The sequence below is a fragment of the Rhinolophus sinicus genome, chromosome 6, assembly GCF_057876585.1.
Source record: "Rhinolophus sinicus isolate RSI-liver-muscle chromosome 6, RSI-T2T, whole genome shotgun sequence".
NCBI classification, from domain to species: Eukaryota; Metazoa; Chordata; class Mammalia; order Chiroptera; family Rhinolophidae; genus Rhinolophus; species Rhinolophus sinicus.
Window position 1 is genome coordinate 9913860 of NC_142506.1, and position 144179 is coordinate 10058038.

Genomic DNA, 144179 nt, shown 5'->3' on the forward strand with positions numbered 1-144179 from the left:
CAGAATTGCACACCTGAAATCTATGTAATTTTACTAACAATTGTCACCCCGATAAATTAAAAAACAAAACAAAACATAAAATGCTGAGTGTTCAGTGAAAAATGGTGCCCTTGCTTCAGGTTATTTGAAAGAAGATTAACTAAAATTTGATATTGAATGGCAGGTGAAGGGCAGTATCTTGGTCCTCTTCATGTTTGTTCTGAATTACTGCTCCCAAGTCTTTTCTTTCTGTGATGAATAGAGAAGACCCATGTCCACCTTTTCACACCCAGGAGACACCACTTTCCCTCTGGCTCTCTGTGGCTGCTCTAGTGAGGGCTCGTGTTAGTGACTCAGTACAAGACCACCTTCAGACATTCCTGAGGTCCAGTCAGTGTCTGGTTGGTGTCCTCAGATGCTCTGCTGTCTTTTCCTTTGAGTCATTCATGGCCACTTTGCAAAGGTCCATCATGAACCAGACAGTGACTCTGAAGCCCCACTTACACCCGATAAGCCAATGTGAATATCATTGGACTCGATTGGGGTAAACAATCTACCTTTGGACCTCTAGATTATTTCTAATGGGTAAGGAATATACTCTTTTATAATCCCATGCTATATGCTATTCCTTTACCTGAGCTGCTATTTCCCCTTGACCTTCCCTAGCACAACTTGGCAAAATCTCACTCCCTTTTACAGTTTTGACTCCACATGTTATTGCCTCCATGAAACCATCTTCTTACATTACTATTTAATAGGGTCACATTACTCTAAGTGGAATTTTTCCCAATGAAGTTTGTGGTACAACCAGTGTATACCCACTTTTATATCAAAAATACATCCAATCTGGGGCTCTACTCCCTTTCACCTGTCTAATAGCTGGAGAACCAGCAGTTCACATCTCGAATTTTCCTTTGTTCTCGGTATGAATTCTGGGGTCTCCAGGTAACTAAGTGTCTTTGGAGGAGGGGTGATCTGATCCATTTGGCTTCATCTCATCTCAATGTCCTCTCTATGGCACAGGGATGAGGGTGGATAAACAGATGCTGGCCTTGGCAGTTTGTAGCAAAAGCCCTACTGCAGGGAAGCCCACAGAGCTAGTGGCAGAACGGTGTCCTGGAGAGGAGCTCCAGCTGGTTGGACAAGGCCTTTAGAATCAAAGACCTTTCCTTTCCCATTGCTTCAGTGGCATAAGACATGGACTGTGGCAGAACAATACCCAGGGAGACCGTGGTGCTGATTGTTTCAAGTCGGATCAGAAACACACAGTATTCAAGTCTCATGTGAAGAAAAAAGCCAGGGCTCAGGACATTGTAACTAAAGACTGGAGAAATGCTTGCGAGAAACATACATTACGGAGGACCATGGCAGGAACAAATGCCATGTATTCCTCACACTGTTTTCTCTCCTTGGGAATGCAGGATGACACTTCCCAACCTCCACTGCAAATAGGTTCGGGGCCATCTGACTAAATTTTGGCAATGTAATGTGCGAGGAAGGAATCAAAGCCACTCAAGGCACAGCCTTTAAAAAACCTGACCCTCCAGCTCTCTTCTCCCTTCCAAGGCAACGCAGAAGGACATGATTTCTAAGGGCAGAGTGTCCGGACGGAGGAGAGCAGCCCAACCCTCATTGGATGGAGATGTGGGTGAGAAACGACATACCCACATTAGAAAGCTACAGTTTAGGGGGGACGCATTCGTGGGCCAGAGCCCAAAGTGGTACAGATTTCACAATTAGGTGTCTGCTGAAGACTAATCTCAGCCTATTCTCAGGCACCTGAATAAGGACTGTTACTAGCAACATCCACACCATCAACTCAGACACAACCCACTCCTTTGTCTCCCCCAGGCTGCCTCTTCTCCTGGGTCTTTATCCTAGGTCTCTACTCTCTTTTCTTCCAAAACAATCAAGTCTCCTTCTGTATCTGCCTTTAAGGGGAAGTCACCCGTGGTGAGGCTAATGTGTTTTGAATTATGTTCTTCTAAGGGATGCCCTGCTTAGTGATTCTGGACAATTTATCACCCCTACCTATCATCCGAAGTCGATGCCAACTTCTCTTGCTAAAATCATCATTTTATCTCTAGTTGAATGTCCATGATATTATTTATTACAGTCATAGAATTGCCTTAAGTTATATGCCTACCCTAGTCAACGGTGAGCTCCTTAAAAACAGGGACCACAGTTTTGCATATTGATTATCCGTGTGTGTCCAACACCCAGCAGCCCTATGCTGGTTTGTCATCCTGCTTATGTTGGTGGTTGGCCTGGAGTCGGAGGCTAGGGTTCTGCCATATATTTTATTCCCACCAATATTTCTCTTCAGAGAACCTTTACCTAGAACGACCTTTTTTGGGGTGGGCACAAGGATATTCTCCAGAGACGTGCCCCTCACCCCCATGTCCATGAATTATAATAAGACAGTTGCCTCATAGCTGGAACAGTCTTCCCTCTCTGCTGGCAGCATCCAATGGCTTTGCTGGGCCAGCAGGCTGAAGTCATACTTGGACCACACTTTACTCATGGAGATTTGTCTCAAATGCCAAGTGCAAGGGCGACTGGCCGCTGCACCCAAAAGAAACCTGATTAGCAGCCTTCCTCCTAGTGTTCCCCAAACTGAGGAAAGCAGCTCAGGAACCATCATTTTGGGGTCTCACCTAGTGAGAGAGTGTAGAATGACTGGAGTTCACAGATGAAAGAAGACTTTAAGAGCTTTTCCCAGTCTTCCTACTTTAAAGGTGACAAAACAAACTGAGGACCAGAAAGCAAAGCAAGTCCCCTAAGAGCAGAACAACTGAGAGCAGAAGAGCCAGGATTAGAATTAGGCTGCTGGAGACCTTGGCGGTGCTCTTTTCATCTTACTCTTAAGCTATTCAAACATCTTTTTACTGACAACATGTGGTGGTGGGGGGGGGGCAGGACATGAGACTGGGCATAAAGCAATAGCAATTATACCCACAATCCGTTGTCTTCAATACTTTACGTGGGTTACCTAAGCTTACCTTAAAAGCCATGTACTGTACTTTGTTTTGCAGAAGAGGCAACAGAGGCTTGGAACAGGAAGTCTGCTTGCCTAAGGCCACTCAGCCACTGACTATCTGGATAGACTGTGAAAAACTTACCCACCCATGTATGGGGCCCAGGATCTTAACCTCACTCCATGGCAAGTTGGTGCTACTGAAAATGAATGGACATCTTGTAAACCCCAAATGCAAGACTTCTTAAATGCCAGAGGAGGCCCTCAGCCAAATAGTGAGACACAGAATTTATTTTTAAGGCACACAGCCATGTTCACTCTCTCAAACCACAGCCGCACTTCTGGAGTAGCTCCTTGTGCTTTGAATGTGGTTTTGAATGTTCTGTTTCTAAGTGGTAAGAAAACACAAACAAACAAACAAAACATTTGACCAAGGATCAGGATGCCTCGAGTTTGGTTTTAGCTCTGCTACCAACTTCCTGTGTGACCCTGGTAGTGACTTCAATTCTTTTCCCTTCAATGGCATTATACCTCCATCAAAAAAGGAGGTGGAGTGGATCAAAGATGACAAACAGCACCGTCTCAATGCCAACGCCGATACGTTTGGAGTCTGAGTCTGAATCTCTGTGCTGAAAACGCTGAGCCACAGACAGGCATGGTGGTTTGGTATGAATGGTTGGCAATACTTGCCATAGGTGTGTTAAGGGATTGGTATCACATGTGACAAGGATTTGCCATCTATAGACCAGACGATCTTTGAGGTCCCTTCAAGTTCTACTGAACTCCTCCTAGGATTGTAAATGAAAGAACGGAATCGTTAGTTCCTCCCCTCCAGAAACCTGCAGTCTGCTGACTCCCGGCAAAGAGCAAATCCAGTATCTGCCCAGTGGAGAAGCACCATCCTATCACCAAACAGAAAAGAACACGGTGTCCCCTCTCTTGCTGCAGCCTGGGGGTGAGCCACACGTGCTCCGAGCAGAGAAGCAGAGGGAGACTGACAAACCACAGGACTTAGGAGATGCTGTTTCTAAGGGTTAAAAAGCTAACAGCTCAGTAAAACATGAATTAGAGACTTAGATGACCTCCCCGTGTCTGTGTAATTAGGAATAGGACAAGCTGGAGTGAGGGAAGCCAAGTGTCCTTTCATGTCCCACACAGTCATCCAGGGAGAATGTCTTCTGTGCCATACACTATGCTAAGCAGAGAAAACAAACAATAAACAAGGCACATCCCTGGCTTGATATAATTGACTAACCGAGGCAGAGACAGTTGGTTGTCCATCAGAGATATGTGCTTCCACTTGCAGAGATGAAAGCTGTTGCTGGGACAGGGCTGTCCCTCATAATCCTATGAGGCCTTAGAGGGAATTCTTACTACTGGAGTGAACAGAACGGATGTGCATTGCTTCTACGGCAGTCTAAGGAGCAGATATGCCTTTTACAGCCTCTCTTTCCTCATTTGCTGGATAAACACAGTCCCCTAGAGACTTGGGGACCATGGTTTCCTGAATCACATGTGGCAAGCTAACTTGGACAGTTAACACCTGTATCCAACTGCGGACATAAGCAGAAAACACACTTTCACTATATGTGAACATATAAGCCCCTGAAGTTTCGGAGTTTGTTACATCAGTAAGGGCTTCCTGAATGAATATACCCTATAGGGTTCAGGGAAGACGAATAAACCAGAAATTGCAATGTCACTTAATTTGGTGTCACGAAAGGACAGAATTCTACGTGTTATATAGGAACATGGATCTAGCGATCAGGGAAAACTAAACAGCCCACAGGAATTAGCTATGGGAAAAGGTGTGGGTAGAGTAGAGTTGGAGGGGTCAGAGGAAAAAGCAGGTGCGAGGGCCCAGAGAAAAGGCCGTAAAAAGCAGAGGTGAGTGCTTACAGCGGAGGTTCACGTGGGTCGGGAAGAGTAGACGGAATGGCGTGGTAAATAAGGCCAGCTCATGGCATACTGGAAGTGTTGACTTTGAAATGAAGACAGTAAAGACCAAAGCACAACAATATCGTCATATTGCTCTGGACTGCAGAAGGCGAGACCAGAAGGAGGAAACCATGCCCATCAAGTTCATTACTGCTTCCCACACTTGAGCACGTCAGGTCCAAAACCAGGAGTGAATATATATTAATGCTTGCTGTGATGGATGCACAGAGGAGTAAGCCACTGAAGAACCTGTTGTATTAGGTCAGATGAAAGACGATGGGGCTTAATCAAAGGTAAGGAAAGGTCACTGATGTGGATATAGCAGTTGAGAGATTTAGTAAGCAAGTGATCCACTGGAAATAGGCGTGTTTGATGGCTTCCGGGTTCATTTTACTTGGTGAGTGGCTATTTGTATGTATACTAATTGCCATGTGCCAAGGACTGACTATTCTTAGTGTTTTACACATGGTAATTTATTTGACTCTTATAAAAACTCTATACGCGTTAAATAATATCAATATTAGATGAGAAAAATGAGACGCGGGGGGGTTAAAAATTCACCCTTGGTCATGCAGCAGGTTACCATTAGAGCCAGGATTTAAACTGAAAGTCTGGCTTTAGAATCTGTGCCCTACTGGGTAGGAGATGTTTATCTGCTGTTGTAAGACACCATAGGCGAGCCTGACCTGGGAAGGACAAAATGAGTTCAAATTAAGACTTGTGAAACTCAAGTTGTCTGCGGAACGTGCGAATGGAAATACCAGGGGGACAGGTGAATATTTGTATTAAATGGATGAAGACAGCACTTTAGTACAAACAGAGAAAATGATCACAGAAAGACTGAGCGTTCATTGCAGTTGGTGTAAAACTGCTAATAAAGGAAACAACCATAGGAGTGTAATCCATCTGAAATGGAAATGTGGCTTGTCAGGAAAGGTACCAGTGGCCGTTATGGGGTGTGCATAAAGAAAAGGTAGGAAGACGGAAATAAGGTAAAGACAGACATCTCCCTTAGTTATACCCGAATACGGCTGCCATTGGTTTCCTAACGAGAGAGGGCCCCGAGCTATAGCATATCATGCATGCAGCTTATTCTCGATGTAATTTTTTTGCAATTAATGCTACAGTAACTATCTACTACCACAGTAACTACCTCTGATGGTCATTCCACATGGTAATTTGAAATTAATGTTGGTAATAAGACTTAAAGGAATCCCACCTAAAGGAATCTTGCCTGAACCAAATTAATAATAATTGTAGTCACAAATTTAGTTGCCAGCACCTCCTACAACAATTGGAACAGAGTTGAGTCCTGTTTGGGTGTTTTTTTCTAAGTTACATTAATATTCTGTGCATCTGTTAGTTTAATACAGGGACAACAATAGCAACGGAAAAGTATATTGTTGGGAGAAATCAGAAAGTTAGTGAATAAATTAATAAAAAGCATAAGGCTCCATAGGATATGCCTAATAAATAGTAGTACTTGTTATTCCTTTAATATGTGAAGCTTTTTCTCCCCTCCCCCCAGGTCCCACTCCTTTGTTTAGAGCTAAACCCACAAATGTATTTTGGCCTCTCTCGGCTAGTTTTTGACCCTTTATTTCTCATAATAACAGCATAAATAATAGCTTCTCGATTGAATAAGGCTTTGAATTTTGGAAGTACTTTTGCATGTGTGCCTTACTTCATCTTCACACAACTCAGGGAGAGAAATTATCTCCATTTTATAAATGAAGGCTCTGCCACTTAGAGAAAATCGTCTTATTAATACCATCTTTACAATAAACACTGGGCACCATTTATTGAGCGTTTTTCTTGTGCCGGGCCCTTTGGAAACATTTCATGTGCATTTTCCTTTTTGATTCTATTAAGTAGGTAAAAAAGGTACCATTATGATTCTCATTTTACATATGGGGAAACCGAGGCATAGAGACGCGAAGGAAGCTGCCCAAGGACCCAGAAGTGGCCAGTTTGGGAGTGGCATGTCTGCCCGAGGCTTCCGGCCCTGTTTCCTGCCCAGGGCTCTTCCTTCAACACGTCCATGCAGCCTCATGTAGGCCTTATTGTCCTACGTGCTAGGACATTTCCCAGTGTTCACAACTGGTTTTTTATGTGCAAGGTCAAGACAAACCACTGCCTTGTGGCTGCCCTTTCCCCCATTGGCTTATCTTTGGACAGGCTGGGAGGTCGTGCTTCTATGCGCAATTCCCAATCTGTTACTTCTCGGTGAACTTGATTTCTTATTTTAGGGCCCAGGAGGGTGAAGATTGCCTAAGAATATTCCAGGGTTCATTTGAGGCAAACGTGAGGAAGGTAAATTTTGTCCTGCCTTTCGTTCTCCTTTGTGACTCCTTTTTTTTTCTTTTTTCTTTTTGCTAGCATTACTGAAACTCTCCAGCTTTCTTACCATTTAAGAATATTTTTACTGAACCTCTTCTGTGTACCTGGATCTGTGCTCTGCCTTGGGAATATAAAGATAATACATAAGACATGTTTAATTGCTAAATTCAGGAATGTAAACAAGTAAGTACAGTGCGGCGTGATAAAAAGATTCTTCCTGGGAGAGAGGGTACAGAGAAGCACAAAGAAAGGAGTAATCCGCTTTTCTTAAGAGAGAGAGTTCGCTCGTTGCAGGTACACTTCCCAGGGCTAGAGCTAGTGAGCTAGTTCCTACAGGAGAAAAGATCCTCTGGGCTGGGTCTGGAGTTGGGGTTGAGTGACAGGCAGAAAAATCAGTCTCTCTGGAGGTGCAGAGGTCTGAGATTTCAGGGAACATGCTGGAACCTGAGTGGCTCATTATGACTGGGAATGTGAGAAGGGAGAATTGGGAAGTGAAGCGAAGAGGCAGGCTGGAGACAGATTATGGAGGGAGGGCTTCGTGTGTTATGCTGAAGAGTTTGGACTTTCTCTTGTTCTGACGAAGAAAAGCCAACAAAGCGTTTTAATCAGGACAGCAGTGAGAGATTTTTGTTCTGGTTCATTCCTTGTTGGGAACTATGATCCAATGGGGAAGATTCTGTAGACACAGTTTTACGGTGGGGCCAAACTTAGAGATAATGAATGAGGACCTAAGTTAACGTCAATGCAGCAGGAAAGACAAGTGTCCTGAGAGCTATTTATGAGACAACCAGGTGAATCCAATAGGAAGGTTGACCAGCGTTGTTAGGTCTTCTGACATGAAAAGCTATTATGGATGGTGACACCATTTCCAAGAGAGGGATTCCACGTCCACGGGGTTTGAGAAGGGGAGAAAATAAATAAGTTTCTCTTTGAATGTGTTTCTTTTTAAATTCCAGTGGAGATGGTGAATGGAGGGTTAAAAATATAGGTCTGGTGCTTACAACAGGCTGGGCTAGAGATAGAGAGGAGAAAGTTATCAGCACACACGTGGTCATTAAACGTGCTTTTTGTAAAATACGTATGGAGTTTATTCTACAGAGTGAGATGAGAGCTATGTGGAGGATGGGTAGCCACGGCTTGCCAACATTTAAGGGTGATGAAAGGAAGACGAGACAGAGGAATAGTTGTCTGGAGGTGTAAGGGAAACCAGGAAACGAAGCTTTCACTGAAGCAAAGGAAGGAAGAGCTTTAAGGAGTTAAATGTCAGCAGCGCTGAGGGGAATAAGATAAGCAGTGAACAGGGTCAGTTGGCTGTGGCAGTTCACAGGTCACTGGAGACCTGGAAGAGAAGTTTTGTGGAGCGAAGAGGCCCAAAGCCAAACGGCAGGAGTAGGTTAGGGAGTAAGCAAAAGTTGAGCAAGTGGAGGGAGTGAAGTGCAGACTACCAGCTCCCGAATCTGAGGTCGGAGAAGGTCGTGAGGCCCCGAAGTGGTATAGGCAGGACTTCATGTCAAGTGGCGGCTGCACTCAATGCCCTTTGGGGGCCTCTCCTCACTTAGTCATTTACTTATTTAAGCGTGGCTTGGTCACCTACTCTATTCTAGACACCTGGCAGTTAGGCCCCTTGGACAGTATATCATACAAAGCAAGTGATGGGGGATTGTCAGGAACAGTGGAGGGTATGAAGTTTTCCTCACAAGCTAACAAGTTAGCCTCTTATAGTTTCGTGGAGGCTGGCAGCAGAGAGGAGACTCCGGGATCAGACACAGATGGCAGTTGATTACTCAGAGCAATGATGGCAATCAGAGTAACGTCATTTTCTTAAGCCAATTCCCTGAGCCTCATTTCCTATAGGGTGACACAAACAGGGTCATGCGATACCGGCCCATACAGTCAGGGTTCCAGGGAAGGAACAGTGAGTTTAGGGACTTGAATCTTTTATCCTGGGCAGTCAGCACGCCTAACCCCTGAGAGACAGTAGCTGTTATACTGGACAGTAAACAAAGCTGCCTTCTGCTCTGGAGGGAGACACGGTCTCTAGCGTCCAAGGCGGTTTGCTATACACACGACTCTGAAAAAACAGTTCAGAACAAAGGAAGACAGTGCCTCTGCTTATAAAAAGATGCAGAAATGCAAGAGGCCCAGGGAATATTGCTTCCTAACAATAATGTGGTGTAGATTATAAATTCCCTACCCAATGTTCACTTTCTTCCACTAAGTAATAGAAAGCTGAATATATACCTGGCAGCAATGTACCTAATTAAAGACTATGTGAGAGCTGGAGCCCTAGCAGCCTTCTTGTGACAAGAAGATTGTAATGACATACCCAAAGCGTAGAAAGACAGAAGGCGTCTGGGTCCCTAAGAGCAGTTATGGGCTGCTTATCTCCTGATTTTATGTGAGTGGATAAATATTTATGTTTTTGTGTCATTATGTTGCATTCTATTATTAACAACCATAGACTGATAGTTACTATTAGCAACCAAATGCAGTTACTAACTAATATGAATGGGGAGAGAGAACTAAATAGCAGAGCTCCAAGACAACTAGGAGACTAGAATTACAGTCTTCATTTGCTACTAATTTACTGCCTTGACCTGAGCATGTAGTTGACCTCTGTGAACTTTGTATTTCTCAGCTAACCATTAGGTCCTTCCTAACGCTAATGTTTTTTGGTCCTTTGTTCTTAAAATATTTTTCCTTTTCTTTATCTTTCAAAACTCATTTGTTTTGTATCCCATTTTCCTTTGGACAGGTGCCCTTCTGAAAAGTAACTGGATGAAAATAAATGAGATGGTAGCTTAATTTGCTTTCTCCCTTCCCCCAACACCTGAATATGTGCTTTGTCGATGCCTTAATTTAGGGGTCTGGTATAGCTTTCTAACAGATTGCCAGGCATCTTTAAGCTTGGTAGGAGAGGGCCATAACTGGAAGTGTTTATTATGTGCATTATATACAATAATGCACATTGTTTGTTACAACTTCCATATTGCTAACTAATGCTCGGCACAGAGCCTGACATGCATTAGGTCCTCAGTACTTATTGAATGAATGAACAAACAGCCTCATTTTAGAGAACAGGACGTGAAGGGCCAGCGATGGTGGGCCGTGGCTCTGTTTGATGCTATCTCGTAAACTGCTAACTTCCGTCATGCGGAACGTGGCCCAGAAATTTTCATACAGAATAAATCACTGATAATCTAAAATAGATCAGAAAGGAAATAATGACATTTGAGTTAAATGGTTTCTGATTATCAATTTTTTTTTCTTTTTTTAAACAGTAGGTCATTTGTTCACTGGAAACAGAGCTGTCAGTTTAAATTATGCCCTTGTTTGAATAAATTGATATTGGATAATGAGGTCTCACTGAATGACTACATATACGTTTTTCTCTGGGCTAAATAATTCCAATTCCTCTAACCTTTTCTCATGAATTCTATTTTCTAGGGTCTTAATCACTCTAACTGTTCTATGAGATTGAATAAAAATGTTAACCAGCAAGAAATATCATAGGATGATTTTTATACGAACAGCAGCCTTAGGCTCACCTTTAAATACATCATGCCGCTGACTCTAGTACCAGATTTCGTCTTTTCTAAGATACGGGAGTACTTTTCTACCTTACTAGAATTGGCTCGAAGAGTGTATTAGTCGGTGGCTCCATGCTGCTAGGGATCTGTACGTTACCAAGTATCTAAATAATTAATATTAATCAAACCAAACAGCAAGTTGGCAGAGGGGAGTTTCCTTATTGTCAGTTTGGATATTTCATTTCTTCATTCACGAATCCATCCATCGATTCACTCAACTAACATGTGTGGTTTCCTTACTCTGTGACAGGCCCTGTGCTAAATGCTAGTGTAGAAAGGAAAGAGAACCTAGGGGAGCTCATAGGCTCAAGGGCCAACACCTACGAGGTATGACAATTAAGTTCGTGAACTCATCCTAGAAAAAGTGCTACATCCCTCATTGCTGAATATCACTATGGTCACCTTTGAAGTACTCCCCTTGGGAAGCTGTGCACCGACACCAGTGCCTAGTCCACCCTTCAAAGCAATTTTGGAACTCTTTTTCTGGAATGGCCATCAGAGCTGTCATTGTATTACCCTGATGTCCTGAATGTCATCAAAATGTCTTCCTTTCAATATTTCCTTTATCTTCAGGTAAAGAAAGAAGTCACTGGGCACCAGATGAGGTGAGTAAGGAGGGTGTTCCAATATAGTGATTTGTTTACTGGCTAAAAACTCCCTCACAGACAGTGCCGTGTGAGCTGGTGCATTGTCATGATGCAAGAGCCACGAATTGTTGGTGAAAAGTTCAGGTCATCTAACTTTTTCACGCAGCCTTTCAGCACTTCCAAATAGTAAACTTGGTTAACTGTTAGTCCAGTTGGTACAATGTCTTAATGAATAATCCCTCTGATAGCAAAAAAGGTTAGCGACATCGTTGCCACCAGTTCCCGAACTCAATTGTCAGACCTCGTATATGTTGCCTCTTGACTCCAGTAATGATCTAGGGGTAGATATGACTATGGGAAATCTATGGCTGAGGAGGATTCAGTGATTGGTCCCAATGTAGCCACTGATGGTGCCTCTGTAAAGCCTGGTTTAGTAAAGCTTTATCACTGTGTTATTTCTTTTTACTTATTCTTCAAGGTGTACATTGGGTCTAAACACACACACACACACACACTTTTTTTTTTTTGATAGGTGAAGTTGGTTAAAGCAGAGGGCATTTCAGATGGAGAGAACGAGGTGTTATTTTAGCCAGGGGTAGAGCACGATTACAAAATATGTACCACAAAATCTTCCCTCGTGACCAGAGGTAGTCAAAAATACAGCACAGACTTTCTAGAAGCACACTAAAGAAAGAACAGGAAAACAAAAACAAAAAACGATGGAATTAAACAGAGAAGATTATCATGTTCTCTGTAGAAGAAAAACCAGAAAATTCCTCACGGGCCCTGTATTAGTGTTTATGGTTGCAAGCAACAATTGGTTGGTTTAACTTAAGCAAATGAAGAAGGAAAGACCAAGGAACTGGGTTTCTTGAATGAGTGAATGAATGAATGAATGAATGAATAAATAAATACCTACACGAATGAATAACTAATGGGACACAGACCAAAAAAACAAAACAAAACAAAAAACACCTATATAAGGAACTCAAGAGTGACACTTGGCATGTAGCCCTTCAAAGGGGACAGAGCCCTATAGCTCTGTCATTTACCAGAATAACACTATTGCAGAAACAGCAAATAAAATCATGTTTCCTGTCCTCTCGGCGGGTTTATAATACATTGAACATAGAGAAAATTGACTCTGCTTCCACTTTGATTCTTCCAAGTTCTCAGATAAAACAGACAATTTACAACTTCCATGCGCTTTCCTTCTATTTCTCTTCCGATTTGCCTTTTCCTAGTGTGATGACATCATGCAATCCTGTTTATCTGCTCCTTGCCTTGGCCAACTTCCTTTGCTTTCACACCCATTGCAGAAGGATTTTTGCGTTTCCTTCAAGGATTTTATTTTTATACCCTGCTTGTCTGCACTTAATTTACATCTTCTCCTCCGGCTTCAAAGGTTTGCCGAGGCTGTGACTTCACCTCCTCAACCGCGGTCACTTTCTTCTTTGAAGTAGAGTTTTCTTTGGAAGGGAGATGCTGTGTCTTTTGGCTCCCTCCGCTCATCCGCGCTGTCAGGAGATGAGGGCAAACCACTGCTGCCCTAAGGATTTTGTGGGATAAACCTGATACTTTCTGGATAGAAGTAGCCAGCACGCTTCCCTGCTATGACTTGAAACAAGAGAGAAAAATGCCTGTACGTTTAGGTGAAGTCTTCAGTGGGTCTGCTTCTTGAGCATTGCTTTGCTGTGGGAATGTTTTGGGCATCAGAGGGCACACACACAGCCCCACAAATCACCGGGGTGGGGGGTACAGGCAGTGGGCTGCCTTTCTTTGTTGCCCTCAATTTCCACAGCAGAACCTTCCTTCTTCGCTGCACCTATCCTGATCGCACTTGGAGTTTACAATACAAGATTTGTTTTTCATCCTGTTCCACGTCCTTGGAGAGAGCTCACTTTGATGACAGTGCCAAGAACTAATTGTGAGGGGGACCTGTTGCAGGGGAGGATAAAGCCCACAGAGGCCAGAGGTCTTAGCATCCTGCAGAGAAGGGAGGTGCCGTACGAGATGTGATTCCAGGGAAGATTCCAGACTTCCTTTCCTTGAGACCTCTCAGAATAGGATGTCCGATTCTCCCGCTGGAAGTAGTACTCAATGTCCTGTTTGGAAGGGACCACAGAAGCCTTCGAGTTCAAACATTTTATGAATGTGAATTACTTGGGCTATAAAGTTCACGCTGTGGCCCAACTCACCAGAACCAATGTGGTACAACTGAAGAGAAGCAGCTTAGAGTCAGGTCAACCAGAGTCAGAATGCTAGCCCTGCCCCTTGGTAGGGTCACTTAAGCCAAAATTAACAGCAGTGGCAAGCATTTATTAAGCACCTACTATGGGCAAGACACTGGGATAACTGCTTTATCTTCAACAGCTTGTTCAAGGAGTAGTTACTATCATTATTATTATTATTATTATTATTATTATTATTATTATTATTTTACAAAATAGAACACAAACACAGGAATTCAGGAGTGGCTCCTGTGGTTACAGAATTAATGAAGAAAAGAATCAAGTCTTAGGGCGAGGTCTTGCACGCTTGTGGGCTGACCAACTGCATAATACTCTAAATACCTTCACCTTGCCCCGCCTTGTTGCCTTATCTGGAAAATGAGGCCAATCATTCTGCTTATGGATGAATAGGGCTGAAGAAATTTGCGGCAGGATTGTGAAAGTGACTAGCTGGTTACCTAGAATGTAGGCTTCCGGCGTGATTGTCAATGCTCTTCTCTTTCCTCCCTTCCCTCTTCTGGCAACTAGAAGCCCTAAATCTCAGCTTGGGAGGCAGTAGACAAAAGACATGGTTGTTTTCTATGGCCACTGGGGATCGCTTGGTGATTTGGCCCAGTGGATTCACAGGGTGACTTGCCCGCTCCCAGCCAGCCCCATGAGAGCAAAGGCCTGGGAAGGGCAATGCGAGCTGCCAGGGACCTCACTCTCCCCTTGGCACATCCTGCTCAGCACGAGGCCCGATGCATGTTGGCCAGACCAGGCTTCCTATTGTTCCCTATTTCACAATATGTTGATGAAATGTGGTTCAAAAGAGCACTAACTGAGAATTACACAACCTCCCACTCCTTCAGCATTGAGAAACTAAAGCATCCTTCCACTTCTCTGCAGCCCAATAGGGGACTCCAGTCAACCTCCCAGGCCCTTGGAATTCCGGTGGGGAAACCTAAATCTGAAGCCCGCTTTAGTCTTCTTTCCCTAGGGAGCTGTTGTTAGGCTGCTTCATAGAATTCTCACAATGATCCTCCAGTGTCAGTGCCCAACTTCACACACAGGAAACTGACACTTGGCAAGAATCAGTAACTCACTCAAAGTCATGCATGAAGGATTCAAACCATATCTGTTTGATTTCAAAGCTTTTTATGTTACTTCACTTTCCATCATTACACTGGACTGGCAGTCCAGGGGACAGTATTTCGAAAAACTATCCATCCATCCATCCATCCATCCACCCATCCATGCACAAATATTTATTGAGAGTCTACTATGTGCCACGCAGAAATAGACATTGGATCTATAGCTGTGAACAAACATCACTTTTTGGTTCTGACACCCGGCTTGCAATCAAAGTGAGGAGGAAATAGACCATGAACAAACATTTAAGTACACGACATGTCAGGTAATAATAAGTGCCAAAAAGAAAAGAAAAGTAGAGCCAAGGAAGGCTTCTCTGTGCAGGTGACCTCTGCTCAGGGCCTTGGATGAAGTAGGAAGTGATTCATGTGGATACAGGGGAGGGGCATTCCAGGAAGTGGAGACAACAAGTGCCAGGTTCCTGAGGCAGGCGTGCGCCCCACATGTTTGAAGGAGAGAAGTAGGCCCCTGTGGCTGGCTGGAATCGGTCATACACATGGTACAAATGATCCCGACGAGGCCATTGTGGGGACCTGGTGTTTTATTGTAAGAGACATGAGCTGGGTGGAGAGATGAGGGCTGTGACCTTCAGCCAATCTCATCCCTGGGAAACGAAGGGCTGGGACTCCATAGGTGGTTCCCAAGCTGGCTGTACCAATTCTCTAAGCATCAGGTAAAGATGTAACTGCCTGGACCCCGACCCAGAGACCACAATTCAGTCCACCTAGGGCCCCAGCTCCACTGGAGGTTCTGAAACCAGGTAAAACTGGCAACCATTTCCTAGATTCTTTCTAGAATTTCCCTGACCCACTCCTCTATTCAGGCGCCTATGTCTGTGTAGGGGGAAGAGCTGTAAATACAACATGAAATATTAGCAGGTGTGAAAAGGCTTGTTATTGTCATCTGTGGAAGCGATTACAGTATGATCTCATCACTTCCCTCTCATCGCTGCTTCCTTTCTTCCTCTGAACATGAGAAAGACATTAACTAGCTAACGAGACCAAATTACTCTATTCTAATGCTGAAGGCCCATGGAGCAAACGCTCTATTTCTCTGTGTACTTTCTGACGGCCTGCAAATTGACCCGATCAAACTGGAAACTTATGCGCTATCTAAATAATCTGCTTGATATTCTGTAACATTACTTCAATTACTCACCCTTTCAATAAATTTAACCTATTGGTCTGGATGCCTTATTCTATTTCACACTCTCTATTGCTCCAGAAAAGCCTCAGTGGTCTCCTATTGAATGTAAAATGACTTAAAAAGCTCAGGGAGGGCGGCTGGATGGCTCAGTTGGTTAGAGTGCGAGCTCTTCACAACAAGGTTGCTGGTTCAATTCCCACAAGGGATGTTGGGCTGCGCCCCCTGCAACTAAGATTGAAAACAGCGACTGGACTTGGAGCTGAGCTGCGCCCTCCACAACTAGATTGAAGGACAACAACTTGGAGTTGATGAGCCCTGGAGAAACACCCTATTCCCCAAAATTCCCCAATAAAAAATTTAAAAAAACAAAAAAAAAAAGCTCAGGGAATTTTCCTACCCTTTACACCCCTTTATACCAAACCCAGGCATGATAATAGACATGAGACATTGCTATATGTTCAGGTGGATGACTTTTGGATTTGAGCACTGACATAGACAGCTCTGTCTACCAATTCCTGTGCTATGTTCTAGATTAGCACGAGCACATTTCATCATGTGTCATCACGTGGAAACTCTGATGCCCAATCCTGCAGCGGATTAGCGTACACCACAGATTTCTCTGGCTCTAGCTCAGCAAACTTTTTCTGTAAAGAACCAGAAGCAATTCTTTTAAGCTTTTCGGACAATGTGGACTCTGTCCCAACTAGTCACCTCTGCCACTGTCGCACAAAAGCCACCACAGACAATATGAAAGTGAAGCGGCGTGGCTGTGTTTCCATAAAGCTTTATGTACCGAAACAGGAAGTGGCCTGGATTCGGCCAACAGGCAGTCGTTGCCAAATCCTGATCTAGTCTTTGTTTCCATTGTCTTCTTGTCGTTTTAGATGATGACAGTCAGGCTCAGAGATGACACTGACCTTGACTTGCAGTAGCACAGCTGAGAGGGAACCGGGGTCTCCCGACCCTCTGGTCAATTCTCTGTTGGTGACACCAGGCGGCCCTTCCCAGGTGTTATGTTGACATTCAGTTCACACGCTCCATCTTCAAATGCACAACTAGGAGTGAGTTCAGCAGAGGTTGGTGATCTGAATCTGGGCCTGGGACCACTGCTAGGAGCCCCTGTGCCTCTGGTTCTGGGGCTGTGGAAGGCATCTTAAGCTCTTTTAAGGTGTATTTATACCTTCTGCAACCACAGCAGGAAAGAACCGAGATACTTTAAAAACTGAGAATAATTTCTTTTGTAATCAGCTAAGAATAGGGCATCAGGGTTGGCCCCAAACACATCTACAAATGTATGTAATCCGTTAGCCATTTCTTTTGGAAATAACCTGTCCCCTCCGATGGCTTCCTGCTTACTTTCCTCTGAGGATAACTGGTACCCTGTACCATTGATTTCCACTAAAATCTCACTTTTGGGGAACTAAACTCCCATCCATTTTACTGTTTTGAAAAGTGAAATAAAGGTAAGTGGATTGTTTATCTTGATGGGACAGGAAATTCCAAACTCCAATTTCCTAGGAATCCTGCAATCTTGCCTCAAAATATTGGATGCATTTTTGTCTTTTTGCAGTGTTTTTTCTTCCTCTTTTACTCTCCCTTGCAATAACAAAGACCTTACATTTATTCTGTATTTTCCTCTTCCATATAGGAATCCCTCATAGAGTTCACTTTTGATCAGTCTGAAGAATTCTGGAATTTGCTGCAAAGTTGCCACTTCCTGTTTATTGATGAAAATTGGATGACAATACTCCTTCTTGCTAATTGCAATTCTCTCTACCTTATGCTGCTGACTTCCCAACAATGATTCCAGGGTCACCTCATGCTCCTTTCCCAATTATGATAATCACACCCATATCTTAAGCTAAACCTTAAATCCCAAAATGGTTTATTGCCCACTCATTTCAGGAATAAAATAAAAAGAAATGCTATTTGTGGACATTTTGTGGAATACTGTGGACAAACTATGATGTTTGTTACTTTTATAGTTTTCATTTTCAGCATTTCTTCCAGGCTATTTTTTGTTTCTGCCAGCTGTCTGGATACTGGAATAAAAAAACCTTAATTGGTTTCCAGCATCTGGTTACTGGGCCTCCCGCTTTCTTAAGTTTTAGGAGTAAAATGTTCTTCCCTCACTATTACTAAAAACTAATTTTCTTTAGTGATTTAAAAATGTTTGAAGGGAAATATAGCCCTGCCCTTTTAAGGATCAAAAGCTATTTGTATCAGCAGAAAATAAGGTTGTAAAAATCCCATAAGACAAAAGCTATAATTAAAAAGTGATCTTAAATAATTCTATGCAAAATAAATTCTACCCAACAAAGTACTAATAGTTCAAAGGAAGAAATGATGTAGATCCGTAATTTCCTATAGACCTTTTGAAAACTGGAGCAAGAATCGGAATGACTATGACAAAAAGAAAAGAAAAAAATCAGGGACGAATTATGTCCTTTAGAAACTGGCCTTCCCCAGCGACACCACACTATGAAAAACCAAGCTGGAGCCATGCGTAAGATAACTAAGGTAAGCTATATTTTGGTTGTTATTTTTATCAATAATCCTAAAAAAGAAAAAGAAAAAAAAGTTACCCTAACAGGGAAAAGATGATTGGATAATAGGGTTTCCTTGGAGACCTTTGGGCATATTGATCCCAATATTTGTACCAATTTCTATCCCAGCTTTTACTAGGTTGACTGATCGATCAAATGGTTGATTGCCTACTGTGTGCCATGTATTGTGCTGGGCACTATGATGGTAGTTTCTGTTTTACAGGTCAACGTTGCTGCTACTAGCGTTTGACTTTCCTGCAGTTACTCATGTGAAGTCATCTTCCCATCACTTCTCCCTAAGTTATTCATTCCCATGGTCACAGCCCATTCTTCTGACAGTAAAGTATAGGAACAACATATTTCCACAAGTGTTACTCTTAGCGTTACACTTCATGAGCTCCTTTCTTTCACTCTTCAAACCCCAGTCTCCATCCATTGAGCACCTATTATGGACCTGATGACATGTAGGCACTAAGAGTACAAGATGAGTGAAGCATGGAGTCCTCTGTTCTAGCTGGAGAAACATCCGTTTGAGCAAAGAAATGTCATGTGTCAGCACAAATACGTCAATACAAGACAAGAGTCACTGGAGACAAAGGGGAAGAATTTGAGAGCCCCAGCACAGATGGCGATCTTCCCAGAAGGAGTGACACTTGATTTGAATCTCATAGGTAAATAGAGGTATTATTACCCCTTTTGTGTGTCCAGCTCCACTGTTTCTGATAGATCTTTAAATTCAAGAATATGAATTCTGAACTCCCTGTCCAAACTCCGTCTTGGAAGACATTCAAATGCATCTTAATCTACCCTAAAGTCCTTCCTGAATGATAATTTACCACTATTTTAAGATTAGATTAAGTACAAAACCCCCTTACTGCCAGGAAATATTTTTATCTACTTGTGACACCATCCCAGAGATTGCAGTTGACTTTTGAACACCATTTGTTTGAAAGTCCTCTGACATATGTCTTTATTATTTCTCTAGTGAGTTCTGCTAGGTCTCTTTGGAAATAGATCTCTTGTTACTTGATTGTCTTGAAAGACCCTGTCCTTGTGTGGGGAGTTCTGTACAATGCTGGATTCCTTAACATGTTTCCATAGCTCTATGTGTTTTTCTCTTTCTGCCCCAGTTATATGACAAAATTAAGGAGTTGAATGTAACTGAACAGCAAAAAAGGGAAAAAGAAAGAAACATGCAAGAAGGACCAGAGGTGGGGTAGGGGGCATCCAATGTGCTTTGGGAGGAGGCAAGAGATAAAGCTGGGGAAACAGGCAAGAACCAGGGCATGAAGTGTTTTCTACTTCTGAGCTTTATCCTTGGAAAAATCGGAGACTCATGAACGATTTTTACCACCTCAATGAAGCAAGGGGATAATGCAGCCTTTTCTTAAAGTGACTTCAGTGGCAATAGCGAGAATGGATTGAAGGGATTCAAAGGGAACAAGTTTGGAAGCTACTGAAAAACATCTAATCAGGAGGAACTATATTGGGGGCTAGAAGAGAGCTCAAGAACAGGAAATGAAGAAATGTTTTAAAGAGGTGAAACTGTCAAAATTTAGTTCATAAAGATATCGCTGACTGAATGGATTAATTCATTCATTTGTTCAGTTATTCATGTGTTCATTCATTCATTCTACAAAGATTTTTGACCGCTCTATGCTCGGCATACATGTGATGCAAGGAAGTGAACAAAATGAATGCTCAGCTCTCATTTGGTTTACAGCTTAGGGGGAGTGGGGGACGATGATAAGAAGTAAATATAAACATAGTTGCAGAGTTATTAGAAATAAAATACATGTAACCTTTACGGGGGTTGGTTTTGTTTTTTTAATGGGGATGTCAGGGAGACCTTTTTGATAAGGAGATATTTGAAAATGCACCTGAAAGAAGTAAAGGAATGATACAATGCCCTGTAATACAGTTAGAGCAAGAATTTTCTGGACAGAGCCAATAAGACAACCACAGTCTCTAAAGCACTGCCTGCTGGGATACTGTTGTGAGGAGAAGCCAGTTGGAGGGTTCTGCGTTTCCCAAAAGTGTCATTTGCCTCCAGTGTCCCTTTTCCTTTGAACCCCAGTCACGAAAGCTTCTTTGCTCTCTTCTCGCTGGGTCTATTTTAGCCTGTTGGCATTGTAAAGACACAGGGTATCCTTAGCTCTTGGAAACAGCAGGCATCTGAAGGGTCTTGATGCCTCATTTTTGTTTTCAGTGCTGTTTTTTGCTTTATTTCTTTTTTTAAAATTTCTTACAGAGGCTATTTATTATACGGCAGCAGTCAGCATGCCCCAAACAGAATTGCTTTTCATAATAAACCTATTCATTTTCTGGCATGTCAGAAATTTCTCAAATTGATACTTATAATAAATATGATTAATACCATATTGTATTTCAGTTGTTGCTGTAAAATAATCGGGAACAAATATCATATTGTGATGTTGACAGTGTTGGGTCGGTTGGTGCCAAACAGCGGGAACAGCCAGCTGTATTTCATTAACAGCCACATTGCTACAGTGCTATTAAGTTTTTCATAATCCCTTTACTCGGGGTTGATCATTCATTCCGTTAGACAAATTCTTGCAACAATCACACTGGGAGTAAATCTGCCAGCAACAATCTCAGCAAGACGAAGACAGGCTCTCACGGAGCCACGAGGTACCTCTGCCTATGAAATGTGCTAGGCGGGTATTGCGATGTTGGGGTCGAGAATTAAGGGCTAATCAGGGCCATGAAAAGGGGTTAAGGCTCACAGAAATGCAACCAGAGCGCTTGCATCTGGAGAGACAGAAGGGGGAGAAAGGGGCACAACTTTACAAGGAAGGTAAGATGTTTCATGATTCTTCAGGCTTGTCCCAATCTACCTGCTTCTCCCTTTGTCATCTTTACTGCTTCTGCCAGTGACTGGAAGTTCTCCAAATACATGACACAGGTCCCAGGCTCCGCACTTTTGCATTTGCAAAATGTAACTTTCACTTCCTCATATGCCCTCCCTGCTTCCTTGCAAAGTTTGGTAGACTCTTACCCATCATTCTAACCCTGGTTCAAGTGTCAGTTCTTCCCGACACTTGTCCCCCCCCCACTGTGCTACACTGGGAGCGCTCACTTGCCAATGATGCTGCATCTCATGCTGCCTTGCAGTTTCCCGTGTGTCTCTCGCTTTAGGCGGAGTTCTCCTTGAAGGCAGGCCTTAGGCTTAGTACCAAGCAGAAGGTGGCTTGGCTTAGAGAAAGTGCTGAGTAAATAACCGTAGGACTGAACTTGACTGAGAGGGCTCGGAAACCATCTGGCCATAACAGAGCCAGAGCTGCTGGCCACTCGCACAGCACACATAGGATACCCGCTCACCAAGTGCTGACCGCCCGCCAAGGGCCTGAAACGCTTCAGGACATTTCTTGTGGACGAATCCATGAACGTGCACACACAAAGGACAGAGGCATGACACATTTCCCTAGAATCATGGGTTCTCACCTGGGGACAACCTTTTCCAATAATTTCCCCTGAGTCTGCATCGACTCACTTAGAGAGTTTTATAATAATGGAGATTCCTGGGCCCAAACTTGACCTTACTGTATTACTCATGTATCCATTGAGCACTCGTGTACTGAATGCCCATTATTCGTCAGGACACCGGCTGACACTGAGGAGAGGCTACTGAGTAAAGCTACCATTGGCCCTGCATTCATGCACCTTTCAGTCTCGTGTGTGGAGCGGTGGTTTGCGGAGAGCCACCAACTGAGTAATTACACAACTAAATACATAATTAGAAACTGTGAAAAGAAAAATTCCAGGGTGATAGGAGCATGTCCATGACAGGGTCTGCCCTTGTCTGAGCTGATGAGTAGAAGTCAAACTGGCGAGCAGGGGATGGGAGGCAGAAAACACTCACGCAGAGGCCATGCTGCTGGAAGGAGCGGGCAGCATTTGAAGAACTGAAGGCAGGTCGGGGTGACGGCAGTGCCGAGAGGGAGCTGGAGAGGTAGGCGGGGCAGGACCAGAGGGAACTGTGAGACCATATTACAGTGTTACTCTTGGTTCTAGGAGCTTCGGGAGACCTTTCGGGAGATTTCATCTAGTGAGTGAATGTTGAGCCCGATTTTTGTCTACAATGATTACTCTAGCTGCGACAGCCTACAATAGGAAGAAGATGTGTAGAAACAGATCCAAAAGTCAGGAGGTCCTGACAAGGGTCCATGTGTCTATGTAAGGATAGTAATGCTGGGGGTAGAGAAAGGTTGGTGGATGCTAGAGATATTTGGGGAGGATCTACCACCAGGAATTGGTGTCAGATTGAATAAGGATGAAAAGAAACGACTAAAGATGACAGTTTTTCAGGAGCAGTTGGACAGATGTGATAAGACGAGACTCAGATTCTTCAGATCTGGGGAGGCCCCCAAGATCTGTATTTTCAACAAGCACTCCATTTGATTCTTATCAGCCAACCTGGCACAGGTACAGCCAATGGACGTTCAATAATCTCTGGTCTGATGTCCTACAACAATCTCACAAGCTGTTAGTCTACAGTGAGTGTCAAATGTCCCCATCGGTCACCTGAAAAGTTTCACATCTGAATCTCAGTTCTTCTGGACACCTTTTCCCCCCAACTCTACTTATCTCCCTAGCTCAGAGTTGTGAGAATTTCATGAGGCGATTCATTCACTCAAAAATATTGACGAAGTGCCTACTATGTGCTAGAATCTGTGCTAGGCAGTGGATTCAGAATGGAACAGGCATGATACATGCCCTCAAGGAGCTCAGCGTCAACTGAGAAAAGCAGCTGTGGGATTAATTTCACAGCAACGTAATTAAATGCTATGCCATATAGAAGCCCAGAGGAGTTAGCAATGGCTCCCTAAGACATGGAGACTTTTGAAGTACATCTTTCAGGACAAGCAGGACTGAGCCAGAAGAGCATTTGAATCAAGGAAAAGCAGGAATCCTTTGCACAGAGTAGGTAGTTAATATTCCTTCCCTGTCTTCCTTCCTCATCCTCTTCCTTCCGTTCTTCTATGCTCAAATCCCCATCCTTCCCTTTCTTCATTAGCTACTATTTTTACTGTCTACCTCCCAGAAAATGTACAAGTTATTTAGCTCAAGCTTCAATGGTTTTCCTCCCATCCATGCCAGAACATATTACTGTTAATACATCATGGCTACTAACAATATTACTATCACTTCCTATTTTTCTGAATCTTCACGTGTTTTCTCCTTCCTATAGTGTCCTTTCTTTGTACTGAGATTCGTGTCACCGTGTGTAAACCCAGGGCCCTATACGGACACTAGCATTCTAGCATTTAGCTCCAGTAGTTTCTAGAAGCACTTTCTGTGTCAGCGGTCTCTCTGTCGTTGGATGGTAGAAGACATATATCCTTACCCCATTTTTTTCCATCATGTTCAGAGAGATTGAATGATTTCCACAAATTCACCCAAGGGGAGGGGGAGAGCTCATCCTCGCTACACCCAGATATCTTTGCCAGATGTAAGCAACACTAAACCAAGAATGCCATCTCCACAACAAAGACCCCACACAATCTACAGCCTGCCCTAGTATCCATGCATTTGTTAAAATTCGAACTTTGTATCATTTTACATTTTGTTATGTTTATTTTCAGAAGTGGAAACATCTGGCTTTACTAAACCTTGGGGCCCTTTGCTTTTCTAGATTGTCACCATCAACTGTAGCTTGTGTTCTCTCTTGAATATGTGTTAAAAGGTTGAGTTATATGCCTCCTAAGGATGTCACCCAGGAGGGGAAATCTGGCTTCTCAGCTCAGTCTGTTCTCTTACCAAGTGATTGCATGATGTTGCTCCCCAAAATGCAGCTCTGTCTCCACAGACTCCTGCTGGGGGAAGAGGGGGGCTGGAAAGATGTGGTGTCTCAATCTGGGCAGCTTTCTTAACCGCTGTGTGTGGGGCGCACCCTTCGTGATTGGCTGGGATGCTATTGTACGTTCTGTTTTGAACGTGCTGGGCCCCCACCCGTACAGGATGTGCTCCCCCATGGCGGGGTCTGCCCGAGCTTTCCTCACAAACTACTTGGATGCATAGCGCACTCTGGGATGCAGCATGGTTAGAGACCCTGAGGAAACGCTGCAGCTTTAGCCTGAGGCCTCTCCACTGCTCTTCGCTCTTTTGGAAAATGCCCAGTTGCCTCTTCAGCTGCCAAAGATCTCCCAAAATGTTGTGTGAACGCTGGGTCTCGTCAAAGGTGTGTGTCATGGTGGCCCTTGTTTCAAGCTGGGTTCCCCTCTCTATCTCAGGGACTATGTGGTTTACCTGCCATTTAGACAGAATACAATTTACAGGGAATAAAAGGTCACATGGCACAGATGCAGCTATTCTCAACTGTAGTGTCAGGTCTTGTGTGTATATCATAAGTACTATTTTTTCATTGATTAAATAAGTCAATGAATGTTTCTGAGTGCTTTCTATGTGTCCATAGGTCAAGGATTTTCCATGTCAGTCTCACTCAGTTGATTTCTATGTTGATCAGCACTCTCTTGATGGCTGATGCTAAAAGCTACTTCAACTGGTGTAGACAAAAGGGGTCATGCATGTAAAGAATCCTGGGGAGATCTCACAGAACCACAGGCCGGGCCCGATGACCGGGCCTCCGGCCTAACGGACTTGAGAGTTCAGCTGCTCATTTCTCGTCTCTGTTTCTCTCTGTGGACCCATTTCATTCCCTTCTACACCAGGTCGGCTTCCAAGGATTGGGAAGTGGGGTTGCCAACACATCCTCAGCTTCACATGCTACATGTTCTACCATCACAGAAAGTCTACAACTCTTTTTCGAAATTCCAGTTTCAACCATTCCTGGGAAGGTGACTCACTGGTGAGTTCTGGGTCAGATACTCACTCCTCAGCCAACTCACTGTGACCACAGAAGGAAGCAGGATCCTGAGCCCTGATAGAGGCATACGTTTCACCATGATGCTTACTTGAATAGGAGAGAAGGGGTTGGCGGTGCCTGGACCAAGGTCACTAGGAATATAATATTATCGATATAACTGAGGCGTGAATTATCTGACTAAGCGTGATGCTGGCCCATTGTCTTATTCAGCAGGTACATTTAAGGGGCCTTATTTGAGCCAGCACTGCTCCGAGCACTGAAAATACAGTGGTGACCAAGGCAGTCCTGCTATCGCGGTGTTTACCTTAAGTAGGGAAGGTAAACATAGGTAAACAAAGAAAGAAAGAAGAAAATCACAGGTAGTGACGGACACTAAATAGAGCATGCGAGAAACAGCACCAAGAAATGGGTGAGTGAGCACTTCAGCTTGCGTGGTAGGAAAAACCTCTGTAAAGAAGGGACATAGAGCTGAGACTGGAATCATTTCATGACCTGGAGCATTTCAGGCAGAGGGAAGAGCCAGAGCAAAGGCTCCAGAGCTGGAATGAACCTGGCACGTTCAAGGAATGGAAAGATCATGTGGTTAAGGTGCTATAAGGGTGGCACGGGGTTCAACAGACCTCAGGGGCTCCAAGGCTGTGTGTGCTCCTTCTAATCTATCTCAACTGCCTGTGCTCAGAATTCAGGCAAGAATTAGCAGGGGGAAAGCTATCCGGACTCTCCTTTGGTGCCTCAGAGAAAAGCCGAGAATGTAACATCCCAGATATGTAGTCCATCAGCCCCACTCTCCCTTGCATACTCTCACTGACAGAAAACTCACTACCATTTCATGTTCAGACAGGTCTACCTGTTAGAAAATCCTCTCTTCCTTTGAAAATGCCAATCCTATCTTACCTGTTCACATTTCCTGCACATTGGAGCTCATGTTGCTTTTCTTAACAGGCAGGATAAAGCTAGACCCTCTTCTGCCCACATGTCTTGTCAGAGGTTGGAAGTCAATGACTGTATCTCCTTCGGTTCTCTCCTTCATGGCCAGCATCTCCAGATTCCTTTAGCATTTCTCAGGGGGGAGCTGTGAAGACTCTGGCCACCCTGGATAACCTCTTCTTTTTAAAGGTGTTGTCTGAAGAGTGTGGTCTGACCACTACCAAAGGCCTTGGGATCAATACCTCTCTTGTTTTGGACTTAATATCTTTACTAACATTGCCTAAGAACTGAATGTTTGGGCAGTATCATCCCCTGAAACCCATAGCAGTTTTGCCTTAGGCATCTCATCCTTGACTGCTTGATTTTGGCATCGGGAAACTCAATGGCATCTGAGTTTGGGAAATCAGACCAAATACTCTGCAACTGTGAGGCATGCCACACTATCCCACGTAATCAGAACTGTTGTAGCACCTCAGTTATGTGGACTTCAAGCCTCTATCCCCCAACCAGCCAGGATTAGAGATTCCCGACAAGGAAACAAGCTGGCAGGAAGGGTTTAGAATATATATTTTATATATATTTCTGTACATATTCTACTAGACCATATATACTAACACATGGACGTTCTAATAGAATACATATGTACACACATGCTATATATATATATATGTATACATATGGTTCAATGTGGGTCAACTATTTTATTATATTATACAAGGGACTTAACAACTCAATAATTAAAATTACAACCCTGACAATTTTCATAGGCCACATTATTCAAGAGGACGTTAACTATCTTCCACAGTAGGTTTAAGGAAGTTGGCGAGTAGTATCATTCACATGAAGAAGGATTGCAAATGGCAGGGAGCAAAATAAAAACAGGTGCTGGATGTCCAGCGCAAGCTCAGATAGTTGAGTCAATAGTGTTTGCTTCTGTTGCCTGACTTTACTCTGCGACTTTGAGTCTGGGTAAGGCTGGGGCCAGTGGGGAGGGGTGGGAGGAAACTGATATGAATTGAGCTAGACTTGGTGCATTCGTATACATGATCTTACTTTATCTCACAATCACCCTTTGTAGAAGATTTTATTGCTCCCATTTTGCAGATGAGGAAAATAAGAACCAAAGAGTCCCAGATTTGAGTGAGTCTGGGTGAAGCCTGTGTTCCATGACCCCTGACTCACTAGAAGGATCTTTAAAGCATCCCATTTGTCAGTCTATGGAATCTTCTGTCAAGTTCTGCTTCCTCAGTTCCAAGGAGCAGAGGTTATTAGAGAGGGACAGAAATGACTTCATTTCTAATTTTTCTTTTTCCTTTGTCTCTTTCCTCCCTCATTTCACCTTTCAAAATAATTTCTTCAAGCACATTTCCTTTCCAAATTTCCTCTTGGCCTATGCACCATTTCCTCTTTTAAGATTGTAACAAATAGCTCTCGAATTGGCGAATTGCAAGGAATAAGTTATTCCCTGAGAATAATTAAGTCTTTGTTAATTGTATATTTGGAAAAGAGTAGAGAGAAGGCTCTTTTTTAGTCTACCCAGGAATTGCAATATAGCACTTAATTTATCAGGACAAAATGGCTTCGTTTTAATGGGTATTTTAAGAATGATATCAAAAATGGCGAGAAGACACCAATTTCTTCATATCCAAATAATGTAATATTAAAAACCTTCCTAAGGAATCAATATAGTGGAAGTTCTTTAAAATATAATCCTTGAGATATCTGAGTTTCCACATACTTTGTCTTATTTAAATATTTATCAGTTGCCATCGCTTGAGCTTTGTGCTTGATGATATATTTTTGAAAGTCCTAATAAATAGAACTTCAACAACAAAATATATTTTCCTACATTCCCATTCCTTTCACGTGCCATCTACGCCATCTGGTAAACTTATTCGGTGATGTACACGATTAATAATACTTTTTCGACATCTATTATCGTCCAGGCTTGTGCTAAATACCAGTGACAGGGTAATGATAAGAGAGATGTATGCCCACTCTCATGGAGTTTACAGCCTCTGAGGAATGAGGCCATAAATGAATAGAATAATAATAACTAATAATAATAAACAAACTATTAGAGAACCAAGACAGATAAGAGCAATGCGGGAAATAAATATAGAGACTAAGGGGCTGGGTTCATGCCAGTTTAGCCAGGGAGTCAGGGTTAGGAAACGGCATGAAGATTGAGACCTTGAGAATAAAAAGGGGTCCATCATGTAAGAGAAGACTAAGCAAAGGCTTCCATTCCTCTTGCAAAGCGAAGATGAGCCCTTATTTAACAGGCGATACCCGGGCGCACAGAGACTGTCACTGAATTTGTCCAAACCATGCAGCAAACCAACTGCACCGTGGAGATTAGAGAATATAGCGATCCTGCTTCCTGACTCTGAGCATTTTGTCTCTCCTCACCAGCCTGTTTCCTGTTTTCCCCTTTCTGCCTTTCTTTTTTTTTTTTTTTTGCCTCTCTCTGCCTCCCCGCTGTCATCTCCAGGGTTCCACTAGATTTCCCTTTTCTCTACCCTGCACAATATAGTTCAAAAAAACAAACGGAACAGGACAGCCTGAGACATGTTTATAGAGTGTGCTGGAGAATCTCAAAAGCCAAGTGTGACTGCGGCCAGGGGACCATCAGCCAGGCAGGCTGGACATTCTTTCTGGGGAGAAGGCAGGTCGCCTGCTTCAGCGGGCTTGTGCCTGGTTCTCTAATAATGGAGCGTTCCCTAATTGGTGCTTCCTTCACATCCATGGAAATAGGAGCATAAGACACAGAAACAAAGCCACATGTCAGCAGTTAAGCATAAGTGAGGGTTTAGACCCATCATTCCCTGGGCTTTGCAGTAATAGTTAGAACACATCTTAATGAGGAAGGCATACATCCTTGGGCGGGTCAGCTTCATATACGCCATCTGGCATGTGTTTTTCTGGTCTAAAATTATAGCAGTTCCCCCTCAAGCAATTTATATTTCTAAGAAGATGGGAGAGAGCTATGAGGAAATACCATCCGACAATTTCTTTGTCACTTAAATATAAAATAGAAATTAAAAGTCCAGAACAGTTATTACACTGGGGTTTTTAAAAATACACACAAATGAAGGAAGTTTGCCAAAAGGCTAACTGCAGATGTTTCTTTTTTTTTTTACCATTCTTGTGGATATTATGCATTGAGAGAGCATCACTGAAGTCATGGTTTTTTTAATTAAAGTCATTCCAGAGTCAGAGGATATTATCTGCTACACGAAAAGCTTGGCGCTCTCATTCCCCATTTTTAATTGCCTAAAAACAATCAAGTCAGATGGTTCTTCTCTGTTTCTTTCTAAATCCTTAGGAAAAACAATACAGAGCAGAAGGCAAAGAAAATCAACCAAATGTAGGGCTTGCCCAGAGAACTTCCGGAGGCCCTCACAGAAGCTTCTAGTCAATCTTTATTGTGAGCAGCTGCCAGATGGGAATTTCACTTCATAAATGTCGGAAGTGGAAGGAAGGGCAGGATCTTGCCTAGGATAGGCTAGTTGAAGGGAAGATAGTAGAGAAAATGACCACAACGATTCCTCCAGTTACACAATAGTGGACTTCACTTCCTGTGGGGGCCCTAGCTGCCCAGGAGACACACGACGACCATCTGGTGATCAAGGTGGTTACTGCTGAGGGGACGCTCCCCCTTCCAAAGACACCAATTCGATTATCTGTATTTAGGCTACATGTGAAACATCTCCCCAGGAATCCTGTCTTGCTTCTTGCTACTCCCAAATGTCTTGGTTTGAATTGGCTAACAAGAGGGAAAAACAGAGGTGTTCTTCCTTTCCATAAGCCAACGGCTTTCAAATGCTATTTCTCATTAGAAGCCTATTTCCAAATCTCCCACATCTCTGTGACTCAGAGAAGAGCAGAGCTGCCCGGTTTAGACTGGGCAGAGGTTCAGGGTTCTGCCTGGTTACTTCCCCCTCACTCCCCGTGGGGACCTCTGGGGTATCTTTGGGTGTCTTGGCATCTAATTGGAAACGTGAGAGAAGTGTCGGCTGGCTCTCCGTGTGTGGCCCTTTTGCCAATTCACTGTCTACCTGCAAAACGCTGAAGGAAGGTCTTGAGCGCATGCGGACGTGAAAAGTAGTCTGGGCCTGCTCTTCATCCCCTGTTGCTCCCCAGGTGAATTATAAACTTAGTTCTGCTGTCATAGGCATCCTCTGCTTCTCCAGAGAGCCCTACTATGTACCCCCATCACAAAGCCCTTTCTGTCCACAGGTGTGGTCACGTGTGTGGTGCAAATGTTCCCACCTCCTGAATCCTGTTCCTGGGGCGCTCTCCTCCCTGCTCTCCTCAGAGCAGCGTGCTCCCTCTTCTCTGCTCTCTGGTCTCGGTCCTGCCCTTCGGATCTCCTTCCTCATGTCCTCTCTACCTGCTCCCCTGGGCTTGGGAGTGCTTGCGTCCTCATCCCTCTCTCTCTCAGGACTTGGCTACCAGTTCTCCTTTGTGTTTTGCCCAAAGATCAACACCGACTATTTCATGTTCAATTCTGGCCCTCGGGACTCCAGCATGAACTTGGACCAATGGCTTTGCCTTTACAGAGTAACCCATATGCATACCAGGCAACGTGACAAGCAAAATCATGGCCAAATTCTTGTGGTAGCATCAATCTCTTGAGAGAGAGAGAGAGAGGGAGAGAGGGAGAGAGAGAGAGAGACTATACCTTAGTTTAACCATACAGGCCCTTAGCACATTTTTATTTTGCTTCTGAGATGACCGATAACTGTAGCATTAGTGTTAGAACACTTCAGAATTTGCCCCTGGGTTCACCTTGGACATCTTACTCATCCTAAGCATGACCAATACACTTCTCTTGGAAAGGGTGAAATGAACTGCTGACAACTCCAACACTTCATGTTTGCAGAAGTGTAGTCCACGTCATTCTCCTGACTCTTACATGGTTTGGCGCCTGCCACCCATTGCAACCTCCTCACGTGCCACGCCCCCACTCTCAGTCCCTATGGCCCAGTTACCTGGTCACCTGTCAGTCCCTAAAGGGTTTGCTATTCTTCTATCTAGAATGTTCTTTTGATGACTGGGCCCTTTTCTTTCATATAATTTCAGTGCAAATGTTACCTCCTCAGGATGGTCTTTTCAAATCACACCATCTCATGTAGACAGTCCCATCCACATTTTTTGCAGTCATAAAAATTTTACACACACACACACACATAAACAAATGTGTGTGTATACAAGAAAACTTGGAAAGTATAAATATAGAGAGAGGAAAGAGATCTCTAATTTAGGCATCCAGATAGATACACTGTTACTATTTCAGTATATAGCCTTCCTTCTATAAATACTGCTATACAGAATGGAAACCCTAATTCAAATATGGTTATGTCCTATTTTTTTTTCACTTAACTTTTAATCATCGCTTCTTTGCACTTATCCATAACCTCTTTTTCCTTACAATTTTATTAGAGAGTAATGTGCTACTTCATGGAATTAATGTAATGTGCTTAATTCTTATTCCTCTTATTTGACATTTACATTGTTTTTACAACTTTTTAAAATAAATATATAGCACTGGAAAGAACAGCGTTGCATATAATAAAAAAAGTAGCTAAAGATAAAGGCAGCGCTTGGTATCTCTATGTGCTCTTGTTTGAATAGGATTGACAGTTTTCTAGATGACATGTTGTAGGTGTATGGTGAGCAGTCCTGAGAAAGCTCTTTGAACTTAATGATGTGTGTGTGTGTGTGTGTGTGTGTGTAGTAGTAGTAGTAGTAGTAGTATTAGTAGTTACTACACACACACACATCTTTAGTACTAGTACTAAGAGTAGTAATAGCAGTTGTACATTAGCAATTTAGAACCAGAAATATTAGCTCTAGTTATGGAATCTCATAATCTGAAAGCTCAATTTAACACTTACACATGCAACCGTGTTGAAAGTAACTACTTTTTAATGTAATTAAAACAAACAGGTAAATTATTGAGAAGATCTTCCGACCGCTGAGCCCAATCAAATATTCAGATCTTGCTGGAACGGACCAGGGCAGGGAAAGACACCTCTTCCATCAGTGACAGCACACTTACATGTTCTCACCCACACATCCACACAAAGAGCGAAGCCTTCACCAAAGAGACATGATGCATATTTCAGTGTATGGATGCTACTTAATTGAAATACAATTCTGGCATAACGATTGGGAGAATGGACTCTGGAGTCAGAATGTCTGAATTCAAATTCCAGCTCCACCCTTGCTAACTATAAATTCTGGCTGATTCTTTGACTTCTTTACATCCCAGTCGCCTCATCTATAAAATGAGATTGAATGTTACATAGGTCATAGTTAATTCTTTGATGTAGATATAATGAGATAATACACACAAAGCCCTTATCCCTGGCTCGTGGGAACTCTCTTCCATTGATGGTAGCTGTAATTGTTGTTTTATTAGAATCACTTCCTCCATTATTTGTGGAAAACCCAGTTTTCACTCCAGTATGTGGTTTAATTTCTGTAAAGCAAAATCTTCCAAGAATTATACCAAGTAGTTTCTGCTAAGGAGGGGCAGCTGATCTGACTCTGTCCTCTTCAGTATCAGTTTCCTCTCGAGGCATTAATTCATGCATTAGATGATTACTGAATACCTACTGCGTTCCAGCACTGTGGTAGGTATAACGGGTTCAGAGAACAATAAAGACACTTTTTTCTGGTGTCATGGGAGTTTCATCCTCTCAAACATTTAAAAAATCCCCCAATACATATCAGTACATCTGTTTCTTGGAATGATGTCATGGTCCCTTTAATATTTTGGCTAAGTTTGTGCAAAAATTCTCTGTGTTCCCAGGGCAAACATGAGGTTCAGTGAAATGAAGAAAAATATTTACAGAGGAAGAACATAAAAGAACTGAATGCAGAGAGTACAAGAAGTGTCCAGTTACGTATCTTTCCAAAGAGCAGGTTATGGTATTGAAGGAAACCATCCTGAGCCCAGTGCTGGTACGAGCATTTTGTCCAGTTCTTGTTTCTCAGGGATCACTGATTCCTAGCTCCCTCTCTGCCTCTAGCCTCCACGAATCCAGTTATAGATTTGTTATGCCCTGTCTCTAGCTAGATGCAGAAGACTTTCCTCCCATGACTGCAAAACCTTTTCCTAACTTATTTTCCCCAGGATGGGTTTTCTGCAGTCAGGGAGCATATAATTCTGTCAGACATCCTTTGAGTCCCAGTGATAACCCACCCACCTAGCTTATCAACCCCATCCACTCTCAAGCCAACCGCTATTACCAACTCCTCCATCCCAACAGGGACGTGTCCAGCCCATTGAACCGTTCAAGGCAGTTGCCGCCCAACAGAAATAGAACGTGAGCCACATATGAATTTTAAATTGTCTAGTTGTTACATTCAACACCTAATAAGACCCAGGTAAAAATTAATTTTAATAACATATTTTATTTAAATCAATATATCCAAATGTTTCCCATTTCAATATGCAATCAAATATGAATCCTTGATATTTGATGTTATATTGTTGCGTACGACGTCTGAAATCCAGTTTGTGCTTCACACTGATAGCATATCTCCATTGAGACCAGCCACATTTCAAGTGCTCAGGAGCCACAGATGACCAGTAGCTACCATGCTGGACAGCACGGACCCAGGAAAGCAGAAGACCTTCATGACACGGCAATGCTAACATACACACTACGAGAATTCTCCCACCACCATGACAGGAGGGTCATTCTCTCATAACCTCTTACTTCCTTTCTCTCATGCACCCTTCCAATATTAATAAATCAACTCCTTGCCCAAGGACACATCCAAGGAATGTTTCCCACAATGCTTCCAGGAACCTTCCATCCGCATCACTCTGCCTCAGTCTAACCTCTCCGTACTGTAAGATGGTGTTTCACGTTTCTCATAGCAAATGCCTGCAGACATTGTCTTCAGCAAACACCATTAAGAATCGTACTAGACAGAGTTGTGGGCTAACAGTCGATTACAAGTGAAACCAGGATACTCTCCATCTACTTTTGACCTGACCACGTCTGTAAAGACAACCAGCTTTGCTGAGGGCTTCATTCTGCTAAAATCCGGTTTGTGAACAGTTAGAAAACCGATTTGAAAGATGAGCAAACACACAGTGCTGTTGTGTGACTTGGCTGAAGTGATTGGTCCTTAAGTCCAACTAGTCCAGCCAGTCCTGTGAGCAGATAAAAATGACAACTACAGCGAGGATTTACTGGGACCTGAGCTCCATCACCCACCTGTACAGAGCTAGTTCTCATTTTCTTTTTCTTTCACCTTATTTTTTTATGAGAAAAAAACGCAGTGGTCAAACAAGATCAAATACCAGTATGTGAAAAGGAGTTTCTTCACTTTCTTACTCAAGCTTCACCTCTTCTGAAAACACTTCCCTTACCTACCCAGGTATGGCAGGTGCCCCAAATCGTGTGACTATAGATTGCTATGCATGTCCTCTAAACCTCCTTTGACCAAAGTGTAATGACTGAAAGTGTGAACTCTGCAGCCAGACTCGGGGGTTCAATTCCTGGCCTCGGACCAGTTGTTTAACTTCTCTGTGCCTCTGTTTCCCCAGTCAGTGCTTATTGTTAGAGTTGATAGTTCACACACACACACACACACACACACACACACACAAACACACACAAACCCACAATAGTTGTCTAGCAAGTATTAAATGTTAGCTGTTATTACTTTATGATTGCTTTTTGGATTTTGTTCTTTCAACGATCACAGACATCTTCAAACATAAGCAGCTCAAACATCAACAATTTCTAAACAAAACAGTCTCTCCACTGCCTTTCCTAGTTCTATCAGTATTGTCACCAATCCCCCATGTACAGTGGCTCAGAACATCGGAGGTGTCTTTGAACACTCAAAGTTCTCCCACGTCCAGCCTGTGATTATGTCCATTGATATTTTGCCTCCTAATGGCTCTAGAAAAACCAACAGGAAGATCACAGGATTTATACTCCAGTGAGCTATCCTAGCTCTGACATTCATAAACTGAGTGGTTTGGAGTAATTTAAAAGAAATTTTTTTATTAAATGTATTGGAGTCACATTGGTTAGTAAACATATATAGGTTTCAAGTATACAATTCTAATCATCTGTGTATTGTATTGTGGAGCAATTTTTCAGCCTTTGATCCTCCATCTCCTCTGAAGTGCAGATCATTTTCATGCCTAGTTCATATTTTAATTGTATCACATCTCCGAATACATGCGAAAGCTATTTCTCAAGCACATGTACCGTACACATATTGGAAACTGCTCCATGCGCCTCTCAAGCTCGGTGGATTCAGGGCTGGGAACAAGCCACATTGCAGCGCACTTTATTTCTTTCATCCCCTCAGAATCCCAGACTCTTAGGACTTAAAATCACCTTAGAAGTTCAACAAAACAAAAAGGCAACCAAACAAACGGGAGGAGATATTTGCAAACAACACCTCTGATAAGAGGCTAATATTCAAAATATGTAAAGAATTCATGCAACTCAACAACAACAACAAAAAACAAACTATCCAATTAGAAATGGGCAGAGGACCGGAAGAAACATTTCTCACAAGGAGACAAACAAACAGTCAACAGATATTTTTTAAAATGCCCAACATCATTAGCTATTAGGGAAATGCAAACTAAAACCACAATGAGATACCACCTTAGACCTGTTAGAATGGCTATTATCAACATAACAAATAATAATTGTTGGAGAGGTTGTGGAGAAAAAGGAGCCCTCATACACTGCTGGTGGTATTGTAAACTGGTACAGCCACTGTGGAAAAGAGTATGGAGTTCCCTCAAAAAACTAACAGAATAACCATAGGACCCAGCAATCCCTCTTCTGGGTATTTACCTGAAAAATTTGAAAACATTTATCTGTAAAGACATATGTACCCCTATGTTCATTGCAGCATTATTCACAGTGGCCAAGACATGGAAATGACCAAAGCATCCTTTGATAGATGACTGGATAGAGAAGATGTGGTACATATACGTATACAATGGAATATTACTCAGCCATAAGAAAAGATGAAATTATGCCATTTGTAACAATATGGATGGATCTTGAGAATATTAAGGTAAGTGAAACAAGTAAGATGGGAAAATTCAAGAACCATAAGATTTCACTCATATGTGGGGTATAAAACTGAAAGCAACAAATGAACAAGACATACTAACAAAAACTCACAGACACAGATAACAGTATGATGGTTACCAGAGGGAAAGAGGGGTGGAAGGGTAGAAAAGGGGAAAGGGGGTCAAACATACGTTGATGGAAGGAGATTTGACTTTTGGTGATGAACACACAATGCAATACGAGGTCTGACAATTAAGTTCGTGAACTCACCCTAGAAAAAGTGCTATATGCCTCTTTGATGAATATAACTGCAGTCACCTTCGAAGGATTCCCATTGGGAAACTGCACCGATGCCAGCACCTAGTCCACCCTTCAAAGCAATTTTGGAACTCTTTTTCTGGAATGGCCATCAGAGCTGTATTACCCTTGATGTCCTGAATGTCATCAAAATGTCGTCCTTTCAATATTTCCTTTATCTTTGAGTAAAGAAAGAAGTCATTGGGGGCCAGATCAGGTGAGTAGGGAGGGTGTTCCAATACAGTGATTTGTTTCCTGGCTGAAAACTCCCTCATAGACAGTGCCATGTGAGCTGGTGCATTGTCGTGATGCAAGAGCCATGAATTGTTGGCAAAAAGCTCAGGTCATCTAACTTTTTCACGCAGCCTTTCAGCACTTCCAAATAGTAAACTTGGTTAACTATTTGTCCAGTTGGTACAAATTCATAATAAATCATCCCTCTGATATCAAAAAAGGTTAATAACATCGGTGCAACAATTTCACAAACTTAATTATCAGGCCTTGTATACAGAGGATGTGTTATAGAATTACACACTTGAAACTTATATGTTATTCACCAATGTCACCCTAATGAATTTAAGAAAATTAAAAAAAAAAGAAGTTATATACTACACGTTACTTATCCGATGCTTTTATGTTTTTCTCTAAAACATCACCTGCACATTGATTTGTTGAGTCCCTGACACTCTTTGGGCTTTCGTGTCATCACTGACAAGAACTTTCTTCCCTACACTGTATCGCATCCATGCACTGATCCACACTTCTTCAGATGTCTTTGAAAAGGACAGGCTACAATCACCTCTGCAGGCCACCTGCTGTCAGCTTAATGTACCTTAAGGCCAGCCCTGTGTATGCAGAAAGCCTCGCCTCACTGAGCAATGCCAGCCATGGGACACAGCTCAGTCCAAGGACCATTGGTCGCTGGTCAGACCCAGCGGGGTGAATGCTGAGCTGAGTGAATGTGGGCGGAATGGCTGATCTACTCGACTGCAACCTTTTTAGTGCCCAGTAATGGGATTTGTTCTTCAACGTTTATGAAAATATTTTAAGAAATATAGCCAAGCTGAATGAGTCTCAGGAACTTTATGAGTTATTTTACTGCCTAGAAAACATTAAAATACAGAATTTTCTTTCACCCAAATGTCATTAAACTGTCAGATGTTTTTCTGCCTTTTCTAGTAACTTATCAAGATATTTGTGTGTGTGTGTGTGTGGGGGGTGTGCATGTGTGTGTGTGTTCATAATCAGCTATAATAGGAGAGGAAATTCTGGAAAAGTGTTTGACAGTTTAATGAGAGTTTGTGACATTTGTTTTCCAAGGCTCCAGGATGTGATGAAGTACTGTGCTTCCCTGAAAATAAGACCTAGCCGGACCATCAGCTCTAATGCATCTTTTGGAGCAAAAATTAATATAAGACTCAGTCTTATTTTACTATAAGATCGGGTATAATATAATATAATATAATATAATATAATATAATATAATATAATATAATAATATAATATAACCAGGTCTTATGTTAATTTTTGTTCCAAAAGACACATTAGAGCTGATGGTCCCGCTAGCTCTTATTTTCGGGGAAATAGGGTAGCTCGTTAAATTCTGGTGGCACTGCACATTCAACACGTTCCACCTCAGACCCATCCTGGGTAAAGTCCTGAGGTGACTAATTTTTCTGTGGTGGTCCTAGCAGTTTGATATTTTAGTCCTGTGGTCTGATCCTCTCCAATTCCCAAGACCTCGTAGCATACCACATCCCTGGACCAAACCTTACCCTCGGGGAAAGATTGAAACTCCCAGTGTTTCTATCAGGTGTAAACGTCATCATTTCAAAGGAGGGGAGCTGGCAGGGTGGGATTTCAAGCAGTTTCGTTTTATCCTTTGCGGGCTTCGATAGTGACTATTGAATCACCTGGCACTGGCTGTCCGTTAGGCTTCTTATGGTTCCATTCAAATCCTAACTTTCTGGGTTGTTTCGAGAGATCCTAGCAGTACTTGCTTTGGGTTGAAGTTCCAAGCTATGAGGTCAGATGAGGCGTTGCTCTGCTCTTTGATACTGGAGGTGGGGCGGGGGCGTGAACGTGAATGTTGATGGAAGGTGTGATGATAAAAACCACCAAGGGCAGAAATGAACAGGAAGAAGGCTGACTTGCCTGGGGTCCCAGACAGACATGGCAACAGCTGCTTAATTACACGTTATATCTTTCAATTCCTTTGCATCCCTGAGTAAGCATTATCACCCCCATTTTATAAGTGAAAGGAATAAGCTTGAAGAAGTTAAATGACTTGTCTAAGTGGCAGTGTTGCGGTTAGAAAGCAGGTTGGAGGAAACCCGGGGCCTGGCTTTTAGTGCCTCCGATTGAACCCTGTCACCCACCTCCCTTTCTTCTGCAAAGTCTCGTAGCTACCTGGAGGGGTGTACCTGTACCTTCAGGTTTTGCTCTCTCCTAATGATGCACACACACCTGAACCCCACAGCGAGGAGGAAAAAGTGCTGTGCTTTCCTTTCTTACCAAACCCCCGTTGGCAAAGGGGCATTTCCCCGGGCCTTTGTTCTCAAGATTGGTGGGGAAGAGGGACCCAGGCAGCCGGGGGACCCAGGCAGCGGCCCCAGGGCTAACTGGGTGTTTGGTTTGCTCAATATCAGGTGTCTCACCTAGAAGAAGTTTCACGGAGCTGTTTTGTCATAAATTATCATAATTGGTCATGAATTATTGTTTAGAGATAACTAGATGAATAATAACAGCACGGGATGCTGGGTACAGTCTCAGTTTTCTTACCTATTAAATGAGGATGTTAATTGTCCACATCTGGGAGACAGTGAGGCCTACCTGAAATACCATGTGTAACGCACAGGAGGAGTCCCATACGTAGTATGTAATTATTATTATTATTATTATTATCAAAATTGCAGGAAAAATGATATGCTGGCTATGTGTTAGGCATCACTGTCCGTCCTTTATAGATATAATCTCATGGACTCCTCTCAACGACACCACGAGAAAGGTACTATTATTACTATTACCATTTCATAGTTGAGGCAATCACATAGATGCTGATGATTTGGAATAAAGAGTGAGAAACAGTAATAAGCTGCTCTTATTAATTTTTAAGTGTAATTATTAACCATTCCACCTCAGACATGGCAAGGTGACCTCCCTCAGCCCCACTTGATCTTATTTCATCAGATCAAGTCTGTGAGACAGGCAGTGGGCGAGTTCTACCTGCCACCTCCTGCAGGTGCTGCCCCGGAAACTTCCTGGCCATTGGTCATCTGAATCTTACAAGATGGTCTTTCCCATGATAGCACATCTTCAAATACTAGACAGTTCTTCCTTTGATCTGACATCTGTCTCCCTTTCACTTTCCCCCAGCACTCCTAGATTTGCCCTCCAGAGCTACACTACTGCAGCTTAATCCCCTTTCCACTTGACACTTGAAATATTTTTTTTGAGATTGTGATCGCATCTCCCCGAGTCTCCTTTACTTCAGGCCAAATGTTCCTACTCCCTTCAGCTGCTCCTCATGTGACGTGGTGATTGGGCTACTCAATGTTTTGGCTGCACTGTTCTGGCTGCACTCCACCGCAGCGTGTCCGTCTCCATCTGAAATAAAGCGGACTGAGAGCCACAGCCTGAGGGGCAGTGTGAACTGGGAGAAGGGAAGAGCCATGTCACTTGCTGCTGACCCTGGGGAAAACTGCACCTTTCTGAGCCGATGTTTTCTAGGCTTTGTATCAGGACTACTAGTCGGTTTGTCGCGATACGATGTGAGATAACCAACTATACGACGTCCCTGACCCATACTATTCATTCATGTGTTCATTTACTTATTCTACAATAACAGAATAGAGACTATTGTACAAATAGTCTAATGAGCCAATACTATTTCATTGAGAATACAGACTGAGAAGACAAAATCTGTAACCTCATGGGACATAAGTTCCCATATGTTTAAGGCAGAATAATTTGCATTATACCAATTGTCCTTAGTATGTAACTGTCATTCTATTATTGGTCCTAAATATTGTATAAGTTTGCAATTCTCCTTTTGATATTGATGCCAAACTTTATTTTTCCCCATTTCACAGAATCTGGGCTCTGTGAACAGACCACCTGGATTGTATCTCACACAACTAACTGGTTCCTTTATCACATCTATAAACTAGGGCTAATAACAGTCCTTTCCAATAAGATTGTAGTAAATATAAAATAAGAAAATACGTACAAAATGCTTTGATCAATGCCTGGGACATAGGAAACATAAAATAGTTCAAGCATTCACCATTGTAGTGATAATTCATCACAATCATTGTTGTTAATATTAATTGTTATTATTATTATATTGGCCAATTATTTCAGTGTCTTGGTCCATTTTGTGTTTGTCTTTTAATTCAATTACCAAATTTTTACAGAATATCTTTGAAGAATTCTGTTCTCATTTTCAGTAGGACAATGGCTTAGTTCCTGATCCCAATAAAATCACAATCTAATGGAGGAGATACACGTATAACTAACATACTCTAATACCATGTCATAAGCACAACAGCATATGTTGTAGGACAGAAATTGAGAAAAGGGTTACCTAACTTAGAGGATGATTGGAGTTGTTTAACTATAGGGTAATGCCTGATCTGTGCTTTACAAGATAAATTAGTCCAATTAGGCCTTTTTGACCCAATAAATAAATAAATCACATAGCAAAGCAAATATTTCCAAAGATGTATTTTCAAAATGTTCTCTTCATAATATGACTTTCTTTTGAGAGCAGTTGTTTCAATGCGAAATGCCACTTTTTCGTAGCAGGGACAGATCAAGTGAGTTTATTTTTACAAATATATCTGCTGCCTACTGATAGTCACCTCTCATTACAGAGAGAGTCAGCAAATTTAAAACATCGGCCGTGTTGTAAAAGAGAAATGCAAATCTCTCTTTATTGTCCTGTAGCCCCTTTTTAAATGCTGCTGTGAGATAACTTCCACAATAAAATCTGTGGTATAGAAAAGATTTCTGTAGCCATTTCCCATCTCCTGGAAATATTGCAAAAATGTTACTTATTCATTCTTGTTTAGGAGACATTGACTGCATTAATTGCATGCGATACAGCGTTATTTATGCTTCTCATCTCAACTTGGATCCAATAGCTTGTCTATGACTTTCGCAGTAAGTAACTTTTAAGTGCGGTGCCTTCTGCAAACTTAACAACATACCCCTCACCCCGCCCCGCTCCTGTGCTTCTAATGAGAGCACCTGCTCCGACAATGGTTATATTTATAAACTTTTTCTATACAACACTGTATGTATTAAGTCAACTATGTGTGTGAGGGTATCTTTGCTTCCTGGCTTACACACACAACAATTTTTTAATGCCTGCTTTAATATTAAATGGGAATCTAGAAAGTGCTATAAACAGAAACATGTTAGAAACATCTGTATTTTCATTTTGCTGTACGACATTCTGTTTTGTAATTGCTTGAATGTGTATTTCTTTAAATAAATATTCAGCAATGCTGTCTATGTAGAGCATCACTGGTATTTGTTGACAAAAGAATACATTTGGCTTGTTACCATCTTCTTTTCCATCTATTATCTCAGCCTTTTTCACTGTACCACAGAAATATATGACGTTTTATCTTCTAAAAATCAAGAAATTAAATGTAATCTTCTAAATCACTAAATTTACTAAAATTTTTATGAAACGATGAAATGAGTAATGGGTGATTTTAAACATTCCTGGAAAACAAACAAACAAAAAAAAAACCTTGTCAACATGTGTTCTCATTTCTTCCGACTTGCTCACTGAATGCCTTGCTCGTTGTGATGGCTTGGTCTGTTATTCACTAATACCTCATGGCACAGATACACTTGAGGTGAGATTCATAGCTAATGTTAGTGGGTGTAAGCCCATATTTCAAATAGACTTATTGATAACATCATTGTTGGGGCCAACTTCCTGTCAGATCTGATGGGCTCATGCTTGCTCTTCCTTCAAAAGGTGGGTCATGAAAACCTTGTAGTAGAATTAGGGGAGGTCCAGCTCTGCTACTTTCTTGTTGAGGTCCGGTACTTGCAGTATTAGCATTTTGCAGTTTCTTTACGTGAAGATTTTTAAGCCACTCGTCCATGTGGTGAGGGGCAGTTTAATTGAAACACGACAATATTGGGTCTCAGTTCCCAGAGCAGACAGGTAGCTACAGTGAGCCGGCAGGACCTCTGCTGGAAGGCTGGCCTGACGACAGGGGGAGCAGGAAGGGAGCTGCCATTTATCCCGCATGACATTCCCTCCCCAATTGAGTTTTCCTTACACAGAATCTCATTATACAAGAATTTACATCTGTATATTTTTCGCCAACCACAAAAATTTTGGTTCCAGCAAATGTGACTTTTGTGATGCCTATTATAGATAGAAAAAGACAGAGCCAGAGTAGGAAATAAAGATAAAGTAGTGGCAGTATAGTAAAGAGGCTTTTGGGGGGAAGCTTTGAGAAAGGCAATGCGGATGAGGAAAATGAGAACCCAGTTTTAGAATTGCAGTAAGTTTAGAATTGGAGTAGGTGTAAGAGGTGCTGTTAGGGAGGGGCCGGCTTCAGGGAGGTTTTGGGGGGAGGGAGTGATGAGGGTCCCTAAGCACTGTTGCATTTATCAGATCCAATATGCAGAGATGAGGCCTAGCCTCCAGGAAAAACAGGAAAGCAAGCATCCCAGTATGTTCCTATCACCTCAATGAAGCTGAGGACATATTTGAAACAAAGTAGAAGTTCTTTCCTAAAGAGTTTCTAGTAACAATGAATTCTAACTGCCCGTGAATATTGAAGGATTTACTATTGCACATTTAAAATGTGTAAAATGCTAACATTATCTTATTTATGACATCCTTATTATGTTGTGTATTAGTAAATTAAATATTTATTCATAAAGAGTTTCACTGATTTATTAGCCCGCTCAGTTCTTCACGCCACTCTCCTTAGGTTCCTGAAATTAAATTACCTAGCGCCTTGCCGATGCACCTACTTAGTAGGTTCTCAGGATCTAACTCCTGTGTTTTGAAGAACGTACTTTTTATCAGAAATATAACTAAGCACTTTATCCTCCCATCCATTTAGAGCCTAGGCAAATGCCAATCACTGTAATAAACAAGTACTCTGCCCACATGTGCTAAGCTGTGACAGTATGATTTTCAGCCTTTTTACACAATAGAAATCTGCGGTCTGGACAAATCGGAGAGATACTAATTGAACTAGAATGTGATCCGTATTCATTTTCTGTGGCCACTGGAGCAGATTACCACGAATTCAGTGGCTTCAAACAACACAGTTTTATTCCCTTATGGTGCTGGATGGCAGAAGTCTGCAACGGGCCTCACTGGGCTAAAATGAAGGCATTGGCTGCATTCTTTCTGGAGGTAGGAGGGGACAATCAGGTCCCCTGCTTTTTCCCACCTCTAGAGGCTGCTTGCATTCTTTAGCCTGTGGCCCTTTGCCATCGTCAAGGCCTGCAATTCCATCACTCCAACCTTTCCTTTTGTTAGCACATCTCCTATTTTTTAATCTGACTTTCCTGCCTGCCTCGCACTTAAAAGGACCCTTGTGATTACATTGGGTCCACCGGGATAATTCAGATAATCTCCCCATCTCAAGATTTTGGACTTAATCACATATGTAAAATCCTTCTGTCATGCAAACTGACGTTCAGGAGCTGGGGATTAAGACGGAGGAGTTTTGGGGGGCCGTGATTCTGCCCACCACATAAACCCAGATTTGTCTAAAGGTAGTGCCTAAGAAACTTTTATTTTATATTAATTTGTCCATTCAGTATTTTTTCATTCACACTTGTTATTTGCAAGACTACGTGCTATATCCTAAGGAGATGATGTTGAATGAGACAGTCACAACCTCTGCAGGCTGCGTGACAGTCCCTCACCTCTCTGCTTCTCCCCAAATATGAACCCATTAAAATCCAATGGGTCTGTTAAATGGACACATCCTGCCCGGTGGGAAGAGGAAGGAAAGATATACAAATTAAGATCTGTGGTCTCAAGGATTGCTCAATCTAGTTGGGAAGATGAAATGCCTACAAAAGGAGATAAAAGCAAGCAGGAAAAAGGTGTAATGACAAAAAATACCTTTGAAAGTGCTGAGAGTGGAAGAGCCGTAGTCTGAGATTATTGAGCTCAGCAAGCAAAAGGACTCGGACCCGTACAAAGTTACTCTCAAGAAAGAGAGGGAAAGGATTAATAATTTGATCCTGAAAAGGAGATGCACACAGATAGAAGAAAAAAAGCGTCATGACTTTGCCTCTGGTCCAGAATGGCTCTGAGATTGTCAGGGACGTGCCTACATTTGGGGGCAGGAGACCCCAGTTACGGGGAGAAAGAAAGATGCAGAGATTTGTCGTCATAAAGGAAAAATGAGGATACCTTTGAATGTAGTCAATGCCTTCAAAGGGTAAACGGTACCCACTGGCAAACATCTGCATGAGTAGAAAACCTATTCTTCAGTGTAGTGTTAAAACAATTTTAATTATCAGCATTTACAAAGCCTGGTCTATCAGGAATGCATGTCAGTCATGCTACGAGGGTCCCTTTAGCAACTAAGTGGGGCATATTATGTGAAAAGTCCTTCTGTGGCTAATGGAGAAATTTGATGAACTCTCCATAGGGAGGAAGTGGAACAGTCAAAATGAAACCTTCCAGCTCGGTAGACTCAATCCACAGGAAACCCCAAGGGCTATGTCACTTCCGATTAAACATAGGCGTGTGGCCAGTTGGGGCTCACACAGAAGCTGCTTCTGCCGGCAGCAGGAGTATCCGCTCACTTCTCTCCTGAGGATCTGGAACTCCCAGAAGTTAATGATGGACTTGATAACCAGCATCCAGGTGGAGAGCAAAAACCGCTTTATTACACCAGCTGTTTAGAATACATGACACCAAACATCCAGATGTTTGGAGGCAACTGGTATTTGGGGTGAAGCTTTTCTCCCTCTGCCCAGCAATCTAAGAAAGATCAAGCAGTGGGGTATGTGTCTACCGTAGGAGATCCTGCACCTGGCATCTAGCTCGCAGGCAGGTGATGTGCAGCGAAAGGGTATTTGTCTTTCATACTTATGGGGCGGTTTTTGCTAACTAACACTTTTCTATAGCAGACAGCTCAGGCTCACTTCTGGACTTGTATACAATGTCTCTTATAGGGAAAACTTCCCAAGCTGACATCCCACCCATGCGAACTCTCCTTAGACTTTAGCATTTCATAAATTCCAGGAAGCCTTCCACTCCCCAGGAAGCTACTCGACTCCACACCTGCCTTACTGATTTCTCTTTTCTGAGCTTCCCTGGCAACCACTGTTGTTCTTGATTTTGTGCTCTCAGGTATCATGTATTGTTATCACCGATGCACTGTCTTAACACTTCTTCCTGTATGTGGTTTCTGTAAGCTCATACTTTCCATTTAGAAATTTCTTGGATTACGGGTTTCTGACATTACATCTGGGAAGACAACAAATGCTGTGAGCAAAGCACACTGGTTAGCACCACAGTGTTTTGGGGGTAAATCTTGTCAAATGATAACATTATAGCCTTAAAGGTATTGCCAACAATTTCAGTCTCATGTAGAGGGTTTTATGTTGTCCCTGCTCCTATCTAAGAAAGCAACAGAAACACTAAAATTAAAGAGCCCTTCTTAATGTCGTATCCCCAGTGAAGATACTCAAGCCATGTCTGCTGTATTAATCAATTCATACAAAGCATATTGGTCTATTTACTGTCCTTAAAAGTAAACATATAATTAATTTTATTTACTAATGTAAATTTCTATACCAGTCTAGGCTAGAATGATATAAAATGTCTTATCGGGAGCAAGGACTGGGCTATGTGACATTCTCCTAACGTTTCTGTTTACCATTATCTCTCATAGGAAATGTTGCTTGGTTTACTTGGATTTGCTTTACACACACATTTCCAGTTAATTTTGCAATTTATACATCAGTCTTAGCTCTCACCAGTCGTTCTACATTTTACCCCTAAATTAGTCTATCTCTCCATGTAGTTTTAAGTATGGCAGAGTCTTTATACGTTTTAATCATTAGTCACATGGTTCTTTAACTCTCCTGAACATTGACTTGCTAAAATGCAAATTCGTGACCCTTATCTTGGAGTGCCTAAGAATCTGCAATTTATAACAATCCCTATGGTTGTAATGTGGTGGTCTCAGGAGAAATACAATCCTACGGCCTGGCATCTTGCCCCCGCTGGATTGTAGTAGGAACTCAGCACTTACTGTTTGTCCCTTTCTCTTCCCCCACACCCCTACTCCGGTTCAAGCCATTGTTTCTTAGACTAGTTCGGCCACTCATGCTGGCTGCCGGCCACTCACGCTGGTTATCGGCCACTCCTGGCAGCACACAGTAGCCCACAGCAGCCCACGGCAGCTCATACCAACCTCCGGCTGCTCACCGCAGCTTAGCTCCAGGGAGAGCCGTTGTTCACAAGTTTAGCTGTAGAGGGCGCAGCTCAATGGCCCACGTGGGAATCGAACCCGCGACCTCGGCATTAGGAGCACAGCACTCCAACCACCTGAGCCACCGGGTCAGCCCCACCCTTTCTCTTTTTATCATCTATTTAAAGATAATTTTCAAACAAGGGAAAAATCAGGACTCTCATACTAACATATATAAGAACAAGTGTTAAAGATTTAACTCATTAATGAGGAAACTGGTGACGTATTATGAGTTCAAGGGAGAATCCAAAAAAGAAAAAAATATATACATTTATAGATCAGAAATATAGAAATGAATGGGCAAACAGTTATAACTGGCCTTTTCCACAATGGGGAAGGCAAGCCATTGACACCTCCACTGGAATTTACATTTGTAGACAAAAATTATATGCATTACTGTTATTTCACAGAGCTATAAAATGGCTCCAGGACAACAAAAGACTAGATGCATATAATCTGGAAGGGTGTGATTTAAACAATGTGCAGTTTTCCAGTGAAGAACAATATTTTCCTACTCATGCTGGAGAGGACTCAAAAAAGAGACAACAGACTGAATCAAAAAACGTGGAGGCCAGAGAGATCAGATTGTGGAAGGAAAAGCAAAGGATATCATGGGGCTGGACCTCAGGGGTAGGAGGTCAGTGGTGAGTAAAGAGGTGGTGCACAGGAGGGAAGGAAAGCAGAGAGGGGAAGGTCAGACAAGAGAGTAATCCTGCAGGGGAAATGTAATGTGCGTCCTGGACCAACTGCAATTGGGCAGTTTTGTGGCATTGATAGATTTTATCCAGAGAAAAGCCAGCTCATCTCTCTACTCCTTTGGCAATCATTCCATAATTGTCCTGATGACCAGAGGGTCATGAGCTTCCCTATTTGAAAGTTATATCTGTTTAGAAACCTCACCCAGAGGACACAGGTGATAGCAAGAGATTGGTTTTGAGGGATATACAAGTTAGGTCAGCAGGTCCCCATTTGACATTTCAATCATATTCTTGCCTTTAAGGCCCTGGGTGTAACTGTATCTTAATATGGTCAAGGAATTATAAAGTTATCTTGTGTCCCCTCTGTGGGCACAGCACACTGCAGAAATAAAGCTGATGAAAATAGTCACATGGATTGACCAAACTGTCATCATCAGCCTCTTCACTCTGTGACATGCCTAATGTCACAAGCTTGGAGGGGCAGCTGCCAAGTTAGAAGGGGCTGGACATTCCTTGAAACAGGTGCCTTCTTTTCCAGGACCAGAGCGAGAGCCTCAGATACTTTCCATGAGGTCAGAAAGCACATCCTTAGAAAAATGTGCTTCAATTGCTAAACAGGGACATTTGGTCTCAGTTCCCTTAACTCATTTTTTTTTTTTTTTTTTTGCTTGGGTTCTTCATTAGAAATTGTGACAATTTTTGGCACATCTAAACTTGAGAGATCCAGAAAGGAGTAGTCAGGAAATGAAATGGAAAGCATAGAGGGAACAAGTTGTATTTGTATAATAAAATCTTAGCCACTTTATTCCTCTTCTTCAAACACTTCATGGATATTTGTTTCATTTAGGATAAAATCTAAATTCTTTGACACAGCTCAGAGCCCTCCATGCTATGACATTCATGCTCCTTCTGCACTGCAAGTTATCCCTCTTCTTTTGGTTGTTGAAACGCTCCATTATTCTCTCTCACGTCCCATTCCCCCACACTCACCCTAATCTTACCACTCGTTGTGGCCTCTGCTTGAAACACTCTCCCTGCCCCTTTATTGATTCTCTTGACCCCTACTTAGCTTCAGCTTAGATGTTATTCCCAGTGGGAGGCATTCCCTGCCTCCTCCAATCTGGGTTAGGTGCCACCCTGTGTCCTGGCATCACCCTGTATTTCTCTAATGAAAGCACTTATCACTCCATATTGAGATGTCCCTCTCATCAAACTAAACACAGACGGGAAGGCTGGGATTCGTAGCTCGCTTGTTCACCATCACACCTTCAATTCTGGGAAAGGACCCGGGGCATCACAGAATCTCAAAATATTCATACAGTGAAAGACCGATTGAGTGAGTGAGCAAAGAGATGGATGAACGAATGAGTTATTGATTAAATGAATAAATTATTAAGTGAGTGAATGGATATACAATGGAGGGAATGAGAAATTTTTCCAGAGGTGAAAAAAAAGTGAAAAAGGACAAATAATTGTCTTAAGTATGGGGAAGATTATTTTACAAAGAAGACAGTAGTAAGTTCGTTTTGTTCCTGATGGCAGAGCTACTCCCTAAAACTGGAAGATGCTTAGACTGAAGTTTCTGCTCAAAGAATTTTTTCTAAAAATAGAGCAGCCTAACAAGCAAGGAGATGGCCGAAAGTAGGTATGCATGCAGAGGAAGAACGCTGCAAGGGAATCCGGGATGCGTGGGGATAACCAGGGACTGAGGATGGGGAATTGGGGTGGGGAAGTCTGCTATGTAAAGGACACTAGAGGAAACAGTTATTTAGTCATCAGTCATTCATTCAGTAAACATTTCCTGAGCAACTGGTAGTCACTGGACGTTGAAAGTGAGTACGATCCAGTCACAGTGACCCTGATGCTAAAGCACATGGTCTCACGGACAAGACACCTGGACACAGAATGTGTAGAAACTGCTATGGTAGAGGTATGTGCAGGATAGTAGGGAGGCCAGGAAGAAGAGACCCTAACCCACCTGGTGGGGGCAAGGGGCAAAGGCAGGAGGAAGACAGCAGGGGGCTTCCTACAGGAGGGGCTAACTGTAGTAATTCCCTAAACGTGATGAAGTAGAAACCAGGCAGGACATGCGAGCAGAGGCAGCGAGGGTAGTGATGGGACAAAGCGGGTAGATGTGGGAGAAAGGCAGGAGGGAATTCCACGCAGAGGTGAAAACTTATAAGAACAATTTAGTCTTCTCTAGAGACAAGGCAAAGGCCAGAATTAAGTGTCTGTATAGTCCATTTAAACGCATAGTTCTCTGAAAAGCTGCGGAGAGTCAGAGACAGAAGTCCCAAGATGCAAACAGCTGACTTGCTTTTTCAGGGCCTGGATCTTGAGGGTTCCGTGCGTGAAAGACTCAGAGAAAAGTCCTTGTCTAGATTGGATTCTACTGGGGCCGCCACAACTTTAGTATGGCTCCTGGCCCATGCCCGTACTCTGGGGCCATGTGACTGAGAACTGAACATTCTAGTGCCACCTATGGAATTAAATCTTGTTGGACAAAGGCCAAGGCAGACCCTCCCTCCAACCCCCCTCACCCGCACTGGCATTCACATCCTATAGCAACGCCAGAGGAGGGGTGAATGTCCAAGTTGCAGCTCAGTGTCAGCTGTGTGATGAGAAGTTGTGGAGTCGTGAAGAGCAGTCTTCATGGTAAGACTCATAGGAATAAAAATCTGAGGGATTACCAAAGCAGTGACTCAAAATGTGGCCTCCTAGAGCTAACACTGTCCCAGAATAAGTGACAGGCAGCATTCTCAGTGCTGCACACACACCAGCTGCCTGAAAGGTAAATTCCATTTATCCCCATTTTACAGATGAGGAAGCTGAGGCCCAGGGCACCCAGCTTGTATGTAGCAGAGCACGTTCAGACTCAGGATCTAGTTTCCTAATTGCTACTTTACTCAGAAATGGTATCTCTTGAAAAAACAAATGCCATCTTACACACAATGAGCAAACTGGATTGGAACTGAAAAGGGGAGTCTCAAGAAACATGATAATCTGTCATATTTGTAGATTGTTTTGCAAAACATTTTTTTTTACCTATAGGATCTCATGTGTTGCTCACAACCACCCTGTCTGATAATGAAGATGTTGTGGTCATTTCCAGGCAAGAAAACTGGAATTCAGAGAAGCCTTTGGGCTCGCTCAAGAGTTTGCAGTTCAGAATCTGTATGGCAGGGGGTTAAACAAAGGTTTTCTAACTCAGAAGCCCATACCATGGCTTCCCTTGAAATCTAATAATCCTATGTAACAAGGTGTCCTTGCATAGGTCAGAGGGGACCAGCCTTTCCTAGTGCCACTTCCCCTCTTGCTCCCTGTACTGCAACCTCAGCAGTCTTCTGATAGATTCTGGAATGTGACAGCCTCTTTCTTGCTTCAGGGCCACTGTTCTTGCTGCTCTTTCTGCCTAGAATGTTCTTCCCAAGCAATGTGTGGTTCCTTCTCAATTTTTGAATATTGGATGAAATGTCACCATCTCAGAAAGGTCTTCCCAGACCACCCAAAGGGAAATGCCCTCTCTTCCTTGACTCTATCATAGTACCATTTCATAAGCTATGTGTATTTTTTTAGACCAAACAGTTTTTTATGGACTGAAAGTTGTGTCCCCCACAATTTTTGGTTGAAGCCCTACCCTCATAATGTGCTGGTATTTGGATGTGGGGCATTGGGGAGGTAACCCGCTTTAGAGAAGGCCATAAGGGTGGGAATATTATGATGAAATTAGTATCCTTATAAGAAGAGCAAGAAGGCAGCCATCTGCAAGCCAGGAAGAAGGGTCACCAGGAACGGAAGCTGCTGGCGCCTTGATCTTGGACTTCCAGCTCCCAAAACTGTAAGAAATAAATTGTTTAAGCCACATGGTCTATAGCATTTTGTTACGCAGTCCAAACTGACTAATACACAGTTTGTCTGCACATTGCTTGTTTGCTCCTCTATATTATAAAATACCCAAGGTTAGGCCACACAGTTCTTAAAAGGAAGATTTCACAAACAAAATAAAGTTTACCATTATTTTCCCAAGACCTAGGAAGGAAGAATGGCCAGCCCCTGGGAGTTTATTTGCCTTAAGGGTATCTATTAAATGATCCAGTTATCTCCTCAACTTTCCAAAGAGCACAAATCCTATAATATTTAAATTGTAAAATATCTGTTAACTCAAGAGGGATACATGAGATAATCTCCCTGGAACTTTAGACATCCCTTCAGCAACTTTCTAAATATTAGGCCATCTATTCCCAGACGTTCCCAACTTCAACAAATCTTACTTTCACTGCACTTCAGCCACCCTCATCATAGCCTGACTCATGCCCTTGTTATTATCCATAATTTGCTAACAGTAGAGTCTTAGCAATGGCATTGTAGATATTTACTTCAAGTTCTAACACCTATGGTCTCTCAAACTCTCACTCATTCAACTCTTAGACATTTCATGTTTTTGCAAGCCCTTCCTATAAGTCAGGGCTCTTCAGATCTCACCTTCAAAACACATTGGGCTCCATAATTAATCACCTATATCAAAGTTTGACTGACTATGGCCCATGGAACAAATCTGGCCTGCACCTGTTCTTGTAAATTTTCATTGGAACACAGACATGCTCATCCATTTACATATCTCCTCTGGCAGCCTTCATGCTACAATGGAAATTTACCAAGCCCTGATCTAAATCAACGATCTCCAAAGTGAACAGTGACAAATGATCCCTTGGTGTTGAAAAGAAACTTTTAGAAATTCTATTTCTAGTTATTGCTGTCAAAAGAAAAAAAGAAACAAAGTTAGTTTTATTTCTATTTAATTACACAGAGGCACTGATGCTCTCAGTTCATCAGGGAGACAATCATTTATGATAGAAAAGAGAGAAGATACCCCAAGGGGGAGAGGGGAAATTCATTATCTGAAGAGGGTTCCACAGGCATCCTTACTTAGTCAGTCACTCTTAGCATCTTGTAACACTGTATAATTCACGCATGCCTGGGTACACTGAGTTAGAGAACATATAAGGTCAGAAAATTAAGTTCGCGAATGCATCTTAGAAAAAGTGCTGCATATCTCATTGCTGAATATCACTATGGTCACCTTCGAAGTACTCCCCTTGGGAAGCTATGCGCCGACGCCAGAGCCTAGTCCACCCTTCAAAGCAATTCTGGAACTCTTCCTGGAATGGAATGGCCATTCAGAGCTGTAGTCCTATTACCCTTGATGTCCTGAATGTCATTAAAATGTCTTCCTTTCAATATTTCCTTCATCTTTGGGTAAAGAAAGAAGTCACTGGGGGCCAGACCAGGTGAGTAGGGAGGGTGTCCCAATACAGTATTTGTTTACTGGCTAAAAACTCCCTCGCAGATGGTGCCGTGTAAGCTGGTACATTGTCGTGATGCAAGAGCCATGAATTGTTGGCAAAAAGTTCAGGTCATCTAACTTTTTCATGCAGCCTTTTCAACTTCCAAATAGTAAACCTGTTTAACTGTGTGTCCAGTTGGTACAAATTCATCATGAATCATCCCTCTGATATCAAAAAAGGTTAGCCACATCGGTGCAACAAGTTCGAGAATTTAATTGTCACACCTTGTACTTTCTAGTAATACCTGAAGTGAATTAATAAATATCTTTCAAATATTCCTGCAGGGAAAGGGTAGTTCAAGATTATACTCATGATGCAAAGAACAGGCAAATAAAAGAACTTGGAAGGGCAGAAGGGCTTCCTCAGCTATGTTATGAGGTATATAAAACAATAGTGATACCATCACACATGACAAGTCAGTGAAAAAGTCCTACATTATCAGGAAGACTGATACGTGAAATTGTATCCACTGTCATTAATGTTGAAATCTGTCCTCCTGGTATATTTGTGCCTTGAGCAAGGATTACAGGAAGTCATTACTATTAACAAGACAACTTAATTTCAGTATCCACAACATGAAAACAACATTCTATAACTTAGCGGTGACTTTTAAATCATTTACTATTGGATTCAATGCTCTCTTGGATTTTACTACCTACACTTTGTGGTATTTCGCAATATTTTTTGAAATTTCTTAGTAAGACAGAAGTTTCATACCACTGATGAAACATTTTTTTCTTTGTCACAGTAAAAAAAAGTTACATAGATGGAAAAACCAGATGATGATAGGCTAAAATGCCTTTGTTTTTCAGCAAATACTGGTAGAAAATTCCAATAAATGATTCCGTGGCGGCCGGTTATGTATGCACCGTGTGAAGATACAGACGTTTCTGAATGTCTCCGCTAACGGTATTTTATTTATTTATTTTTTGGTTCTGTGTCATAGAAGTGAAATAAAAATAATACTTTTCAGAGGGCCACTAAAACAATGAATTGAATGAAAAGATCTATTTGCTACAGAAGATTACTTCTTTAATAACAAAAATAATCATAACAGCGTGAATCATGTTTTCTGGCACAAACTGTGTGAAGTGCAATCACCATGGGAGCAGGTGAAACTAAAACAACTCAACGGAAAGGATTCTGGGGATATTTGCGGAGGTACTACCACAGCTGAGCAAACATTTCCTGCATCACTCACACTCTTAAGCCTGCCAGAGGGAGCCCATAAGGGAGCCAGAGGTGCTCAAAGGACTACAAGCAAGCATCCTCAATGATAAGAATGACGATCACCAGATAAATGAAGGTGACGATACAAGACCTTTAACCTTCAGGTTCTCCTAAACACAGTTTGCAAAGCGCTCCAGACACTGACGTTGCCTATTGAAGATTCCATCTGATGCTGAGTAAAATGCAACCACATTGAGAAGACTTGTTTACAAAAAGAGTTACTGTTGCAGGATACTTGATATGTATGGTGGTTCCTACTTTTTTTTTTTCAAAGAAGCCAATATGTCTAAAATCTCATTCCATACTGTGATGCTGAGGATTTGAATTCATCAGCTGCTTAATAACCAAACTTTTGGAACTGTTCAGTTATTCTCTTCCTCTCTGTCTCTCTGTTTCTGTCTCTTTCCTTTTCTGTCCCTCCTCTTTACTATGGACAATTTCAAACATTCCAAGAAATATAGGAAATAGCTCAGTAAGCTCCCATGTACCCATCACTCACCGACAACCACCATCAATTCACAGGCACTCTTGTATTATTTGTACCTGTGTATGCTCCCTTGCTCTAACGTTGGTTTATTGGAAGAAAATCTCAGACATCAAAACATTTCACTCATAAATATTTCAGTGTGCATTTTAAAAGGCAAAGTTTGCTTTTAAAAATAATATAACCATAATACTCTTCTTAGACACACAAAATTAATAATAATTCTTCATAGGTCTCTTAGTCAAGTAGGTATAGTTTCAATACATAAGGTTATGTAGCACCAAAATTTGTAGTCACATTACTACCAAGTAATCTTATCTTTAATGTTGAACTCTTTTACTGAATTTGCAATAGCATTCACAATAATGTAAAATATCTCACTTTTGGAAGAATGCACTTCTAAACACTTTACTTTGATTCCATGAATTGGATACAATAAATAATTATCGGAATTATTTTAACTGATTTTTTATTGGAAGGTTTTCATGACACTAGCACAAAGCGGGTATCACTTTCTAATTTACTAAGTTTTTACATTCATGAAACTAACACTCATATAGTTATTATTTCAGTTTTGATAAGTACATAAGAAAATGTGGAATTGAAACCAAGAGAAATTAATACAGAAAACAGAACCGCTTGATCTAAATGAAAAGTCATGCTTTTTATAATGATGTGTGTGTGTATATATATATATATATATATATATATATATACACACACATATACACCTTATTTAAATAGAGACTTCTTAAAATAACTTGTCTTTTTAAGTAGATGCTAACATTTCTTCAGCATATCTGAATATCCTGCTTTTCAAACCATCTGTGATATCACTACCGCCCCTCTGATGGAAAGTAAATTGTCAACCAACATGTCGTATGTCACATGGTTGTCATCAAAGATGTTTATCATCATCCTTAATTTTTCAGTAACATACTTAAAAAAACCTAATTGCTATCGAAATATTTTATTGAAAAATGTTATGTTAATAAACAACAAAATTAATAAATTGTAAATTTAGCTCTTACAACAAATGGCAAAATCACCGTAGCAAGATATTTAGGCTGCTCTCCATCTCCTCAGCCCCCTTTTCAAACACCATTCTAAGTGCATCTAACCTATAATTTCCCATGTTTCCCACTGACCCTTTAGATGAGCTTTTGCAAACTCACAGGTATTGACATAGGATCTGGCACAAGCTGGCTGGGACAGTGGGTGACTAGCTGGGCAATATCGCTGAATATTCCTCCTTCCACCAGGGGGAGCCAGAAGCAATTTGCTCCCCCTGGCCACTGCAGTCCAAGTGCAATTTATTTTGCCAGCAAGTACCCCGATTGTGCTTGGAAAGGAAGACATTGATAATGAGGGATCTGGAGAAAGTCAGCGAAAGCTAGTGAGAGCTCCGTTCCTTGCATTGCATTCCACACACTCTCAGATGAGACAGACCACCACAGAGGCTGGAAGAACAAAGTGGATGACTACCAAACTCATCCTCAGTTACCTCAAGTGCAAATTAATAATACTTCATCTCACAAAAGGAAAACAACGGGACAAAGGCTAAAGCAGACAGGGCACTAGAAAAAGCATGCATGAGGCTGTCTGAGGCAAACTGGGATGTATGGTCACTTTCTGTTCAAATGTCCATGAATAAAAATGCAGAGACAGCTCAAACTAGCTTGTTTGGCTCCTGGATGTAAGAAGACTGATATGGAAACTATTGGTTACCGTGACATGTTGAGGTTTCTTTGAGCAACTCTATCCAAGAATGGTTGATTTTAACTAAATCTTAGGTATTAAGGAAAAACAACTTGAATAAATTAGGTCTTACTCTAGTAAGAATGACTGACAGACGGCACTCCACCCGGGGTTGGCTTCTCTCTAGAACTTTAGTTCAGTTTTGTGTGTTTTTCCTGGTGTAACTTCAGGATAAGTTCGAGCAGCAATCCTTACTGAGTTCCTGAAACCATCTCACTTGGGCTAAGACTTTTGTTTTCCAAAATACAACAGCTGTACCCAAACCCAAAATAGCTGCACTTTTCCTCTGTGCTCGTAGCAGTTAAAAGAAACCGTCTTCACTGGCTCTTCCATTTGTCAGCCTCAGGCTTGCTGGGATCTGCATGCTCTCTAAGATCGTTTCGGCAGTGCTTCGTAGCTTATTAGCACTCTTCCTCTGAGAGATGCTTCTCCACCTAGTTGACAGGAGGAGATGACATCCTCAGTCCTTACTTTTTCCCTTTCCTTTCCTGCTATCTCTCCTTTACTCTTCTTTTTGCCTCATGGAAATTAACCCAGGAGGGAAGTGACGCATCCAGAGAACCTCAAGCACAAAAGTTCCAGCCCATAAAAATTGCATCATAAACAAAACATGCTGCCACTGCAAACAGGGACGATCTTCGCCCCGGAGGGAAGCCATCAGTTTACTTTTAGGTCATTGCCTGGTGGCAGCTTTGGATCATACTGGACCATTGCTCTGTAGGTAGAAGTAAAGAGGAAAGGAGAAACAACACGTTGAAGACACTCACCACTTGTGACTTAGCATCGCCTCGTTTAATCCTCACAGTTTACAGGCAGAGTGTATAGTATTAGCTGAAGTTATCGATGATGAAACTGAGCCGTAGAGCCCATAGTGTGAAATGCAGCAGGGGTCCATTACTGAAGACCCTTGGAAAATTCTCCCATTTTATGGGCCAGGGACACTGGAACCTCCATTTGTGAAAATTGGTCCTTCTCACAGGAAACTAGATTGTGACAATTATAATTTTACCTGAGCGTTGTGCTTCTGGAAAAGAGCAAAGATTAAGAAATCCAACTCCTGTAGATGCCTGACCACTGCACTGTACACCTGAAGCTGAAGCTGAATAATATTGAATGTCAACTATAAGCAAATATACGAAGGTATATATATATATATATATATATATATATATATATATATATATTCACCTGAAACTAATAAGAAAGAAAGAAAGAAAGAAAGAAAAGAAAATAAATCCACCACCCACCCCCATCCCTTTGTGTTCTGGAAAACAGCTTATTGCAAAGAAGGACCCTTCCCCACGTGAGTTAGCTAAGAATCACGAATACCTCCATGTTTACTTGTGACAAGACCAGATGCTTATTTGCCTACAGTCAGCCAGCTCCTTCTCACTATTACAATAGTTTCTTTCCCCTTCTTGTGATAATCCTTTCAGATAAAGTCTCTACCTACCTATGTCTGGATTTGTTTTTGTTTTTAATAGATTTTATTTTTTTAGACCAGTTTCAGGTTCACAGAAACAATGAGCAAAACGTACAGAGAGTTTCCATCCACTTCCTGATCCCTCCACACACACACAGGCAGAGCTTCCCCCATTATCAACAGCCCCCACCAGAGACTGACGAACCCACGTGGGCACATCACAGTCACCCAAAGTCTCCAGTTTCCATGAGGAGGCTTCACTCTTGGTGTTGAATATTCCACGGGTGTGGACAAATGTGGGATGACATACACCATCATTGTAGTATCATAGGAGATAGTGTCCGTGTCCCCAAATCCCCCGTGTTCCTGCTATTCATCCCTCCCCCTCCCCAATCTCTGCAATCACCGATTCTTTACTGCCAGCATCGTCTTGCCTTTTCCAGAATGTCACGTTGTTGCAATCATACAGGATGCATGGGCTTCTTTCACTTAGTCATACACTGGATTTGATTTCTTATTTGGCAATTGGCAACTAAGAAGACTGGTCCTGAGTCACATATTCTAAGACACTGAAATTTACATTCCTAAAAGATACATTGTGCATATCGCAACAAGGGAACACAACGTACAGCATTTGCTAAGGTCCTGTGGAAATGCTCTTTAGATTGAAAGGGTGCTCACCTGCTGTTAAATGTTTCTGATAGAGATTGGAGGATTAGCTCCCCGATGAAAGAAGAGAGTTCTGATTGGAAGGTGTTTCAAGATCAGCAGTTTTGCCCCAGGGGAGGCAGTGAAAGGGCTGACTGGATACACACCAGGTCCTGCCCACAGGGCCACGCGTGGGTTCATTGTGAGGCTAATGAAGCAGAAATTGCAGGGCCTGTCATGTTGAAGTCACCCCTCATTAAGACTGAAAAAGTGAAGGGTCAGATGAAGCCAGGAGCAAAAGTTTAGCAAAACTCTCCCTATATGGAAGTAAAGAGGCCAAGAGAATGAAAACCTCTCCTATCAATTCTTTAAATAAAACCATGAGGTAAATAGTATTCATGTCTCCAATTTAGACACACACACACACACACACACACACACACACACACACACTCACTCCTGAGGTTACTGTGAATTGAACTCTTGTCCCAGGTTGGCGTTTGTATTAATAAATGGCAGAGGCACCCAAGCCAACCTGACCCCTGACGCCATGCTCCTGTACTCCCTACACGGCCATCAGAAGCACTTTCATGAGGTACAAAGGGCTGCCACCCTATTGGCTCATTTCACTCTTCGGAGCATGCCTGATGAAGATGGTTACAATGAGAAGATACTGAATATCGGAACTGCCACCATTGGTGGCCGGGAATTCTATCGCCGTGCTCACCGTGTGTCAACACCTTGCTCCTAGAAACTGGGAGAGGCGGTGCTTGTTTCAATGGGCTTCTGTGAGAACCCAGCGAGATGATGTGTGTGACCCCCTGGTATGCAGCAGTGTGCCGGTCGGAAGACAATATTAATGACCTTCCCTTTCCCCACTATTTCATAGGCCGGTAGATCTCATCATTCCCTTTTACAGATGAGTAAACTGAGTGTACGACAGATTGAGGAATGTGCTCAGAGTGCTTACATCTGGGCTTTGAACTTAGAATTTTTGATATAAAGTCCTTTTCTTTTTTTCCATTCAAATAAATGCTAGGACGTATCCACATGTAGGGAACTGGACTTCAATGTTGAAAGACCCTAAAAAAGGAATGATTCCTTGCTTTTGAGTAAATACAGCTATGAAGAGCCAAACCAAAAGCCCATCTGGATCCTGGAAGCTCTGTTTGCCAAGCCGCAGCAGGCAGAGGTGTCAGAGATGGCCAGAGCCTGGGAGCCTACCCCATCCGCAAGGCCTATGCTTTGCAAAACGAGGCCCAGAAGCTCCAGCAGAGAGGAGATGGTCCTTGCCCAGGATTTCGCAGTGACCAAGTTGGGACGAAGGCTCAGTGTCACCTGGCATTTTCCCAGACATCTGGGAGGCCACTTCCTCCTTTAGGTACTAATATATTCGGGATCCCCTTGGTTCATTCATGGGCATAGGTGGTACTCACACAGAATGGCCCCTTGGGGCCATCAGTCTGGCACATTTACCTCTGGTTGCCCTGACTCAGCCCAAGGTGCTTCAACTCCTCGGCTTCTCTCTGGCCATTCTGCGCCTTGGAGTCAATGCAGTAGGTGAGGGCACACATACACTTGAGTCTCTGAAATTACACTGTGAGGCTGAACTCTCCCTTCCCTCGACCAGGGACTCTTCCCTGCGTCTGCGCTCAAAGGAAGCAGCATGATTTCTAATGAGTTCTGAGATGACAGTAATAGTCAGACCACAGTATCATGCTGCTTCTGCTGCAAAAACAGACAGATGTCTCTACTGCATTAAATGCCTTTTGATCCTCTCTTCAGCTCTGTGTTCCTATCACGGTTGGAAACATCAATTGCAAAACTGTCCCCACCGACCATTCTGTCACCATACAGGGGTATCCAAAGAAAGATTAATCAGAAACCTGCAGTTACAGGCTTCTCTGGGTAATTTCCATAGATTGTTCATTAGGAGAGGGGGGAAAAAATCTGTCGGAGAAATTATAAGATGCCATCACTTTGGAGGAAGAAATTATTCCTTTCAAATCACTAACTTATCATTTAATCTCTTGGAAAAGTATAGGATCAATTCAAGTACTTGGGGTAAGAGTATCCACTATTAGGGATTCAAAGAAGAAGAGATACAAGAAAAGGGGTATGTGGCTTATATTTCCAGTTACTTAGTTTAGTGGAAAATAACATAGGCCTGGGGGAAAATAGACCTGAGTCAAGACTGTATAACTCTGGACATGTCTCAGTTTAATCATCCCTAAAAAATGGTTTATTATAATAAGAGTGTATGTCCTCTGAACTGCTGATGGATGAGATCTCATAGGCATATGTATATATTAGATAAAAGCCTGGCACATAGTAGGTCTAAAATAATTGTAGTTTCCCTTCTCTTTAGAAAGGTCCAAACTTATCTGTGGGTTGAAAGTACTGCTACTAGCCTACGGTATTAACTATCCCTCAGTTATCCTTTGATCAATTTACGGGGTAGATCTTAGGGGTCGCGGAGGGTTTCTCTGAACTTCAGATTCTTAGTTCTGCTCTGGAATTACCTTCCTTGAGTCGACAGCTTACTTTACGCCAAGCGTGTGTTTTTTTGTTTTTGTTTTTTTCGTATTTTATCAATACTAGTACGTCTGATTCCTGCTAACATTCAAAAGTAACACTTTCACTTTACCGGTTCTTTAAAATGAGGAAACTGAGGCACAGACAGTAACAGGGCAAGTCATAAAGTTAGCAAATAGTGTAGTCAGAATTTGAACTCAGGAAGGAAGACCTTGCTCTTTATCACTACTTCACTGCTTTGTTTGCAATTCCACTACAAGAAAAATCAAAGTTAATAGTTTTCCCTACTTATCTATTTTAACCTACTTCTCTACATACAGTGCCACATAATGATACTGTCATATATAATACTATGCTATCTCCCATATGTCCACATATTCAACTATTTTTCCATTTACCTTGTCTACAGAAATTATTTCTATTTTTTATTCCTTCATATTTATTTTTATCTTTATAATAATCTTTATTCTGGAAATGTACAGTTGATTCTATCGCTAAGAACTGTACTGGGAAGGTGAGAGTAAGCCTGTCGGCTCTGACCTCCGATGGAGTGGCTCACAAGCGCTCATACCATTGTGTTCCTAACCAGCTGCTCCAACTTGCTGTACTTGTTTCCTCGTCTTTAAATGAGGGTGATACTATTCATTCCCCCACCTCCACAAGAGATTTTAAAGACTAATGAGTTAACACATTTAGAAGTGTGCCAGGCACATGGCTGTTCTCAGTAAAGAGAGAGGTTTTATTAATTCTATGTCGTTATCTCTCATTAATTTTACTGCCTTACTTTTATACACAAATATTCAGCGTCCTAAGTGCTTTTACACACATTGACTGGTATTCAACGTTAACTAACAATGTGAGATAAATATACCTGTTTTTCATACTAAATGGTCAGAATATATTATGGGCAGAATTACGTTCCCCCAAAACTGATATGTTGGAGTCCTAACCCCCACTACCTAAGAATGTGACTTTATTTGGAGATAGGGTCTTTACAGAGGTAATCAGGTGAAAATGAGGTCATTAAGGTGGGACCGAATCTCTATCACTGTTATCTTTATAAAAAAGAGAAAAATGTGCACAGGCAGAAGACAATGAAAGGAAACATCTGGGGAAGATGGTCACCTACAAGCCAAGGAAAGATGGAATGGTACAAGTTCTTCCCTCACAGCCCACAGAAGAAACTAACTCTGGTGACATCAGCAAGAGGGCAGACTAGGAGATTTCCAGACCACATCACCTCATAGAAACAAATACTTGACACTATCCACGGACCAAATGCCTTAGTGGGATCCAGGTGGATGACCTAGAAGAAACAGGTAAATTCCTAGAAACATACAGCCTGCCAAGACTAAATCATAAGGAAATAGAAAATCTGAAAAGACCAATAAGGAGTCAAGAGATTGAATCAGTAATTAAAAACCTCCCAATAAAGGAAAGTCCAGGACCAGATGGCTTCACGGGTGAATTCTACCAAACCTTGGAGAGAAGAATTAATACCAATCCTTCTCAAACCCTTTCAAAAAATTGAAGAGAAAGAAACACTTCCAAACTCATTTTATGAGGCCAGCGTTACCAGGACATGCGACATATTGTTTTCATGCATGCAAATCCAGGTCTTGAAAATCACAAATATAGATAGACTTAGAAATGATTAATGGCCAACTAATGAGATTGTATGAGTATGCGGTCCAAGAATAGAATCTTATAAAAAATGAACTGTTAGTCAGAAGATACTGTGTTTTGCCAAAATGCCATTCCTGTAAGGGTATCGCGTCCCATTATCTGCTCAGCTGCATCAATCATACGGACACCATTGTCAGAGGTGTCACTAGAGTGGCTCTAAATTCTGATAAGCTAAACCAATCCTTGTACAGAACTTATTTTAAGCTGTCTTGGTTCTTTGTCTCATTCTGGATCTTGAGAGCTTTTCTTAGAAGAACCATGTTCTCACACGGTTCAGGACCAAGAAATCTGCTGGCATGAAAAATTCTCCAATAGTCTCAGCAGAGGTTCTCTTGTTCTAGAAGGACGTTCACATTGGGCATGTGGGACATATATTTGAGTTCTAGGCTTTATGAGTTACATCTTCAAACAGAAGATGGTTAGTCTGGTTAACAGTATGTCATGACATTTGACAAGGGGGTCGGAAGCTGGGATTCTTGAGTCGCTTCAAGCCCAAGCTCTATGACTCTAAGGCAAGAGTATGTGACCTGACTTCAGAAAACTTGGATGCTCATACCAGCACTGTCATATTTTGACCATATATGTTTGGGAAATCACTTATGTATGTTGAACTTTGTTCCCCTAAGAATTCAGTTCAATGAGTTTTGGCAAATACATATTCCCATGTCATCCATATACAGATCAAGGTATATGATATTTCCATTGCTTCCAATAGTTCTTTCATGGCCCTTTCCAGTTAACCCCTGCATTCATAAAGAGATACACTTTTCTTACTTCTGTCACCATACCCCATAGATTTTTTCTGCCTGTTGTAAAACTTCACATAATATGTACTCTTTGTGACTGGCTTCTTTTACTCAATGTAAAGTCTGTGACATTAACCTACATCATCGCATGATCAGTCATTTCCCCCCCTTTATTGTTGAGTAAAAGTCCTTTGTATAAATGTATATATCTGAATTTTTCTTAATAATTAAAATAAATAGAATACTCTGAATTTGAGAACTAGATCTAGGGCTACTAGTTCTGTGAGTTTAGACAACGCAATTTGTTCTTCTGACTTATTTCCTATTTATATAACATGGAGGATAATCGTATCCCTCTCCCCGTTAAAAAGTTTGTAACAAGGCTTAGACTCACGAATGGTCTCTCTCTCACCATTATCACCACACTAGCCCATCATCATCCTTTCCTGCCCAGACGACTGGTAAACCACATAGACATTAGACGATAGAACTTTGCATTTCTACAATGTACATAAATCAATGTATAGTATAGGATGTACTCTTTTGTGTCTGGCTTCTTTTGTTCAACATAAGGTCTGTGAGATTAATCCACATTAGCCTGCCCACTGATTTTCCAGCTTTCATCATTTTCTATCAGAAGCTAGGATGAACTTTTAAAAGGAACAAGGCATCCCCTTCCTTAAAAGCCTTCAAGCGCTCCCCACTTCATTTAGAATAAAGTAGAAAATTTTGCCAATCACTACCGACACCTATCTCCCCCTCCCCCACCTGACCTCACTTCTTGCCATTCTCCCTTCACTCAGTATACTTCCTGTCTGTGTCTCCAACAGGCTCCATCTGGAACTTAAAGAATGCTTCACCTGTCTATCACGAGTATGCTCGCTTCTCACATTCAGGTATCAGCTTAAATGTCACCTTCTCAGAGATGCCTTCTCTGACCTCTCCAACTCTCTAAGGTAGAGAATCATGCTGGACACACAGAAATTGCTCTATTATTATTTGTTGGATTAACAAATAAGAGGAGTGAGAGTGTTTTGTCGACTATAAAGCATAAAATGCATGCAGATTTTTTTTGATTTTTTTTTTACTAAAAACTTACATAATAAAATATATACTGATAAATTAGATCACGTCTTCGTGGTCTCTGTGAAAAAAGACTGGCATAGACCTTGCATCCCAGAAGCTGACCCTTAAAATGTGGACTAAGAGAAAGGAGACTAGAAACTATCTAATGATTCAGAAATAATAACTGAAAAGTACAAGAGCTAAGTGTTCTGAGCGTGGAATATGGCATGTGGGAGGCTTCCTATAGTTGACAACTGGTGGGAAACCTTGGGGTTTGTAAGAAGATGGAATTTAGATCTCATGATACAATGGGTGGCCAATGACCACAAAATTATTGTGGCTGATTCATTTTTCTTTTTTTATCTTTATAAATCAGAATGCCAGTGTATAAGTAAATAAAATATAGTAGGATAGCTCCTAAATAAACTTGATTTCCCTTGAAATGAACAACTTTCTACTCTTCTGCTATTAAATCTGCTGGCTGATACCACGTCATACTCAGCACTCAGGCCAACAAACAACTCATCTGTGCTTCTCCTTTACTCCCACCAGTGTCACCAAGAGAGAACTGTGTTTGTTCCCAAACCTGTGCATTCACATGGTACTTACTTTTCTACAAATTGATAGAATGAGTAGAAAAAAAGTGTTGTTTCAATGAAAACTTTAACGTTTTGGAAAGAATCAATTAAGGGTGATTTGTCATTTGTGGTTTTCTGTTGAACTAAGTGTGGGCAATACAGTTGTCGAAGGTTTGGAAGGGGTTTTAAAGATCTCATAGACATATTCTCAGAGGGCTTTAGGTCTCTTGAAGCTCTTCCTTAGCTTAAGGAAACTGAAACAGGAACTCAAATATTTGCTGTTAGGCAAGTTATTTCTATGCAAAGAAAACCTCTGGATTTACATCAAAAGATTAGCAAACAACAACTCTTCCGGTTAGGGAGCAAAGGAAAGGTGCATGGGTTGCTAGTGAGGTACCACGTGTTGAAAGACAAGTGTTCTAGGTCTGAGGTTTTAAACCCCCACCAACTTAATCTAATCTAAGTTGCCTTGCTGCTCATTACACATGTTCCCTTCCTGAGGATTCTTCCATGCAAAGTGTAACACATGCTTATAATGGACACGTGACCCTCTCAGACTCGCTTCTAAAGCAGAGTTACCGCCTCTCCGGAGTTTCTGCGATGGAGCTCATTGAAGGATGCATTTCATCCCTAAACTACCTGAAAGGGGCGCTGCTTAACGCCATAGAAATTTTCAGATGATTCCTTCTGGAGCCACTGATTAAAAGCACAGCTCATGGGAACAGGTGAGCTCAGGTGATTGATACCTTTCAAGGGACAGTGAAGAAAATCCCTATCACTGGGACAGAGGGTGAGTAATGACACCCAGTGTGAGACAGTCAGAGAAACCCTTCTCTCCATTTAGTCTTGAAAATACATTTAGTCACCGTGTCCTGTAAGCCTCAGACGAGACGTTACCATGTCTAACTGGATTCTACAACATGGGCATCATGTTTCCGGTCTGAGCTGATAGTGCCTTGTGGTGTTAGTGAGTGAGGCAGCCCAGGAATGAAACTGACAGGGCCAGGAAAACATCAAAAATCGCTCAGAAACACAGCGAAGGGGAAAAAAATCAGCCCTCATCTGACAGACAGGAGGCAATTCTCACAGAGTTCCTGCATATATGTCCCTCAGAGGGAGTGCTTTGTTTCCCTTGGATTCCATGCCAATCAAAATGCCCTCTTGGCAGTGGATAAAATAAAATAAAGAAGGCAGAAATAAATGCCAAAACAAATTCATGCACAGAATGACCTTCCAAATGCTGCAAGGCCCAAGCAAGCTGTCCTCTACCAAAATGAACTGAAAGGGCAAAAGGAAAAAAAAAAATCTATAATTTAACTTCAACTAGAAAAATCTTGAAAATGAGCTGAGATACAATAATATTCACCAATCTCTTCTTTCTGATGTGACCTAACATTCAATGAATGTTTCATAATGCGCCAAGTATTTTAAATGCATTTTCTCATATTATTTCATAATAGCACTGAGAGATGGATGTCATGGTCTCCAGTTCATATTTGAAAAAAAAGAAGTGAGAGGTTAAGTAAATCGCCCAAGGTTACACTGGAAAGAAGCGACTGTGAGATATTTATATTGGTTGACTCTAAAAGGTATCACATTTTTTCCCACATAAGACAATCTGTCAAATTTGTATCAGAATAATGATAACAACAACAAAAAAAACAACAACAACAACAAAAAAAAAACACCCTCCATTCAATACTTCTAAAATGTCAAGTCTTCTCTCCCCTTTGTTTGGTGTCAAGGAAGGTGCCTCATCTAAAATAGTTGGCTGAATGCAAAATGGCTGAAGACAAAAGTGTACAGGTAAGTTCTTTTACACCTTTAGTCTAATGGAGGCATAAGAACCTTGGTCCACAAGACTAGACTCAGGCCTAGTGGCCTAGACCTGTGAGCTTCAGGAACTATTCTGAAGAATCGACTCTTCACTTCACTCTGCTTGGGTGCTTACCAGCAAGGACAATGCAGTTGAGGCCCCCTGCCAAGGCATACAAGGAGCTTTACATAATCCCAGGAGACAAAGAGTCCAAGGGCAACTAGAGGGAAAAAAAAACCTTCCTGTCACCAGACCGCTTGCATCATGTCAGCCTTAGAGAAAGAATGCAATAGGTCTCTCACCATTTCAGTGTGAGACCTTGGCGGAAACCCACCCTGAGAGGAGAGGTTACCTGTGTCACCTTCTTTGACTCCTTAGGTTTCAGTGGGACACATTACGTTAGTACCAGCCGTGGTGATATTGGAACTGACACAAACCAGTAGGCCTCTCTCCACAAGACGCTTTATCCCTCACATTGTGCTGTTTGATAAGGAAAAGGGTCCCCCTTCCCAGTCCACTAAACAATAAAACCCAGAGCAAGAGGTTTGAAGAGTGAACTCGCTCAGAAGACTCTAGCAGTGATAGCTCATTAGATCAGAAAATGGAAAGCGCACAGGTTCAGGGCTCAGGCAGACCTGGGTTGTAGTCTAACTCGCAGGGGGACTTGGACAAGTTACTTGTCCTCTCTGAATTTCACATGGAGTTGTGGGAAACAAACAACAGAACACTTCTAGAGAGAAGCAATACAGGGGAGTGGTCTAGGGCACTAACTTTGGCGTAAAGCCGACCTGGAGACAAGTTCTACAACGTAATATCCGAGTGATGCTGTGCTCGGCAATTTACTGTCTAACCTCAGGTCCCTCATCTTGTAAAACCGGACTCGCCTATGTACCTTGCGTTTGAGGCACATAGAGCAACATCAGTGGAGCTTAAAAACAACTCTAACTGAAAACGTAAGAAACAGCTCTAACATTATTGCCGTTCACACATTACACATTGTGCGAGACAGGTTCAAACAAAAAATGCGCATAAATACACTAGAATGGTAATTTGTGGGGTATGGGAGGGAAAGGGAATAGGGCAGAAGGATAAAAAAAAAGGGATAATTAAATGAAAGGGGGCTTTGTACAGACAAATGCTTTTAAACGTGCCATATACTGGGGAGTGGGATGAACTCAACCCTCTGAATCAGAAGTCTTCACAAACCAACCATAGCGTCAGGCGGTAGTAACTGGGTGTATCTCCCAGGGATTAAGTGTGAAGAAGCTCGGGAAGGGGTTAGCAGAGTATCTGCTACATGGCCAAGGACGGCAATAGTTTTATAAGATCCTTGAACGTACAGCAAGTCTCCTTCCCCCCCCTCCACCCCTATGCAACTTGGATTATTTTCTAAGGCACATCCCCCAGTCCCTCTTTTTGAGATGTAGGTCCCTTTGTTTTCAGAGCCAAAGATGTCTGCCAAATTCAGTTTTTCACCTTTTTCAGAATTCAGGTTTCCAAAAGTGGGAGGCTACATCCCAAAGTGCACCATTCCATTTGCAAAGGACACAAGCAAACCACTCTGTGGTATGTAACATACAAGACTAGACTTTAATCTGTAAAATTATGTAAAATAACTCGCTAACAGCGAGTTAAGTTGATCGCTTTTCACTTTCGATATTCAAAATGGCTTGGCTATGCTGCATGTATTTATGCACCTGATTATTAAGAGGGCACAGTGGTCTTGTCCCCTCTAATCCTTTATTAAACCAAAATAAAATAGAATTTCTGAATTCCATTATTAATATCCTCCCTCTGTGTAAAGAATCTCCCTCAGCAGACCCTATTGACATTCAGTCTAGACAGTGCCGGAGGAACTCACTTTGTGGGTATCAATAAATGTGTTGCGTAGACATGGGAGGCTATTAAATTATTTCCAAGCATTTGACAGTTGACAAAATGTTAGTATAATAATTAACGCGCAGATTATTTAAATGTGAGTTAGTGTTCCTTAATGCAGCAGTGCACTCGCTCATGTGAGGACAGCATTTCTGTTACTGTTACAAGGCAGCTGAAGGGAGAAACTTAACCTTCCCCTCAGTTCATTTTGGCCTTATTACCGTTAGTGAATACTACACAGAAAGAGAGAAAAGGGCTTCTTTTCAACATGCCAGGGATACCTCAAGTTATGCTCTTAATTTAGGAAGAAAATTTCAAAACACGGGTATAATTTTTGCCTTCATTTTCTTTCTCCTCTTGTAGCTGGAAATTTAAAGGCTAATGGATTAATTAGAAGCAAAAGAGGTCTAGTTCTTCCCTGACTTCCGTCTTCCATCCTAACCCTCATTCCATGCTCTGCCCCCGCCCCCCCGCCCCCCCCCCCCCCCCCCGTGTTCTTCTTCAATTGTTCTGGGAACGAACTTGGGCTTCGATGTTTTTTTAAAAGTTCCCGAGTTGTTTCTAATGTACAAACAAGGCTGACACTTAATGAACTAAACCAATGGTTCTTAAACTTGAGTGGGCATAAAGTTCACCTGGGGTGCTTGCAAAAAACACACAGTTCCAGGATCCACTCCCTGGGAATATGAGGAGTTCTTGGATAGGATTCAAGAATCTGCATTAAAAACAATAACAAACAAACAAACAAACAAAAAAACCACCAGAGATTTGGATTCAAATAGTCTAAGGAACAGATATTGTGAAAACTGTACTGGTTGCATTTTTCGCTTAGAGCTTAAACAAGCCTTTCACTCCCGCTGTTGAAGAAATGCAGACCAAAGGGCAGGACTACACTTCGTTGCCATCAAGCCAAGTCACTTTGCTGATGACATTTGCAGGAGCCAGCCCGAAAAAACATGGGGGAAGAGATGTAGTATTTATCAAGCACTAACTATGCTGCAGGCATTTTACAAATGCTCTCTCTCTAAGTGTGAGAGCATCCAGGTAGAGAGAGGTCACCTGTTCTTCCCTTGACCCAACTGCTAAAGAAAGGACAGCTGGAGTTTATCTTCTGTGCTCTCTACACCCAAAGGCCTTGGAAATGAGGGCAATGGGTCAGGGGCTGGGACGTCTAAATACCAGTCTCCAATTCTGACCATTCCTGTTTCTGTATGTTACGAGGCAAGCACCCCAACTCTCTCATTTTCTATTTCAGCATCTGTCCAGGTTGAGCAGCTGGGGGTGAGGCACTGGCACCAGCCTCTGCTTATTTCATTAAGATCATGTGAAGGTGAAGACACGAGTTGCTCCATGTGAAAGCACTTGAGATTTATTGAGGGGAAAAAAACTACCATGTTTCCCTGAAAATAAGACCTAGCCAGACCATTAGCTCTAATGTGTCTTTTGGAACAAAAATTAATATAAGACCCAGTATTATATTATATTATATTATATTATATTATATTATATTATATTATATTATATTATATTATGCCCGGTCTTATAGAAAAATAAGACCAGGGCTTATATTAATTTTTGTTCCAAAAGATGCATTAGAGCTGATGGTCTGGCTAGGTCTTATTTTCGGGGAAACACGGTGTTATGTAGATATAATAAGATTTAATTTGGAAAAAGAAAAAATGATGACACAGTTGGACATCCTGTGCAATTTGTGCCTCTGTCCATGTATTTATTCATCAAACATTATTTGAACACCTATTGTTTATAGAACCTTGAAGACTGAGTTGGAAAGGTACAGGCTTTCTACAGACACAATATTTTAAGTTTGGTGGAGTAAGGACGACGTGAAGTGGATGGGAGATGGTGAGAAATTCAGGAGATAGAGTGGGGAAAATAAAGAGGGAGGAGCAGAGGAGGTCGCATGTAGGTGGGGAAGAGGTGGCCAAGAATAGAATGCATTTGTTTGTACAAATGTGTTACCGTTTATGAAATGCTGCTTTCTTTTTAATCTATTGCATCATTTAATCCCATTCTTCTCGGACTCTAACATGTAGAAGAATCATCTTAAAGAATATTGTTAAACAGATTCCACCCCCAGGAAGTCTGATTCAGTGAGTCTGGACTGAGACTGGTGGTTATGGGTTAGAGGGTGGTCGATGGACACACAGATTGTGCTTTGAGTGTCATTGATTTAATTCTCAGCACAGCAACATGAGGCAGGTAAGGCTGACATTATGATCCCCACTTGTCATTCCCATTTTCTTAAAAAAAACACAAAAAAACAGAGGAAAGGGGAAGTTCAGAGAAGTTACGGAACTGGTTCAAAGTCCAAAACTTTTTTATGCCAAGCCTTGGGCTCTTCTCTATGCGAATGATTTAAACTCAATATGCTTTGAGGTTGTGCATGAGGAAATCTGAATGATGGCCATTGACTTCAAAGTGGAGAGAGTTGCCCTGGATACAAATATTGTCTTCATGGATTGTAAGGAATTTCCTTTAACAGTAAATTTTCTGAGAAACCATCCCAGCAAGATATAATCTAGTTCTGCTCCTTAAAGAATCAACATTCCCACCGCAGGAGAACTACGTACCAGAAGTTCTTTGTGAAAATTGGCGAGGTCTACAATCTCCTCGCAGTTAAGTTTTAACCACTTCTCCGGACCCTGTGAGGGTTAAATGAAGACTAATTTGATCGAAAGTACTTTTGACAGTTTCTGACACATAGTAGGTGTTCTATATAAATGCTAGTTCCCATATTTCCCTTTTTCTTCTTCATCTAGCTACCAATAATTGCGCACTAGCAACCTAGTGAGAACTTAACATGCCCACATGTGAACTCGGTACTTCACTTCCATGAATTCTCGTTACGATCCCAGGGAGCTGGTGCTGTTAGCATCCCGTTTCATAAATAAGGAAACTGAGGCACAGAGTGATGAAGATCTTTTCCTATTCTCACGCTAATTCGAGGTAGAGCTAAGAGTCCAACCCAGGCAACCTGCTTCCTGAGCCTGCTCTCTTAAAGTACGTTGTGAAGCTGCTTTCCCAGCTTGTCAATCAAGATACTTCAATTCACTAAAAGGTGAAAGTGAAGGGATAAGATGAGAGGAGGAATGTGAGAACCTGACCGTCAAGCCTGACCTTTTCACTGGCATCAGTGCCTGGTTGGTAAAACAGTGCCCAGTGAATGTTGTTTATGCTATGGACGTGGCACCCTGTTTATTTTTTTCTGGGACAGGGACCAAGGAAAATGGCTCTCCCCTTACTCCTATTCTCACTTCTTTTGGTCCTGAGTCTTTTTGGCAAAAAGTACAAATTTTTGCTATTTAACCTCTGCAACTTCTTGTTACCTTACCTATCAGCTCTTGAACTGAGAAAAGTCTCTCTCTCTCTCTCCCCCCCCCATTTACTTATTCATGCTAATAATTCTTGGAAAAATATAGTTCTTAAGTATGCTCTGTGTGCAGGCAGTGTGGATTCCTGGGGGTACAAGGATGGACTCTGGGCCTGTCCCTATAGTACTTTCTCTCTGGTGAGGGAGCTAGGAAGACATGCAAAAGAAATGATTGCATTACTATCAAATTTCAAACTTATATAATATAAGGGTCCTGAGCAAAAGAAACATGGTTCCAAGAGAGAATATGGGACAAGAGGTGTGTTTAGGTTGTCCCTAAGTCAGGAAACAGGTCCTGCAGAAGACAGCAAGGAAGGTGTCCATGGGTAAGTGGTTTCTGAGCTGACACTTACAAGGGGAATAGAACTCAACGAGGCTAACAAGGTAGGAGGAAGGGAGACTGAAAGAATGCCTAACTACATAAAAGAACACTGGCAGATCCTTAAGAAAGATGACTCAAGAGAAAAAAGCAACATACCCTGTTTCCCCAAAAATAAGACGTAGCCGGAAAATCAGCTCTAATGCGTCTTTTGGAGCAAAAATTAATGTAAGACCCAATATCATATCATATCATATCATATCATATCATATCATATCATATCATGTCATAAGACCCGGTCTTACATTATAATAAAATAAGACCGGGTCTTATATTAATTTTTGCTCCAAAAGATGCATTAAAGTTGATTGTCCGGCTAGGTCTTATTTTGGGGGGAAACATGGTGTATATGCTGTAGGAAGAGCATAAGGTCACTCATTTGTACAATAAATGTGTATCGAATTTCTACCATGAACCAGTGTCGGTGTTAGATGTAGGGATGCTACAAAGATGAACAAGACATTATTATTTTTCTTTTTTGTCTAGTTGTTGGAACTTATTATAAATTCCTCTAGGGCATGGCCATGTGTTACTCATCACTGCACCTAATACTAAGTAGGCTGTCTGTGAATATCAGTTGAATGAAACAGCAATTTTGGTTACGTATTTTGTTTATTGATCAAATAAACATTAATGCATCAATTAATCCATGTTAACTTTAAATACACATACAGAGGGTGCCAAAAAATGTATATACATTTTAAGAAAAGAAAAAACTATATTAATTGTAATACTCAATAGGTACCGATAACAAAGGATGGATACGAGTCACGTTTGACTTCTGCAATTACAAGAGGTGCTCAAAGTGGTTCCCATCAGCATCCAGACACTTCTGAGGATGGTGAACTGCTGCTTGAGCAACGTTGACCAAAGTGTCCACTTGTATACATTTATTTGGCACCCCTGGCATATGTATGTATGTATGTATGTGTGTATACATATATATATGCATACCACACGTGTGTGTATACATGTATATACATGCATACACACATATGTATACACACATATATGTTTGTATATGTATACATTTATACACACACACCCCAAAGCCTTACCCAGATATAATGAAGTATAATCCCCAGGGAAAGGGCTTTGGCTCCAAAAATTTTTAAGTAACCAGAAATGATTCACACATACAGAGTTGGTTGAAAATCTGGTTGATATCAAGTTTAACTGAATATGTTTGGGTTCCCAGTGTAATCTGCAAATATTAAAACAAACATTTTCAAGGGCAGCGGTTAACCACATTTTTCCTTCCCCCTAAGACTTGCGGAATTCCATTACGGAATCCCAACAGTAGTCGTGAGCTCACAATCTCAAATGGAGACTGGAAAGCCTTAGGAGGGTGCGTCAAGAGTAGTTTGAACTCTTGCTTCTCCTCCCTGGACCCCAACAACAGATCAGCTAAAGCCGCTCAAAGGAGCATATGTCCCAGTTAGGAATTGCTCCTGTAGGGAAATTCCTGTAGGATTTCTTATTTGCTCTTGTATCCTGGTGACTTTAATGAAGGCAAACCTTCTTACGCCAACCAAACAATGAACTTTGACAAGAGACATCGAATCTGAATCTCACCAAATGAATCTGCTTTTCTGCTTATGACCTTGGCCTCCACTTGGTCTGTCGCCAGGGCAGGTAAACGGTCACATGTAAGTTAATGAGTTAACAATAGTTAAGTGCTTCAAGAACTCATCTACTTGGCATGAAAGGACAATTACCCATCAACGCTGACTTCCCAGGGCACTTGATGAAGATGAGTCATATACCTGTCCATGTGTGGGGGAAATTAGGCCAGGACAGTGCTTTGCTAAATCTCTGGAGAACTCACAAACACACAGCATGGTCTGCCCAGACTTTGAAGCTCAAACAGCCAGTGGTGAGAAACACATCAGGATAGGCCAAAGGGAGGTGAAGAACAAGCATGAACTCTCTTTCAGCCCAGTCTCACCTCTGCCATGTGAGCTCCTGTAAAAACCTGGACCGGCTCCACCTGTGATTGGCTCCATTTGTTTTACAGGAAGCCTTCCTTTTTGAAAGAGAGATGCTAAGCTTTTCAATGCCTCCAGCAAAACATGTTGGTGCCTTGATTCCAAGGGTGTGGATCACATAAATCTGAAGTCGCTCTGGTTTCGGTGGGAATACTGAAACCTTTCTCGGCTGACGCATCTAGGAATTAAAGAAGCATGACGGCTTTGAACTGTTGTCAAAAGCTGCATGGAGCCTCATTTCTGGAAGGGGTGTTCCATTTTCTGTGATTTAGCTTGGAAGCATCTTCTTCTCATATCCTTTCCTCGTTTCCAACACCTACTTTATTTCTACTTCCCTTTTGCCTCTTCCAGGAAAGGTTACAATACCAGAAATGTGGAGACTGAAAATAATTTAGCGAATCTGACTATCATTACACTGTGTTCACAAAACATGAAATTTTAATATTTTGTCAAGAAAAGATTTGGTGTTGAAAAGATTTCTGTGTCTGGCTACAAATACAGACATCTCATGGACTCCTCAATTTTTTTGTTGTTAGGGTTTTGTCTTCTTCTTCTTTTTTTTTTTTTTTTTAGAACAAGAATATGCAAGCTTGAGAAAGAAATCTTGTTACTACAAGCGACTGGAGATTTTTCTTCTAATTAGTATTCTGGGTCTCCTGTTGGAGAAAAGTACATTGTTGAAGGAAAGTAGTAGCTTTCATATAAGCTCTGTTGAATGACTTTCCAACTTATCATGGTTGTGTCACTGAAGAAAGCGTCGCTATTTTGTGTTCACTCATTCATTTATACATTTGGTACATTTGCATTTGGGGCCTACTGTGTATCAAGACCAGTTTCTAGGGGATAAAGAGAACAAAAGGCAAAAAGAATGGAACTTGCTTTGGAGAGGTTACAAACCTGTGAAGAAGAACGCTGTATGACATGTCCCAAGGGAGAATATTCGGATATCCCAAGACAAGTACAGACAATGCCCTGAGAACTGCTAGGAGGGAGGCACTGGCACTGGCCAGAGTAAGTGGTTTCAGGCATTGCTTCAATGGAGGAAGACAATTGGCTGGGCCTTGAAGTATGGTCAAAGCATGAGCATACTGAAATTGTAAGGGAAATGAGGGTTCTGGAGAAATACTGTCAGGTCAGCGGGCAGCGCTGAGGAACCAATTGCTGCGGGCGACCTTGAACTTAGAAGAATGCCCATCTTCTCGGTTATGTAATCTGTTGTCTGTACTCTCAGAACTTAGGGGGAAAGCACAGGAAAGGCAGGAGGGGGTCACCCAAGGACTGGCTGGATGCCAGTGAAGACCAAATAAAAGAACAACAACAACAAGAGTGGTTGAAAAGTAAAAGTATGGAACCTAAGATGGAGAGAATCTAAAAGAGGTGGGATGTGGGTCTATTGACCCTTGTATTTAGAGGATTTTAGTGAATGTGGTGTCTTTAAGGATCAACTACATCTCAGCGAAGGCAAGTAGGTCGAGGTACAACAACTTGGGGACGCAGATGGTCTGCGTGGCTGGAAAAGGTACATTCCACAATCCACGTGAGAATAAGGCAGAGGTGAAAAGACAGGAAACTCACAAAGTTACAGTGAGGAGGAACTATCATGTGAGAGCCGTACTGTATCAGTGGCCAAGCAAAACTGCAACGTGGGGCCGAGTAGGGTTAGTGGGGTCAGACACCTGGTAAAGACAATGAGACTCAGTAATAGATGCCTGACTACTCTGTGCCCTTAGATTCACGGAAGGAGACCTGAGAGTTCTGGCGTGGACCTTGGCTTCCTTTCCTCTGATCCTGGGATGAAATGAGTCCAGTGGAAAGTAGAGATGAAGAGAATTTTAAACAGTGCAATAGTCTACTGCTCGGGAACTTTGTGTGTGATACACAGAATAATAACTCTCTCAAGGATGTCCACATTCTAATTTTCCCAGAACCTATGAATATTTCACCTACATGGCAAGAGTCTTTGCAGATGTGACTAAGTTAAGGATCTTGAGATGGAGAGATTATCCTGGATTATCGATGCGGGCTCAATGTAATCGTAAAGGTCCTGATAAGAAGGAAGCAGGACATCAGAGCAGAGAGGTGACGTTACACTGCTAGCTTTAACGATGACAGAAGGGGACATGAGCCAAAGAAAACAGACAACTTATAGAAGCTAGAAAAGGCAAGGAAATGGATTTTTCCTTTGAGCCTCCGGCAGCAAGGTAGCCTTACTGTCATTTTGATTTTAGCCCAGTAAGACCGATATTTGACTTCTGACCTCGAGAAATACAAGATAATAAATGTGTGTTGCTTTAAGCCACCAAGCTGTGATCATTGTTTTAACAGCAGCAACAAGAAAACATGGGGTTGAAGTGTAATGTTGGAAAACATATTCTTAGGTGACAGGTGCTTGCGTTAGCTAGAGGCAGGTCAGACAGAAATGATGCTGGGCGTGTTATTGGAGGCACCGAGTAAGGTAGGTGCAGAGGCAGGTGTAGCAATAAGGGAAAAGATGGTGATAAAATATAAATGCTTATCTCACATGCTCTGAGAGGAGAGTGGGGCAAACTTGCTTAGCACAGTAACCTAAACCATAACAAGTGCCAAATATATGGTTTAAAAATGGTGTGTTAGAGTGTTGACTCTCCTGCGTGCAAGACATTCCCTTGAAGGGCACAGATCTCAGAGAACACATGGTGTGGTCCTTCCCAAAGACAGTTTCTACAGGCAAAGTTGGATTGTTGAATACCAAGTAAAGCCTTGAAGTGAGGGGAAAAAATTGTGCACGAACAGGAGTGGATAAAAGGAAGGAGAACAAACGAGAGGCAGCCCTTCATCCTCGTCGTACCTGTTTGCCTGGCTGACAGCTTATAAAAGCTTCAGGGGTTTTTTTTAGTACCAGCTGAGCATGTTACTTCATTCCACCTTCAGCTGCTTTCCTGAGTCATTGCCTGGTCTCTACCCTGCAGCAATTGCCTGAGATCTCTTGGATATAGACCCTGCACTTACTCATCTCTGGATTGCCATCACCTACTGCAATGCCCAGCAACTAGCAAGAGCCCAATAAATCTTTGTGCAGTGAGTGGACAAAGAGACAGGATTCTACTCTTAAAATAATTAAAGACTCTTGGCAATGAGAGGTTATTACAGGCAGTGAATAAGCCTGTACTCAGATTCTTGGTAGAGATGAATGGTTTTCAAAGGCTGATCCATACCAGCCCACCAACTGATGCCAGACAAGTAAAGATGCTTGGTCCCCACCCTGCAGATTATGAGTCAGTAGGTCTTGGGTTGGGCCTGGGCATATGTGTCTTTGACAAACTCAGCAAAGATTCTGCAAGTCTGTGAACTCTTGGTCTTGATCTCAAATAAGTCAGTTCATTATGGACTAGAGTTATCAGATAACGATTCACTGAGCAGTTAGATTCTGAACTGAGTCTTGAAACATAGGCAAGTTTGGATAGATGAAGAAAAGGACGAACAGCAAGGGCCAAGATACAGACAGGCGGACACTACAAGAAACAGTCTTTTGTGCTGTTTGGCCTTTCCACTCAAAGCACCATTCATAATGAAAATCACTTATCTCTGCATAATAAGTCACCCCTGTCTTAAACAATGGTCATCATCTATTGCCTTTCAGTTGATGAGGGTAAAGAATTCAGGAGCAGCTTGGCCAGGCTTTCCTGACTTGGGATCTTTCATGAGGCTGTTTGCAGGTGGTGATTGGGGCTAAGCTTATTCCAAAGGATTCTTTAGTCTGATGCCTCCTTATGAAAGACTGAAAAGGCTGCTGGTTGAAGAGCTGGGCATCTTTATCTCTGTGTTGTCTGTCTCTCTCTCTCTCTCTCTCTCTCTCTCTCTCTCTCTCTCTCTCTCGTCTCTGCAGCCTGGGGGCTTCAGAGAGTTTGGGCTTCTTATATGAGGACGTGGAGTTCCAAAATCACGTATTCTGAGAGAGAGCACTAGTAGGAAGACAGGGAAGGAAAAGCTCATGGTGTGTAAATGTGGAATCCAAACATGCCCGCAAGTGAAGAGATGAATAATAGATGGGCAAGGGACCCACAACCTTTGGAAGGGCTTTATTTACTTTAGCCAAACACCAAGAGGTTATCTATGCTTCTTACTGGCCAATGGCATGGAATGTATACCACATAGAAGAATCACCGTAAAAGATACCAACTTCAAAAGGTAGGATTGAATGTGGATTTCACAGAAGGAAATGCAATCAATCTTTCAATTATTTCAGCAGTGTTTAATAAACCCTGAAGGCCTGGAATCATCTTCATAGAAGAGTAAGTTTGTATAGCTGACAGATTTTACAATCTGACGCAAAAGACATGAGTCCCCTGCCTACGACTTGACAAGCTTTGTGACCCTGAGCAGATCCTCAACTTCCTCCCTGATCTAGTTGTTTGCGTACCCAGTTTCATCTCTTTGTAGATCTTCCTCAAGCTTCGCAGTCCAACTCTGTGTACTACTTGCTCTTTCTCAAAAGCATAAGACTCTTTCATAGCCATTTGCTTTCTGCACTTGGCCATCGTCCTGCTTGAGACATGTCCTTCCCTACCTCTCCCTGTCTCTAGCAGGTGCCTGCTCCAGCCTTTCAGCTTTAATACAGTCACACTTTCTTATTGGAATTGTCAGCCTGTCCACAGGGAGGATCCCACCCTCTGGGCTCTTGCAGCCCTGCATGTACTTGTACCATGGCCCAGGTCTTGTTTTCACTACAAGATTCAGAGTCCCTTAAGAACAGGTCTAGGTCATAATGATTGCTGCCATGTCTGCAATGGATGTGATGCCTGACATATACTAATCTATCAATAAACATGTCTTGTGTTTAAGTGATTAAATGAATGCATAAAGGCAAGAAGGAATGAATGATTTTAAAATGTGGACCATTCATTCTTTGTCTTGATTGGACACTGACTTCTATTGGATTTCAGAGGACATTGGGAAAATGATCTTTTCATGCTCATTGCATGGTTAAGATTGAAAACTCAACAATAAGAACAAAATTTGTGTCTGGATAACACAGCAAAGGCTTTTTGTGCCTTTCAAGTCTACAGTCTTCTTTCCTGCTGAGAATCCTGTGCAAAAATAAAGGGGAGGGGTGGAGTTCTACAGTGGCTCGATCTCTTTGTAATCAAGTGTATAGCCCCTTTTATGTTTTGGCTACCAAGGATGGTGCACACCTTTTGGTGCTCCAAAAAGATGTAACAGGAGGTGAATTCATTCCTGTAAGGTGTGGATGCCCACCAGGTGAAGGTGAATGACAATCCGACGCATCTCACACCCACCACCTCACTGGGGTAGGGCCAACAGGACTGCAGACCTGGCCCTGTTTCTTTCCCTCTCCAGTAAGATGCTGAGCTAGAATGTGGAGCGGTGGCCACACAGATACTCCTGTCTGCTGTGAGCTTGCCGCTGCCATTCACTAACAGTTTGATTTCCCTTTTTCTGAACTGTAGTTTCTTCATCCATGGGTTGAGGATTGTGACCTCACCATGCTCAGCTTAAAACAAGGGAACTGTTGTGAAGACTGAGAGAAATTTAGCAAAATAACCATGCCTCTTTTCTAATGCATAGTAGGTGCTCCGAGATGTTAACCTTCTCTTTCCTTCTCCCTCTGGATCCTCTTCAGAAGAGAATATTCTAGCCGTCTATGCTAAAGAGGTCATTTCTGGCTTCCCTTTTCTGCTTAGTAAGGACAGGGCTGGGCTCTGGTATCTTGTGCATATCTCTCTGGTTCACATACCCAGGCGCACCCATCCACAGAGCTTTGTTTCCTTAACCTCAAGTTATGTAATGAGTCGGTGTAGGGTCCTAGATTTATTTCCACAAGGACCTGTTTCAAAATCCCTGCTGATTGCTCGAGGCGGTGAGTGTGTGTATGAAAGAGAGAGGCCCACACATGTTCTCTGCTTGAAGCACCAGGACTGAATTAGGTCATGCAATCATGGCATTTTTCATCATTTCACAAGCTGTTACTATGACAGCAGGTTAGGGCCACAGAGACTAGAGCAAGAACAGGCAGTTGCTTAACCTTGTTCTGTATTTACACATACATGTTGGCAGGGAAATGGTGAGTCATTCCCTTGCTGGAATACACAGGATAGGCCAGCGGGTAATGACTATATCAAAGGCTACTTTCCTCCACCTTCAGATACATTCTCTACAGCTGAATGTAATCTCTGGATGTATGCGACATGTTAGGAAGAGAATTAACCTGTTCTGACCCCTAGGGTGTCATTGGGTAACTCTTAGGGAGTACATAGGTGGTACCCAAGGAAACCTTCTCAAAACCTGTGGGAAATGAAATAAACAATGGTTGATGATGCAAAGGTGGTGATGATGCCCAATGTTTGACAGTGAGGAAAGGCACTACCCTACTATGTGCCAGGTGTAATGTGCACATTTACTCTAATTCTCATGTCGATCCAGCTCAATTTGTAACTGATGCTCAGGCAGATTAAACAATTTCTCCAAGGTACCAATGTTAAAAAGCAGCGGATCCAGACATGTTCAATGCCAAAGCCATGTATGTTACACTGTGACACCCCACCTCCCCACAAAGTTGGGTGTTTGGACTGCCTTACCACTCATCCCACTAGACCTGCCATTACACTTGATCTACTGTCAGTCACAGCGCCACCCCTCTTCTCTCTGCCTCTCACAGACTCTATTTGAGCATTCTGGGTTGTAGTTAAGTCACACTTGTGCAGAAGGCAGTTAAAGGAATATGAATTTTAAAACACTCATCTTATGAGATTCTGTTTCCTTGGTGACTCTTCCTGAGGTTTGGTTTTTCTCCCTTTCTTTGATTCTGGAAATCAACCATTGATAAACTCTGAAGTTACATATTTATTGTAAATAAATAAATATGTACAATCTTTTGGTACAATCTTTTTTTTTTTTTAACTTACATCAGCCTGGGACAGTTTCTGTTGCGTGCAATCACAGACCCTAAACCATAGACACACTATGGAGCACTCAGATAAGAACTTGGTTGCACATAGCAGCACCACATCTAAAGACAATAATCCTTAAACTTTGGCAAGCCAAGCATCAGAGCAACCTAGAGAGCTTCAAAACACTGATATCTGGGTCCAATCCCCAGTGTTTCTGATTCAGTGGATCTGAAGTAGAGTCTGAGAATTCGCATTTCTAAGAAGTTTCTGGATGATGTTAACACTGCAGGTCCAGGACCACACTTTGAGAACCACTGCTTTAAAACCCCAAATACGTATGCTCTGATGGCCTAGTAATTAGAAGTAATAGATAGATGTGGCTCTGACTTCCATGCCATCAGCTCCTCTAAAAGCCATTAATGAATATGTAACTTCAGAGTGTAACTGCCAGAACTCACAATCACTCTGTTCTCAAACTTATAGATTTCTGGGTTTGTTTTTTTTTTTTGGATATTTTGTCTTCTCATAGAAGGCAACAGACAAAGCTACTTTTTTAAAATTCCAAACCATACTGTGTTTCCCTGAAAGTAAAACCTAGCCGGACCATCAGCTCTAATGTGTCTTTTGGAGCAAAAATTGATATAAAACCCAGTATTATATTATATTATATTATATTATATTATATTATATTATATTATATTATATTATATATTATATTAATTATATTAATTATATTATATTAAAAACCTGGTCTTATATTATAGTAAAATAAGACCGGGTCTTATGCAGAGTTCCCACTTTCGGTGTCCCACCTTCTATGAGATTTGACAAATACATAATGAAATGCATCCACCATTGTAGTATCATACAGAATACTTGCACTGCCCTCAAAAAGCTCTATGCTCTCCCTAGTCATCTCTCCCTCCCACGACCCATGACAACCCCTGATCTTTTCACTGTCTCCATAGTTTTGCCTTTTCCAGAATGTCACGGAGTTGGACTCATACAGTATGTAGCCTTTTCAGACTGACTTCTTTCACTCAGCAGTACACATTGTGTTTCCTCCATGTCTTTTTGTGGCTTGGTAGCTCATTTCCTTCTAGCACTGAATAATATCCTATTGTCTAGATAGATCACAGGATATCTACCCATTCACCTACTAAAGGACATCTTGGGGGCTTCAAAGTTTTGGCGATGATGTATAAGGCTGCTATGAACATTGGGTGTTTTTGTGTGAACATATCTTCAATTCTTTTCAGTGTACCAAGGAGCACTACTGCTGGATTGCATGCTAAGAGTATGATTAGTTCTGTAAGAAAATGCCAAACTACCTTCCAGAGTGGCTGTATCATTTTTGTGTCCCCACCAGAAATGAATGGAGACTCCTGTCCTTCTATGTATAATACTTGCTTACCAGCATTTGGTATTGTCAGTGTTTAGGATTTTGGTGATTTCTGATAGTAGTAACATCTCATTATTGTTTTAATTTGCAATTCCCTAATAACATATAATAATATATAACGTTAAATTTCTTTTCATATGCTTACTTGCCATCTATATATCTTCTTTGGTGAGGTGCTGATTTAGATCTTTGGCCCATTGTGTTATTGGGTTGTTCATTTTCTTATTGTTGAATTTTAAAAGTTCTTTTTATGTTTTGAATAAGAGTCATTTATCAATGTGTCTTTTATGAGAATTTTCATCCAGTCTGTGCCTTCTCGTTCTCTTGACACTGTCTTCACAGAGGAAAAGTTTTTAATTTTAATGAATTCCAGCTTATCAATTATTTCTTTAATGGATCATTCCTTTAGTATATCTAAAAACTCATTTCCATATCCTTTCTTGAAGGCTGTATTTATTGACTATAGAATTCTGAGTTCACAGATTTATGTTTTCTTTCAGAAGTTTAAAGATGGTAGATTTTGTCTTTTGACCTGATAGTTTCTGATGAGAGATCAGCTGTCATTTAAGTTGTTGTCCCTCTGTAAGTAATGTGTCATTTGTCCCTGGCTGCTTCATAGATTTCTCTTTATCTTTGGACTTTAGAAACTTACTTATAATGTGCCTATGTATTTTCTTTGTATTTCTCCTGCTTGGGACCTATGAAACTTTATGAATCAGCAAATTTAAGTCTTTTCATAAAATTGACCAAAAAAATTTAGCAATCAAAAAAAAAATGTGTCTCAAAAAGAAATTTCTGTCTCATTCTTTATTTTCTTTCCTGTTAGACTCCACTTACATATAGGCTAGACCTTTTGATACGGCCCCACAGGTTTACTTCAGATTGGATAATTTCTACCAATCTATCTTTTAAGTTCACTGACATTATTTCTCTTTCATCTTTACTTTGCTGTTAAGCTCATCCAGCAATACTTTAAATTTCAATTATTTTTTATTTCTAGAATTTTTGTTTCTTTTTTATAGTTCTATTTTTTGACTGAAATTTCCTATTTTTGCATTCACTATGACCATAGTTTCATTTACTTCCCTGAAAATCATTAAAATATCTGCTTTAAAGTCCATTTATTGAGAATTGTAACAGCCAGTTTATCTTGGGTTTGGCCTGCATAGATTGTCTTTTCTCTTGAAAATGAACACATTTTCCTGCGTTGTTTTTGTTGTTGTTGTTGTTGTTTTTAAATATAGCAAATAATAGTGGGTTGCATCCCGAACTCTGTTGTAGTACTCAGGAAGTGTTGATACTTTTGTTTTAACTGGAAATTAACTTAGTTGGTTGCAAATTGTAAAGTCTGTCTCTTAAGGGGCAGCTCTGTTCAGCTCTTTTATCTTTAGCTATGTTGCTTTTAGTCTACCTAACATAACATATATAGTCACGGCATATGGAGTACAGCCTAGGGAATAGAGTCAATGGAATTGTAATAAATATATACGATGTCAGAGGGGCAATAGATTGGGGTAAGGGGGTTATCACTTTGTGAGGGGTGAAATGTCTAACTATTGCATTGTTTTGTACACCTAAAACTAATAAAAACATAAAATAAAAAACACACTAAAATAAAAGGTTTAAAAAAATAAAAAGAATGGTTCAGCCGTCCGCTAAAATTGTGGATTCCTTTTCTCTGGCTCCCTTAGTTCCAGAAATCCCTTAATCGTTCACTTTCTAGTGGCTTTGGTTTCCCTGAACTCTGCCATCTTGTCAGAAATGCCATATATTTTCTATTGGAGAGCTCGCTACCCTAGGTGGCACTGATCCTATCTCCCATGAGGTTAAAAGCCATGAAGCATGGATAACTCACCCCTCACCATCCTTTTCTCCAAGTTTTATCTCCCCTACACAACTGGCCAATTTGTATTCACCCTCCAGTGCCTTCAGGCCATTGTTATTTATTTATTGTTTCAGTTTCTAGTTGTGGTCATCAGGGCTTTGGGTCCAGTAGGAACGATCTGAAAGTGTAGTCTGCGTTTTTGGGTTTAACTTTGCAAAATTAAAAAGCCATAGCCTGGGTGGTTATCAACAAAACTCATTTTGAAAATATAAAGTACACCGTGGGATCCACAGGGCAGATGCTGTCACTTATATCGGCTAACTTCCCATTCATACATTCAACAATTATCTCTAGGGTTTGCTACATGCGAAGGCATATATATATATATATATGGCCCTAATAAGAAAAACTCTGCACCTTCAGGAAGTTTATAGTCACCAAAATGAACAAGTTAAATAAGCAATAATTTAAGTAGTGCTTCTGGGAACAGATACGAGGATAAATCTATCTGGGGTCTCTGTTGTTGAGGGAAGACTACAGAAGCTGTGTTTAAACCTTATGCACTTGATGTCAACATTTAAAAATCTATAGAAAATAGATAAACAACTGACCCCTTTCCCTTTATTTCATTCTTCATTCTGTTTGTACAGAGGGTCTCATTCGAGTCTTTCAGTAGCTACTCCTCCAATACCGAGGCCTATCGCTTAATGTTTCTAAGTGTCGTCGGGGTCATCAAATGATGGTAATCGATCAACTTCTCCAAATTGATGTATTTCTGATCAAGAAGCATATCTCAGGTAACTGACAGAGCTGAAAAGATGATTCTCCTTGAGCTTCAAGTTATCTTCACAGTCACCAAGAATCCCATTTCCTGGGACAGAGTTCAAAAACGCCTTCATTACTTGACAGTATTTTTTTCGGGAGTATTCTTGGCACATAAGTGTCCCAATAGTAGATGCAAATGCTCAAAATAATTTTGAGAATAATATGAATTCTAAGGGAATAGCCCCATAAAAAAAAAAAAAAAAAAAAAAAAAGACCAGCCAAATCAGCAAAAATAAATACCACCCCTCTAAACTGCATGTTAAAAGAGAAAGTCAGAAAAGAAAGATGCCTCTGGCAAAGGTGATGTTACACATCTTGAAGGTATCATGTCCTCTGAGTTGAGTTTAATATATTAAAAACTTACTATCCACTGTCATTATTTGCATAAAGCAATAGGACTAGCAAACCCCAAATCATCTTAGAGCATATGTGTGTGTGTCAGGGGGTGAGGGGAGAGATAGTATGTTTGTGTGTTTTAATGGCAACCAAGAAAGAGTAGTTAATATGAGTTTAAAAAATGCATTAATGCATTGAACTAATAATGCTATCCCAATGAATTCATGCTAAGGAGATTATTCTATGGCAAATGAGTTATAAGTATATGAAATAGTCTATTATAGCATTATGTATAATAGTACAACCTGAAGGTCCTAAGAGGTTTACAAATAAATTCTGGTAGATTATGTAGTTTAATAATCTTGAAGGTTGTGAGAGCATGAGGAAATTTTTGCAACACAATGTTCAGGGGAAAATAGCAAAATGCAATAGTCTACACACTGGGGTTGCAAATACTATGTAAAATGGGATTAAATGAAAACAAAATCCTAGAGGAGGAATTTAATTTCCATACTTTTCTAAAATGCAGCAAATCCAGCAACAAATTTTTCAGCGCTAAGGAAAATAATGAATGTCCAATGTAAAAGTCACATAATTACTGATGGTGCTCAATTCTGGCACAACTAGCACTGTGGCAGGATGGGAGAAGCACTCATCTGGTAGTCCCAGAAATGAGGGCACTTCGTATGGACAATTAGTTTTCTAGCCACATGGTCGCAAATGGGCCATCTCAGCCCTAGCCACCAGTAACCCTGGAGGAGAGTGAACTCACTACAGCAAATGTCAAGGCCAAAGCCTCCGCACAATTATGTCATGTAGCATCATCTCTGGATTGCACCAGCTTTCTTGTTTCATCTGGAGAGGGTCTGAGATTAAGCTTCTACATAGAAGAATAGTGAGAAATGGGACTGGAATATCCAAAGTGGGCACCATTCTTATTTTCTTTTTCTTGATGGTAAAGCAGATAATACAACTGTTTGCTTCTAATATGATTTTCATATTGGATCCAGATATCACTGAGTGCCCCCAATATTTTAGGCTATGGAGGTCATTCTGTCCTTTATTGCTTCAAACAGAATCAAATCAAGACTTGATACCCCATAGCGATGGAAGCCCCAAATGCTCCCTCATCCTAACCCCATCTAAACTATCTCTCAGGTCACCCGGGGAAATTACAGCTTCAGGAATTATACTTCTAATCACCTTTTCCCCATTTTCTCTGCTTTTTTTCTTCTGCTCTGTGTCTCACCTCTTTCTAGCGGTCTTCCTTTTGGGTTCTGCAGGATTTAAATGCTCCTCCCTTCTAACCTATTTGACTGATTTGGGGGCAATACACAGAGGGGGCAGGAAACATCTCACAGGGCGTCACAACAAGCAGCCTAAGGTTGGCTGTTAGACAGCACAATTCCTCTGTCACTGAGTCATTCCTGTTCTTGAGAACCTGTGGCTGTCTACCATCGATCCCAATCCTCAACTTCCCACCATCTTGCTAAACCCCTCTTTTTCCCTTCTTACTTTCCACCTTTGTCATCTCTCTGGGCCCCTTCAACTATTTACTTGGATTCCCCTAAAGTCAAAACTTCTTATGTAAATTTTACCCAGCAATTTAATTTTCTTTGTATTACTCCCCCACCTACTAGATCATTCTGTGAGGTCTCTTAAGTATGTAGATTGGTTGAGAATTTCCGAAATCATCAAGTGCTGGAGGTTTTTGCTTAATAATCTTCCTGCAATCTGTATCCTTCCTTTCACGTTTTATTATGAGCAGCAAGATGAAACCAAGATGAACCTTCAATGTTTGCTTGGAAATCTCCTCAGCTAAATATCTGTTAATTATTCGTAAGTTGTTTTTTTTTGCCATATAACTTCATGGCACAGTTCTGTTAAGCCTTCTGCTACTACATAAGAAGCATCTCATTTGCCCCATTTTCCAAAATACATTTCCATCTGAGCCGTCATCAACAACACTGTTAATATCCGTATTTCTACCAACAGTCTATTTATGACAATTTAGGTATTCTCCAAAGACATCGGCATTTCCACAAATAGTTTGTTCAAGAGAATCTAGATTTTTAAAATCATGCATCTCAAAATTCTTCCTATTGGCCAATTACAAAACAACATCCACATTTTTTGTTACAAAAGCTACGATTTTTATCATTTGAAAGAGTCAAATGAGACACGTGTGCTCCAATGTTCATTGCAGCTTTGTTTATGGTGGCCAAGACATGGAAACAACCAAAATGTCCTTCGATAGATGAATGGATGAAGAAGTTGTGGTATATATACACAATGGAATACTATTCGGCAGTAAGAAAAGATGATATAGGAACATTTGTGACAACATGGATGGATCTTGAGAGTGTAATGCTGAGCGAAATAAGTCAGACAGAAAAAGCAGAGAACCATGTGATTTCACTGATATGTGGTATATAAACCAAAACAACAAAAGAACAAGACAAACAAATGAGAAACAGAAACTCATAGACACAGACAATGGTTTGGTGGTTGCCAGAGGGTAAGGGGGGTGGGGGGTGGGGGGTGGGAGATGAGGGTAAGTGGGATCAAATATATGGTGATGGAAGGAGAACTGACTCTGGGTGATGAACACACAACGGGCTTTATAGATGATGTAATACAGAATTGTACACCTGAAATCTATGTAATTTTACTAACAATTGTCACCTCAATAAATTTAATTAAAAAAAAAAAAAAAAAAGAAAGAGTCAAATGTATACATTTTAAAGCATTTCTAATAAAAATTCCAGTAGTGATTTAAATTTGACAGAGTGAAAAAGGATAAATGAATGAGACTATCTAAGAACATACTTAAAAAGAGGACAAATATGAGAGTACATTTTATACCAAATATTAATATGAAGTGTAACATTATAATAAATAAGGTCTGATTTGGGTAAATTAAATCACATAGGAAATACTCTAATAATAACAGAATTTATTTATTACTTAATGCCCGCTAGGTCCTATTCTTAGTGTTTCACACAAATGAACACATTTAAAATTCATAACAATCTTTTCATATATGCATATGCATATATCCCTATGACTGCAGGGATAAAAGAGACACATCTCTACAAAACTTAAAACATCTGATTCAACAAGAAGTAGAAAACTTGATTATTCCTATAAACATCAAATAAATGAAACCAATAATTTAAAACCTCATTACAAAGGAAACACAAGGTCAGACAGTTATCTGGATAAATTTTACCAAATATTCAAGGAACAAATAATTCCAATCTTAAAGAAACTCTTCAGAATATAAAAATAAAAGGAATACGTCCAAACTCATGAGGCTAGAATAATCTCAATAATAAAATCTCACAAAACTAAAAGATTTTTAAAAATTAAAAGCCACATTATTCATAAACATAGACACAAAACCTAAACAGAGTATCAGCCAACCTAAGCCAGTCATATATAAAAATGAAAATATATCATGACCAACTCCCCCCCCCCAAGGAAATCAAGGTTGGTTTAACATTCAAAAATAAAAGTTTACCACATAACCAGATTAAAGGAAAATAAATCTTATGATTATCTCAATAGATGAAGAATAATCATTTGATAAGCGTTACTATCTTAACAAACTATAAAAGAGAACTTCCATATCTTAACAAAGCGTATTTACCAAAAACCTAATGCAAACATCAGGTGAGGAGCTATTAATATTTCACCATACCTACAAGACATGGTAGTGTCTTAACACTAAGATGGTGCCCTGTATTTGGAGTAGTGGTGGAAGATGGAAAGAAGTAGATAAAGGAGAATTTATCACCTCCTTGTTGCATATAACAGATGTCCGAAAACATGCTTATTGACTGATGGGTAAGGGAGTGTCGTAAGTCACTGCCCTAATTTCAGAGTGGTGTAACTTGGAGATTCTTAGAGCTTCCAGAAGACTCTCCCTTAGAGTTGCGCTCTGGTCACAATTTACCCAGGGTGATCATTATACCCATCATTGCATTTTCCATATTCAGCCGCCCAAAGATTTCCTTTGTTCAAAAACTCAAAGTAGAATTTTTATAAATTTGTTCTGGATAATTACTTCGCCATAGTAATAGATTGCTCTAAACAATATGATTTTTCTTTCAGTGATGGAAAGTTCCTGGAAAAACATGTGGCCTTCAGGGCATTATGAGACGGAGTAGGAAAAGCACTGGATAAGACCTGAAGAGACTGGGCTAGTAGTTCTGCCTGAGTTCTTTAGTGATGCGACTTTTGATGGTACTTAAATTTTAGGCCCCTATTTCCTAATCTGCAATGTGCTACATGATTTACTCATTGATTCTATAAATTAAAAAAATTATTACCTATGAGGCACTATGCTCCTGCCTATGTTATGTAGGTGCTCAGAAAAATCAACACTAATAGGATTTATGAAAAGCACACTGAAGCAGGTACCTTACTATACAAAAGGCTGATGGATTTGGGAATATGAGAATCCAATAGCTACTGATTTATCAAATAAGTCTCAATCACCTCTTATATTTGCACAACACTAGGTTCTAGGGAAATGTTGACAAAAACAGTTAAGCACTAAACTTACCATTAGAACCAGGCACTTCCTTTGCAACATAGAAGAAAAAGGATGAATCCTAGTCTGCCTTAACTCTACATATGACTTTCATCACATTACCTGTCTTCCTATGAATTCCTGAAACACATCTTGAAACAAAAACTTGGAGCTATGAGTTTATTTGGAATTGGATCCCAAATCATGGAGGGGATGAGGAAAGTTAGACAGAGAAGGGAGACGAAGCAATGCAGAGTGTCTGAGTGATCTATTACCACTGTGGGCCTCTGAGGTTCAAGCTTTCTAGGGACCATCTCTCTTTCTAGGAATCCTATAAATTGCAGCTCTGAATTGCCCCACCGAGGGACAGAACAGCAGGGATATTTAGCCACTGACTCTCTCACTGTGTGAGATCTGCCTCTGGCACCTTAAGGCTGCTGTGTACGTGAATGAAAAAGCCCCTGATGTAAAATGTGGTCAGCTGCAGGTGAATTCAGTGGTGGGCTTTGGGGAGGTAGGGTAGGAAAGCAGCAAACTCTGTTATATTAACCCTTCTCAATTTTGATTTCCTGATCTAGGAATACAAATTTCTGACACATGACAGGGCATTTTTCTATATTCATTTTTGTTAAGAAGGAATGTTTATCCTAAACACTTTGGGGAAAAGGTGATAGCCATGAAAATATACAGCGGGATGGTTCTCATAGCTCACAAATCCTCAGACCTGGGAATCAGGGGTTCTAAACCTGTATTGTCTTCATAATCTCCTCTGACCATGATCCAAGAGAAGATTTTGAGAGGGACTTGATGAAAGAGGCCACGTAGAAACGTTTGGGTTCACTGCAAATGTTTATTTAACTCAGACACTTCAAAAGCATTTATTGGAGAAATGTTTTCTCATCTCCAATTCGCAGATTTATGTCAGATGAATCAACATGTTCACTCATCTCGGAGTCACAGCCTGCGGGAGTGAATTTAGTCAGCTAACCTGCAGCTCGCATGGCCTGAGAATTGTTTGAGAAGCCTTAACAATCCAGTGTCAAGTTTCCAGCTGTCTTTCCCATCCTGCTGCAGGAAGGGCAACCTGAGCTGGATTGATAAAGGACAGGGGTTCCCAAACTTGAGTGTTCATCAGAATTACCCGGAGGGCATTTTAAACCACAGACAGCTGGGTCCCACCACTAGATTTCTGGTTTAGTGGATCTGAAGTGGGGCCCGAGAATAGGCATTTCTAGTACGTTCCCAGTGATGCTGAAGCTGCTGGCCTGGAGACATTGTGAGAATCCATAGCTGAGAAGGAGCTTGAGTCATAAATGAGTGGGGGAAAGTGGGGTGCAAGTCACTCAGAGCTCTGCTACTGTGTTTCCCTGAAAATAAGACCTAGCTCCAATGCATCTTTTGAAGCAAAAATTCATATACGACCCAGGCATATAATATAATATAATATAATATAATATAATATAATATAATATAATACCTAGTCTTATTTTACTATAAGACTGGGTGTATATAATATAATAATAATAATATAATATAATATAATAATATAATATAATACTGGATCTTATATTAATTTTTGCTCCAAAAGACGCATTAGAGCTGATGGTCCGGCTAGGTTCTTATTTTCAGGGAAACATGGTAAGAGTTTGATTATAAACCTGGAACCCAAACAAAGAATAGCCTCTTGCCCTTGGCTTTCAGAGATTTCATGGCATGTTCATCATCTCAAAGGACATTTCTGTTCACTTTCCTTCTGCATTTTGCCCCATTCCTGGCCCATAATATATACACATCTTTTTCACCTCCCAGGATTCAGTCTAGCCTTCCAAAACAAGATTGCACTTGGAAAAAAGGATGTATTTCACTCATAACTAGACTTTGCATGGAAGACAGATGGAAGGACTCAAAATGAAGAAAAGGTGTGGGGAGGAGTAAACAGGAAAGGAGGAGAGACAGGCAGGTATTAACAGGCAGGACGTAACATTAAGAATATGCATTATGTTCTAATTTCTACGACTTGAATTTTCCCCTACTTTAGAATTTTGAAGTCTCTCACAAATGTTCTGCAAGACATGTATTATTCCCATGAGGAAACTGAGGTTTAAACAGATAATGGGATCTTCCCAAGTAGACAAGACTTATAAGAGGCACAGGCAGGACTGAAAGCCAGAGGTGTTCAGTTCCACGTCTGGAGAAATTTCTGCTGTTCTCCAACATCAGGAAAATTGCATCTATATAGAGGGAGCATTAATGATTTGGAATTGGGAAGCCAAGTCATGTGGTTGAAGCAGTGGTTGCCTCAAATTTTCCACGGATTTTTGTATTTAAAATCATGGTATGGTCTGTGGCCCTTGTTCCTGGCTCTCTGAACTTGAGGTAAATCCAGGGTAACTTTCATAGTGTTGCTACAAAAATGAGGTACCGTGTTTCCCCGAAAATAAGACCTAGCAGGACAATCAGCTCTAATGTATCTTTTGGAGCAAAAATTAATGTAAGACCTGGTATTATATTATTATATTATGTTATGTTATATTATATTATACTATATTATATATTATGTTATATTATACCCAGTCTTTAATTATAGTAAAATGAGACTGGGTTTTATATTAATTTTTGTTCCAAAGGATGCATTAGAACTGATTGTCCGGCTAGGTCTTATATTCAGGGAAACATGGCAGCATTAAGTAATCTCCCTGCCTTTGTGCTTATTAATCTAACTATTTGGGAGGCTCTCTCCATTCTAGGCAGGAGCTACACAGCAGATGCCTCAGGAAAAGTATTCCTGATACAGGAAGAGATCTCAGTGCAGGGCTTCCCAGAATTGACCTAGGAAGGTGGACATGGGGCCAAGACCTACCAATGCAGAAGCCTTTGAAGACCTCACTCTCCACCTCGATGGGGCCATGATGTAACCCAACAGCTTGACAACTGATGCTACTCAACTTGGGGAAACATTTCAACATTCCACTAGAATGTGCCTCTCAAATGATGAAATGAATGGTATTTTTAGATGGCTGTTTTTCTATTCCAATTTCATAATGTTTACACAGATACCTCTAGATTTCTTCATTTAAGATGGGTCCCTGCTAACATTTGCTATTAGTGCATTGAATGTGGCAGTATGTATAGAGTTCCAAAGAAGCATGCAACAGTCAGAACTACAAGGAGGGTGGCTTTTGCTGAAAGATAAGGATGATTCCTAGCAGTTTAATTATCCAGATATGGATGGTCTTGCTCAGGCATCCCCCTTGAATAGTATGAAATCTGAGACTAGACCAACACTGAGAGGGTATACTATTGAGACACAGGTAGTGGGGCTGGGTAAGTGCTGAGCTCTTTGCACTTTGTAGTCCTGTACCACGGTTGAAAATGTGGGGCCAGGGGAGAGATGAGAGTCAAATGAAGGATCCATCACTGACCATTTGGGACCCCCAAGTCATTTAACCTTTGCAACCCCATTTAGGATGCAGAATAGGTATCAGTCCGACATTACCTGGACTCTGAAGGAGACTAGATTGTAATGAGAAATTACAAGCCTCTCTGAACCTGCAGGTAACACAAGCTGTGGAAGTGTACCTTTCCAGTATTAGGCCGTTTTTCTCAGTACAAACCACAACCAAATTTAAAACCTAACCCCTGAATGATATTCAAATATGTGGTTCCTTACCTGGGCCAAGAAGGAAACAGAAGAGCCTGGAAGGGAACTAGAAGGGTGGGGATCAGCTATGCCATTTGGTTGCAGCTTATTTGCATACAGAAAAAAGAGATTTGACTATGACGTCCCTCACATGTGCTAAAAAAGGATGCTAGCCTTATTAAAACGGTGTAATCTAATCCGTAAATTAAAACAGTGATACCTTTTTTTTTTACATAATTCAACATAAATTTGTTTTTCTTTTAAAGATAAGCCCTAGTGATGCTAAAGCTGAAATCTGGGTCCACGTAACTTATACGAATTATCTTAAAATAAAGAGTACCGCATACAGACAGAAAGGTGATATTTAAAGAAGAAGTTTTTTTAAAAAATCCAGAACTCCTTCAGTGCAAGAACTCAAATATCAAAACATTAAAAATGAGCTCCTCATAGAAGGGGCTTGCCATTGGAAGCCCCAACTCTCCTATCCTGGAAAGCATTCTAGAACAAAGTGTGATCTGAAATCGTAAACATGTGTGTATGTGCGTGCAGATGTATGCACGTGTGTATGTGTATATGTATGTACATGTGTGCATGCAGGCATCTTGTGTGCATGTGTGTATGTATGCATGTGTGTGTGTGCATGCGTGTATGTATGCACACGTGTATGTGTGTGCATGTGTGTATACGTGTGTGTGTGTGATGCATGTTTGTGGTAGAACTAGAGGGGAGAGCAAAACGGAGCCAGTTTAGAAGCTTGAAGCCCAAGAAGCCAAAAGGGGCATCCACTAAGATCCCCAAACAGAAGTGTAGGAATCAGTAAGAAGGGTGCAGGGCCCAGACACCAAAACCCAGGAAATAGGTGGAGAAGCAGCACAGAGTCTCACGATGGGCTTTGCAGGCAGGCACACCTCGGTTCCAGCCTGTGTCGCTCACAAGTCACATTGAGAAAAAGTATCCATTTCCCAGAACCTTGGCTTCTTTATTGGTAAAACTGGAAGAATAAGAACCACATTACGGAGCTGACGTGATATGCAACTGAGATAATACATGTAAACTATTCTGCACAATTCCCGAGATCTAAGTGCTTAATAAATGCAGGCTGGTATTACTGGGGAGTACACAGAGATATGTGCCAGCAAATGCAAACTAAACCCATTCTTTCAACTGCATTTTATATGCCACTCAGTGCATATGGGATATCGGCCTACATTAAAAGGCTCAGATAGCCACCATATAATATCACTGTGAGGTTTAAATAAAATTACACACACAAACACAATTATATATAATTGTCTGGCACATGGTAAGCATGCAGCAATTCATAGCTCTTATTTTTATTAAGAAAATTTCTCTCGCCTTATGTTTGTACTTAAGATTAATCACCATGCTAGAAAATGATCGTGTTATGAATATACAAGTCACGAAAAGGAAAATAATAAATGGACAATAAACAAGGAAAAATGTCCAACAAAAAAATAAATTAAAACAATGATACCAGATTTCACATAATGCAACACAGATTATTTTTTTCCTCTTAGTGCTAAGCCCTAGTGATGCTAAGGATTCATTAAAATAAGCGTGGTGATATGTTACTGTTGAGAACGTACGTGGCAATGATCCCTTGGAAAGTCACTGACGGTACGTAAAAAGAGCCTTTAAGTGTCCAAAACCTCAATCCAATTATTCCATTTCTTAAAGTCTAACCTATGAAGCCAGCTTAAAATACGGGGGGAAAAATATAAATGTTCTTCCTTGTATTTTTTTCAACAGCAAAAAATGAGGAACAACCTAAATAATGAACAGAGGAGGAATGGTTTCTTATGAAACTTCCACTTTGGCCCAATTATTCAATGAAATATTATGCAGCTATTAAAAATAATGCCAACAAAGAGTCTAAAATTACATATTAAAAGCTTACAAAGTCATACTAAGGATAAAAGGAGGATATAAAATGGTTTAAATAGCAGGTTCACAGTATATAAAACAACATATAAAAACTAAAAGAAAATACACTGATTTAATAATGATTGTCTGAGGCTGCTAGTAATTTTTCTTTATGTTTTTCTACTTTGCAATGTTTTTCTCTCATAAGCATGATTTTTTTTTTTCATAATAGTGATAAATGTCCAATGAAATTTCCTTTAAACATTCCAGCAGCAAGATTTTTCTAGGACAGGGATCACCTAAGTTTAGCCCATATGTCAAATCCAACCTACCACCTGCTTTTGTAAATAAAGTTTTATCAGAGCACAACTACACTAATTCACGTATGTATTCCTTACGGCTGCTTCTGCACTAAGACGACAGAGTTGAGTAGTTGCAATAGAGATTGTATGGCCCACAAAACCCCGAATAGTTACTGACTCTTGACAGAGAAAAGGCACCGACTTGATTTAAAACACTGCACCCAGAAGATTTGACGGAGTCCAATAGAAAGGAAGTAAATGTTATTCAACCTGAAGAGATTTTTCAACATTCCAGGAGACAGTTCCTGTCCAAGGATAAAATAAATGGTTGATTGTTTTAAGGTTGATGATTTTCCTTTCAATTTTACAACTTCAACACAGATACTTGTAGATTTCCCCATTTAAAAAAGGTCACTGACAATATTTGCTGTTAGTCCACTGAGCCTGGCAGTGTGTAGAGTTGCAAAGAAGTACGCAAGAGTGAGAACTACAAGGAGGGTGGCTATTGCTGAAAGATAAGGATGATTCCTAGCAGTTGAATTATCTAGATATGGTCTTGCTCAAGCACCCTGACCCCCCTTGGTTGGTATGAAATCTAAGACTGGACAAATGTTTAGAGGACATATGATGAAAAAACATGCATTGGGGCAGGATGAGTGCTGAGTTCTTTCCACCTTTCAGTCTGGGCAGAGTGGTTGAGAACATGGGTTCTGGGGAGAGATGAGAGTCAAATGAAGGATCCATCACTGACTATTTGGGACCCCCAAGTCATTTAACTTTGGTGGCGATATCCCCACAACCTGATTCTGCATCAACTGTTTACATGCTATCAGAAACAGGGAACTCCTTTTTGAGGCAGCCTGTTTCTACGAGCTATCCCTTGTTTATAAAAACCAAAGAGCTTACCTTGTATTTTTTGCACCCCTTAACCCTTGGTGTGATCGTGGGGAGTTCCAATAGATTTATGTTCTCACTTGCAATGAGTCAAGTCCATCTTAAGCTCCAGAATTATCTCCTTCCTCCCTGCAGCCCAGCCTGTGGGCCTGCACTGACACTTGAAGGTGTGTGAGGGAAACTGTTGGTGTCCCTGCCTCTTTGGCACCACCCACTGTCCTTCCTGGCCTTATCGTCGGCCGGCTCCAGATGCCGGCTTTCTGAGGACCTACATGAACTCTCCTTCGGGCTCATGAGGCCTTCCACAGTTGTGCAATGGGAGACATACCAGTGGATCTCTTCAATCCCTCACGTCCCCTAATGGGCTGTACATCTTATGGCTTTTGAGGCGGTGGTCCTGTGGCCCCAGCCCACATCCTAGGTGGCTTTTTGTTCTCAAGGGACTCTCTTCTTGGTTCTTATTTGACCTGTGGAAATTCACACATCCTCACTAAAGGGTGGTGGTAGAGGGTGCTTTATCTTCCCCTGTCATGCTCCCATCTCTTCCTACCTGCAGAGGTAGACACACCAGGACACAGTAAGCTTCCTACGCAGACATGCACTATCTACATGTGGTTCCCTTGGAGCCATGCCTTTCTCTTGGCTTCCGAAAGTATATGAAGATTTTACTGTACATGCTACTAGTCCAACAACTCAAGACTCGGACAAATTTCCAACTCTTTTCACCTCTTATTCAAAGTGTCTTCTTACATTGATTGATATGGGAAATACGTGAGGACTTGGGATAATGGTGGTAAAGAGAAGAACGGCTTACATGCCTCTTAATAAACCCCCAAGGGAGGTTTCTGCCTGTGATTATTTGTGGCTCTATATAGATGTTTTGGGTACCTAATGATTTCTTACAGCTTTGGTTCCTGGTCATAATTTTACAGCAACAGACTAAGTCCCACTCAACAATCTGTTACACCATTATTGATTGACTGGCCTGACCATGGTTAGCTAAAGTATGTTCCAAGAGGTCCAGTCCCAGGAAATGCTTCACCCAGAATCCCCTTCATGGAAAATCGCTGTGAACGTAAACGGTGCTGACAAGTCCTATGGTTTAACTTTCTTTAAATGAGCACTACTGCTGTGGCCTACCTTACAGTGTATAAAATATTTTCCTTCATATACTGCTCTCACTCATTCATCTATTTATCCATCTAACCATCCAACATTTATTGTGTACCCCCTCCAGTCTAGGTCTTCACAACGGCCTTTTGAAGAATACGTGGCAGATAAGTTACTCTCCTTATGCTGCAGACGAGGAATCTGAAGATCAGAAATGTTGATCACTTTTTCTAAGGTCACACAGCCATTAATAACAGAGGGTGGGGGTGGGAGGGAAGAAGGAGCTGGGACTTAACTAGTGTACTCTTGTGTCCTAGACTTCATCACACTGCTACTCAGGAATGTTCACGTACAAGGATGGAAAGTACGAGGACAAATTCTGGATTCTCACATGAGTCTAGCATTACCACCGAGTACCAGGACCACAGGAGATTTTCAAACATAATTTTGAGGTACCATTTTCATGTTGCAGTGATGCGATTCAGTAAACACGAACTGATTCTCACTTCAAAATTTTTCCATTCTTCTTTTTATAAGAAAACCTGATTATGTGATTTTAAATGTTAAAAGGCTCCCTTTGGACTTTGGTTAGACTGACAAACAAGCAAAGGAATGACAAGGATTGGACTTGTTTAATTTGGCAAAGTGACAACAGACTGTCTCCGAGCCATGGAGGCCTAGCTGGTGTCCAGTTATTCTGGATGTGGTGAGAAGCTTTGTCAAAGCATCTACCAGCCATAGGAGAATTCCAGAAAAACTCTTTATTTGGAAGTAAGTATGCGTGTTCGAACTCAACAGCAAGGGCTGAGGATGTCTGAAACTGGAAAATTAAGTTTCACATGGTACTAAATATAACTTCCTACCAGGCAGGTAGGGGCCGCTGGCCAAATGCTAATGGTCGTTAACATCTAAACCTTATAAAGAAGATCAATGTTTGGACAAATGACATTGCTTTTGAGATGGGTAAATTTGTCCTATTTAAGAAGTGACAAGGCTTGAAGGAATTAGATAATTACCTCTCACTCCAAAGCTTTTCTAAACTTTAAATATAGGAAGCTCATCATTTACCTTAGTATAACTAGAATGTAAGCCAAGATAATGAAGTTACTTCTTAGGCTGACAACACATGTTTCCATGGAAAGAAAACTTGGAAAACGAATTGGCCAAAATAACTTAAAAGGAGCTAAATAGAAATAGTTACAGGAAAGTCCAACTGCATCAAACAATACCAACCAAACACTGCTTCTGAAATCTGCTATTACTACTTCTCCTGTTTTCTATGACCTTTCTGTCAGGTAGTAACCTCTGTGAGGGTGGGTGCAAGGTCTGCCTTCTTCCTTGCTGTATTCCCAGCACCCATACAGTGCCCTCTACATAAATAAAGCAACTTTCAAATCCATACCTGCTGGAGACTATGAAGAGGTAATTACTGACTCCGAAAGTAACAAAAGGGTTGGTATGACTGAGACGTTTGTTTGTAGGATAAATGCGTAGCACTGAGTATGAAGGTCAAGGGTGCTGCATTGCTTCATAAATGGAGTTTGGCTGTCCCGTAAGGAAGGCAGGCAAGGTGTTTCAGAGGTTGGAAAAACTGAATCTTGGCAAAACGGTGAGGTATGGTGTTCACATTGGTTCCCTGTTTTTAGGAGGTGTTATGCTCCCAGGTACCTAGCTTTGGCATAATGTTCTACAATTCAAGGACGGGAAATGCACTGCCTCACTGTCTGCTGGAAAAATCCAGCTTCCCATTCTTTTAGAGCCCTGCGAACTCATGGCTTCAAATTCAAGGGTGATTCAGAGCTAGAGGAGATAGTTAACAGGCTAGATGATGGTATTAGGATAAAATTATGTAGACAAGTCAGGTTGAAACGTATGACATGAAATGAACGATAATGTCCCACATTTTGATTTTAAAAATTTATGATTTGCTATCAGTGTGGAAGACCAGGGTGGCTTGCTTGTTAGGTTGAAAAAAATCCAGAAGGAGAAGAGGTAAAGTGGTATTTTCCCATAAGTTGAAGCTGAACCCGGGGTGTAACATAACTTAGCAGAGATAGGCAGGGGGAGAGAAGGGTGGTGCTGGAAAGAAATACTCAGGACATTCAAAGAAAGTCAACGGTCATAACTAAGAATATCACAAGGAAACCTGCCGTTCCACTTCCTGTGTCAGTTAATATGTCTAAGCCTCATGGTTTCCACCCATATAACAGAAATAAGAAAACCAATGGTGGGTGTCTTGTTCCCAGTAGTATCCTGAGAATTAAATGACACAATGAAGTTACAAGTTGTCCTGATTATTCGTATCATTTTTAATAGTAACGACACAAACTCAAAGTTTGAGATGCACTGGAACAATCTGAAGAATCCTGGAAGAATGAAGACGGGTATAAACATTCCCATTTCCTAAAAGAAGAGCTTGGTAGAATATGTAAACTATAAACGTAAATGCACGTAATACAAGTTTAAAGTGTACCTCAAGCCAGCCCCTTTGCTTGAATGGGATGTAACCCGGCATACAAGACAATTTGGGTAGATCCCTGTCCCTCCAACTTTGTTTTCAGACATTTGCTGCCTACAGTTGGTGTTCCAACAATCAGGGTGCCTTTGGCCTTTTAGGCTAGTCCGTCATCGGACCCCTCCCGCTGGAATGTTCTCCTACCCCTGGGCCTGTTGACATCTTCAAACTCCCTCCCCCTCTCCCCCAAAGAAACTATGAATTGATTTATTTTGTAACTGCACACTGGTTATATATTTTAAACCTGGAGAATCTGAAATAATTTTTGACCATTGGGTTTAGGTTCCTTTGCTGCAGAAATACTATAAAACAGAGTTTCAGGACCTTCAACAATTAAGATACAACTTCCCACCACTGTGTGGGGCCCTTGGGGAACTCTGTCTCACCATTTCCTGCGTGTAAAATGGTGTATTATTTCAGGGAGAGCCCCAAGAGAAAAATCTGAAGAGTGCCTTTCAGCCAGAGAATCTGAAAGCACTTTAGGAACATGAATACATTTATTCTCATTCATAAAACACACACACACACATCTATTGAGGCTGATCATGAAATCTTTTCTTAAGCATTTCTATGCGCCCACACTTGCTGATGCATTTTCTCACTGGAGTCTAGCCTCCTCCCTTGTGGTCTCCAATTCTGGGCTGTAACTCAGTAACTCTACCCTCCAGAGTGTGCTTTGGCTGCCTTCAGAAACAGCGATGCTCTGTTCAAATCAAGAGAGCATAATGAAACATTGTCTGCTACAATATCAAACATGTGAGGTTTCCGCTCAACTAATTGGGAGGGAAAACATTTTGCCTTCATCAAGCGGCAGAGCCTGAAGTCAGAAACATGGAAATGGGGCAGGGAGGATGGGGAGGGCAGGCAGATCATCTGAACGCGACTGGAAGAAAAGTCTGCTGTAAACTGAAAAGCTTTCGCTGGGGGCTGAAATGCAGATAGTGTTTTGGTTGGTTCCACTGTCTAGGAAGGAGAAGCAGATTAGTGTTGAAGAGACTTGAAGTCTAGACAAGACTCTTCCACTAACTAACCTCGATTCATTGATTCTTTTGCCAAATTATAATAACTGCTGTGTATACAGACTCTTAAACATACACTGCATAGAGCTCAGGTGAGGCCCTAAAATAGGTATGAAAATGCAACCAACTTATAAAGCAGTAGTGTTCAGTCAGGTTGGAATTAGAACAAAACTGGATTTACATCAGAAGTTTTTGCTAAACCATGTGTCCCATTTCCCTCTTCATTGCCCCTCCCCCACCCTGGCATTAAATTTTAAAATGATTTATTTGAAACATTATATGCCAATGTAACCAGAAATTAAGAGCAACAGCAACAACAATGCAACCACAAATAACATTCATTGGGTATGTGACTTCTTGATTTATATGTTAGGAACTATTCCGTCCCCTTTAAAGGAAATGCTGGTCGTAGGATGTTGGATGCTGGTAGTAAACAGATCTCCAAGCACATTCATGATCTTACCACGTCAACGGTTTTCAGTTCTGCTTATGTGTCAGGTGGTCACAATAAAGCAAGCAAATAAGGAATGTCAGAATGATTCAATAAAAAGAACAATGTGAAGTCCAGGACTAGCAAATCTCTAAGTCAAAGCAAGATTGTATAGACTCCGAAGATAGTACTGCAGCTTGTAATTACATAATTATTTATACGATTACTTAATTAACATTTGTCTTCCCCTCTGAGCTATAAACTCCAAGTAAGTATGTGCGGTACGGACTGTAACCGTTTTGTTCACTTATCACCCACATGCATAACATCCAATATCAAAGTCTTGAGTAAAAGAGTAATGGATTCAAATTTCAGGCCTCCTTCCTACTAAGTATCAGAAACTCAACAAGTCATCTAACCTCCGCTATTGTCAAATTCACCTGTAACACGCTGATAACGCTTTTTTCCTACCTCTTGGCGATTTGGGGGAAGAAAAGGATACATCTAGTTCTGATAGCATGGTGGGTATAATAAGAATAATACATTTAACATTTTGCAAAATACTCACACGCGCTGCCTGGGACTCTGGAACAGAGAACTCTGCGTAGGCCCTGAGCCAAAAGAGGCCCCCATCTCCTTCTCCCAGTGAATGAACTCAAGCTTGGCAAAGCCATTAATCAACCGCTGGTCTCTCTTACCGTGAGAAGAAACGCCGGGTGTGCAGTTGAGGAGAACTTGTGGATCTCAACAGTTGGCTGCATCTGAAAGAGAATGAAGAACAGAGGTGGGTTCCTTACGCTCAGGGCTCCTTCCCCCCTCCCCAGTGCCAATCAGTTTATACATTCTACGTCTCTTGAAGAAGCGTGAGTAGGTGGGAAAGACACAAACAAGGACTTGAGAGTCTTCCTAATACTCCCAGAAGACAGAAGCCCTTATTGTATGGGGCTGCTCCAAAACACTGAGGAGAGAAGGTGAGATTCCTTACAAATAGAAGCACCGACTTCATAGGATTTGTCACGACATTTCCATGTGAAATACGGTACAAAGTCTTTCTAACTGACCTCCAGGGTCACGCCCCCCTCGTTAAACCATTCAGATTGGGTTCCGGAATAATCGGCTGCTGGTTTCTAATAGGCATCAATTTCAGGTATTTCTATTTTTAGCGGTTAAAATTTTCTATGTGCCAAGAATCCGTTGTGTTGACTCCCAAAGCTATTTCTATGGGTGGAATTAATTGATTCATCAAAGGTTATGTGAACATATCAAATATGATTTTGAAAAGAAAAGGGGTTTTATTTCTGTGGAAATAAGTAAATATTTGGGGAGAGATGATAAAAGCCATCTTCCACAGTGGTATGTGCAACACTATTATAAAAGATTGGGGAAAACTTAAAAATCTAGAGGAGTTTTGCCTTCACATTGCTACTTATTTCTTTATACTTTCTCTCCATTCAAATGGAGCACGCACAAAAGTCATAGGTGTATGTATTAGTGTAGTAAGGGTGTTTAAGAAAAAAGTCCCTTTTATGGACTCATATATGAAGGCAAAGCTTTAGCCCTTTATTGAAAGACTGGTGAAAGAAATATTGACCTATATGTTTAAAGTTAATTAAGATGTATTTTCATTGTTATGAGTTGTTGACGAAGGCTTCCACTGAAGGATGCAAATCAATTATGCAGTGAAATTACAAATAATTGCAAAAGCTTCAGGAGAGCGACTTGCTTGAACCATATTCAAAGACATTTACAAAAATCTGGCTTAGAAATGTTAACAATTGAACAAGAGAAAATTAACCAAGATCATGACACCATAGATTTAAAAGTGGTCGATTTTTAATCTCCAGGAATTCAGAGATACCCTTAGGAAAATGAACGACCCCTGGAATGTCTTCGCAAAAATGAATCCCATTTGATTGTGCTGGAAAAGTTCTAAGTGTTTCAGATAACATGGCTTCTACTTTATTACATATCATTATTGGTATGTTGATAGATACCTGTGCTAATAATAAAGTACACCATAAACTGAACTAAATGTCATATATATTTGATGGGACTCCTTTGTTTAGTTACTTGGTAAGCTTTTGTGATTTAAAAAGAAAATGAGACAGGGATGAGAGAGAGAGACAGAGAGAGAAAGAGAGAAAAGGAGAAAGAAAAAACTTCTGCCTTCCAGAGCTTATATTGAGCTAAGCATATTGGCACAGAAATAAACATCGCTAATCTAGGGTTTTACAGAAGAGGCAGAATGAAGTGTAAACACAGAAAGTTTCCTGTGATTCTGAGTCTGTCTGGATGTTTGGGAAGAGGGGTAGCTCGGAGACAGGCCAAGATTCTTTCAAGAAGAGGTTTGGGTTGTTTATGTTGGGGCTTCAAGTGTAAGTAGAATTTTCACTGATTACAGTTAATGAGGAAGAACGTTAGGTATCAAGACGAACTGGGGAAGAAGAAAGAATACACGCCGAAGGGTTGTTGGTTTGCTGCGACTGGATGGAACGCTGTGAGCCTGACGTGAGAGAAGAGAGGGCAAAGCCGTAGAAGAGGGATCTAGCAAAGCAGTGTATAATATTTAGTATGGTGTAAATAGTGGAATAACCTCAGTAAACTCCTCACTGAAGAATTTGCTTTATAACACAAGCTACTGGTCTCAAAGGGGACCCCGAAACCAGCAGGATCAGCCTGACCCAGAAAGGAAGAAACGCAAATTACTAGGCTCTACCCCAGAATGAACCTATGAAGTGAAAAACTATGAGAGCCAGTCACAGCAATCCATGCCTTCAGGGGATTCTGATGCAAATTTCAGAACTATAACCACAGGTAAAAGGATTATCCATAAAATATTAAATAAGGAAACATGGTCAGAGTTGAGGTTTCAAATAATTGTCCTTGGCCTGGTAAAGAATGACCTAAAATCCGTGACCCTGGAGACCCGTTGGGGGCAGATGCTGTCGCTAAAGGGAGAAGAGGGGCCTTGGCAACAGGGGAGCAGGGTGGGGGGAGGGAAAGGGTTGATGCTGTGTGGCAGGCAGTCAAACCCACCAAAGCTCAGCGCTGAGTGGGAGTGGACCAGGGAGGGGGTACAGAAGACGGAAGAGTTCGAGTTGAACTTTTCCCCCATGTCTGAGGGATTAGGTTGGTAGTGGAGCCCTCTCAGGAGCTGCAGGTAGAGGAAAGGAAGCTCCTTCACTTAGGCAAGTATGGAGCTCTTGATGGGGCTCATTATGGCACAAACCATGAATGGAAACCTACCTCACTGTTCTCATTCATTCATTCAGGAATTCCGACAGGTAACTTTAATTGAGGATCTACCACGGGGCAGGCAGTTTGATGGCCACAGAGAGAGAGGAAAGAGAAGCTGTCCTTTTCCTCAAGGACCTTTTGAGGCAGCTGGAGAAAGACACGTGTGAGAAAGAGACAGACATAGCACAGAGGGGACCAATCTGTGTGGTGGCAACTCCCATTTGGACTGAATGTGACATCGCTCATATTTTTGTCCCTTGCTGTCTATCCAGCTCCACCTCTAAATGAATATCTCCTCTCAGGTTCTCAGAAGGGTGGTCATGCCTATTGGGAGTCGGTCAAATGGGCATCAGGAGCCCAGAGATTTCTCAGCTTTCATAAGGACGACAGTGGCATCTTTTACCTGTCAGTTTTTCACAACATTACATTTCCTTCATCCCTTAGGGAAATGAAGAGGTAAAAAGGTGCAATGGAAATTGCTCAGGTTCACAGATGAAATCTTGGGCAAAATGCACATTCTCATGTACATACCTGGAGTTTATTTATAAGCAAAACAAATGGAAAGATCCATTATAGACTCAAAAATTCAACCTGCACTCCTATTGATTTACAAATCAGAGAGAGAGATTTACTACAATATTCTAAGCACTTTAGGTTATTCATCTGTAAAAGAGATGTTGATATTTATTACCATGAAAAGATGACCATGATAATGTTGTAAACTGTGAAAAAATTAGATTACAAACCAGACGCTGTAGTGTGAGAAAAAATGTTTCTTCTTTGAAATTTCCTTTGAACTGGTTGTTAACACCACACTAATTCTTTCATTAATGAGATAAATGAGATCTTTAATATGGATTTATTTTTATATCCATATGAAAGTCATGATTTTATAATTTTTTTGAAAATTATCTTTTAACAATTATCATAATGTTAATTAATATTTACTAAAAACTTTCCATTTTCCTATAGGTAATATGTATTAACACTACATCTAATACATATTAACACTAATATGTATGAGTATTAACGATATTTTTAGGTGGTAGATTACTGATGATTTTACTTTCTTGTTTATACCCTTCTGTATGAGTGATTTTACTACATTGAATATGCAACATCTTTATAATCAAAAGAATCTATCAAGCTATTACCATTCTGAAAATAAAGTATATTAATAACTTCTAAACATATGCTAAAAAAAGAATAATATTGCAAAAAAACTAAAAGGACCAATGTCAAAAGTAAAATAAAATGAAAAATACAAAAGATGAGACTCATTTCTCTTTATATAACATCATCATATGACCCATGTTAATAGTATTAAGTAGGTAATCATAATAATACTAATATAGAGTAATATTTCTACCTCGATGGAAAACTATGCAGTAAGTATCGTGTATTAGTCCAAGTTATCTAATTCTGCTCCTATGGGAGCTATTTCACAACTCTGTACATTATAGATAACTGATAGCAATGCAAAGTGATTCTTGTCCATAGACATCCAAATTTGGTCAATTATATCCAGTGAAAGTTCAAATGATTTCCCTCCCCCACTGCTGAAAAGACTAATTTTTCCTCCATTTGCACATTCATTTTAACATCTGATCTATAAATGTTTCTGTTCTTTGAAATCTCCTTTGAATTGGTCATTAACACCTCACTAGTTTCCTCATTAATGAGTTAAATGAGATCTTTAATATGGATTTATTTTTATATCTGGATGAGTCACAATTTTGTAATTTTTTTGAAAATGATCTTTTAACAATTATCATAATGTTAATTAATATGTACTAAGAACTTTGCATGTGCCTGGCCCTACACTAAGTCATATATATGCCCATTTCATTTCATCTTCACCATTCCTGAGGGGAGCTAATGTTAACTTCATTTGGCAGACGAGCACCCAGTGTGCCCTAGAAGTTACATCACTTATCCAAAAGGAAACAGGGAGCATGTGATGCAGCAGAGTTCAAATTCAAGCCAAGTCCAGATATGTGCTTAACCACATAGTATCAGCCCAATTATTCCAGAACGGGAACCTCAGCAAGGTTGAAATACCTCTTAATTTTTTTACTTATTTCATGACTATTTTGAACACCTACTATGAGTCAGACACTAAGCTGGGTTTTAGGAACATATGTTGAAATGAAAAAGATAAGGAGACCAAATTCCCGATTTGGTCTAACATCTTGTGATAATTGACTGCAAGTCTAGTGCTGGTGTAGCCAGACAACCTATTTCCTTTAAAAGCTTATTTTCCTGAAGCTTCTTTTTGTACCCACTTCCGGTCAACATGGAACATTCAATGGACTGGAATTATAACTTCTAGTAAAAACACTCTGATGTCATCTTGTATCCTCTTGTCGCTTGGTGAAGAATGCATTCAAATCAATCCGGAACAGGAGATGACTAATGAGTTCTTCCCAAATCTCTAAGTAAAGCATCCTCCCCAGCCTCCCATTGAAAATACCATGTCTACCACCTGGAATGCAGTTTGCTGGCCTCCCTTCCTAGTGGAGCCCTGCTCAACCATGACCTTCAAAATCTGTTCAGTCTTCAGAGCCTTTCTGATGTCTTATCTGACTTCACCGTTCCCTCACCCCAACTTTAGGAATTAGCTTCTCTTGATTCACTATAGCATCCACTGCCTCTCAGTGATTTCTGACTGTAAACCCCCTAAAAGGACGCACCATGGCCCATTCACCTTTGTAGCCCCAGCACCTAGTATGTGAAGGGTTAGGGGTGGTGTGAGGCAGTGATGTGCTGGAAAATAATTCCTCCCATGCAATTTATGTAGACTGATTTTCACTTCTCCCAACACACAGAGTTCTCGCTTGTCTCTGGAGCTTTGTATTTACGGATGCTTATGTTCAAAACCCATATCCATTTTATCTCACAGTTCCTAAGGATTTCTGTTAATACAGTTCTTCCTGAAGCATTTGCTGACTCTGAAGTAATTGCCTCTTTGTGTACTCTCCTGTGACCTCAAACTTCCCCCATTATATTACTTTTCACCCTGGAGTATAAATGCCTACTTATATATTTGAATATATGCATATTCATTTGTAAAATCCTTGAGGGCAGGAACTATAGCTGTTTATTTCACCGATATATCTTCAGATCCTAAACCAATACAAGTATGTATAAACATGTGCTTATTTACACATATGTAAATACATGTCAAATGGGGGAAAGGGCTAATTTGTTCATGTTTGCTGCTACCAGGAAGGAGCCATTCTTGGGTTTCAGCATGATGAAATAGAAAACTCAACTTTGGAGTCAGAAACATGGATTTTACTCCTGACTCAGTCATTTATTAACTAAGTGACTTTGGGCAAATTAGATTAATGTGTTCTACTCCGATTTGCTTATAACTAAAATGAGAATAAAAATCTCTACTTTGTCCTTCCATTGTGAAGACTAAATGAAATAGTGTATGTTGCGGGCCTGATGCTAAGTCAGGTCTCAATGAATATTCATTTCCTTCCCCTTCTATTTGTGGCCAGCGCTAAGTTATAAAGACAGCATTTGGGCACATAACAGGACATCCTACATGAGCAGGAACGGCTTCCCAGGGTAATAGATGATGTGGCCAACAATAGTGAGGAGAATGAGAGGAAGCTGCCGCATAAATGAACCTCCTCAAGGTTTCACCCTCAAGGGTTCAATGCAAGGTTCAAAGGATGCCTTTGAACATTAAACAGCATCGTGAAAAACCCAACAATGCCCCCAGCTGCGGTACTTAATCAACACACATTCCTAAAGGCAGGAGACTCAAGGCAAGAAAGGCAGGAGACCTGGAGCCAGAAGGTCAACTCTGATGCACGGTATGCAAAGTATGTGCCAGTGACAACATCTGGTCCCCTCCGTTCTTCTCTCCTCCTGCCCTGAACAGGGACTTTGTAAGCTTCCTGAGCTGGGGGTTCACTTCCCTCCAGGGGCATTTTAAGGCTTCCAGATTACCATCAGCTCATTGCTTCTATAGCACCTTTGAAAAATGTCTACAAGTTGTAACTGTAAGTTAAGTGGCAAGCAAAACTTCCCCTGGCAAATATTATAATCAGGACCAAAATGAAGGATGCAATGAATGCAATGCTTTCTGGGCTCCTGAGAGTCATTTCCAGACAGTGGTCTGTTCTTTTGGTCGTCTGGTTTTTAAGAGAAGAACCACTTTTATGCCTCATGGATGATTTGACCCATGGGCAGCTGGTCAACCAGGTGAAACATGGAATTCACGCTGAACAGTCCTACCCTCATTTATTGGTGACAAAAAACTAAAGACAAACATATTGTAGGAAATAAGCTAGTTCCTGGAGTTGTATGGTCCTACCCCCTAAACTCTTATCATGACTGGGGCTATTATCACAGTTTCAGAATCTGCTGCCACAATGCTGAAACAAATAGCAAAATGGCAAACTCAGCCAACAGGCAAGTGGTAAAAGAACAGCATCATGGTACCGTGGAAAGAGTGTGTGATTAGAGACTTGGGTGCTTTTATACCTGACTGTTCTGCTAACATGATGACAAGCTTTATAAAGAGAGTTACCCATTTCAGGGTTTACTTCACACTACGCCCTATGCTATATCCTTAAACATCTATCTTTTATTTTAATCTCTTGCCAGCACTAATTAGAAAACCCATTTGAGACATGAGGAAATTGAGACTCAGATGGGTTGATTAATGTGTGCAAGGTCAAAACTTAGTGGATCAGATTTTGAACCCAATTCCATTTTATTTCTACTACTATGTCATGCTGCCTTGAAAATATCCTGCAATGTTTTTTCGTTTTGGGTTTTTTTTTTTTGCTTTGTTTTGTTTACATCTTCCAATACACACTAATGGCAACCTGAAAGCCAACCTCAAACACAAAAATCAAAAACCGAAAACCAAAAAACATTCAATCCAGTGGGCATGGACTAGATAATGGTAAGGCAGACATAGCCCACTTTTACTAGCTGGAGGCCTCACATGCATTTTCTCATTTGACTTTAGACAAGTCACTTGCCTGGTCTGGACCTCGTTATACGCTTCTGTGAAATGTGAAATGAAAACTAAACAACTCCTTAGGTTTCTTTCAACTCTCACATTCTTCAGATTCACTTTAATGAAAAGTAACCAGGTCAGTGATATATTTCATACCTATGTACATACTTAGGTTAATGTTTCCATCATTTACTTTTAAAGGGGATCAGAGTCCTTCTGATGACTATGGCCTCTAGTGAAATCCATCCCATTTTCTTGCCCTTCCTTTATTGTCTCTCTCTCCCCTAACCGGAAGTAAAAGTTCTTGTATCTGACTTCTCCTATAACTTTATCCAGATCTCGCTTTCGTCACTTACCACCCTCTGCTTCCTGTGCGGGTTAATCGTGGGCATATCTTATCGTTCCTACAACCTTGTAAGCTCCATGAGTTTCCTCCACTTCCTTACCCAGGACACCCAGCCCAGGGTCAACCCCAGAGGGTACAGTATTGATATTCTTCATCTACAGAAATAGAAATCTGAAGTATAACAAGATTTTTATTTAATTTACACTAGAATTCCACACACAGTACGTTAAACAGGAAATTATATAATTTGAGAAGTCTGATGACAGAAGGGTTGAATAAAAAAAAGCATGTCTATGTTACTTTACATCAGAGCTTTTCTTGTTGTCTGAGTTGAAGGATTCAGCTTTCAAAAATAATTTCCAATCAATCATGGTTTTGTAACGTATAAGAAAATGAATTACTAGAAAATGTAAATTTAAAAAATATCAAAATATGAACTCAAAATGTGTATTACTAGATTCAACAGAAACAAACTAGTCTATCAAATTGCTTTAAAGTTTCTAGACACACTGAATTTCTGTGCTTATCTCCTGAACTGGCACCAAATGGTCTCCACCCCTGGACCATGCTTGGAGAAACATCAATGGCTTTACCATTTATACAGCAATTTTCGAATCCTAAGACAGGCTGGGTTGTATCACCTGGGTGAAAATTTTAGGGATCAGAGGAGGAACAAACATTTTAGAGGCCAGATGTATCTCTTCAGCCATTCTTTCTAATCTTTGAAAAGGAAGACAAAGATAAAGGCCAAAAAGTCAAGAGATTCTGTCGTTATGCTTTGCAATCCAGCTGAAGAAAATAAGATCAGAAATCACTTCTAATAAAACTCAAATGTTGTTGAGGCAAGATCAATAGTCAATGCCCGTACCATATTCTTAATAAAAGGATATTTATTATCTATTGATGAAGTTATAAACGAATCTTACACTACCAGTTCATTTGTAAACTTCCCTGTTACTCATTTGTTTGTATTTCTATTTTATTACCCTTCAAGGCACATTCACAAACAATATTTTATTTAACCCTCCCAAAAAGCCAGTGAGGTAAGTACTAGTGTCGTCCTTTCTCTGCAAGTGAGAAAACTAGCTCAGAGTCTCAGAGATGTTAAATGACTTACCACGTCACTCAGGTACTAAGCAGCTAACCTGGAATTCACATGCAGGCCTATCTAACTCTGAAGCCCATTCTCTGTCTACCAAACTCATTGATTCTCTGGATAATGAGCCCTTATAATACCACAGAATCTAAATATACAGGGAACTATAGGAAATGTGTTTGTTTGTTTTTTTCTGTAATCACAAAGAAAATGTCTTCTCACAAAACCACGAGATAAGAATCATAAACAAGCTTTTGTGAATGCTAGATGGTCAGACAACCACTGTATGTATCTTATAACTTTAACCTCCAGAGTATAAACAGATATATAAGCATCTGCGTAGCTTCTTAATAATTAAGCTGCAAGTGCTACCTTTGCAATCTCTCATGTATAGAATCTAACCATCATTAATGAATAGTTAAGGATTCAATGTATTGTCCAAAACAATTAAAAACTAGACCCATTCATTATAATGATTCACTTGGGGCATATCAAGGAAACATCTCACATTTTAACTTTCCGAAAAACTGACCACATTGTCCTAATTACTGCAGAAAACATCCATGAGGAATGGTGTTGTTAGGTCCTCATGTGTTATGATTGATTTGCTCTCCTCCCCACCCAAATATGTTCTCAAACCATGGGGTAAAAGTGTTTGACATGAGCGTTATGGTGAGATCTCTTTGTAGAGCCTCTCATGAAATGGTGATAACATAAAGAATGCTTTTTCCCATGATGCTCCAAAGAGAAAACCTCCTACACACATGATATTTCACGAATGTAGATTAGCTGTTATTACTTCAGGCTCTTTCACCCCCAACTTTAGGTCCTGGTACCATCCTTAGCAGATCTTTTCCCAACAGAATAAATTTCAAGTACTAAGGCAGATGAAGTACAAAATATTTCAGTTCAAATGGGCTCCATTTATAGAGGAAGAAATTGAATCCCAAAGGGGTGAGCTGACTTGTCTAAGGTCACCCAAATAATACTGATACTAACGGTGAATGGGAACTGTGCCTGAATCCACCTGCTAGGAAGAAGCCAAATTTAACTTAGCACATACCCTGGCTGTGCATGCCTCTACCTCCACTTTCTGTTTGCAAAGACCATATCCGCTTACTCATTTCTCTATCCCCTGCACCAGGCATCATGCCTGGTACTTAATAGATGCTCAGTAAATGTCTGTTATATTGAATTAAATTAGCAAAAGTCCGAAGGCAAAACCTTCTGGAACTCATTATGATTTTGCACACTTGTAGGCCTTGTCTGAGTGCTGATAAGATGAGGTAGAAGCGTGTATAATTCCTGCCGCCTTTTATAATCTTTGCCGTGAAGAAAACATAATAGCACTCAGGATTCCTATTACCACTGTCAGAGGGATGAATGCCTCAAAGACCTATAAAGCTTAATGTACAATTAATACCATGCCTCGCTTTTGTCATGGGCTCATTGTTCTAAGTTTTGACTGTCTAGACAGGCATCTCAGCTTTGACCTTCTGAGCTAATGAGACTACGAAAGAGAAGATGCACTGAAGAAAGAAAATCAAATTATGGTAAATTTAAAAGCCAAAATGCAATCGTCTATTACTGTTCTGTCACTCAAAGAACCCAGAAGCATCCTTCCTTCCACGCCTCAGAACTGAAACGTACGCAAGGCTGAGCCCCTGCCTACGCCATGTAGAAATCTCCACAGCAGAGACTTTAAATCAAGGTGGTATTTCACCAAGGCAGCCACCAGTGCTGGTCCTGACCTGACTGGCTCCCACGTAATAGGATATGTTCACACGAGGGCACTTTACCTTTCTGACTAAGGGGCTGTTTGTGACTCTTATAAAGTTCTCCTATCCTCTTGGTCTAATAGGATAAATCAGTGAGTGAAGACACACACACACACACACACACATACACACAAAAATATTTTTTTGGAAATAGTGAGTCAAAAGCTTTCAACCAAAGCTCACAGTGAGAAGGTATTTGATTCCTACCTGCTACTACATCAGACAATGTCTTCTTTTCCTGTTCTTAGAAACATTAGAGGACTACATGCTGAACAAATAGGAAAGAAGATTATGAGGCAATGTGCAGGAAATGTGAAAAAATTCATGCTTTCTGAGACCTGTTGAGGGTTTTAGGTAATTCCATACATATTCAAAAAAGAATTAATATATTAATCCATGCGTGCATCCATCCATCCATCCATCCATCCATCCAACATTGTTGACCCTCCACCTCTATGCCAGTCACGGTGCCAAAGACAAGCAATACGGTGATAAACACAGCAGATACAGCCTTTTCCCTCCATGAAAGACAGACATAGACACAGACCTAACAAAATCAGATTGTGAGGTTGATACACAGGGACGACTGAAGGAACATGTAAGCAGTAAGTTTCTCTAAAGGAGATAATGTTTGATCTGAGTACTGTGGATGAGGAGGTGTTGACAAATCAAAACAAACAATACAAGAACACAAAAAGTGGGAATATATTTGGGATTTCAGGTATAGTATGTGTTTCACGTCAAATTAAAGAGCCTTAAGAAAATATATTTGGGAGCTGCAAAGAGTGTCGTCTAGTGAAAGGGGAGGAAGTGGTGAACAATAATATGGAGAACAGCAGATTCCGACTCAGCCACTGAAGTCAATGTGTGAAGTTCAGGAAGTTTCCTTCCTTCCCTGGGCCTCGGCTTCCTCATCTGTCAACCATGGAGGCTTGTTTAGACGACACCGCACATCCTTTCCAGGTCCAATAGTTGTATGAAATCTCTTGTAAACAATGGACCTCTCGAAATATAGCCTCTAAATGAAACAGAAAACCTGCAAGCAAAGGACTCAAGTGACCCACTCAACACAATTGTTTAACAATCAAATTCGCCAGCTCCACTTGCTCCATTTACAGAGGAAGCTTTCCTTATGACAGGACTAATTGTCTGAAACTTTTTCTTGTTGTTCCAGAAGTGTCTTGAACTTGAACTGCTGTGGGAAGGTGAAGGGAGAGGGGAGGGGTGGAGACTACGAGTCCAATGGGAAGGAACACCTCAATTTTCTTCAGAGAGAAACCATTGTCAATGGTTTCAGAGTCAATGGTTCAGTGGGGTGATGTTGGGTAAAAGAATCTTCTTCAAATGTTCCTTTTCCCTTGTGAGGCTCCCATCGCCACTCTCAAATGACAGAGGTACTTCTGAGTCTACAACATCCTCTTGAGGCCTTGCACAGGACACCCTCTTAGTACTTGAGCTAGGAGCCTTCGTTTTCTCGTGCACAGGATGGGGATGGCAAAACTTGCGTCATAGAATTGGGAGGATTGAATTAGGTGGTTCAGGCAAACAATTGAGCAGAGTGCTTCACTCTTCTAAGCATCTTCCATGATATATTTATTTAACCTTCACCAATAGAGGTGTTGCAATTTTATCCTCAAGATTTAGGTCGAGACATGGAGGCTCAGAAGTTGAATAAGTTGGTCAAGATCACATGGTCCCTAGAGAGTGATGTCAAGATTCCCTCCTCATCACCCACCTCCAAAGCCCGTCATGATGAATGATAACGAATATAACTGTCTCTTAATAAACATTGGGCTCTTCTTCCCCTATCACCCAAGGACAATTCACCTTTTGTCCTAATGGCAGGGATGTCATGCCTTACTTGTGATGATAGGATTTCATCTCTACCATTGCACAGTGACCCCTAGACTGCCACCACCAAAAATCAAAGGTTTTGACCAGCTTCCCTTCATGGGGTCTGGTTATAGCTGTTGGCAGGTACGTGGCTAACCCTGATGCCTAATATGGAATTGGTGTAGCAGACACTAAGATCATGTCAACACTTCATCTCCTTTCCTTCAGAAAGGCTTCTGTACTAATCATGTTTGCTTCCCTCTTTGCATCACAATGGTAGTTTCTATTTTGGAATGTTATTGTTTGCTGCAGCTTGGAGAAATTCTTATTCCGGTTCTGCTCTGGCCTTGGCTATGTTTCCAAAGCTCTCAAACTTCTAGTCACGCTGGCTTCATTCCCCTTCTGGCACTGGCATGTGTCCTTCGCAAAGAGGAAAATAGGCTCTCTACACACCCCGTAAAGACGCTGATAAGAAGGGGAAAAGGTCTCCCTAGACTGTACCAGGAGGAAAGTTGGCTAGGAATAAAACAAATTTAAAATCTAATACGTGGCTGGTAAAATTAGCTCAAATGATTATCTTCAGCTTTCTTTTTATCTCCAAAATTAGCAGTGTTAATCATCGATGCTATTCTGTAAAAAAATTTTAGACTTTACAATTAAAACAATCCTTTTTGCTTCCACAGCACAATTCATCAGGGATTCTCAATGGCCTCTCTATCCTGTATAAACAGCACAGCAGGCACCCTCAAGATAGCTGCCTGTGAGGGGCCCAGGGAAAGTCCCCCTACTCCAATACCTGTCCTAATAATGATATTTTATAGCTCTGCATAGATCTTTTTTAAGACCTAATTTAATCCCCATCATAACTTTATAGCACAGTTTTATTCTCATTATTCTTATTATGCAGATATATCAAACTGAGGCTCAGAAAATCAAAGTATGTTACAAAAGGACCAGGCTCGTCAATAATAACGTCAGGTCCCTCTGGGGCTAAAACTCTCAAATTCCTTATGCTATCCCATGCTGCTGCTTTCTCGGCACTCCCTTGTGAAGATTCTAATTAAAATGAAATGCTAGATAATATTTATTGAACACTTACTATGTACCAGGCACTCGACAAAGAGCTTTAATTGATTTTAATCACTAACTCTTGACAATAATTGTATGAAATGTTTACTATGATAATTACACTGTACAGATGAGGAAACTCACGTTTTAATATCTCAAGATCTCACAAGCAAAATATGGCCAATGTTTCAGCATTTTCAAAATTGTTTTATATATCAGACACTCTTGTAGGCAGTGCAGATGCAACAACGAGCAATGCAAACCAAATGCTTCTGCCTTCATGGAGCTTGCAAACTAGTAAATGGAAACAAATTGTAGTACTTAGAATGCCATGGTTTTAAGGACCATGGAGAAAAACCAAAGGAAGGAAAAGGGACCAAGGGTCAGTGAGCTACATCTGAACTCTCCAATGACTGTGTACACTGCTTCTCCTTTCCAGAAGGTCAAGGCATTTATGAGATGCTGAGAATGTTTTCCCTCCAATCTAAGAAGGAATCATGTTCAAGATGGACGGAATGGCATGTTTGTAAACCTTGTTTAAGTGAAGTCCGAACTTCTAGGCTAGAGTAAAGTTGCAGGAGATCACACTGGAAAGAGGAGTTGGGGTCATATCATGCAGGGACTGCAAACTCAGTAAAATGTTTTGCTCTTTATTTGGCAAACAAGAGGGTTTAAAATAATGGAAGTGATTAATTTGGGATTACTTTTCAGAATGACAAGCAGATGACAAAGACCTCTGGTGGAAAATTTAGAAGAAGTTTGCAATGTTTCCTGTCTAAGGTACTGATGTATGTAAGAGACTGGTGGGATGGACACAGATCCACCATGAAGATACTGAAAGTACTTTAACAATTGATTGTAGGAAAAGAAAATGAGGGTGAACCCATGTAAAAAAGCGTAGATGAACTTAATGAAATCTAATGATCAGTTTGTAAATTATATAAATGCCGAACCACTATACTGCACACCTGAAACTAATATAAAATAAAATGAATGTAAATTGTAATTGAAAACTTAAAAAAGAAGCAAAAAAGGCGGGGAGGAAAGAAATTCACGGCCACTCATTTACACAAAGCACTTCTAACTCCCCGGCAGGTGCCCTACCAGTGTTAACAAGTGTTGCTAATTCAAAGGGCATTTGAGATTAACAATCATCTAAAAAGAACATATAATATGCCAGAAAAGAGCTTTGACAGCTTTTCAAATTTGACAAAAAATTCTGAAAGCTTACATGACATTATGGATGAGTTAAGAAGCTGAATATACTTCAGTAAAACATGAATAACAAAAACAAATTGCTGAAACAATAGTTAAAATGATAGAATGATTGAATAATAGAAATAAGACTAACTTATCTTTATTTTTCTCTTTATGTAGCTAAAAAAGGTAAGAAAAAAATACCATAACACCGGTATGTGTCAGGAAGTTAAAAGCATAAGACTATATTTTTCTGTATTGTGTGACTGTAGCATTTATCAGGATTTTGAGTTCTTAATTTGTTTTAATTGCTTCCTCATTCTACATATTTACTTTTGAATCTAATTTGTATTCTTAATGCAACATTTTAAAAAAGTGTTAAAGCTTCAGACCCCACAAAACCTGAGTCTAGTGATGCAAATAAATCACAAGTCAATAATCTAAATAACTAGAAAAATGGTAACAATGACATGTTTTGAGAGAAAAAAATAAACTTCTATATTGGCTGCAAAAGCATGTGGAATCCTAAGGACCAATAGGCAGTTGGGTACCATCCTTTCAACTCAGAAGAGACGGTCGTCATCTTCTGAAAACGACAACAAAAATACATCTTGGGGGGTAAACCACACTGTGTTTATAGTTGGAACAATGGAAGTAGCTAATGTCTCAAAGATGAGGTCAGAGAGAGAAGGAAAAATTAGCAGGGACAAGAACCTTCCTAAGATTCTATCACGTATCATAAACATAGCCAGACAAAATCTCTCCAAGAAATTCTTAGGTAACATCTGAGCTAGACATAAACGAGATCTGGGAAATTCAGTCAAACATTTCAGTTGGTGTCCAGACAGGCACAAATGAGGCATTGTAGGAACATCAGGATGACTTTCAGTCTCAAGCACTGGTGGTAAACTCCACCGGTCCTTGGAATTGGGTCAAAAGTCATTCAGAAAATAAATTCCACAACTTGCTATAATAGAAAGAACGTAGGATTTGGAGGTACAGAACAGGGATCCCTGTTCTCTCTGGCTCACAAGTGGCAAAGACAATGCACTGTGCTCATCAGACTCATTTCTTCTTCCTTCTGGGTTCACAGAGACTACATTTCCTAGATTCCCCTGCAGTGAGATGATATCATGTGACTGAGCTCTGACCAATGGAATGCGGGTGGAAGTGATCTGGGCCAGCTACTTCCAGTCTGGTCCTACCCAGAATTTTCCAGGAGACTTTCAAGGCTCTCTCTTCATTGTCTGCAGACCCAATATGAAGGATCCTCTATGGGATTCAGAGTTCATCAGCTCTTGGAACCATTAGATAGAAGGAACCTGGGTCCCTCGATCTCCACTTGGAAGGCCACCTGCCAAATATCCAATCATACTGTGATGTGAGAAAAAGATACTTTACTGTATTGAAATAGGGAGACTCTGAGGTAGTTTGTCACAGATGTTAGCCCACCCTGCCTAGCAGAACAAGTTGCTTAATCTCTTTGAGCTTCACTTTCCTTATATGTATTATATTTCATAGGGTTCACATAATGATTGAAATATACAACATGCCTATATACACTATATTTTTGGTTTACTCTCATTCCTTTTTATCCCATGTTCACATTCAGATTTGGTTAGGGCTGGCCCATTAAACCCCTCCAGAGGGCCCTATCCCATTCAATTTGATGAAGATACTGGGGGTGCCAAAAGAAAGTACACATTTTCAGGGATGTTATCTATGTATTACTTTTTGAAGTTGAATTTAATTATGGTAGCAATGCATATGTACTATGACGTTCGTGCAAAAGATGGTGTTAATCAAACGTGTGCTAGCATCATTCATTGTATTACAATTTTAATACAGGTTTTATTTTCCTTTTTAAAAATGTGTATACATTTTTTTGGCACACTCCGTATGTGTAGGCTATAATAGGAACCATGCCTGCTGGAGTTGTGTAGCTTAGCCAAGCCACGTGAGTCAGAAGAAAAAGCATATTTCCTTCTAAAGTGTCTATAACAAAAGAAGTTGGTGTCATCTTTAATAAAAGATTAAAGCAACAATGATTTAAAAGGTAGAATAATTTACAGCTCTTCTATCATGGCTGTATAACCTCCTTGTACCACAAAAAGGAAATTTAATCTTTGCTTTAAATTGTTTGCATTTTTTTTCTTCTCTTCTGATAAAAAAAGGCAGCTTTTAAGTTTCTCAGCTGATATAAAGTAGGCCAAAGAAAACCTGATCAATATTCAGCTTTGAAACTTATGTACATTTTATGTTGATTGGGACTTAAACCCCTACTAGCAACTCTCACTGCCAAAATCACATTTTCTCTTCAGATGCCTGAGGTTGGAATTGAGTGTGTACCAACTGGAACTGATTGCTTGAAACTTGAACAGTTCAGAGTCTAATTTCTCTAATTTGGGTAAATACTACCTACCACCAGGCTGTCTGTGTTTTCAAGTGTTCAAAGTAACATAGGAGCCAATATTTTAGACAATGCGTAAAGGAGGCATTGCTGCAGTGCTGTAATAATCTGGAAGACTGGGGTGAGCCCTCAGAGGGGATGTGAACCCCCAGGAACAAATTGGTAAAGGCACATGGGAAGGAATGTGCTGTTGGGAGATGGTTCCTGCAGCTATATACCTTCCATTTACAAGAACGCCTGAACAGAAAAAAGAAAAATGACATTACGAGATTCTGACATCTGGAAATTGTGAGGCTCACAGTTTTTACACTAATTTAATGCATATTCTCACATTACAGTTGTGTTTAAGAGTTACCCGTGTGTCACTCAAAGAGACGCATTGTATGAAAAGAATTCTGGCGATGCAGAAACTCCTAGCTGGAGCATGAGGTAATAAAAAATGAAACACTTGTGCACAGACTGTCCACTTAGCACTTATTCATAGCTAGCCGCACAGAATGGTAGAATGGGGAGAGGACTCAAAACCTAGCTAGTTCCAATTCTTTTATTTAAAAGATGAAGAAACTGAGACTCCAAGGTGGGAACTGACAAGACAAGGCAAAGCGAAGGGAGTTATAAGCAGCAAAATCTGCCCAGTCCAAGATGCGTCGCATAATACCATCCTGTTTCTTTTTCACAATTGCAAATTCTCCTTTCATTGCCACATTTCCCTTTGTACCGGGACCAGACGGAGAAGAAACACAGAGGGTAATCTCAGGCTCATTCGTATTTTTTATTTGCTCAGTTGAATGCCTGACAGAGGTGGTTTTTACCTTCCAGCAATCAACGATGGAAAAGGTGTAGCACAGGACCATAGGTTTACATTTTTAAGACAGTTTTTACAATCCATATGCTGTGAATCTTCCCCCCCCCCAAATGTTTGTTTAACTAATGCGTGAACGGGGTGCTGTACTAGAAGCCAAGAGAGCTGGTTCTCAGAACCAGCTAACGAACCAGGTGTCCGTGGGCAAGTCCCAACCTCTCTGGGCCATTTTCTTTAACGCAGAATGAGGAGTAGATCTGAATATAGCGAAGGCCCTGAGAGATTTAAAACTTCATGGTTAAAAAGATTACATCTTATACCAATTCCATGAGACACACTTTTCTAAAGTAAATGCAAGAATTAAGGTGTCGCAGCACTATGCTGGCGTAGGAGGGAAGGAGGAAAGAAGCTGCTCCTAGTTGGGTGAGTCACAGCCCAGTGGGATGAGACAATAGAGACTTGTAAAGAGAAATGATACCTGATTACGTGCCTAGGAGAACGGCTTTGGAGCAATTTCCTTGTGTCTGGACTTTCTAAGAGCCAAGCTAGACAGATTCTAATAAGAATTGAACAGTAGAAATTAATTTCATTGAGTATTTATTACCTGTGAGGCATTATTTTAAGCATAAGACATGGAAAAACTTATTTAATCTTCACAATTATATGAAATACATATTATTATCCTCAGTAGGCATCTGAAGAAACAACGGCAGATAAAGAACGAATACCTAGCTCCAGGCCACACAGCTGGTTGAGCCAGGATGCAAATCCAGAGAATCTAGCTTTGGAGTCAAAGCTTTTAATCACGCCACAAAGTTCTTAGGACAAGGAAGGGACAAGGAAACAGAAGGAAGAGGCCTGGACAGACTCCTAGACCGAGCTGTACTACAGGTGACAGATACAACCATTGTGCATTCGGCACATTTTGCACCATGCACTGTGTTATGTGTTTTACCTGAATTACCTCATTTAATCCCCACTTGATCATTCATCCAACAGACATTTGTCGAGGGCTTACAATTCAGTACCCACTTGTGCAAGGAACAGTGTGGGAAGTTCTGTAATGATTCACATTTTATTGATGAGGTAACTTCAGCTCAGAGATGTCATGTAACTCATCTAAGGCCAAGGTCTGACCCTAAAGCCTGGGCCTCTGCTATACAGGTCAAAGGCTTTTCAATGTCATTTAAACTCGAGGAAATCACTTATAGCCTGGGACACTTTTTCGATTCATTTGATACAAATGCCTCCTCTGAGCATTAAAGACAGTTTCTGCTTTGGGTTTGTGTGTGTGTGTGAAGCGATAAAGCCACACTGGATGGCACAGTTGCTGGAGATAATGACAGAAGAGAAATCATTCCAAACCTGCGTCACCTTGCAACTCAACTGCCTTTTGCTGTCACTGCCCTGCTGCCTGTCACTGCTGAGGTGACAAGGCAGGAAGGGGGAGGGGAGAGTAGTGAATGACAGTATAAACAGGTGGAGATGCACTGGGGTCAAATGGATAGAGTGGGTTCAAGGCCACAGGGTGACTCGTCAATGAGGAGTGACTGGCAAGGTGTCAGGGCCGCGGAAAAAGAAAGACTCATAGGTCTTGGTGAACAGCTCAGGAGCCAATCACTCTCATTGACTTGTTGACAATCTGGGAAGTTCTAAGGTTGGAGGTCCAGCCCAGGCTGAGCGTCTAGTGGAAAAAGACTTTCTGTACCACAGCCAGTCAGTGAGGAAGGCTGAAAATTGGAATTGACTTTAATTAAAAGGGCTTTTAGGAGAGGTGTCCATTCCTTGTGTTGAGCTGTACAGTTTTGCAGTATTTTCATATCCATGATCTGAGACAACTCTACGGGGAAGACGGGGAATATTTTTCTCTCAATCAAAGGAATGGAAACTCAAAGTCTAGGAGATTTACATAAGCTCACCGCATCAGGTCTCGAGCTAGAACATGAAAATTCATCTTAGCCATTTCACGTCTTTATTCTCTCTCTAAGGGGAAACCACCAATTACAGTAGGACAGATTCTAGTTAGTGGTATTTGGATATAGCACACCAAATAATGTTGAAATCTAAAATGTGCATCACCCCTGAGATCACGTGCTAAGTAAGCTTGGTCACATGGGAGTGAGTCTCTCTTATTAGCTGTTGTTCAGCTAGCCTTGAAGATTAAGTTACCTTGTCAGGTTCGTTCTCGAGAAAAGGTCCTTTCATTGACACGCTAGGTAAATGATTGACAACTGGCTCTTTAGGACGTAAGGAAAAAAGAAGAAAACTGGACAGTTCTGATCTGTGGTGTTTTCTGCTTCTCATGGCGTAAACACAGTCCCACTAGGACTAATTTCTAGCTCCAGACATGACCACCACTGCACGCCGATGCACACAGCTGGCTCTTGGGGCCTCAGACAAGTCAGCTCCAGCCCACCCATGGACCCGTCTGGCTTCTCACTGGAGAGCCGACTGGAAGGCAGGAGAGTCTGAGATTGATAGAATGAATCGCTCGTTGACACAACTACCCACTAGCAATACGATGGCTCAAGGAGGAGCCCAGCTGGTCCATCCACGGTGACTGACTGGCCTGCCTGCTGCACTTCAACTACCAGAAAAGATAACGCCGAGCAGCCCAGGTCCTAAGTGCCTCCGAATGCACAAGCTAAGCAATATGAGAAATGGATAACACCAAGAGTAAAAGATACAAGTTCCACTCTCCAAATGCTCAAGGTCTAATAATCCAATTTAACTCAACTGAGCAAATATGCATTGGGTGCACAGGCCGTGCTTGCTTCTGAGGGTAGAGAGACACATAAGACTGAGAACAGGCTCTCAAGGAGGGAATACACATGCATTCACATTACAAAAGTGCAAGGGGAAGAGTGACTAATGCCAGAGAAAAGTTAGATAACGTATGACTGTCGGAATCACACAGGGACGGAGTAATTAACTCTGAGTTTGTGGAGGAGGAGGAATTTGCAAGGGGCCTGAAAGATGGGGAGGATTTCAATAGTCAGAGACAGGGAAAATGTTCTCCTAGGCGGAGAAAGCAGCAAGAAGCAAACCGCAGAGAAAGAACAGCCTGAGGCACAGTGGGTTGTGTGATTTGGCTGAGACCTCCTGTACTGCAGGGTTAGGGTGGAAAAGCAACTAGAGATAGAGATGCATTGAACTTCTGGATTTTTCACTTGAATGCAGGGTTTGGAGTTTGGATTTTATTCCATAGGCAATATAGAAGCCATGATAGCCAGCATTTAGGGAGATATACCAATACAGTCCAACATATCTGTGTTTCTCCAATATATGTCTATATAGTATCCATTGAAATACAGCCGTGGAGATGTGGCTTCGCAGCCTCCAAATATTCACACTGAACACAAAGAATCTCCGAGCTGCTCAGGACTTCAGACTCTATGCATCAGTGAGGCATTTTATAGGTGAACCGTGGAAGGTTGCAATAGCGTTAATTTTTTTTTTTTCTTAAGGAATCATGAGAAGAAATTCACATGGTAAAGGGGTGAATTCAATGAATTATTTAAATTAACCAGCTATATGGGAGTTGGTGAGAGAGAGATTAGATAAGCACAGTCTTTATTCTTAAAGGATTTTCAGTTCAGTGAAGAAAACAAGTAGACAGATATTGACCACCAATGTGGATAGGACTATGATGGAGTGATGGGAAATAGTGCATCCTTGCAGGGCACTGAGTTTGAGCCCAGTGGAGACAAAACCAGATTTTGCTTGAGGATGGTTCCGCAGAGGGGGTGACATTTAACCTTGATCTTGACAAATGAATAATGCCTGGAGAAGATGTCCCAGGCAGAGGGAACAGCTTGTGGAAAGGCTTGCCTGATCACTCCTCTCAGCAAGCCTCAGTACTGCGGCTCCACCAGCGAATGAATCATGACCACCCTTCCAGCATGCGGCCTGCAGACACAGAGGCCTGCTCCACACTTACTAGCAGGCTCACCCTTGGCAACTCGCTGAACCTCTCCCAGGCTCTGTTTCCAGGTTTGAGTTGTTCCTTCCACTTCAAAATTCCTTAGCCCTTAGCATGTTTGAAATGGTGTACTAAGTAGTTTCACCAAATCCCGATACATGAGGAGAGTTTAATCACGTTACTTCTATTGGGACGCAACTCCAGGCATTTGTTCAAAACAGGAAGTGTTTATTCGATGTCTTGTCTATATAAGGCACTATGACAATAAGATTTAAGGTAGAGGAAATTGATCCTCAATTAAGTCTAGGTGTGAAGAGAAGCCATAAACACATTCATCATAAAAAGATTTAAAGAAGAGATCAGGCTAAGGTGAGGTGGGCCAATGTGGATGATAAATTCCCAAATAAATTAAACGGACAATTATGACTACAGGGAGAACGTATTATGTAAAGGGTGGAAACACTTAAACAAGAGCTTAAATATTTAATAAACTTATTTCCAGTCTAAGAATTAAGTCATACTCTGCTGAAGAATAGGGACTATTGTTAATAAGATGAGGGACTCCCATCTTACCAAGATTGTAGCATGGGGGAGAGGTAAAGCCTCCCTTCTAGAATCAATGCAAAGGAAGAAAACTATCTTCAGCATGGATCCACCTTGAAAATCTAATGGGACCATTGCACCACCATTCTTAATTCTGTTATATCCAACAAAACCAGTTACTTCCACAGTTTTTAAAGATATTGTCATTTCTGAGGCTGAACAATGAAATACTGAGCTTAGATTTGTAGAAAAAAATATATATATACAAATTAGAAGACACCAGAATCACACAAAGAGACAGATGATGGTCACAGAGAGACACCACGTGGGCCTTAAGACTCGAGATCCTGAAGGGAAGAGCAGATTCTACATCACAGCTACGCTCACTCTAGAATACACTTGGGGAGGTAAGTCAGGGTGGCATTACCTGCCATTTATAAATGATCGCTTTCTTTCTGTCTTTTTTTGGACAGATGTTGAAGGAACATGGTTGTACTCACTTAAGTTACCATGTGCGTAAGAGGCAACTAGACAGTTTCTAAATGCAGTGTTATAAAAAGAGCACTGGGCTTTGAGTTAGAAAATAGGGGTGCGAGTCTCACCATGAACGAGTCAATTATTTTGGATACATCGCCTAACCACGGTGACTTCAGACTCCTCATCCACAAATCGGTGGTTGATGGTGAGATATCTAGGAGACTTTAATCCCTGGTAGTCAGTGACACCTTCACAGTATCAGAAATTTTTCTAGTAATTAAGTCATTGGCTTATGTGATATATTAGACCAGTAATAGTACTGGAAGTTGCATGGAACATTTTCTTCCTGCAGTATTTTAAGAATATATTTGGGCTGTAAACACCATGGCTTCAAATCCACTGGCACCAACAAAGAGAGATTACCTTGGAATTCTGAAGGACAGATGTTAGCTAACTGGCTACTAAAACCATGCTAGAATGCAGCTATTCTAAGAACACTGGTACACTCACAGTCTATAAAAAGTGACGGTGGGATCTCACCATTTAATTCACCAAAATTAGGCCCGAGAGGAAGCTATGGGCTTGGGAAACAGCTGTGGTGCAGAGCCTGGAATTCTGAATCCAGCATCCAGAATCCGATGGCCTGGTTTGAGTCCCAGCTCTACACATCTAGTTACATGACATGTGACAATTTATGGAACCTTTCTCAGGCTCCGTTTCCTGATCTATAAAATGGAATTAATAATGAAGATGATCATGGTGGTAACGATAAATGACTCAGTGGTGTGGTGAGGACTGCATAAAAAAGGGTACATAAACAGTCATTATAGCAACAAGAACACGGGAGGGTTTTAAAGGCAACAACCCCCACAAGTCCTAGCACTCAATAAATGCTCATTAAAAGTTCACAGAGTGATGGCCTGGGACACAGGCATGAGACAAGTTGCTCTTCTAACTTCCTTAAACCTAAGTAAACACGTCGTGGACATTAAACAAATATAATTTATGAACAGAAAAAAACAAAAGGGTGTTGGAGGAAAATAGAATGACACATTTCAAACTTCCCTTTAACATATTTAAAGGATGTGCTCCTATATTATACTGACTGAAATAAGTCAGACAGGGAAAGACAAATACCATGTGATTTCACTTATACGTGGGAGCTAAACAACAAAATAACCGAACAAACAAAACAGAAACAAACTCATAGATAACATTTTGATGGTTGCCAGATGGGAGGGGGTTGGGGGACAGGGTGAAAAAAAAGAAGGGATTAAGAAGTACAGATTGGTAGCTACAAAATAGTCACAGGGATGTGAAGTACAGCATAGGGAATATAGTCAATAACATTATAATAACTATGTATAGTGTCAGATGGGTACTAGACTTATCGGGGTAATCACTTCATAAGTTATATAAATGTCTAATCACTATGTGTACACCTGACACTAATATATTATATGTCAAATGTAATTGAAAAAAAAATACTTAGACTAAAAAAATAAATAAATGATATGCCCTTAACCATGGTGACAGTGACCCTGTTTCTGCTGTTTCTATTTTCAGCCGCCATCACCTGCCTATCTGGAGCAGAGATAGCTAAGGAAGGATAAAGACAGGAAAAGGGCTTTGGATAGCTTTAGATAAGGGGGCATTGTGTGTGTCAGGACCCCATCTCGATAGCATAGACATCACAATGGGGGTTTTTGGTCAGCCCAGACATGAAGTCATTTAGTGATGCTGAGCTAGTGACGTCTCTTCACAGAGAGTTAATTCTGTTTGTAGCACCATTGTTACAAAAAAAAAAAAAAAAAAAAAAAAAAAAAAAAAAAAAAAGAGTAGTTTTTCAGGATTCCTCATATAATAGATGAAGTATTCCCCAAATATAACAACATTTGTTGGCCAATGCTACATATATACCCTGTTGAAAGCCAGGAAGGCTGTTTCAGAAAAATCATGTCAAAGAGATTGTATACCTCTTAGATGCCTCTTTGAATTGGAGCCACAGGCGAGCTATTTCAAGGGCAGCCTATGTGGCCTGCGCTATCTTCTCATCACAGTCGTATGTTCCCTATCTTCTCCCGCCTACTCCGCTGTCTCTGCGCCACGTATACAACCACATCACAAGACGAATACAGGCATACCTTGTTTTATTGCACTTGACTGCGGCCACAGATACCGTGTTTCTTTCACAAATTGCAGCTTTGTGGCAACCCTGCATTGAGTAAGTCTATCAGAAACATTTTTTCAACACAATCAGATGATGGTTAGCATTTTTTACCAATAAGGTCTTTTTAATTAAGGTATCTACATTGTGGTTTTTTTTAGACATAATACTTAATAGACGACAGTGTAGTGCAAACATCATTTTGATATGCACTAGGAAACCGAAACAATTCATGTGACTTGCTTTATGGAGATATTACCCTGATTGCAATGGTCTGGAACTGAACCCACACTATCTCTGAGGTCTGCCTGTATTCTTCTTTCTCACAGAAAAGACCATACAATCCTATGGCACAGAACTTGGTACAGTCTACGTCAAGGATCAGTGAACATTTCTCCTAAGGGCCAGACACTAAGTGCTTTCGGCTTTGTGGGCCATATGCCTTCGGTGACAACTCCTCTTCTTCCTCCGCTTCCTCTTTCTTCTCCTCCTCTTTATACCCTTTAAAAATGTAAGAACCATTCTTAGCTTGCAGGCTACAGAAACACACTGCTATTTGCAGGTTGCAGACAACTATTTGCCAACACCTAACCCAGGTAGTGAAATACTACAGAGCAATAGTGGCTACATGGAATTACAGAATTTTAGTAAGAATCCATCACTCTCACTGTAACAATAAGAACAAGCTGTTAAAAACTACAAAATCATAGTTGTTACAATCAGAGACCACATTAGAAATCTGAGGATGGGAGATGTCACAGACATGGTGGCGTGAGAAGTGCTTTTAGAAATCTGAGGATGATAAAATCTAAATGAATCAAATTCCAGATAGTAACAAGTGTTCCTAAAAGTGAAGAGTAGCTCTGTTGCTTTCATCTGTGATGTCTGGTAGGAGAAGGATGACCCCACCATCCATGGATAAGGAGAAAACAGCTCAACATTTAATGAAGTTATAATGGCAGTGTAAGCTGATGTGAAGATTTGGAAGCCCAAAGAACTTCAGCCACAGAGTGAGTCTGCACATACCACCAGTATTCAGGGTGAGAACTGAGAAGCTCCCCTGAGTCATTTCAAGGCCACACCACATATGAGGAATGGATGACGAAGACTAAGCAGAGAGGAGTGCAAGGCAGAAGGTCCTGAAGGCTGGAGATGGGGCAAGAGACAGAGATTTCCTTCCAAGGCTCCACTCCAAGCCTTCACAGCATGAACAGGTCTCTAGAGGCTGAACGAAGCAGCAGGAAGAGAGCAATCTCCCCAAAACCAGATGTCCAGGAACATCTTTGAAAGAGAAGGTGTATGACCATTTATGGGGGGGGGAAATCCCATCTTTACAGTTATTTACACATAATATCTGATATACAATAATGATGAGGAAGCATGTAAAGAATCAAGAAAACGTGAAGAAAAGGTAAAAAAGAGTCAGGATAAAAAAGAAGCGGGTCCAAAGATGGCACAGATAGTGGGTATAACAGATAGAGACTTTAAAAAAATATTGTGAAGAATTTAATGGAAAGCTGGGCATGTGCTTAAGAATGAGGGTCATCAGAATAGAAAAATGAGAACAAAAGTGAAAATAAAAAAATTTAATGCGATATTATAGATGAAAAATCTATTTAATGGGATTATCAGCAAATAGGATTAGCAAAGGAAAGAAAACACCACTGAATCTAAAGGCAGATCAACTGAAATTATCTACACTGAAACCAAAGAGCAAAAAAGTGGGAAAAATTAAGTGGATGGGACATCATCAAAGGGTCTAATCTATGTGTAACTGGAGTTACAGAAGGAGAGGAGAGAGAAAATAGGACAGAAAAGTATTCAATGAGATTATGGACAACAATTTTCCAAAACTGATGAAATATATCAACTCATGGTTCCAAGAACCTCAATGAATCTGAAGCAGGATACAAAACAGAATAAAACAAAACAAAAAAGCAAAAAAAAAAGTACAAACAAGAACAACACCGCTAGACACTTCATACTTAACATGATGAAAATCAAAGATAAAGAGAACTACTTAAAAGTAGCAAAAGGAAACAAGAGAGACATTATACACTGATACACAAAGATGAGATTGATGGCTAAGTGGAGGTATGAATATTCATTTATTCTAGATCTGTTTGTTAAATTCTTAATCCCATTTAATTTACTTGTGTACATTTTCTATACATTATTGAGATAGGAGTGTTGTAATCACCAAATGTAACTGTGGATTTCTTCTGTTTTCAGTTCTATCAGTTTTTGCTTCATGCACTTCAAAGTTTTAATTTTTAGGAGCACATATATTTAGAATTATTTTGTTTTCTTGGTGGATTGACCCCTTTATCATTTGGAAATGTTTCTCTTTACACCAGGTAATATTTCTTGTTTTGAAGTCTACTTTGTCTCTTATTAATATAGCCACTCCAGTTTGTTTTGATTAGTGTTAAGTTTAATGATAGAAACATGTTTTAAGTCCGTTTTCCAGTTAATGGAATATAGGTAAGAGGTCTTCATTTTCTATACATCATTAGGCATTTACAAAATAGATCCATTTTTACTTCTTCTGAAATAAAATATTTAAGGGTAAGGGGGGTGGGGGTGATAGATGAGGGTAAAGGGGATCAAATATATGGTGATGGAAGGAGAACTGACTCTGGGTGGTGAACACACAATGTGATATATAGATGGTGTATTAACAGAACTGTAACCTGAAATCTATGTAACTTTACTAACAATTGTCTCCCCAATAAACTTTAATTAAAAAAAAATATTTATGTGCTATGAACTTAATGTGAGAAAATCCCAAATGATGATAAGGTAGCCATTATGTCCTTTCCCACACTTCTGTGCGTATTATTGCATTTAATCTTAATAATAAATAAAAATTAGGTACTAATATTCCTGTAGATGAGGAAATTTAGGCTTAGAGAAAGTTAATTAATTTGCCACCCATCCCCTTTTTCTCTTCTTGGTACCATGAATTCCTAGGACTACCTAGTTTGATCCTCAGATTAGTTTATCACCTTTTGAATTTATGACTTTCCCACTCCACTTAGATTTTTCCAAAGCTAGGAGAAAAGCCCCAGACCACCCAGGGCTTAAATTCAAGCAAGAAAGGCTCAAGTAAGATCCAGGGAGCTCGCGAAAGAACATGCTAAGAGATCTCTCCTTCCTATGCACTTTTATTTGAATTTTCACAAGGATCTGTCTGTGCTTGGGTGGTGAAGACGGAACGTTGTAAATGAGAATCTTTCATTCCAGGCCAGGAGAAAGGTGTGTTGAAGATCAAACACGCATACACACACCCCTCAGGTGCAAAAAGAACAAAGGAGCAAAAGTCCCTTTCGTGCCAAAGAAGACAGTGTACAGAAGAGATACCTTCCAAATCTAGAAGTAAAAAAAATAATAATAATAATTCAAGCTTGAGACCACGAAGACAGACAGTCCTGTATAAACCAGGATTGAAATGGGGAAGGCAATGTGAGAGACTTCAAAGGAGATAAGGAGAGATTCATAAACTATAACAGAATATTCAGCCCTCTGGTACTTCAGTGCTTGGCCATTCATTCATTCAACAGTTATTTGCTGAATTATCTACTGTGTGCAAGACATCGTGCATGTATTGCTGGGTTGTCTAGCAATTGTCCCATCAGAAAAAGGCCACCAAGTTAATGCTGCACTTTCATAACTGTATAGAGGTCACTACTGATATGATGCTACTTCTGGTCACCAGTACATTGACTGATGGAAAGTAAGCCCTACAGAGGCTGCTTAGGTCCAAAATTGAGGAGGTGCAAGCTAATTTTATAACCTCATTACTTTGTCTTCCAGTTCACCCACATGGCCCCACAGGGCCCCTAGGGATACGAACACCTTGTGCTGGACACTGTGACACACTGCCCAGATCCTCCTTCCATAGTCAGAGACCCATTACCCCAGCTGCTGGAGTTCTGCTGTCACACGGCCTTTATCTGCCAATCCCTTTTGACAGTACTTCTGATGAAAGGACAAGCCCCTTCCAGGAGTGGCCTATCTAACAACAGCTTGATGGTTTGGATAAAGTTTTATCCATCTTGGTCCAATTCAGAACATCTCTGAGGGGTCCTCTCCTCTTGAGAATTCCCTACAACATGACATCTCCCACTTCCCAATCCCGCTTCCTTCCCTTCCCTTCCACATGTATTGATTCTAAAAACACTCCATAAGAAAACATCTACGGGCTAATTTTCATATCAGACTGTTTCCCGGGGAACCACCTCTCACAGGTTTTCTACTTTGAGTCGTTACCTTTGGAACACAGCCTGCTTTTCATCTTCCTTGCCGTCCCTTCCTTATGTTGGCTTTTCTTTATTTTACCTACCAAGCCAGTGAGAAAAATCGACATTTCACGTATCAGGGCTTATAAGAATCTGTATTGTTTCCTCAATCGCAGAAGGTCCCTGAAGTTTTGCACATGGGTTACCATAGGAGAGATAAGACAGACTCTCTAGAACATTCTGTGAAATGCCTTCAAACAGCTCTAGAAAGCTAGAAAGACAGAGAACTGCTGACGATAACTATTACATGAGAGTGAGCAACCTGTCAGTGGAATTTCAAAAGCTAAGAACGATTGATGCATTAAATCATGAGAAGTTGTTGTTTCACGGAGTGGGAGGAAGAACTGTGTGAATAAAGACACAGACAGAACAAAATATGGAGTGTGTAGGGGATACAAGCGTGACGACTCTCGTATAAAGTGTTTATAGAGGACTAGTGAGTAACAAAATGGAATAGATCAACTGGGGTAAAAGTATTCCAAAATTAAAAAAAGAAAAAATAAGAAGGGCCAGAAAAAATAAAAATTATTTGCATGTGAAAATATAATACTATGCTAAAACTTTAAAACTGAACAAACAAAACTGAGAGAGGTGTATGTTTTCCCCCTTTAACAAATGAATAGAATGGCATGTATTTCTAATGAGATTTTCACCAGCCCCAAGGATTTCCATTTCCAAATTGTTGTTGTTGTTGCTTGAAAGGGAGTCATTTGGAGGTATAACTCGGTCAGAGCGATATAAAGGCAAAAGAAGTTTGACCCCTCACTAGAAGGGTACTAGATCGTTTCTCTGAAGAACACAAATCTTGTTCCATATCCAACAATACTCTACGGTACCACCATTCACCTAAACTCCTCAAGCTAACCTAATCCCTTCCTCTTCTGAGTCTGGCACATAAATCTCTTGGCTGTAAGACTCAAGCTCCTTGCAGGCAGGAATTGCGTCTGAATCACCTGTGTAATCCAAATACTGGGCAATACTAGAACAGATGTTCACTACATACCGGCTTAATAAATGAATGAATTACATGACCCCTTGACCATGATTTGAACTTCTGGGCAAATGACCAAGGGGACGACAAGGACTTCCGCATAAGGATATTGGGGGCCTTTTTGCTAAGTTAATGCCACAAATGTGACTGCTCCTACTAATCTATTCCTGTGTCTCCCATTTTAATGCCAAATTCCTAAGTGGGAGCGTTTGGTTGTTTCATCATTGGTCAACATGACCCTCTCCTCAGTTCAACTTAGGTAAGGATTCTGTGGTAAGGAGGACATATCCACCAGGAGAAATCACTTGGATATAAGCAGCTACCCCAGAGAGTGCTTTCTCCATCCCACCTGCCTAGTGCACCCTCTCACACTTTCTCCTTAATACGATATTCTCACACTCCATGTGTCACCTCCATGTGTCAGATTCTTCTTAGTGTTTTATATATATTGACTCCTTTAATCCTCATTACAGCCTACAAAGTGGGATAATTATCTCATCATTTTAAAGACACAGAAACTGAGGTGCAGAGAAAATAATTTGCCTCCGATTATCCAATAACCACTTGTCCAAATCCAGCATATAAGGTCTTGACTCAACACCAGATTATAAAGTCTTCAAAAGCCATTTGACGCCTTTCTTCTCTTCAAGTCCCGACAGTATAGAATATAGGGCTGGGTCCTGGGAGGCTCTAAATAAAGCTTGCTGACGGTTGCCAGAAAATCTGAGCTCCACCCACCTGCGGATGCACCCTTTGCAGCCTTTACCCATAGCTGCATTACATGCCTTCTTTTCATTAACTACTGCTGGGGTAAGGTTTTAACCCCCTACCGCCACCTCTATTGCCTGGAGATCTCCAGTATTACACTAATATTGAGAAAATGCAGGTGTATCTTTTCGTTATTCACACATTCATTTAAATGTGCTACTAAGTGCCACATAGCTAAAAAGTGACAGAAAAAAATCAAGGTCAAATAAGTCTACGCCACTGTCCCCCCAAAAGACTATATAATCTGACAGGAGACAAGAGCATGGAAGCCAAATATAATACATAAGAAGTATGGTAGGGAAGTTCCACCATCTCCCACTCTGCACACACCCCACCACCAGCATCCGTGCTCAGTGATGGGCCTCTGCCTTCCCTGTCACTACAGATGAACCATACATGTCCCAGGCTAAGGCCGGCCCTTCCCCGTGTGCAGTAGATCAGCTCTGTCTCACCTACCCAAGGGCATCACTCCACAAATTCAACACTCTCTCCTCCATTATCAAATTCTGCTCTCTGTTGGATTATTCCCTCCACCATGCAATCATGGTCTTTCTTCGAAATCAAACACCAGCAACGATGCAGACACACATGCACGCAAAGCCCCTCTCTCTTAAACCCACCTTTCCTCTCCAGTTTCCCCTCTTTCTCTGCTCCCCTTCACAGCAAACTCCTAGATGGTACCCAGTTCCTCTCCTCTCATTTTCTTACACCCAGTTTCACTGACCACCTTGTCCAAACGATTGGTGCGCTCCAGCTTGGCAAGTCCAAGGATCAATTCCCACCTAACTTGATCTGTTAACATGCTCCTCACAAGAGCCTAAGGCAGACAATTCTCCAGCTGTTCTCCTCTAGCTGTTAGAGTGTTTCCTTTGAGGAACGGAAATGTGCCTACCTGTCATTGTACCGACTGGTCCCCACTCTGACTTTTGGAGCATCACCGAACCAATGTACTGTGTCTTTCAAAGGCAGACGGTCCACTCTTTGCAGTCAACTCTGTGGCTCTGCATTGATATCCCTTCTACGTAAACCTCACAGGTACTTGACGTGTGTCCGAAAACTAATCGAGTCAACTGTGATCTGAAGGCAAAGAGGAAATGATTGAAAACCAGTTATTAATTTATTTGTTCAATGAACAGATGTTTCTTGACTGTTGACATGTGTCCGACACAATTCTATGCACTAGGGAGCTGGCACAGAGCAAGACAGACATACTGCCTGCCCTCAGGGAGCCCGTGTAGTAAATTCTATTGAAAAGTAGTAACAACACCCTGGGTCGTTCTGGTGTTTCATAAATATGAATTTTACATTTAGGGGAGTAACAGAATGAATTATGACCCAACACTTCTTTCCATCTTCAAAATACCCTTTTCCTTGCCTTCCCTCATTTCCAAACCAGAGGCTGAAGAAAGATAACAGAAAATAATCCACAAGGAACAATGAGACAAGGAGATTTTTTTTTCAGCCCATAGCAAAAACAATAGTCATAAAAACTTGAACTACAGTTGAGCATTTGTGAAATTTCCCCCAATGAAAAGTTTAAAATAATAAGAGAAAAATCTGTAAGACTCAGAACAGGGAATCTATTTAAGAACACTAAAATGGGAAGCAGTAGAGTGAGCCGTTAGGGAAATTCTAACCCTACTCACTGGACGGCTATCCAAGCCGCAAAATAGTTTTGCATTATTTCTACAGAGCTCAGGGAGTAACTTTGGAAGGTCTTCTCCTATTCGCTAGTGAGAACACAGGGATCTTTGATACCACTGAGCCATCGGGTTTCACAGCTGCCACTGAGCTGTATTCATGGAACACATGTGCCCATATGCACAACACGTCTTCCTCTCCTGTTGGTATTCTGCGCCTTCCATTCTTTCTGTAGTTCGATTATTATTACTGAAGACCCTACTGCCATGAAGAGCTACATTGGAGGAAACAGTCCGCTCTGGACTTGAATTCTAGCTTGATCATACCCTCGCTCTGTGAACTTTAGCAGGTAACTTATTTGCTCTGTGTCTCAATTTCCCCATCTGTGATAAGTGTACCTCCTTCACGAAGCTGCTGGGAATAACGAATCAGATATGAACTCACAGGTTTAGCTCACTGCCGAGACTGCAGGAGCCACTCAGTCTTGTGTACCAGCATCCGCTTTATCTCGTTTATGTCATATTTTGAGTTTACTCCATAGGAGTAAACGCTAAGATTTCCCTGAATCCTGTATATATATACATACACACACATACACACATGCTTCCATCCTTGTACCTACCTTTGCTCATGCTGTTTTTCCCACCTGGAAAGCCCTCTTCCATTCAATGCCTTTCTAACTCATCCATTTTTTAAGACCAAAGGCAGATGCTATCTCTTACATGAACCCTTTGTGAACCCCCTGGGTTTGGCTCCTCCCTGTTCCGTGTTCCCTTAACTAACAGTCCCACTTTAGTTCCCACAAAATGCACCCGAATTATCTGACTATAAATCTATCAGGTTGGAAGCTCCTGGAAAGCTGGGACATGTCTTATTTTAAAGACATATTCAGTGTCTAATAATAATTTACACATAAGTAGTTATTTAATAATATTTTTAAAAGCTCTGGGCCATGAATCAGATGACCTAGTATTTGGTTCCACCTCTTCTATTATTTAGCCATATTATTTTAGTTAAATTACTAAAATTATTTGAGGTTATTTCCTCCTATTTAAAATGGGAATCATTTCCTTAACTCCCCACCACCTATGTGGTTTCTTTAAGAGTTACTATGGAAAAGGTAAAACAAATTAAGCGATCCATGTTATTTTAAATAATTATAAGATGCTATGCAAATATAAAATATTGCTAGAGCAAATATTTAATTTGGTTGAAACCATTTGAGATCACTATAAAAATATATCACAGATGTAACTAAACACTTATTCCTTTCAACTGGAATTAGGAATAACAATAACAACAAAATCAATCACAGAACTTGAAGCTTTGCCAAGTTTGCAAAACTCAGGGAAATGAACTGTAATCCTGGAAAGTTCTTAATAACTACTCATCCCTCTTTTTATATGGAAGGATTCTGAGACTCAGAGATATTATGAGACGGGCTAAGGGTTACTACGTTGGAGCACATATAAGAACTGGGCCTCTAGATTCCCTACCTGGTTCTCTCTAAAATAAACCAAGTTAAAATCTAGTGTAGATGTCTATTAATTCATGAATGAAAAAAGTATAACATAGGATAACGTTTATGTTTTGGGTTTTGAAAATTCTGCACTCTTTTGTAATGCCACATCTAAATCAAATAATTCATAAATGATTCACAAATACTCTATGAGGAACTGATCCACCGATATAAGGTCCCAAGGATGCCTCCTCAGAGGGCATAAAGCTTGGGACATATTTACCTCCATAAGAAAATCATGGTCATATCTTGTATAGCTACTGGGAGTGACCTGGAAACAGAGTATGTGTTTCCAGTGACAACTGCCTTTACCATGGCCCTCAATCCCTACCCACTGCCCAGCCTATTCACCACCATCTCACAGAGCAACCACTTTTCCTCATTATAAGGAGTCCTGTGCTGAGCCCAGCCCCTGTTGCCTTCTAACAGAAAATCCCCAATGAAGGAATTGGTTAAGCTTGTGCAAGGAGCTAGGAAACGGAGGTCTAACATCTGCTCTTGGTTAAACTGTTCTGGCTTGCAGAAGCTGTTTGTGCACTGAGCCCCTGTGGAAGCCAAAAATGGTTTTTGACTGTTCAGTAAGCAGACGGTGGTTGGCAGGATTCAATCATGTCACCCCAGTGCTAAGTATTGTTCTAGGTGCCAAGAACAGAGCAGAGAACAAGATAAGTGAGGTTCTGGTTCATGTCTGGCTTATTTGCAGTGACTTGTTTATCTGTTTATCGGCAGTGGGCCTGAACTTCAAGATTTGGATATTGATTCCAGTTTTGCTATTAACTATTGACAGCCTATGTAACTCTCCGCTCCAATGTACACATCTGTAGAATAATAACTGTAATCCCCATTTACAGGGTATCCGTGGAGAACAAATGAGACTCTTGGTGCGCCAATTCTCTAAAACACATGAAGAGTTATAAAATAGTATGTAAGGGCCTTATTATATATGTTATCCACAGTCTAGCTCCTATTGTTCTTTTTCCAGATGTATCTACTTATATTCTTGCCTTCCTACAGAGAGCTCCTTTTCAGCCAGACCCATCTTCATTACCCCATCGAGCCACGCATTTTCTTACTTCTCATTCTTTGTTTTTGCTGTTTTCCCTTTCTAAAATGCCCTTCCTATTATTTCTGATACACGATATCAGGAGTTGAAAACTCAGTCCCTGTGGGAGCTAAGTAGGTGACAAAAAAATCAGCAAAGATTGCCTCACATAAATGAACAGGGAGTGATAGGAACAGTAGTGAAAGAAACAGTTTCCAACTCACTGTATGTGTGAGGCTGGTAAAACTAGATAAAGACACCAGAAGAAAAACTATAGACCAATATGCTTGTATAATAGATGCAAAAATCCTCAACAAAATACTAGCAAACTAAATCCAGAACGTACAAAAGGAATTTTACACCATGACAAAGTAGGATTTATTCCAGGAATGCAGAGTTGCATTTTCTATAGCTGACACTCACTGCCTGTTAATTACTTCCAAGTGAATATCAGAGTCAGTAGAACTGTGTATATTGATACAGTTGGTGATGTCTCACAGGTCTCTTAACTGTTTATTTTCCTTCTTTCATTCTCCTTTCTTTCTGTTCCATAGACTGGACAATCTCAACTGACCTATCTTCAAGTTTGCTTATTCTTTCTTTGATCATTTCAAATCTGTTGTTGGGATCCTATCACAGATTTTTAAATTTCAGTAACTATACTTTCCAACTCCAGAATTTCTATTTGGTCCTTCTATAGATTTGAAATCATATTAAGCATATTTTCTGACCATAACGGAATTAAACTAAAATTCAGTAACAGAAGAAAATTGGGGAAATTCACAAATATGTAGAAATTAAACAAGACACTCTTAAATAAACAATGGGTCAAAAAATAAAAAACTGATATTAGAAAATAATTGAATGCATAAAAAAATCAAAACACAAGATAACAAAAATTATGTAATGCAGCTAGAACAGCATTTACAGGGAAATCTATAGCTCTAAAAACCTGTATTAAAAATAAAAACAAACCAAAAAAGAAAAAATCTCAAATAAATTTCTTACATTATACTTAACAAACAAGAAAAAATTCAAACTAAACCCAAGCAAGAAGAAGGAAGAAAGTAATAAAGTTTAGAATGGGAATAAATAAAATAGAAAATAGGAAAACTATAGAGAAAAATCAACAAAACAGAAAAATCGGTTCTTTGAAAAAATTAACAAAATTGGCTAATCTTTAGCATCACTGACCAGGAAAAGAAGGGAGAAGACTCTAATCTCTAAAAATCATAAATAAAAAGAATCCACTACAATTTACCTTACATAAATAAATTGAATTAGAAAATAATGTTAAAATATATGCCAACAAATTAGATAGCCTAGATAAAAATAACACATTCTTGGAAAGACACAGCCTACCAATATGGATTCAATACAAAACAGAAAACCTAAATAGCAAATAAAGAGATTGAGTTATTAATTTAAAAAAAAACTTCCCATAAAGAAAGGCACATGCCATATGTCTGTGTGGATGAATTTTACCAAATGTTTAAAAAATATTAATAGATTTCTTCACCAACTCTGAAAAAAATAGAAGAGAAACAGTTTCCAACTCACTGTATATATGAGGCTAGTAAAACTAGATAAAGACACCAGAAGAAAAACTACAGACCAATATGCTTGTATAATAGATGCAAAAATCCTCAACAAAATACTAGCAAACTAAATCCAGAATGTATAAAAGGAATTTTACACCATGACAAAGTAGGATTTATTCCAAGAATGCAGAGTTGCTTTAATATATGAAAATCAATCAAGGTAATTCACCATATTAATAGGATAAAGGACAAAAAAATACATGAACATTTTAATAGACACACACAAAATATTTGACAGAAACAATGGCCTTTCATGACAAAGCCCACAACAAACTAGGAATAGAAGATACCTTTCTTTCTCAATCTAACAAAGGGAATCTATTAAATACCCACAGCTAGCATCATACTTAACAGTGAACGTCTGAATGCTTTCCCCTCTAAGATAAGATTGTCCTCCCTTGCTATTTTTATTGAACATTGTACTGAAAGTTCCAGCCAGGGCCACTAGGGTAGGTAATAAAAGACATCCAGATTGTTTTACAATCTCTATTTGCAGATGACACAATGTTTTGCATCGAAAATCCTAAAGAAACTACAAAAACTATTAGAACTAATAAATGAGTTCAGCTAAGTTGCAGGATGTAAGATTTATATAAAAAAAATCAATTTTAGTTTTATATACTAGCAATGAACAAGCCAAAATTAAACTAATAAACAATTCAATTTACAATAGCCTCAAAAATAACCAAATACTTAAGCATTAATTTCACAAAAGTGTGTGATTTCTACACTGAAAACCACAAAATGTTATTATAATAAATTAAGAATGACATAAATAAATGGAATAACATTCATTTATAGTTTAGAAGTCTCAATATTGCTGTGATAGCAGTACATGTCAAGTTGATCTACAGATTCAACATAACCTTTATTAAAATCTCAGCTCGTTATTTGAAGAAATTTACCACTAATCTTAAAATTCATATGGAATTGCAAGGAGACCCCTAGAGTCAAAACAATATTAAAAAGGCAAAACAAATTTGGAGAACACACACTTTTCAATTTCAAACCTGTTATAAAGCTACAGTAATCAAAATAGTGTGATATTGGCATAAGGATAAACATTTACACTAATGGAATAAAATCCATTATTCCATTAGTCCAGGAACAAACCTTATATTTATGGTGAATTGATTTTTGACAGGAGAGGGAAACAATTTAATGAGGAAATAATCGTCTTTTCAATAAATGGTGAAGGGAAAACTGAATATCTACATCCAAAGGAATAAACTTGGACTCTACCTCACCACATATACAACAATTAACATAAAGTGGGCCATAGACCTAAATGTACCAGCTAGAACTATAAAACTCTTAGAAACAAACATAGGAATAAATGTTTGCTACCATGGATTAAGCAACAGCCTCTTAGGTATAACACCAAAAGCACAATAAGCAAAAGAAAAAAAACAAATTGGATTGATCAAAATTTAAATTATATGTACTTCAAAAGATACCATCAAGAAAGTGAAAATACACTGCCAGTGGGAATGTAAATTGGTAGAGCCACTATGAAAAACCGTATGGAGTTTCCTCAAAAAATTAAGAATAGAATTACAACATGACCCAGCAATCCCTCTTCTGGGTATCTCCCCAAAAAAATCTAAAAATATTTATCCATAAAGATACATGTACCCCTATGTTCACTGAAGCATTATTCATGATGGACAAGACATGGAAACAACAAAAATATCCTTCAATAGATGATTGGATAAACAAGATGTGGTACATATATACAATGAAATATTACTTGGCCATAAGAAAAGATGAAATACTGCCATTTGCAACAACATGGATGGGATGGATCTTGGGATTATCATACTAAGTGAAATAAGCCAGACAGAAAAGTCGAGAGCCATAAGACTTCACAAATATATGGGATACAGAACTGAAAGCAACAAATGAATAAAATAAAAAAAAGATCAAAGACACAGCCAACAGCTTAGTGGTTACCAGAGGATAAGGGGGCAGGAGGTGGTAGAAGTGGGTAAAGGGGTGAAATATATGATGATAGAAGGAGAACTGACTCTGGGTGGTGAACACACAATGCAATACGTGGATGATGTATTATAGAAATATAATAATTTTACTAACCAATGTCACTCCAACAAATTCAATAAAGATTTTTTTTAAAAAATGAAAAGACAACCCAAAGAATGGGAAAAAATATTTGCAAATCATATATAAGGGACTTATATCCAAAATATATAAAGCACTTATACAATGCAAGAATAGAAAGACAATCCAATTAAAAATGGGCAATGTATCTGAATAGATATTTCCTCAAATGATATATGCAAATGGCCAACAAACACATGGAAAGATGTCCAACATTGTTAGTCATTAGAAAAATGCAAATCAAAACCACATGCCAACCACCTCACACAGCCGTTAGGTTGCCTATAATCAGATAGGTATTAACACATGTGACTAAAAAGGTGAAGAATTTGGACTCCTCATACATTGCCGCTAAAAATGTAAAATGGTACAGCCTTTTTGTAAGACAGTTTGGCGATTCCTCAAGACGTTAAACGTAGAGTTACTATATTGCCTAGCACTTGTACTCCTAGGTATATACCCAAAGGACTTAAAAAATATGTCCACATAAAAACTTGTGCACAGATGTTCAACACGTCCTTATCAATAACAGCCCCACACTGGAAACAACCCAAATACCTATCAGCTGATGAATGGATAAACAAAATATGTATGTCATATCCATACAATGGAATATTATCTGGCTATAAACATGGGTGAGATAGCTGTACATGCTACAACAATGATGAACCTTGAAACATTATGCTAGGTGAAAGAAGCCAGACCAAAGAGGTTGCATATTGTATGATTCCATCTATATGACAGGTTCAGAATATAAAAATCCATAGACATAGAAAAGTGGATTAGTGTTTGTTAGAAACTGGTAGGAAGGGAAAATGGGGGGTGGACTGCTAAAAGGTACAGATTTTTTTTTTTTCAGGATGATGAAAGTTTTTGTAATTAGTGGGGTAAGGGGGAAAGACAGAAATAAATCATTGAACAAAATATATTTTGGTTGATGGTAAAAGCTATGGAAAAATAGAGTGAATAGAGAATGCTGGGGTGTAGCTGCTGTTTTATATATAGTAGTCAGCTCAGGACTCATAAAAAGACGTTTGGGCAAAGGCAGTCTAAATATGTGGACTAAACCCAACCTCTGCCACTAATTCACTCTGCGGCCTCTGAAAATGACATCCCCTCTCTAAGATTCAGTTGTTTTTCTTGTATATAAAATAATTAACTTCTAGGTTCCCTTCTAGCTCTAATATACTATGATTCAAGGGAAATGACCATTACTCAAGGACAAGTGAAATATGAGTAAAGAGAGTAGCTATGTAAGATGTGAAGTAAACTGCTGATCAGTTTCCTGGTCGGTAATAAAATCTCCTCCTCCATTCAAGGTCAGTGTAACTCAAGGTCAGAGTTTCTCTCCCCTCTCTTTCTTCCTCACCTAGAACGTTTCTTTCTACAGCTTGTACTCAACACATGCTTCTGTCTTGGTGCATTTTTATCCTTTCACGCAAGAATTCAAGGGCCTTAATTTCAAGTTCAGAAATTGGGAGCGATCAGTGTGGCTAAATTTCATTGGGATTTAACGCAGTTTGGGAGAGACTATGGATGGCATAGTCTAGTAATTCTCAAATTTGGCTACATCTTTAAATCATCTGGGAAGCCTTTAAAAATCCCAGTGCCCAGGCTGTGCCCCAGGGGGATGAATCAAAATTCAAGTTTATTTAATATTCCTCAGGTGATTACAATGGACAGCTACAGTTGAGAATTTGGATTAGGGAAAAGACCTTGTTTTTGACAGTGTGTACATCCAGGTTTAACATCTGATTTCAGCACTTTCTGGATGTGTGCTGTTGGGTAAATGTCTTAACTTGATTCTCATTTTCTTTATTTGTACAATTGAAAACATATTTAACACCACATACGAGTAAATGCCTTCACCAGCAGGCAATCCTTGATTGATATATTTTCACTAAGATTTATTTTAAGTTATCTATGAAACTGCTAGCTTTACAGAATTCTGTACTAGCTCTATGCAGATAAATGCA

The 144179-nt window shown here is 40.7% G+C and overlaps 1 long non-coding RNA gene across 3 annotated transcripts; it reads left to right on the forward strand.

Moving 5' to 3' along the window:
• Nucleotides 1–22306: 22306 nt before the first annotated feature.
• On the forward strand, nucleotides 22307–55513 carry LOC141567877 (uncharacterized). Of its 3 annotated transcripts, none has more exons than XR_016021493.1 (4): nucleotides 22307–22438; nucleotides 33063–33214; nucleotides 36152–36319; nucleotides 53961–55513. It is a non-coding gene; the product is annotated as an uncharacterized LOC141567877 (long non-coding RNA). The 3 variants fall into 3 exon arrangements; XR_016021492.1 differs by lacking the exon at nucleotides 53961–55513 and adding an exon at nucleotides 50855–51648; XR_016021494.1 differs by lacking the exon at nucleotides 53961–55513 and adding an exon at nucleotides 41688–43108.
• Nucleotides 55514–144179: the final 88666 nt, after the last annotated feature.